The following is a 144,179-nucleotide window of genomic DNA, read 5'->3' on the forward strand; positions in this document are numbered from 1 at the left end:
CTGTTTGTCCTGATTGTGACACATGAGGGTCAGACGGTCACCTATCTGAACGAACAGGACTTACCCGCACTATCTGACTTACTAAATCTATCCTTTCAGCGACCTCACCCTTCAGACATCAGAGTGGTTGGCTCAGAGTCCTCAAAACAACACCAACATGCCAAAAGTTCATTGCAGAATTGGACGAAAGTGTCCCCAAAAAGAAAGAAGCATAAAGAAGCAGCCTCTTGGGAAGTAGGTGGCGAAAAGGGCACTATGTGATCTCCCTTCTCTATTTTACACAGCCTATACATAGGCAGCTTGACAGCAGAGATGATGCTCTCTGGGGCCTGGGATCCAGGTTCCAGACAAAAGAAGCTTCTGATGGACAATGACTTAAATTAGTCCATGGAGATAAGTTTGCTAGGTTATTTTTTATACAATGATGTTTTGATAGGGTGGACTTTTCCCGGGTGGGCCGGGAGGGCGGTGAGGATGGCGGTTATTATGGTTCGCCCATTTTGAGATAAGTGATGGTTAAATTGTTTAGATTGAGATAATAACATTTGTTCATAAATACGTTGAAATTGCTCTTTCTCTTTTTCTCTTAGTTTTGCTAACATTCAGATTTAATTATGGCAAAGGTTTAGGTATCGAGCAAACCCCTCAATATGATGTCTACCTTATTTGGCGGATTCAGCCAAGGGATTTCATGTTATGTATTGTTTTTTTGTTTTTGTTTTCTTGGTGCTCACTGTTTTGTGTCTTGTTTCCTTAACAGTTCTAGGTTAATGTCAGAATATAAATGCATCCAAATTATTTTATGGAACCAGCTGGTGCTTGCTCTCCAAGTTTGTCAATGTAACCCACAGATGACCCCACATCTAGGACAGGACGGTAGGGGACAATGTCAGTACAGACTCACAGGTAATAAGTTTTTTAACATTGGGCCTTCACTATACACCCACAAAGATCATGACGACACATATGTCAGGTAATTTGAACTTCATTACTGCCAATGCGAAGGGTCTCAATAACCAATACAAGCGAAATATAGCGGTGAGGGACTTTAAGCAGAAAAAGGGTGACGTAGTTTTTGTACAAGAAACCTATTATGTCAGGGGCAGGGAACCCAAGACTTTCTCTTGCAAATTTGGCCCTACTTACTATGCCTCCAACATCCCCAAGACCAACGGGGTGGGTATACTTATCAATAAAAGGATACCATTCACCTTAATTAGGAAACATGCAGATAAAAATGGGAGATTCCTGATACTGATAGGAAAATTATACAATACAATAGTCACACTCATAAATGTGTATTCCCCAAACACAAAACAGGATGTCTTCTTCAAACACCTCACTAACCTGGTACTGGAAACTTCAAAGGGAGCAGTGATAATGGGAGGGGATTTTAATTTGACGATGAACCCGGTATTAGATAACTCAAATCAGACCTCTTCCGTACCACACAAAGTAATCAACTCGGTCAAAACACACTTAAAAGACTTAACTTTACATGATTCATGGAGAATACTGTACCCCGATAGCAAGGAATATACATTCTATTCTAACCCTCACAACAGGCACTCCCGCATAGACTATTTTATGGTAGATGTCACTAGCTTAGCTAGAGTCACACGTCTAAGGATTCTTCCTAATTCCTGGTCCGATCACTCCATGGTTCCATGTGAATTTAGTTGGCCCTACATCCCCAGACATCAGCATGTCTGGAGACTAGAAGATAGCATCTTGGATGACCCTGTTAACCTTCAGCGCATAGAAAAAGCCATTACGAAATACTTCACTATCAATGCAGCGACACGTCCAGCAGTGGATAGTAGAACACTATGGGATGCCCATAAGACGGTTATTAGGGGGGAATTAATTAGTATCCATGCACATCAAACCAGACAAGCTAATAGACTATTAAATGATACACTCCATACACTAGCCCACCTTGAGAGCCTCCTAGTTACACACCCTAATCAGGCTGACATCTATTCGAAACTTGCTGAATGTAGAATACAAGTAAACTCTTTGATGGGCAAGGATTGTAAACATCGGGCATTCAAACTCAGTCAAAAATATTACGAAGGGGACAATAAGAGTGGTCCGATCCTAGCTAGAAAACTAAAGAGGAGGATAAATAGAAACTATATCCTATCACTCCACGACCAACAGAATAGGGAGCTAAACACCTCAAAACAGATAGCGGAAACCTTCTGGTCGTATTACGAACAACTTTATAATTTACATAATGCAGAGACCCCATACTTGGGCAGAGATAAAGATATACACGAATATTTGAAAGATATTCCCCTTCCGCAGTTAACACAGGAACAAAATAAATCCCTTACAGCACAGATCACCTATGAGGAGGTCAAAACTGTAATCACACAGCTACCAACACATAAAGCACCAGGCCCTGATGGGTTCACTAGCAAATACTTTAAAACATTTAGGGACACTCTAATACCCCATCTGCTCTCCTTCTTTAATGATACTTCAGAGGAAACACCTTTTGGGATTGGAGGCCCATATTACTGTTCTACCGAAACAGGGCAAAACCCCAGATAGGGCTGAAAATTTTCGACCTATATCTCTGCTTAATGCAGATATCAAAATTTATGCGAAAGTTCTCGCAAACAGACTCAAGTTAATACTCCCACACATAATTTCCAATGATCAGGTAGGCTTTATTCACTCAAGGGAAGCGAAGGATAACACTGTGAGAGCTTTCCACTTAATTGACTTCTTACAATCCCATAAGACATCAGCAGTGGTGGTCTCAACCGACGCGGAAAAAGCTTTTGACTGCGTCGGTTGGACCTTTTTATGCCTCACATTACAAAAATTTGGTATGGATAAATCCTTCATATCCAAGATCTTCACTATTTACACGGCCCCGGTGGCAAAGGTGAGAGTGAACGGAATCCAGTCAGAGCCATTCCACATCTCCAATGGGACCAGGCAGGGGTGTCCATTATCGCCCCTGTTATTCGCCTGTGTGGTGGAGACTTTGGCATCAAAAATACGAAACAACCCAAGCATTTCAGGCATTCAAATAAGAGACACTGAACACAAGACCCTGCTATATGCCGACGATATCCTCTTTTTCATGACTAACCCTCTAGACTCGATCCAACAGTTACTTAGAGAATTAGATCACTTCCATTTAGTTTCCAATTTCGTAGTTAATAAGAATAAATCCGAAATGTTAATCCTACAAAGTACTGACACCCTTAAAACACAAATACAGGAGATCTGCCCCTTCAAATTACAAAAGTCAGGTTTAAAATATCTGGGAGTCATGTTGGCCCCTTCTGTCCCGGAAATGTTCTCTCTCAACTATAAAACATTACAGAGGTCTATTGTTATAGACATGTCCTCGTGGAGGTCCCATAACATCTCATGGCTAGGTAGAATAAACACGTTAAAAATGAACATCCTGCCACGACTACTGTACCTATTTCAAACTCTACCCATCCCACTACCCTCCAGTTACCTGACAAATTTACAAAACACCATATATGACTACATCTGGGACAAACGCAGGGCTAGAATCAACAGAAGACTTATGCATTTACATATTAGAAATGGAGGACTGGGGGTCCCTAATCTCAAAAAATACAGACAGGCAGTATTTATGCAAAGGATTATAGACTGGTTCACGAATTTTGATAACAAAGCCTGGGTTAACTTGACATCTCAGAACAGCAACATCTAGGGACTCTCTGCTGGCAGAGGCGAGTATTGCTCTCGTCCGGTATAGCCCAAAACGCCATTATTTCAGAAACAATTAAGACTTGGGACAGAATCCTCATAGAGTACCCACATGTCTCCTCGAGGTTCTCGCCTCTGACCCCCTTTACTGATAATGTAGATTTTGCGCCAGGAGCTGGAATACTGAGGGAACCCCACCTCACAAATAATAGAAGAGCTGTAATGATGTTCCACCTAGGGTGTGAACAGAATCTGAAGTCCACCAGAGAACTGACTGAAGACGGACTTGTTATTTTCGAAAACTGGTTTTTGTTAAGACAGTGTCATTCATATATCTTCAAACACAAAGACAGAGGGAATCTCCTACATCCCCTAACCCCTTTTGAATCCCTGTGTAAATCACCCACTCCGACTAGGAGGACTCTCTCACTTACATACTCTATCTTACAACGGACCTCGACCACACCGCACTATATAGACAGCTGGGAAAGGGAACTTAATATCGAGTTCTCACACATAGATAGAACACGCATGTTCGCCTCAATAACGAAGACTTCCGCATCTAGCAGATTAGTGGAACTAAATTTGAAAATAATACAGAGGTGGTACCTCACGCCCTCACAAATTCATAACATTTTCCCTTCCAGCAACGAGATATGTTGGAGGTGTGGGGGTACACCAGGTAACATGTCTCACATATGGTGGACATGTCCACCTCTGCAACACATGTGGGAGAAAATAGCAAAAGAAACCTCACTCATGTTAGAAATAGAGATACCAGTAGACCCGATAATCTGGCTATTTAATATTACCCATGGCAAAGTCAGTAGAGATAAACAGAGGCTTCTATATGTAGCAAGCAACAGCTTTAAAATTTTAGTGGCGAGGGGGTGGAAGACTAGGGAAGTTCCTACCTTGGTCCAATGGCAGCATCAATTGAACCTCTTCCTGGATTTGGAAGAGTATGCCTTCCTGAAAAATAATAGATTGGATACCTATATCCAGATGAAAGCTACCTGGGAGACTTACATACTAACACGACCAAACAGCACATCCTAGACCTTGTGACACTTGTGGGTGCCATACCAGCAGTGTTCCCACCTTAAAATATGTGACTTAATCTTCTTTATGGTTCCTCTTGACACAGATGCTTATATATATATACATATATAGTAGAATGCAGTTGAATTATTATAACTGTTTGACCTAGATAGTCTTTCTGTTTCCTTTTTTATTCTTTCTTTTTCATTATTTTTTTTTTTTTTTTTTTCCTTTGTGTCCCCATTTGATGAAAATACAGCAGCATACTACTATAGCGTACATTTGGAATCTGTGATGTAACAGCTCTTGCCCCTTTGTTTTTGTACCATTGACATGTCCAAAATGTAAATGGATGTTCATTTGTTTAATAAAGCTGTTTTTTGAAAATAAAAAAAAGATAACATAACAAACGGTCTATTCCCATTGTAACTAATAAGTAGATACTAATGCACTGACATCAGTTTCATATCTGTTCGGTACAAATTCATCATCTAACCCCACTCCATTATAGTGTTTTATGGTAAGAGAATTCTCTATCTACTTAATTATTTAACATATACGTTTACATTAGTTTTCACTTGTATCCATTTTTTATGAGAATATTTTATTATATATCTATGCACATAGTAGCTTAAAATAGATTTTATTTGTCCTTTATAAACACAATCACAAAGGTTTGTTTTCTCAAATATCACACATATAGGTATCTTCAGCAGATAGCGCCCTTACTACACTTTGCTTTTTTTCTACTACGAAGGTAGTACCACAGTTGGCATAATGATCAATCTTAAACTTATCTTTAGTTGAATGACTAATGAAGTCTATCCCCATAGAAATATGTTGACATGTGAGACAATTCCTTGATAGGCATTTGAAAGTCCCTTTCTTATTAAGCCAATGCATCCCTTTTTCTCCGATGATACTATTGATCATACTAGGGGAAAGTTTCTTAGCAAGTGTTGGTGCCTTTTTCGACACACATTTAATCTTGTCAACAACATTAACTAAGATGTCATCACCCTTAAGTATTGGTAAATTATTTTTAATGATGTTACTTAAGTCATTGAATTGCAAGGAGAATTCTGTAGAAAAAATTACTACATCTTTATCAAAGGCCTCTTTCTTTATGTGATTGTTACCCTCACAACGCAGAGGGTTATAATTCCTCTTGACATCATCCAATGACTGCTGTAATAGATCAGAATTATAATTCCTAGCAGTTAGTTTGTCCATCAGTTTACTGTCTTGATGGTTAAATAGATCATCAGAATTTGCATTCCTGCGAAGCCAAAGAAACTGACTCTTGGGAATTGATCTTATTAAATGCTTAGGGTGACAAGACGTGGCGTGTAAAATCGTATTACCAGATGTCGGCTTCCTATATGTGTCTGTGATGATCTCATTAAGTTCTACTGAGCCATACAAAGTAAGGTCTAAAAAGTGTACTTCCTTGTCTTGAATCTCACCCGTGAATTTCAAATGCAGGTCATTGCTATTCACAAAATCCAGGAAGTCTTCAAAGACAAAGTCACCTTTGACCACAAAAATGAGATCATCAATATATCTCATATATGTACATATGTTTTCCAAAAACGGATTACCACTGCTGTAGAGACTGCCGAGCTCCCACCATACCACAAATAAATTAGCGAATGAGGGCGCAAACTTCGCCCCCATCGCAGTACCACATATTTGTAAAAAATATTCACCATTAAACATGAAATAGTTGTGGGATAGTAGGAACTCGACAGTCTCACAGAAAAACAATTTAAACTCCCTTGAATAGTTAGTATAATTGTCCAAGAAGAAACAGACTGCCTATATGCCCAAAGAATGGGGTATACATGAATATAGTGACACTGCGTCAATCACCACCCACCTATAATCTACATCCCATTTGATTTTATCTATAATTGTAAGAAGATGGGAATAATCCCTTAAATAACTACTCAAACCTTTGACCAAGGGTTGTAGAACCGAGTCAACCCACTCAGATAGAGGCTCAAATAATGAGCCAATCCCAGAAATTATTGGGCGACCTGGTGGGTTGACTGGGTCCTTATGTGGTTTAGGTAGGTGGTGAAAGACCGGCGTCACGGGATGTAATGGTATTAGCGATGCATGATCCTCTTTAGATATAAAACCCAATGCAAGGGCATCATCAAGCAGTCTGTCTAACTGCCTGGAAAATTCTTTCTCAGGATTGGTGGTTAACTTTCTATATGTAATGCCATCATTTAGTTGTCTGTAGGCCTCATTGATATATTGTGTTTTACCCATCACAATCACGTTCCCACCTTTGTCTGATGTACGAATAACCAGATCTTGTTGGCTTTCTAATTGTTTAATGGCTACCTTTTGTCTATTTGTAAGGTTGTCATGGTGGTTAACACGTGTCTTTTGATTACCCAACTCAACAATTTCTTTCTCCACTTGTTTTTGAAATAGGTTAATATGTGTACCTCTTGAATGAGTGGGATAAAAGTTTGATCTTGCCTTTTTTGGCTTTGGTACATGTAGGTCATCAATCTCAGTACCATTGTTTCCCAGAATTTTTAATTGCTCCAAAGTGCATGTGTCTTTGAAATCGAAATTCGAAGTCAAATTCATGTCTGGTACAATGGTATTGGGATCAGATGAGTTAACATGGTCCCCTATAATCTCATTTGATACATCATCATCAACCTCACTAAAATCCACAGAGTTATGGAAGTGCTTATGCAGCGTTAACTTCCTTACAAATTTATTAACATCGAGTAAGGTGTTAAAAACTGAAAAATTATATGTGGGAGCAAAACCCAGACCCTTAGATAGGACACTGATGTGATCATTAGTGAGTTGAAAGTCCGATAAGTTAATCACACTAAGTGCTAATTCTTCTTTGACCCCCTCTTTGAAACTCTTCTTCCTTCTCCTGGATCCAGATCTACGCATCCTTTTTCTTTTCCTAAAGGGATCTCTTGGGTTCTCACTTTGGGGCGGACATCACTTTCTTTTTTCCCACGGTCTTCACGTGAAGAATCCTGCAATGAGAGTAAGGGAGGGGCAGAAAGAGAGGAAGAAGAAGGGGAAGAGGAAGAAGAGGAGGATGAACTCTCATCTGAAGAGACTGAGTCTTCGTCAGAAGTATCCAATTCGGTTGATGAGAACACTACTTTCTTGTTTTTGTTCTTATGTTTTTTCTTTAAGATGGATTTTGGTTCTTCTATGGATATAGATGCGCTTACCGAATGTGCCTTGTTCTTATGCTTATTCTTACTTTTGCTTTTATTTTTATTTTTGTTGAAATTAGGGCTCTCCCCATTGGCATCTGTGTTTGCACTTGAATCATTGTCCCTCTGATGGTTAACAGAAAACCTGCGCGGTCGCCTGATAAATCTAGACCAGTCATACACTTTATTTTATAAGTAATCATCTTGATCCCTATTAAATTTTCTGCCTTTCAGTGAGGCCAATTCACTGTCACATTTTCGTATTCTTTTCTTCATGTTGGATTTTAGATCAGAGTATTCCTCATCTTGTTTGTGATTCTTTAATTCCTGCTTGATGTTGTAAATCTGTCCCTTTAAGGAATCTCTCTTTGAGTTTTTACTCCTTATAAGAATATCAATGATTGTTAGTGAACAGATAGTAAGTGCATCTTTCCACTCAGTTGTAAGATCGTCATCATTTAAATCAAAAGAAGGGAACTTTTTTATCCTTAGTCCCCTGGGGATTCTTTTGGATTGAAAATAGTGCTCAAAAGCTACTACATCACATTAAACGAAGATCCATCATAAGTAATCTTTCAAGCTGATTGAATAAACTCTTTATATCCTTGTCAATTAATTATTTTTCTCCCAATGAGAATATTGACTGAAAGTAGGTTTTTCTACTTTGTACATCAAAAATAGATTTATTGAGGCTAATTGCCTCCCCCTCCATGGTTATGTGAAATGCTGATGTGCTATACTGAAAGTGTGCTGTACTGAAACTGAATTGTGACGCCAAAGTGCATTTAATTATTTATTCATTTGTTTGTTTGAACACTCAAAAACAAATATGTATTTATTTTGAGCAGGGCAATTGGTATATGGACTGTTATGACTTTAATTAGTATTCTTCACTTAGCCACAGTAGATATATTCACAGCCAATAAATTCGGGCAGGATCAGTATGATCAGAAAGTCATGTGCAAAATTACACCTTCAATTCACACAAAAGAAGCGGAATCACCACCAACAACTGATCCTGCATAAAACAAAGCAGCTAAGCCTTTATTACCGCAGTGGCTTTGAGCAGACAGGCTCCGGAATTCAGCATGATACATAGATCAAAGTTATAGTTTTCAACACGTCCCATCAATTCAGTCAAAATTGTGATTGAGTATCAATTGCTGTGACTGTATATAAATCACAATGGCAAAACTCGAAACTTAGAACAAAGACATGTAATCAATCAATGAACAGGTCACAGGATTAACAGAATTGTACTGTCAATTTACACTTAAATGCAGATTCACCGCCGATAACTGATCCTATGTAGGACAAAGAAATTAAGCCTTCCTTGCCGCAAAGGTTTTAAACAGTTACAATGTTAAGCTGTCATTTCACACTGAAGCACGGCTTGCCGGCCAACAGCTGATCCTGTGTAAGATGGAACAGTTAATATATATAATGTAGGTGGAGGTGGGCTCCAGGAGCGGCGGTTCAGGGGTTAATAACTTTATGTAGGTGGCGGTGGGCTCTGGGAGTGGCGGTTTAGGGGTTAATAACTTTATTTAGTTGCGGGGGGCTCCGGGAGCGGCGGTTTAGGGGGTTAAACAGTGTAGTATAGTGTGGGTGCTTAGTGACAGGGTAGCAAGAAAGCTGTAAAAAAGCCGAAGAGCAGCGAGATCGATGACTGTTAGTTATCAACAGTCCGCTGCTCATCGCCCCGTACTTGGTGTGTGGCTTTTTGACAGCTTTCTTGATAATTTGGAGAGTGTATTCAGGTCCGTGGCAGCTATGTTAGGTCGAACTTAGGCGAGCGTATTGGGGCCGTCGAATGCAGGTAAATTGATGGCTTGATAAATAGAGGCCTATATCTGGAATAGAAAAGAATGTTTCCTAAGGATGAAGGAGAACTCTAAAGAGAACTTTAAACCAAATAATTGGAGGTCTAGAGGAAGAGGAAGGCGAAACCACAATGATAATTTGAATGCCCATCCACAGAAGAACAAACAAGTGAACTTTTATGAAAGTGAAGCAGAGTCTATGGATGAAGGCTCAGCCTCAGGTAGAGAGGAATTGGCAACACAGTATGATGGAGCAGGGGCCAATAGAGAGATGGGTCCACAACAAGAAAAATCACAAGTGGTGAGACTGAAGGAAGGCCCCAATAGATTACCACCTCTCTTCAAGAAACAGGGAACAGCTACGTATTCGAAATACAGAGTAGATGACCATACAAGTAATGTAAGAGTAAATGGGTCAAATGGAGAAGAACAAGCACAGTTGGAACAGGTTTTTTCCATCCCCCAGGGCACATCCGAAGGGGGTGGGCAGAGGTGGTTGAGGACGCGGCCACAGACAGCAGTTCCAGAGACAGGACAATCGGTACCCCCTCAGACGGGTGCGAGGGACATCTCGCTACAGAAACAAAATGTGATAATCTCTCAAGTTATTCTCTGAGTGAAGTGGAAATTAAAGTTCTAAGTTTGGGACTCTCATTTGTACCCTCTGCAAATTTTAATCTGTTTAGTACCTTACTTGACTTAAACAAATTGATACGCAGCTTGACATTAAAAAAGTTTTATATAGATCAACCAGAAAGATTGTCTAGTCATAGGTTTACAGAGAGTGAAACAGCTAAATCACAAATGGGGACCTGTATGCTGGATTTTTAGGATACTTGCAGTGTCCTAAACTTGGAGTCTCTCCAGTATGAATCCACCCAGGATGAGGATATTGAGGTAGTTGTATTTGTTGGTGGAGAATCCAATTACTCCAGTCTTTAATCATTTACCCAAGGTTCAAAAATCTTTGGAGGAATTAAAAGGGAGACCGATCGTGAGCGGTATTGGCTCACTTTTAGAACATCTATCTGAATGGCTGGATTATATCTTACAGCCGATCGTGAGTACTCTTAAAAGTCATTTAACTGATACCAAACATGTACTCAATTTACTCTCTATGGTAAGATGGGACAGGAGCTTCACATGGTTAACATTTGACGTAAGGTCCCTGTATTCCAGTATTCCACACACAAAAGGCTTGCAAGCCTTAGAATTTTTTCTAAAGAGACGTTTTGGGAACAATAAGGACTATTTGAAATATCTATTGAGAGTAGAGGAATTTCTTCTGACTCATAATTATTTCAAATTCGGGGGGGTTTACTATCTCCAAAGACATGGAACAGCTATGGGGGCAAAGTTTGCCCCTCCTATGCCAACCTGTTTATGGGTTGGTGGGAGCTGTTCCACGTCTATGGAGATGGGAACTCTCACGAAGGAGAAATTGTGTGGTATAAGTTCTATATTTATGATCTCCTGTTTATCTGGAGAAGTGATGAGAGAAGTCTGTTGGACTTTGCCTGGGGTCTAAACAACAATGATGCTGGAATTAGCTTCACCTGGGAGTCGTATAAACAGGAGGTAAATTTTCTGGACATCTCACTAAAGGGTGTCCATGGAGAACCAATAGAGATAAAGGTTTTTTTATAAAACTATCTCGGGTAACTCCTTACTGCACGCCAGGAGTTACCCTCCAGAAACAGTCTTTAAGGCAGTTGCCAAAGGGCAAATTTTTTTGCCTAAAGCGCAACTGCTCTATGGAAAGTATTTATCAACAGGAAGCAGATAACCTTACAAAGAAGTTAAGGGAGCGAGGCTACACAAAAAGAGTTATAGAGCAGGCGAGACAAAATCCAAAGAGAGGATTTATTGAAAAACAAGACTACTATTCGGAGAGTATTCACACAAAAAAAGAGAAGGAAGAGAGCAAGGTAATGTATATAACAGAATATTTTAATCAATAGCAGGAAGTATGTAAGATAGTGAAATCACATTATAGTATGTTAGCAGCAGATGATGGCTTGAATGATGTAGCAAAAACAGGCTGCAAGTTTGCATACCGAAAGAATAGATCCATAGGCAATATGGTAGCGCCTACAGAGCTGAAGTCCAATATTTCTGAAAGTGGTTCCTCGTGGTTAAGATTGAAGGGCACATACAAGTGTAACTTTGTGACTTGTAAAGCCTGTAAAAATGTGACCACTGGAGACCAGTTCCAGTCTACTGTAAAATGAGTACTACACAGAGTCACTAAAGATGACTATAGATAGGGGGCGCTAAAGATAATAGCAATGCAAATGTAACATTAAACCTATACAAGAATATATTATGATTAATAATAATAAGGTGTGAGTGCTACCTATGGATACATTCAAGTTTCATTCATATTAAAATTGAGCATAAACAAGTGCATTAATAGTAAAAAAATAGTGATGTCGCGAACCTAAAATTTTGCATTCGCGAACTGCGAACGCGAACTTCGGCAACTGTTCGCGAACGGGCGAACCGGGCGAACCGCCATAGACTTCAATAGGCAGGTGAATTTTAAAACCCACAGGGACTCTTTCTGGCCACAATAGTGATGGAAAAGTTGTTTCAAGGGTACTAACACCTGGACTGTGGCATGCCGGAGGGGGATCCATGGCAAAACTCCCATGGAAAATTACATAGTTGATGCAGAGTCTGGTTTTAATCCATAAAGGGCATAAATCATCTAACATTCCTAAATTGTTTGGAATAACGTGCTTTAAAACATCAGGTATGATGTTCTATCGATCAGGTAGTGTAAGGGTTACGCCCGCTTCACAGTGACAGACCAAACTCCCCGTTTAAAGGGACAGTCTACACCAGAATTTTTATTGTTTTAAAAGATAGATAATCCCTTTATTACCCATTTCCCAATTTTGCATAACTAACACATTTATAATAATATAATCTGTGATTATCTTGTATCTAAGCCTCTGCAAACTGCCCCTTTTTTCAGTTCTTTTGACAGACTTGCAGTCTAGCCAATCAGTGCCTTCTCCCAGATAACTTCTTGTGCACGAGCACAGTGTTATCTATATTAAATACGTGAACTAACACCCTCTAGTGGTGAAAAACTGTTAAAATGCAATCTGAAAGAGGTGGGCTTCAAGGTCTAAGAAATTAGCATATGAACCTCCTAGGTTAAGCTTTCAACTAAGAATACCAAGAGAACAAAGCAAAATTGGTGATAAAAGTAAATTGAAAAATTGTTTAAAATTACATGCTCTATCTGAATCATGAAAGTTTATTTTGGCCTAGACTGTCCCTTTAACGCACCGGAAACAACAGCAAACAGTCCATTTGCACAACCGCAAACTCCCCATTTTTTTTAAATCTACACTACTGTTACACCAGATATGAGTTGCACTGGGGTGACACTGTGCCCTGGCAGGCAGGCACTGAAACACACACGTGTGAAGGAAACTGACTGCTATTATTTAACACAGTCAAAAAAGTGTTGTTTTTTTTAAATCTACACTACTGTTACACCATATATGAGTTGCACTGGGGTGACACTGTGCCCTTGCAGGCAGGCACTGAAATGCACACGTGTGAAGGAAACTGACTGCTATTATTTAACACAGTCAAAAAAGTGTTTTTTTTTTTTTTAAATATACACTACTGTTACACCAGATATGAGTTGCACTGGGGTGACACTGTGCCCTGGCAGACAGGCACTGAAACGCACACGTGTGAAGGAAACTGACTGCTATTATTTAACACAGTCAAAAAAGTGTTGTTTTTTTTCAAATCTACACTACTGTTACACCAGATATGAGTTGTACTGGGGTGACACTGTGCCCTGGCAGGCAGGCACTGAAACGCACACGTGTGAAGGAAACTGACTGCTATTATTTAACACAGTCAAAAAAGTGTTGTTTTTTTTAAATATACACTACTGTTACACCAGATATGAGTTGCACTGGGGTGACACTGTGCCCTGGCAGGCAGGCACTGAAACGCACAGGTGTGAAGGAAACTGACTGCTATTATTTAACACGGTCAAAAAAGTGTTGTTTTTTTTTTAAATCTACACTACTGTTACACCAGATATGAGTTGTACTGGGGTGACACTGTGCCCTGGCAGGCAGACACTGAAACGCACACGTGTGAAGGAAACTGACTGCTATTATTTAACACAGTCAAAAAAGTGTTGTTTTTTTTAAATATACACTACTGTTACACCAGATATGAGTTGCACTGGGGTGACACTGTGCCCTGGCAGGCAGGCACTGAAACGCACAGGTGTGAAGGAAACTGACTGCTATTATTTAACACGGTCAAAAAAGTGTTTTTTTTTTTTTTAAATCTACACTACTGTTACACCAGATATGAGTTGTACTGGGGTGACACTGTGCCCTGGCAGGCAGACACTGAAACGCACACGTGTGAAGGAAACTGACTGCTATTATTTAACACAGTCAAAAAAGTGTTGTTTTTTTTAAATATACACTACTGTTACACCAGATATGAGTGGTGGCACTGGGCAAGTGGGCACAGTATACGCTGTGAGCCTGACACACACGCTGGCAGGCAGGCAACTGCAATTAGATTACACATGGAAAAAAAAAAGCAGACTGATGTTCTAGCCCTAAAAAGGGCTTTTTGGGGTGCTGTCCTTACAGCAGAGATCAGATGAGTCCTTCAGGACTGTAGTGGACACTGAGTACACTAGCCTAGCTATCGATTTCCCTATTAAATCAGCAGCAGCTACACTGTCCCTCCTCTCACTAAGAATGCAGCTTCCAAATGAATCTAAAATGGATGCTGTCCAGGAGGTAGGAGGGTCTGGGAGGGAGGGTCTGCTGCTGATTGGCTGTAATGTGTCTGCTGACTGTGAGGTACAGGGTCAAAGTATTACTCAATGATGACGAATAGGGGGCAGATTGAACATTGCATATGTTCGCCCGCCGCAGCGAACGCAAACAAGCTATGTTTGCCGGGAACTATTCGCCAGCGAACAATTCGCGACATCACTAGAAAAGTCTCTTTGTGTAATTTTACACTTGTATTGATAAGTCCACCTTATAGGATTCCTATTAAACAGTGTACAACTCCGGTTTACATAAAAAACAGGTAATCAAATAAAAGCAGCAGAATCAATAACTTCATTTAAACCTGTTGGAAAAAAGGGACTGGAACTTGAGTTGTACACTGTTTACTTCATTGCTTTTAAATTTATTCTAGTTTCCATTATACATTTTTTTCATTATTGGAGTTTATTTAGTATTATATATTATCTGTCTACTTCTGCTCACTTCTTTAGAGCAGCGATTTAGCTTTTATTATTGCTATTTGTATATTGCCATTTCGATCTGAGCTATTTCTTTTGTTACTACTGACATCGCTACACTTACTCACACTATACATATTTATTGCCCTTATGCTCATCACATAGTAGAGCTAATCACATAATAATTTTTCTTTTCTTTAACACTACTCCTATTTATTTATTTATTCTCATATTATTTAGGTTTCACACTCTGTTCATATTATAATCAATCTTTTAATATCCCCATCACCCACACCACTTATATTATAATAAGAATGTTCCTCACATTAGGTGCACTTTTATCCACACCTTTCTCCACCTTACCATTCTTAGTTTACATTTATAGTATCCCTACATATATTTGTGTATTGTGAATAGTGTATAACATTCAGGGCACTAAACACTATTAGATGAATCTAGGCTTTTTTTTCAATACATTTTCAATTACTTTATATGCCCCTTGTTTCATTATTTAAGCATATTTCCCCCTACCATAGAAGTCTTAGGCGCTTCATCACATAGAATCTTTGATCATTGTATGGCTTAGAATTTATATCACTATGTGCTAGGGATGGGCGAATGTGTAAATTTTCGAATTTCGAATGTAGAGCGAATGTTATTACCGAAATTCGAATTCTAAATCCGAATGTCGATAAGAACGAATATTCTTAAAAATTCGAAAATCGAATGTTATTTACAGTTTTCGAATGTCACTTTCGAATTCAAATGTTTATAATTATATCGAATGTCCACATTCGAAATTTCGAATTTAACATTCTATTTAACAAATACTATTCAGAAGTTCAATAGTTCATGTGGTAGGGCGGGAATCTAGTAAATTGATACATAATAGATACAAATATATAATTTCGAATGTTTCCATATAGAATATTGGATAAATCGAATATTACATTTAAAGAAAGCATTAGAAATACTATTACAAACATATAAATTTAAATTTTTCGAATTCGAATATAAATTCGAATTTTTCGAATTCGAATATTGCATAATTCGAATATTACATTGAAAGAAAAAGCATTAGAAATACTATTACAATCTAAATTTGAATTTTTCGAATTCGAATACACGTATTGCATAATTTGAATATTACATTTAAAGAAAAAGCATTAGAAATACTATTACAATCTAAATTCAAATTATTCGAATATTGCATAATTCGAATATTACATTTAAAGAAAAAGCATTAGAAATACTATCATAATCTAAATTCGAATTTTTCGAAAAGAATATTTTCGAATGTAATTGTAAAATTAGAAACCGAACATTCGAAAATCGAATGTTAGAATGTTATGTAAACATTCAAAATTCGATTCGAACGAACGAATGTGTTAAAATTCGTGCCGTTTTTCGAATGTTGTGAAACATTCACCCATCCCTACTATGTGCCCAATACGTATTAACAGTTTTTGTTCACCACTGCACTATCGATGCGCTGTCCAAGTAGCTTTTTTGATCTGTACTTCCGCAATAGGTCATATATCATTCTCAAACAGTCTGATTTGTTCTTCTTTTTATATTTACTAACATATGTCACCTCAAGAAAAGAAAAGGGAATGTTTGAGATTGTTGTACACATCCTGGCACTGTTAGCAGCTGATACTGGATCCATTCCCCTGGTTCTGACAGCGCACTCTGTCTGGCCCTCTCATTGATGTCACGAAGATACACGCTCTAATCAAATACTGTGTTTACCATCTCTTATGGGGCGTACCTTTGTCATACACATGCACCGTGGTTGGCAGTCATATCATCATACCCATTGTGACACGTCATGCATGCTTGAATCCACGGAATATACTACTTTTGATTATGATTGGTTCAATATCGGCAGCCACACAACCATTTCCCTTTGCACTTTTGTGACAAATTACGCTTGTTCGTATTCAGTGAAATCAATATTTTAAAAGGTATTGTTAATTATTTATAACATTTTAATTTATACTATTTTATTTTTGAATTTGAATGGGACTATCTGTCAATTTTTCTATGGTCTTCGCATGATGAACGGATATTAAAGGGACACTGTACCCAAAATTTTTCTTTCGTGATTCACATTGAGCATGAAATTTTAAGCAACTTACTAATTTACTCCTATTATCAAATTTTCTTCATTCTCTTGGTATCTTTATTTGAAATGCAAGAATGTAAGTTTAGATGCCGGCCCATTTTTGGTGAACAACCTGGGTTGTCCTTGCTGATTGGTGGATAAATTCATCCACCAATAAAAAAGTGCTGTCCAGAGTACTGAAACCAAAAAAAAGCTTAGATGCCTTCTTTTTCAAATAATGATAGCAAGAGAATGAAGAAAAATTGATAATAGGAGTAAATTAGAAAGTTGCTTAAAATTGCATGCTCTATCTGAATCACGAAAGAAAAAATTTGGGTACAGTTTCCCTTTAAGTCCATCTATCTAATAGGTCCCAGCTCTGATTAAGTTACTATATCAGTTACAAACATCAAGGTATTGTTATTAAACATTTTTAATTTTATCTACTCCTTGTCGCAATGAAGTTTGCAGTGTCAACAAAGGGTTAACAAAGGGTTAATCCATTGGGAACTCACTCCAGTGGGGGTGATTACCCAGGTGCTTGTGTTTTTTTGATTTTTCTGGTTTCTCATGTGATTGGTAAGGCTTGTATATTTAAAGGCAGTTTACAGCTTGTTTCTTATGCCTGATGAAACAGCGTTTTGACACGCTAAGAAACATGTTGCATAAAGCTAAGGTGGGCAGCTAGCATATCCAACCTTAGGGTTCCATTGTGTATTTGTATTTTTTTATATATTTTATTCACTTTTTTAATAAATTGGTTTTAATTATCAGCAACATCTTTGTAACCTTACTGAATTAGCCTACCACCTACCAATCACTCCCATAGGTTGTCCCATTCTGCAGAGATCGTTATCTTTTCACCATTAGGGTCCATTGTTCCAGGAGCCCCTGGGAGTGCGGAGTAATGGGAAGGGGCCATGACCTTTGGAGGAATAGGCCTGATTCTTTCTGATTGGGTATTATGGTAAAGTGGGTGGTGCTAGCACGCGCCACAGCGTACTTAAGAAAAGAGCGGGAAAGTCAAGTATCAACTTGATAGAAAATTGTTTTTGGAAAGTGCAGGTTCGTTTGTTATCTGCTATTTGTTATGGCGCAGCTGGATGCCCTATTAGGGCAGCTTAAGGAAGCAGCTGAAAAAAGGGGCCCTACCTGGCTCGAAGAAAAGCTTTGTGTATTGTTCTTCCCAGACTCCGGAGAGATGGCGGTTAAGGCTGTGGTATCACCCAGACCGGTAAGGCGTTCCAGGCCTCCGGTTCGTTTGGATCCTGATACGGAAGGAAGTACCGGTGGTTGTCGGAGATCCAGCCCCAGTCCGGGGGTGAAGTTGTAATCAAAGAAGAGAACAGGTGCTGGTTCCGGGAGTCGGCAGGCGGAAGTGGGTACTAGTCGGCCTGGTATAGCAGCTAACATTGACGTTTTCGATCCGGAAGAAGATATTGTTTCGGCTAAAGAGGGTGATTCTTTGCCTCAGGGTAAGACGGCCGTTTTTGGCCATAAATAATCTATTAAGGGGAAGAGACAAGCTAATAATGTAGACGGCCCGTTGAGGCCTAGTTTAGTAAGGGTGGGTAATGAACCAGAGGATAACGCTAGGGTGGTGGGGGTAGTGGAAAGACAGAGAGTTGAGGTTAGAATCGAACTAAGGGAGTCCAGCGCTTCAGTTTTATCTCATGTGGTAGAAGCGCAAATACATAAAGTGCCAAAGATGGCCCAAGTTATTAAGCCTAGTAGTAGTTTTGAGGGTCATACTTTGCAAGTGATTGATGATAGAGCTAAGGGAGATGATTTAATAGGGATGCAGCCTGAAAGGGAAGTTGATGCTGGCGGGGAGGATTTAACTTTATACTTAGATTCCTCTGAAGAGGATTTTATACCTCCTTCCCCTCGTGCGGATGGTCCTCCTTGCCAGTTTAGGTCAGCGATTAGGGCACCGAGTGATTTAATTTTAAGAGGGGAGATTAGGAATTTGAGGGGTGGGAACGTTGATGTGGTAGAAAATTTGCTTGTGTCTAATAATCCTTATCTTTTAGAAGGGAATGAAAATGGGTTACGGCCTGAGAATCCTCTTGGTTTTCTGGTGGTGGGTGATGACGGCCTGAGTGGGGAGGCTTATGGCCTGCAGGATTCTTGGACGGATCATATCAGGCTTGATATAGAGGATGGCGTTTCTATTTCGGGACGTTCTGATTTGAGGGGAGATGAAGCAGGGGTGAGTACGGCCAGTAATCTTAATGTTGGCCAAAAAGGGGATTTGAGAAGGGGTCAGAGTACTGCATTTAATTGTCCGGTTAGTTCTGTCCAACGGCCAAACAGGTCTGGGAATGGTCGACTACAATGTAGAGGTAGACAGCGCAAGAGGTATGGGGATTCAAGGGTAGCAGTGTCTGGGGCTACAGCTCCTAAGAAGGTTAGAAGGGTTTTGGATGACAGTGGTTTGGGTATGTCTACGGCTAGGAGGGGTGTTGGGTTATGGGCGCCATCGGGGGGTTTGTCACATGTTTCTGTTTTACAGGCTGAAAGACATCAACAGGATTTGGCTTGTACGGAATCTAGGGCTTCTGGGTTCCAGATTAAGGAGAAGACCACGGCTGCATCTCAAGTGGATCAGTCCCCGGCGGCTCAGGATGCTAGAACAGGTAATGGGGGAGTTGGTACTGGGGAATTGAATGTTGAAAAAGTTGGGGCGAATGTTGATTCTATATCAGTAACTGTTGTAGCGGGTTTAAGGGAATTGTTAGCTAAGTTAGAAGGTGCTAAGGTAACTGGAGGAGTCGCCAATTCTTGGGTTCCTCCTGGGTCGTCATTGGCAAATATTACAGTTGGGGGTCCTGTTGAGGTCAGTAAAGGTTCAGGGTTGTCAACACAGACACAGGCAGTTGAGTTGCCCCATGCAAAAGCGGTCAACATGGAAAATAAAGGGTCAGGGGTCCCGGAGCTTAAAATTGCTGATACGGCTCTGTCTAGGTCTTGTTTGTGTTCTATTGGGCCTTTAGGCATGCATTTGACGGTTGAGTTAAGGGAAAAGATATGGAAGCGGGATTTTATTGAGCTATTTTCTCTTTTACCGCTTGACCAATCTTTTGAAATACCTGAGGATTCAAAGAAGGATGCGTCTAAAAAGGAGGAAGAGGAGAGGAAAAAACGGTACAGGAAACTACCAAAAACTTTTACTAATTGGTTTCAGGCCTTTGTTATTTATGCCAGCGTGTTCGCTGGTAAGTTTCCAGATCAGGGAGCAGCTCTATTTTGTTACTTAGATGAAGTTGCAGCCGCTCAAAGAACATATGGGGGTATGGCGTGGTGGTTTTATGATGAGCAATTCTGACGTTTGTCGGTCAAGCCTGAGATGAAATGGGACGATCGGGATATGGGGCTTTGGCTCAAGATAATGATTCCGTTAAGGTCTTCGCAGCCTTTTCATGGGGGAGCCGGCGGGTCGCTCCAGAGCGGGTCGTCGGCAGCAGTTAAAAAAGGTTTCTGCTTTGCTTTTAATGAGAAAGGAGGCAAATGGGGATCATCTTGTAAATTTAGGCATGAGTGTTCGGGGTGCGGGGGTGCTCACCCATTTTCCAAGTGTTTCAGAAAGAACAAATTTGGTGGAGCCCAATAGTTGCCTGAAACAGGGAGTAACGCCGGTGAGGTTAAGCTGTATGGAGCTGTGGCTCGTACTTTACGCTAAACAAATGGGTTGTAGGGAAAAAGCTTTGTTATTGATGCACGGCTTTTAATTCGGTTTTAAAATACCATCTTCCGAGGGTGTTGTCTACTATAGAGGCAATCTGAAGTCAGCTAGGGAATGGCCGGATGTTGTAAAGAGTAAACTTGAGAAAGAGGTTTCTTTGGGGAGGATGGCTGGGCCTTTTGAAGTCCCTCCTATTCCTCATTTGCGGATTTCCCCTTTGGGTGTGGTTCCTAAGAAGGATCCTGGAAAATTCCGTCTTATACACCATCTGCCTTTCCCTAAAGGTGGTTGTGTGAATGATGGCATTTCTGATGAATTAGCGTCAGTGTCCTATGCTTCTTTTGACTTGGCGGTGAAGTTGGTGAGGGAAGCGGGCCAGTTTGCTTGGTTAGCTAAAGTTGATATTGAAGCAGCTTTTCGCCTGCTGCCGGTTCATCCTTCTTCTCACTACCTATTGGGTTGTTGTTTTGATGGAGCTTTTTATGTGGACCTTTGTCTCCCGATGGGGTGTTCCATTTCCTGTTCTTTGTTTGAGTCTTTTAGTTCCTTTTTGGAATGGGCTGTGAAGTTCAAGTCGGGATTTTTATCTATTGTACATTATCTTGATGATTTTCTTTTTGTGGGTCCTCCAGAATCGGATATTTGTGTGAAGTTGAGGGATTGTTTTTATTTAATGGCATCTGATTTTAGGGTTCCTATTGCAATGGAAAAATCTGAGGGTCCAGTCACGGCCCTCAATTTTTTGGGGATTACAATCGATTCGGGTAAGATGGAATGTAGATTACCGAGGGAAAAGATTGTGGATTTGTCGGAAATGATTCAACGGTTTCTTGGTGTCAGTAAGGTGACTTTGCGGGAAATGCAGTCACTCTTGGGTAAATTTAATTTTGCTTGCAGAATCATTCCCATTGGTAGAGTATTTTCCAGGAGAATGTCTTTGGCCACATCTGGTGTATTAAAGCCTCATCATTTTGTAAGGTTTAAAAAAGGGCACAAAGATGATTTGAGAGTATGGTTGGAATTCCTTAAAGACTTTAATGGTGCTTCAATCTTCATGGAAGCTCGGGTTTCCAATGTGGATTTAGATTTGGTAACTGATGCAGCTGGTGGTGTCAGTTTCGGGGCTTATTTTCAGGGTCATTGGTGTGCGGCTGTTTGGCCCCAGTCCTGGGTTTAACTCGAAACCTAGTATTTCTTGAACTGTTTCCAATATTGGTAGCTTTATTTGTTTGGGGGGGGATGAATTGGTTAACAAATCTATATTATTCCACACGGATAATATGGGTGTGGTTTCTGCTATCTGCTTCTTCTCCGCCAGTTTTGCGATTACTGAGAGTGCTGGTTTTAAAATGTCTGAGAAAGAATGTTTTGGTTAGAGCTAAACATATTCCTGGGAAGTTTAATATGATAGCAGATGCTTTATCTCGTTCACAGTGGAGTCGTTTTCGAGAACTATCGCCTCAGGCCGACGCAGTTGGAGTGAGTTTCCCGGATCAGTTATGGAGGCTTGGGGAGGAGGATTGGCTGAGTTAGTTAACCCCTTAATGACCACAATGTACCTTGTATGTCACTGGTCGTTAAGGGTTTTTTCAGGACATAATAGCACAAGTCTAGCAAGAACACACTATTAATGCCCTCCCTCCAGCAGGCTTTGTGGAATAGAGCAGTCTCAACGCTGGTGGCAAGACTGCGCTATAAAACAATCAAGTCCCCAAAAAAGGCCAGTGACATACAGGGTACGTCGCTGGTCCTTAAGGGGTTAAAAATTCTTTGGCTCCAGGTACTTGGTCTTCTTATGTATCAGTCTGGAGAGAATGGGAAACGTGGTTGGGTCAGGCTGAACTCAGGGAAGGATTGATGATGTCACGGGTTGTTTACTAGAATGGTTGTGGCATTGGGGGGCTTTGGGTTTGTCAGCATCCAATATGGATAAAAGATTGGCTGCACTAGCCTTCAGATTTCGTTTATTGGGTATGTGTGATGTTACAAAAGTTTTTTGGGTACGTCAGGTTATTAAGGGTTTACAAAAGAAGGCTAAGAATGTAGATAATAGAAGGCCAATTACATTTACATTACTTGAAAAGATTTGGGTAGTGTTGTCTTATATTTGTTCATCATCATTTGAATTATCCCTTTTTCGTACTGCCTTTGTGTTAGCTTTTTTCGGGGCCTTCCGGATATCGGAATTAGTAAGCCCAAGCAGAAGGGTTGCTGGGGGTTTACAGAAAGAGGACGTGATATGGGATGAAAATAGGGTTGAAATTTTATTGAAGGGTAGTAAAACTGACATTTATAAAAAAGGCAAGAATATAGTCCTATTCCCTAGTGGGTCAGTAGTGTGTCCTTGTCAGGTATTGTTGCATTATGGGGCCTTACGGCCTTCGCAAGATGGCCCGTTATTAATTCATTCTGATGGTTCCTTTTTGTCACAGTATCAATTTAGGACTATTTTAAAAGGGGCAATTGGTTTATTAGGCCTTAATCCATTGGATTTTGGGTCTCATTCATTTCGTATAGGGGCCGCTACTGAGGCTTCTATATTAGGTTTGAGGGAAGATATAGTTAAACGGATTGGGAGATGGGGATCAAATCGTTATAAATCTTATGTTAGGCCTGAGTTGAGAATATAAAAAAAAAAAAAAATGTTGGGTGAGTGGTTTTATGAAATGGCATCCTGAATGTTTTTTCTTTATTTTCTTGTATTTTTCAGGTGTGAGGATCGTATGGGTGATGGGGCATTCATTTATTTATTGGGCCAATGCTGAGGCCAGTAAGAAAATTCGCGGCCTGCAGCTCGGTTGTCCAGTTGGACAATGGGAAATCAAATGGTTTGGGATTAGGGGCATGTGTTGGGAGCATTTGTTTCCATTATTTGTTGAATATAGTAAGGTTTTCCATCATCCTGAAGTTTTGGTGTTGCATTTGGGGGGGAATGATCTGGGCCTTATTCCCCAAAAGGAGTTAGTCAGAAGAATTAAAAAGACTTAGGTAATATTAAAGATCTTTATCCTGAGATAAAAATAATTTGGTCACAAATCACTCCGCGCCTGGTTTGGAGGTCTGCCTGGGATTATGAAAAACTGGAGCGGAGTCGCAAAAAAATTAATAAAATAATTAGTTCCTTTGTCAGAAGGCTGGGGGGGGGGGGGTCGTTTTTCACCCTGATTTTGAAGTTGGGGGGGTCTGAGGAGTTTTATTTAAAAGATGGGGTTAATTTCAATCAATTTGGGCTGCAGCTATTTTTGTTTGATATTAAAGAAGCTTTACAGAAAGTTTTAGGTTTGGCGGGACTGGGCTGCTTGGGCAGACCAGTCGTTGGCGAGGGTGCTAGTTCCCAGACAAATATTTGAAGCAAGATGGCCAAGTGATTTGGGGGATTTTAAGAAGTTGCCTCTCCATGGGGTGAGTGGGCTACTGGTTTATTATAGGGACAAGGGGTTCCCTGTTAAAGTTGAGGTGTACTTGGTATGGATTCAACGTGTATATAGTTGAGTCCAGTTTTTGGAATGATGGCCATGTTGTTTTTGTGGGTTTGGGAACTAGCACCGCTGTGGGGAATTGGCAATATTTTTAATGTTATTAAGAACATTAGGTATGTTCTGTTAAATGTTTTATTATATTATTAATATTTAATATTTAAATTATTGTTATTTAATAAAAGGGCTGCGGCCAATTTTATACCAAGTTTATGTGTGTGAGTTTTATTTATATAATTAAGTAGTTATAAAAGGGTTAGTTTATTGGGCCAGGGATTGACGACTTTAAAGGTCAAGGAGCCCCTGGGAGTGTGGAGTAACGGGAAGGGGCCATGACCTTTGGAGGAATAGGCCTGATTCTTTCTGATTGGGTATTATGGTAAAGTGGGTGGTGCTAGCATGCGCCACAGCGTACTTAAGAAAAGAGCGGGAAAGTCAAGTATCAACTTGACAGAAAATTGTTTTTGGAAAGTGCTCCCTCCCTAAATAAATAAATGGTGTTTCTTTCCTTGTTTGTGATTGTCGCAGCAAGGCGGGGGTGCTAGTTCCCAGACAAATATTTGAAGCAAGATGGCCAAGTGATTTGGGGGATTTTAAGAAGTTGCCTCTCCATGGGGTGAGCGGGCTACTGGTTTATTATAGGGACAAGGGGTTCCCTATTAAAGTTGAGGTGTGCTTGGTACGGACTCAACGTGTATATAGTTGAGTCCAGTTTTTGGAATGACGGCCATGTTGTTTTTCTGGGTTTGGGAACTAGCACCGCTGTGGGGAATTGGCAATATGTTTAATGTTATTAAGAAAATTAGGTATGTTCTGGTAAATGTTTTATTATATTATTAATATTTAATATTTAAATTATTGTTATTTAATAAAAGGGCTGCGGCCAATTTTATACAAAGTTTATGTGTGTGAGTTTTATTTATATAATTAAGTAGTTATAAAGGGGTTAGTTTCTGATTTTTGGCCTATCGAGGTGACCAGTAAGCTGGGTTGCTGCTAACCACCCAGCCTGTTCCTAATAGCACTGTCTGAGTGCTCTTCCTAAATGTGAGTACCCTGATTAGGTTTTTCAAAATACCACATTATACTACTGGTACACACAGGTGCCCCTTCTGTTTCCCATTGCATATACAGATATTGGGATCCTGTGTTCCTTTATATCAAGATTGAACAGTGAACAGTGAGCTGGGTTACTGCTAAACATCCAGCCTGCCTCCAATAGCACTGTATGAGTACTCCTCACAAATGTGAGTACCCTGATTAGGCTTATTTCCATTCTATTATTGGTACACAAATGCACCTCTCTTGTTCTCTATATTTCTACTGTAACAGGAGAAAGCTTTTCCAAAAAATGTTGCTTGAACTGCCGTTCAACATACGTGGTATATCTTATCACCTGTGTTGAATACCGGCTACAGTACACAGGTCTAACAATGAGGGAAGCAAGGACGAAGATAAAAGAGCATCTCCTAGATATTAAACACGGAATGCTCACCACCCCATTAATTAATAATTTCACCCAAGTCCACAATAAAAGGTTGGATAGTTTTAGTTGGATGATTATAGAACAGATAAAAAACAAAAGAAGGGGTGGTAATAGAGTTGAAATTTTAGAGAAAAGAGAAATCTATTGGATTTTTTGTTTAAAAACAAAAGTCACTAACGGGCTTAACTCGCAGTTTGATCTGATACATTTCTAGTAATTTAATAATTTAATGACAGGTTTATGTCTAATCAGGAAAGAGAAAATGAGGGAGCATAAGCTGGCTAGAAGTTGCCGGATTAGGTTTGAGACCAACTGAGCTCTCTGAAATAAATTGAAGCACCTACTTTGGGTCTCCAAAAGGGGCCTCTATCCTCACTGAGTAAAGTACAACATTTAGGGTATTTTAAGATATAAAATATTTAAATACTTTCCCTTATTATGATAGTGTGTGTTGTTATCTAGGGTGAAGGGTACTCTATGCAATAAATAATTACATGTATATATACAAGAGTAAACTTTAGAGTATTAAGCGCTGCGGAATCTGTTGGCGCTCTACAAATAACCGATAATAATAATAATAATAATATATTTGTATTTATCTATTTTCTCAGTAAGATGTGATTACGCTATAGTAATTAATCATTCTCTCCTTTAGGGGATTCTAAACCATTTGTAACAGGAGGTAGAATAATATAAGGGAAACAGGGTAATAACAAAATTACTTTATTCAAACATTCATTTATCTAATGAGGTTTATAAAAAGTGATAGGAAATAGTTAAATACCTGTGAGGTCTGTATTGGTGGACTATGGACCAATCACACAGCTAGGGTTGTTTTTTAAGGGAGCACTATGTTAGTGTCTTTTAAGTGGCTTGGAGTACGGCGTTAAGCCGAAACGCGTCAGTCGTTGTTTATGCTAGCTGGGGGAACCCTGCTCGACATCCCCTTGATTTTATGCTGAAGACAGAGATGTTTTAATACCTATTGGAATAAAGTTGTTTTTATCGCAAGATCCGGTGCTCCTTTCTTCATATCTTTTTGATTTTACTTGTCTTTAAGTGCACTTTTTGATACTATGGACACTTTATTATCTAAAGAGCTCAAAACACAATGGGATATTAGGACTATGGATAAATATGTCAAAGCTGGCATGATTCCAAGGAGTCTCAGAATTTTTAAGTTCCCCACTTTTGATGTAAATCCTACTGATATTGAGTTTGATTCATGGAACAATTTATTATCTGAATGTTCTTCTATGGTAATGCTGTTACTGATTCAATATAAAAGTAAATTGTTTGGATAGCATTAGAAATAATATTGATATGTTACAACTAGAAATGAACAAACGTATTACTGATTTAGATTTTGCTAAGTTTGATGCCATTTTGAAGAAATCTGTAGCAGAGGTTAAGGGTTCCATTATGGAAATTAAGCATTCAAAATTTCTGAGAGACAAGTCAGATTATGATTTAAAGTCAGTAAATATCTGGAATAAAACACAACGCACACATTTTAGGAAAAATAACAACAAGTCATCAAGACATAATAGGAATGCACGCAGACGTAGAAGATAGTTCGCTAAATCAGTTAAGCAAGCAAAGAAAGGTTTATTGCGGTTGATAAAGCTCACCGAGTTTTTCACTTCTATTACTATTAAGTTAAAAGTAAACTTGATCTCTTGTGTGCAATTAAAGTTAACACCCATTGGGATTGCGTAACTTCAGAGCTCTAGTCAACTGCTTTGCAAAACAAAAAAGTGTCACAAAACAAATAAAAAATACATTGCAAAGTTCAGATACACTCATAATAATACTATCTAATAAAAATAATAAAAACATTTAAAAACAAATTGCACAAAAAAGTTAGAAGGGCTGAAAGTTATGAGGTCTCCGGTGTTAGAAAAAAAAGGCTGCAAAGGGCTTTAGCATAGATATACATACATATACATGTCTAAATATATTTACAGTGAGTGCAGAATTATTAGGCAAATGAGTATTTTGACCACATCATCCTCTTTATGCATGTTGTCTTACTCCAAGCTGTATAGGCTCGAAAGCCTACTACCAATTAAGCATATTAGGTGATATGCATCTCTGTAATGAGAAGGGGTGTGGTCTAATGACATCAACACCCTATATCAGGTGTGCATAATATATAATATATATATATATATTATTTATTTATAAAGCGCCAACAGATTCCGCAGCGCTGTCCATATGTTCAAAGATAAAAGTACAGTACAATACAATATAAAAGACACCAGACAAAATTTAACAAACAAATACAGGGGGAATTGAGGGCCTTTTTCCTGTGGGAACATATTTATATATATGTGCGTGTGTGTGTGTATATATATGTATTTATATGTTTATATGTGTACATATGTATTTACAGACAAATATACAGAGTTATAAATACATAAATACATATATATATATATATATATATATATATATACACACACATAAGTCAGTGCATTGGAGCCCTTTGCAGTAAAGAGATGAAAACATGTAGAAACATATTTATGCAATATTCATTTTTAATAAAGTGTTATAGTGTATATTTACTGTAAATATTTCACATTCTAATGTTCTGCACATAGCAGAATATGTTCTATTTTCTTTGAATATATATTCCTATATTTATCTGTATTTATCTATACCTCTATATAATTATTATAATTTTATATATATATATATTTGTGCAAAAAAAAAATCATATAAATATTTAGAAATATGTATTTTTGAATAAATAGAAAATATTATTCTATATGAAGAACATTGGACTGTGAAATATTTATATTTTCATGTCTGGTTAGTGCACTTGAGAATATGCGATCAGGTTTGCACGCGATCAGGGTTTTTTTCCACAGTTTTTTGCTCCGTTGGGGGAATAAGTTATCGCATGCACAATATTCTAAGTTCGGGGTTTTACATCCTAGATTCAATGTTTTATGTATTAGGGATATATATACACCAATTTTTTTCTTCAGCTATTACTATTCAAGTAGTGAGAAAAGATATAAAAACAAGATCTTAAATAATGTTAAATCCAAATTTGTATGGGATCTGCATTATGACCATCATTCATATGATAACATTTTGTTACTTGTTCCTTTTCTATATTTGTATTCTAGATTTGCATATCAAATTGTGATTATATATAGAACGTACAGCTGTCATCACTAACTGTTCACTTGTATTACACAGAATCAATATACTGGATTAAGAAACATTATTATTTTGAAAATGAAGATGATATTTTCTTTATTCTGTGTTCAACTTTTAGTTTCATGTATGTAAGAAGCTTAAATATTTGTAAATAATATTCTCAAACCAATATCTCTTGTTTTAACTTATTTTTTTTCTTCTGCTAGATGCAAAATTACAGACTCTGACTTTGACACCTCCTGAAAATTCTGTGAATATTGGTCAGACAGTAACTTTCACCTGTGAGATGGAAACTGCTGATCCCTACCGAGTATATTTACTTAAACAATATCCAGGAGAATCTCCTCATCTTGTTATATCTCATTATCGAACATCTGATTCTCCAAAATACGGACCTGGAATAAATTCATCACATTACAATGCTACTTCAAATGCTGAAGGGAATCAATATCAATTTATTATAAAAGCTGCAGAAATTCAGGATACTGCATATTATTATTGTACAAAGTGGTTTAATGTTTCTAGGATATATCACAGTGATTAAGAGAGTAACAAAAACAATGCTCAGTGAAGTGCTGTGTTCAAAGCATAGCGTTGTTGCATGACTAAACGCTGGAACCTACTGAGTCTATTGTGTTTAAGAGCATGACATATTTCCACAAAGGTAGAAAAAAATTAAAGGTAAATAAATCAGTAATATAAACAAAACATGACTATAATAATAGTGACAATGATAACTATTCCTATGTATTGAAGATGATCATGCTGCATCTTTGAGTAATTTTAGTACTAGATCCAAATCTTGGCCTCCATTCTTATGATAAAAACTCAATGTTGTTGTTTCTTTTCACACAGCATATGTAATCTAGCACCTGCTCCAATATTTAAGATTATTTGACTGCTGAATGAATATACAGTATGTATACCAATAAATGTTTCTGTTCTTACATTCAAATAAAGTTACCAAGAGAACAAAGAAAATTTGATAATAGGAGTAAATTAGAAAGTTGCTTAAAATTGCATGCTCTATCTGTCATGAAAGTTTAATTTTTAAGAAAAATCTTAGTGAATAGCATACAACTAACTGATCTATCCCAGTCCCTGTTGTGAATCACTACTAATAGATCTTTACTACAAATAACAAACTGGCACAGTTTGGATTTGCTTAAATCACACAGTAAAAAGCCTGTAGTGAGCCTATTAATATCTGACCAAGGGACCAGCACTCCTTCATCTCCACTTGCAATTAGTGGCTGGGCACATGACCTGAGATTAAAACTCCTGACATTAAAATATGTGAAGATAAACCAAACATGTATAGGACCCCTTGCATTTAATCTTCTTATTGGAAACACCCTGCATCCAGATAAAAGATCTTTAACTCTCTCTAGATCTTAACCACCCAATTGATAAAACTGTGTTTTAAACAAACTCTTCAGCAATATAATTACATGATAAACGTATGAGGGGGCTAAGGGGTGCCAAGTTTTCAGGTCAGACAGAATAACTCTGCTAGAGATATCAAACTTTGCTTTCCTGTAGTCTGGGATTCACAGTCGAACTTCAAGCAATAACCCTTCTGGTAGAGAGGCCTATTTAACAGCAAACCATCCAGGCAGTTTCTCCCAAAGTCCTCCAGTTAGCACATTAGATAGCATGGCCACACCATGACACAGAAAGATGCTTGGCAACGCAAGTGCTCCAATTTTCTGTGGTCTCTGTAAAGTACTCTAAAGTAAAAAGGATTTTTTTCACTGACAGATTTACCTCCCTTGAAACACTCACAATAACATAAAATAGAATAATTTTCACGACTATATAAACATCTTATATATTTAAGAGTATTTATGCAACCAAGACTATATTTTGGTTTTTACATTGCTTTTTAAATATAGTTATTTCCAATAATATAATAAGATGTTTTTATCAATGGAACATTAAAGCACAAAAAAGTAAATGCTATAATGTTAGAGCATTTTATTATTGCACTATTACATACATATAACTATATGTTTAACCTCCTCCAAATGAGTTAAACACATACCTAAAGTCACATCTGGTCAGCCATTGACAAAAGGCATATGCTCATAGCCACCAATCACGAGAAAAATCCCAGCAGAGCATTATTGCTCTTAAGATTACCTAGGTATTGTTTTCAACAAAGGGTAGCAAGAGATCAAAGTAAATTTGGAAACAGAAATAAAATGAATAGTCTTTTAAAGTAGATTTTTTGTCTAAATTATAAAAGTTTAATTTTGACTTTCATGTACCTTGAAGGCTGTTGTTCTCGCAACAATGTGCCATTGCCAGTGACTGAATACTGGAATCCATGGTTTAAATCAGCCTTGAGAATGGCATACTATACAAGGCCAAGGGTCATCATTCCAAAATCACTTTAACCAGAGATGCTGAAATGCATACATTTAAAGGTACAGGAAACATACAATTTTAAACAACTTTCCAGTTTACTTCTATTATCAAATTTCCTTCATTCTCTTGGTATAATTTGTTAAAGGAGCAACAATGCACTACTGGTTTCTAACTGAACACATGGGTGAGACAATGACAATCGGTATATATATGCAGCCACCAATCAGCAGCTAGAACCTAAGTTCTTTCAAACAAAGGTAACAGTCCAGAGAGTAAAGGTCACCCAATTCTCCTCCAACCGGAGTGCCATAGCAATGGCTGAGTCAATGCTGTAATGATTGACGTGTTTTGCGCCCCCTACAGGCTCTTACTCATAGAACACTATGAGTAAGCACCTGTAGGGGGCATGAAATGCATCAGACGTCTGTGTGTTGTCCACCTGTCTGTGTCTGGGCACTGCCTTTAGTACTACGTGGATGGTTTGTTATATTTTTAATCTTTTTTCAATAAAGCATTTTTTGTTTTATTCGCACCTTTCAGTAGTGCCTGCATCTTTTTTCCCTTATTCAACCTAGGTTCTTTGCAGCTCCTGAGATTTCCTAGACAAACCGTTTAGCAAAGGATAACAAGAGATGGAAGCAAATTAAATAATAGAAGTAAATTGGAAAGTTGTTCATGGATGTCTAATTATTGCCTAGATTTAGAGTTCTGCATTAGCTGTCAAAACCAGCGTTAGGGGGTCCTAACGCTGGTTTTGGCCGCCCGCTGGTATTTAGAGTCAGTCAGGAAAGGGTCTAACGCTCACTTTCCAGCCACGACTTTTCCATACCGCAGATCCCCCTACACCATTTGCGTATCCTATCTTTTCAATGGGATCTTTCTAACGCCGGTATTTAGAGTCTTGGCTGAAGTGAGCGTTAGAAATCTAACGACAAGACTCCAGCCGCAGAGAAAAGCCAGGAGTTAAGAGCTTTCTGGGCTAACGCCGGTTCATAAAGCTCTTAACTACTGTGCTCTAAAGTACACTAACACCCATAAACTACCTATGTACCCCTAAACTGAGGCCCCCCCACATCGCTGCCACTCTATTAAATTTTTTTAACCCCTAATCTGCCGACCGCACACCGCCGCAACCTACATTATCCCTATGTACCCCTAATCTGCTGCGCCTAACATTGCAGACCCCTATATTATATTTATTAACCCCTAATCTGCCTCCCCCAACGTCGCCGCTACCTACCTACAATTATTAACCCCTAATCTGCCGACCGGACCTCACCGCTACTCTAATAAATGTATTAACCCCTAAAGCTAAGTCTAACCCTAACACCCCCCTAAGTTAATTATAATTTAAATCTAACGAAATAAAATAATTCTTATTAAATAAATGATTCCTATTTAAAATAAATCCTAACCTAAGTTACAATTAAACCTAACACTACACTATCAATAAATAAATTAACTAAACTATCTACAATTATCTACAATTAAATACAAATAAATACACTAACTAAAGTACAAAAAATAAAAAAAGAACTAAGTTACAAAAAATAAAAAAATAATTTACAATTGTTATAAAAATATTACAACAATTTTAAGCTAATTACACCTACTCTAAGCCCCCTAATAAAATAACAAAGCCCCCCAAAATAAAAAAATGCCCTACCCTATTCTAAAATAAAAATTGTAAAGCTCTTTTACCTTACCAGCCCTTAAAAGGGCCTTTTGCGGGGCATGCCCCAAAGAATTCTGCTCTTTTGCCTGTAAAAAAACCCATACAATACCCCCCCCAACATTACAATCCACCACCCACATACCCCTAATCTAACCCAAACCCCCCTTAAATAAACCTAACACTAAGCCCCTGAAGATCTCCCTACCTTGTCTTCACCACGCCGGGTATCACCGATCCATCCAGAAGAGGGTCCGAAGTCTTCATCGTATCCGGCAAGAAGAGCTCCTCCAGAGGGTCCAAAGTCTTCCTCCTATCCGGGCAGAAGAGGACATCCGGACCGCCAGACATCTTGATCCAAGCGGCATCTTCTATCTTCTTCCATCCGGCGCGGAGCGGGTCCATCTTCAAGCAGCCGACACGGAGCCATCCTTCCTCACCGATGGACTAACGATGAATGAAGGTTCCTTTAAGGGACGTCATCCAAGATGGCGTCCCTCGAATTCCGATTGGCTGATAGGATTCTATCAGTCAATCGGAATTAAGGTAGGAATAATCTGATTGGCTGATGGAATCAGCCAATCAGATTGAAGTTCAATCGGATTGGCTGATCCAATCAGCCAATCAGATTGAGCTCGCATTCTATTGGCTGTTCCGATCAGGTGCAGGAAGGAAAAGCATATCAGATATAATGGACAGACACCGAACAGGATATTAAATATAAATATTTTTAAAATATTTTTATTTTTGTCAGATACATGCTCCTTTTCAAACATTATTTAATAAGAGGCTTGACAGTACATTAATAGTCCAATCACACTAGACTTCTAGTGTTACGGTAGCAATTGAGACTGAACCCCTTTTAGATCGCATTCCTTTTGAAATCCTAATAAGCATCAATGTCAATATTTCTCATGCATTTCGTTAGTAAGCATCAATGCTCCGTTAACTGTTTTGTCATTTGCTTACAATGACGGCTTACAGCCGCTCCCCCAACATACTGAAACTCCCCTCTGTTCCTGATCATGTGACACAGAACTGACCAATTATGGGAGGATGACTTTGATTGGTTCACACGGAGGTGTGAACGATCTATAAGATTTGATTGGCTATTTGTCATATATAGGCTATGTGGCTACACTCAGTCCAGTTAGCCTTTGAGAAAGCCAAGCCAGGCGAAATGCGCATCAGGCGCCATTACGCTGTACTACCCACCAAGTGTAGTTATGTTGGTCACATTATATTAGCTATTATTTATACTATACCAGGATTGGGTTTATTAATAAGGGTCTACATTTCCCTATAACTTATTTATCTGAGGTTTATCCTTTGCTATCGGTTTATTGGTGAACTTATTGGGTCTGTGTACTGTATAGTATATTTACTTTTTGTGTGGACCCACGCTACCTACACTTCCCCTTATTGTAATTATTACTAATTGTGTTATTAGGGATTATTTTGGACAGATTCACACCGGTCCAGCATTGCACTAGATAGTATAATTTCGTCTGAGGTCAATCCTCTTTTTCAGATAGATAATGTGCAATCCGTGAACCGTGTTTTGGTGTGTCTCTGCTCAAAATCCTTCCTACTCGTTTCTGAGTTCTACCGGTATATTTCTTGGGGCTACTGTAGATAGACAGCCATCCATTATATGTGTGTTTTTAATCTTAGTATTAATTACTACTTATATAGTAGTTTTTATCTCTTTTTTGCACAATAAATGATGTTTTAATGTTATACACCTACACTGAATAGCCACCTATGCCATCATTTTTGTGAGTGCTCTATTCTCTGTTCACTTGTCTCCTATTTTTTCTACATTTATTTGAACAGTGAGCACCCTCCCCAGGTCTTATTAGTCTATACTACATTATATCATATATGAGTATTATTGTCCCCTATTCGGGAGATTACACTTCTATTGTCCAATTGTAGTAACCTAGTATTAGACGGGGAACTATTAATAATAACTTACATTATCATTATCCCTATTTGTATCTTATTAGAATCTTGGAGAGAATCCCTTTGTAAAAGTATAAACAGAATCTATATAACACCAGAACAAATGGGTAAATGGACAGCAAACAACTCTTTAACTTGTTGTAGGTGACAATTTGGGAATAAAATTAACTATTGGTTAAATAAGGCCCTAGATGGAGACCTTTATTTTGACTCTAAACATCTTTTTTCTTATGTACACTAGATAGGCATAAAAGTTATAAGTTGATAAACTCAGTGATACTACTAGGAAGAAATCTTATATTAGCAAACTGGAAAGCTAAACAGGCCCTTTCCCTCCCTACATTTTTAAAAGAAATAAGAGATTTCATTATTATGGAACAGTATTTGATCTTACCTAATATTGACAAAGTCTTAAATATCTACTTTGGAAAATAGTTAGGACAAATGAAAACCTACCCGCTAGAGGAACAACTACAACTAATAAAGCAACTTAAAAAGCTGAATGCATTGTGCTATTTAGTACAATCTGAAATTCTTCCAGAAACCTGGATACATTAATAACGGAGGAGGGGGAGGGTCCTCTTTTGACCCTTTTTTTTCTCCCTTTTTTTTGCTCCCATTTTTCCCTGTTTAACTTTACTTTATTTTATTACATGACAATTCTCTTAGACGTTAGCAAAACATTCATCCAGTTTGAGACAGATATGTTGGGATTGAACATTCTTTAGATTTGTTGTTTCTCTTTCTTGAAAGATACCTTAACCCCTTAAGGACCAACGACGTACAGGGTACGTCCTACTAAAAAATGTAGTTAACGACCAAGGACGTACCCTGTATGTTGTTGGTCTTTGAAAGAGGTGGAAGCGATCTTGATCACTTCCAGCCGCTTTCATGTTATTGCAGTGATGCCTCAATATTGAGGCATCCTGCAATAACATTTTGTAGCCATCCGATGCAGAGAGAGCCACACTGTGGTCCATTCTGCATTGGAAATCGATGGCCATGATCGTTGGTGGGTGGGAGCCGATGTGAGAGGTGGGTGGGCGTCATCGATGTGCGGAGGTCATTGCAGGGGGCAGGATCACATGCAGGGGCATGCACGTGCACGGGGGGACATATGGGCATGCGCGTGCATGGGAGGATGCGCACGTGCACGGAGGCAGGAGCGAATGGGAAGCTACACTATGGGACAACAGGTTTGTAGCTAAGGGTAAGGTGGGATAGAGGAGGGGGGTTATCTAAGTGATCAGATAGATATTTAAAAAACAAAAAAACACATTTTATTTTAGTACTGGCAGACTTTCTGCCAGTACTTAAGATGTCGGGGACACTTGTGGGGTGGGGAATGGAAGAGAGCTGTTTGGGAGGGATCAGGGGGTGGGATGTTTCAGGTGGGAGGCTGATATCTACACTTAAGCTAAAATTAACCCTGCAAGCTCCCTACAAGCTACCTAATTAACCCCTTAACTGCTGGGCATAATACAAGTGTGGTGCGCAGCTGCATTTAGCAGCCTTCTAATTGCCAAAAAGCAATGCCAAAGCCATATATGTCTGGTATTTCTGAACAAAGGGGATCCCAGAGAAGCATTTACAACCATTTGTGCCATAATTGCACAAGCTGTTTGTAAATAATTTCAGTGAGAAACCTAAAGATTGTGAAAAAGTTTGTGAAAAAGTGAACTTTTTTTTTATTTGATGGCATTTGGCGGTGAAATGGTGGCATGAAATATACCAAAATGGCCTAGATCAATATTTTGGGTTGTCTACTACACTACACTAAAGCTAAAATAAAGCTAAAATAAATTAGCCCTACAAGCTCCCTAATTAACCCCTTCACTGCTTGGCATAATACACTTCTGGTGAGCAGCGGCATTTAGCGGCCTTCTAATTATCATAAAGCAACACCAAAGCCATATAATTCTGCTATTTCTGAACAAAGGGGATCCCAAAGAAGCATGTACAACCATGTACAACCATTTGTGCCATAATTGCACAAGCTGTTTGTAAATAATTTCAGTGAGAAACTTAAAATTGTGAAAAACGTAACTTTTTATTTATTTACTTTTTTATTTATTTAATTGTATTTGGTTGTGAAATGGTGGCATGAAATATACCGAAATGGGCCTAGATCAACACTTTGGGTCGTCTACTACACTACACTAAAGCTAAAATTAACCCTACAAGCTCTCTACAAGTTCCATAATTAACCCCTTCACTGCTGGGCATAATACAGGTGTGGTGCGCAGCGGCGTTTAGCTGCCTTTTAATTACCAAAAAGCAACGCCAAAACCATATAAGTCTGCTATTTCTGAACAAAGGGGATCCCAGAAAAGCATTTACAACCATTTGTGCCATAATTGCACATGCTGTTTGTAAATAATTTCAGTGAGAAACCTAAAGTTTGTGAAAAAGTTTGTGAAAAAGTTTGTGATTATTTTTATTTGTTCGCATTTGGCGGTGAAATGGTGGCATGAAATATACCAAAATGGGCCTAGAGCAATACTTTGGGTTGTCTACTAAAAAAAATATATATATATACATGTAAAGGGTTTTTCAGGGATTCCCGACAGCTATAAGTGTTACAATGTAACTATCGCTAAATTTGAAAAAAAGTGGTTTGGAAATAGCAAAGTGCTACTTGTATTTATTGCCCTATAACTTGCAAAAAAAGCAAAGAACATGTAAACATTGAGTATTTCTAAACTCAGGACAAAATTTAGAAACTATTTAGCATGATTGTTTTTTGGTGGTTGTAGATGTGTAACAGAGTTTGGGGGTCAAACTTAGAAAAAGTGTGTTTTTTACATTTTTTCCTCATATTTTATCATTTTTTATAGTAAATTATAAGATATGAGGAAAATAATAGTATCTTTAGAAAGTCCATTTAATGGCAAGAAAAATGGTATATAATATGTGTGGGTACAGAAAATGAGTAAGAGGAAAATTACAGCTAAACACAAACACCGTAAAAATGTAAAAATAGCCTTGGTCCCAAACGGTCAGAAAATGGAAAAGTGCTGTGGTCCTTAAGAAGGTTAATAAAATATTTATCTTAAAACATATGGAAATTAACACTCTAGAAAGGACAATCCACTCTTGACCCAGACAGAATTAATGACTTAATTTTTTTTGTTATTATCTTCCTTCCTTTTTGGGCTGATGGCTTTCGCTTTTCTTTTTTCTTACTGGGTCTACCCAAACACTATAGAAAAGATATCAGGGGCGGTGAGCCTCTATTGTTATCTCCAGAAGTATAAGATCTATAGTGAATTTGTTCTGGATTGTTGTAAGAATTACATAATTCCAAACGTTTCTAAATGTATACATATTATTTTTATTGAAAAAGGAAAAACATATAACAAAGGTAAATAGTTGAAAATATGCTGTGTTTGATCCATGTCATGTTGTATTTTCTAATATAGTCCTGTGTGGCGCAAACCTATGAATTTTGTATAATGTTCACTTTGTTATAGAACAAATAAAGAATGAAAAAAAAAAAATCTAATGTCTAAACTAAATACTACATGTAAAATAATTTTGAACCCCACCCCATTCTTTGTCCATACATTGTGTATACTTACCATCTGATGTTGTCTTTAAAAATCAGGTGGCAAAGTTATCACAGGAGCCAATGCCAGAGTCATATGATGTATAAATTAATTACCTATGAGAATAAAATATAATTTTATTTATATATTAGATTTTGATATAGTCATTTATTGAACAATTCTAACATGTTCACACGATTCTACTTTCATTTCAATAAAAGTTTCACATTTTCGCAATGCTCCTATATAACTTAAAGTATTTACCGTCTGAAGTGGCGGTTGATGATGTTGGCTCTGACATTGACCCCCTCATCCCGGAATGGCCCCTTAAACACGTTATCGTCTTCCTTATCTTGTTGGAGGTCTCGGGGCACCTGGACATCCTGCAGCATCCGAGCCTGCTGAGCTATGTTATAAAAGACGCTGCAGGCTATAATGATCTTCGCCACCTTACTAGGGCTGTATTGGAAGGCTCCTCCAGACCTGTCCAGGCATCTAAAGCGCATTTTGAGGAGCCCAAACATGCGTTCCACTACAGCCCTAGTCCGCTTGTGTGCCAGATTGTAGCGCACCTTTTCCTCGTCAGCCGGATTACGCAATGGCGTAATGAGCCAATACGGCTCATGTAACCTGAATCACCTATAAATAATGAACATTACAAAATGTCAATATTACAAATATCTGATAAATTAAGTACATTTAAAAAAAGAAAATGATACAATGCATTTGTGAATACGAAAAGCAAATAAACTCCTTGGAATTAAAATAAGCGTGGAACGTTTACATAACCTAGGTAAAATGTCTATGTAATAAATTTTAATTGCTCTGCTAGTAAAGAGCTATGACCTGCTACATATCTGTTTCTAAAACTAGACATTTGCTGAAAGAGACAAAAAATGGTTAAAGCGTATCCTATATCTGCACATTTAAACTATGACCTACTACATATCTGTTTGGAGCTAAAACTAGACATTTGCAGAAAGAGACAAATAAATGGTTAAAGCGCATCCTATGAGGCCCATTTATCAAGCTCTGTATGGAGCTTGTGGGCCCGTGTTTCTGGAGAGTCTTCAGACTCGCCAGAAACACAAGTTATGGAGCAGCGGTCTAAAGACTGCTGCTCCATAACCCTGTTCACTTGCTCTGAGCCCACGCCTCTCTTGGAGATGCCGAGCCCACCTGATTCTGTTGTACAAAACTTGTCCAACAGCAGCTACACAATCTAACTGAGGTTATCCATATTTTCAAAGCCAAGCAGCACAAAGCCAAACAGCAGAGCAAACATGCAAGGAGTAACAAGGTATGCAAACACACAAAAGAGATGTGATACAATGTCGATCACAAGGGATGCTTTGGCCATGGTGTTTAGGTGATTTATAGTGCAAAATGTCCAATGGTAGCGTGTTCGTAATGATTGCTGATTGTATACACTTGATTGTATCTAAGCGGTGCTGTAATGGCAGGCTATATATTGAAAACTTGAAGTTTTGTTTCAGCACAATACTTAAGATAGCCCTTTAAATTGGTGGATGTTACATAAGAGAAACGTAATGAATGAGAAGTTAATGTTTCTCTGATGTTTTAATGTTTGCCAAAGTTAGAGGCAGCTCAGGATCTGCTGAAGCTGTATTAGTTTCTTTAGGCAGTTTAAATTATTGAATAAGAATTTTACTTGTAGGTTGTATTGAAAGTCAATAGAATATTGTGTATTGTAGATACAGATCACTTATAGCATAATAAGACAAAATATTTTTAGGCAAATGTAAGTCTGACCTGAATCCAGTGTTTGATAAAGATTCTCCCTGCTTGCTGTGAGTTTCAGCGTGTGAGAGCTGCTTGCAGGCTGTAGCTGATGATGTAGCTGCTGCAGGTGAACACAGCCGTTAATAACTGTAGAGCCTGGATAACTGAAGAAAGCAGCAAGAAATTGTTAATACAGCAGGTTAGTTTGTATCAGGTAGAAATAGAATCTGGCATCCACATGCGGTGAGCAAGTATACTTGAAAGTCCAAAATTGTAACAGAATCTTTTCAGTTGCAAAGGAAAAATCACAGCAGGTATCAATCCTACTGAAATCTGAGCTGTAATTGTAACTCAATAAACCAGCAATGAGAGCTGGAGGAGGTGCTTTCTTATAGGGAAGGTCTTTAAGGGACAGAGACAACAAGAATGTTAACCTTAACCCTTACAGAGCCCCCCCAAAAAAGAACCACTGCGAGGTTCATGGCCTTGGACGATCAGGATTACGTCTGTGGAAGAGAGAGACAAGTCGCGGAGCAGAAATATTCGAAGCAGGCTCCCAGGAATCATCCTCATGTCCGAAACCCTTCCAGTGTACCAGATAAAAAAAGATTCCCATGACGGAGTCTAGAATCTAAGATGCTATGCACCTCATACTCAACTTCAGATGCAAGAGTAGGTATGGAGTCATCTGGAACAGTACTGGATACAGGTACGTTACATGGTTTGATCAGAGATACATGAAAGGTAGGATGTATCTTGAAGGTGGGTGGTAGTTGTAATGTGATGGTATTAATGCCATTGACACGGATGATAGGGTAAGGTCCTAAAAAGAGTTTACCTAATTTTTTGCATGGATATGGTATCCTGAGGTTTCTTGTAGAGAGCCACACAAGTTGTCCTACAGAGTATTTTGGGCTAGGTCGATGGCGGAGGTCATAGTACCTACGTTGTGAAGCTTGTGCCTGTAATATATGGTCACGAATGGAAGAGAAATTAGCAGAGATATCGTTGACAAGATCGTTAACTTGTGGACAAGGAGTTTCAACTTTCGGAAGAAGAGTGAAGTTGGGATGTAGACCGTAATTTACATAGAATGGAGATGTGCCAGTGGAGGAACTTTTGTTGTTATTATATGCAAATTCCGCTAAGGGTAGATAGGTGGCCCAGGAATCCTGTTGATGAGAGCAGAAACAGCGTAGATACTGTTCTAGCCACTGATTCACCCTCTCCGTTTGCCCATTTGTTTGAGGATGGTAGGCAGTGGTGACTTTTTGCTCGATATGCAAGGCTGTACATAAAGACCTCCAAAATTTGGATGTGAATTGGGTACCACGGTCGCTGAGGATGGTTTTGGGTATGCCATGTAACCGTACTACATTTTGAATGAACAACTCACAAGTGGTCTTTGAAGTGGGTAGGGAAGAGATAGGAGTAAAGTGAGCCATTTTTGAAAATAAATCTGTGACAACCATGATGGTAGTGTAATTACTAGAAACTGGCAAATCAACAATAAAATCTATAGAGACTGCCTCCCACGGAATTCGTGGCACCGGTAGAGGTTGTAAGAGCCCCATAGGAAGTTGTCTTGAGGGTTTGGATGTTGCACAAACAATACACTTGGAAAGGTAATCCTTAAGATCATAATTAAGAGATGGCCACCAAAAAGATCGTTTCAACAGATCAGAAGTTTTATCTCTTCCCATGTGTCCAGCAAGAGGAGATTCATGCACTGACTTTAGAATTGAGAGTCTAAGTGTTGGAGGAATATACAGCTTTCCTTCCTTGTATAGTAAGCCATCAGAGTTGCAAATGAGATCTGTATGAGGTACTGATGGGTCGATAGCGATTGCATCTTTGAGTAAAGTTGTTAGATCCGCCATAATTCCAATGATACAATCTCTTGGGACAATAGTGGAAGGTATGTTAGGAGTTGAGGGTTTAGATGCTTGTCTGGAAAGGGCGTCTGCCTTGCCATTCTTCGTCCCTGGCCTGTACGTAATTACATAGTTGAAACTGGAAAAATAAAGACTCCAATGTAATTGTCTGGAGGACAATGTTCGATTGGATTGCAGGTATTGCAGATTTTTGTGGTCAGTATATATGACCGTTGGTTGAGTAGCCCCCTCCAGCAGGTGTCTCCAATGGTCAAAGGAACACTTTATTGCAAGTAATTCCTTCTCGCCTACAGGGTAATTTAATTCTGCAGGTTGCATCATCCTAGAGAAGAAGGCAACTGGATGTAATGGTTCTTTAAAGGATCTTCTTTGCGAAAGGATTGCCCCAATGGCAAATTCGGAAGCGTCAACCTCCAGTGTAAACTGTTTATCCAAATCAGGGTACTGCAGAATGGGAGCGGTGGTGAATTTGTTTTTTAGGAAGTCAAAAACCGATTGAGTTTGACTTGTCCACCTAAAAGGGAGATTCAGTTTAGTCAAGTGTTAGGGGTTTGGTGATGGCTGCGAATCCTGGAATAAATTTTCAATAGTAATTAGAAAAACCCAGGAATCATTGGACATCTTTCTTTGATTGAGGAACTGGCCAATCCTGGATCGCCTGTACCTTTTCGTCTTGCATCTTGATTCCCATTGGGGAGATGTCATAACCCAAAAAGGATATGTTGTTAGACTCAAATATACATTTTTCTAATTTAGCATATAAATTATTCTTACGTAATCTAGAAAGTACCTCCCTGACATGGACTCTGTGTTGATCAATATCTTGTGAATAAATCAAAATGTCGTCTAAATAAACAACAATGTATACATCCAAGATATCTCTAAAAAGATCATTGATTAGTCATTGGAATGTTGCTGGGGCATTGCATAGACCGAATGGCATCACCGTATATTCGAATAGCCCATACCCAATCCGAAAAGCAGTGAGCCATTCGTCGCCAGCTCTCATTCGTATAAGATTATAGGCACCTCGAAGATCCAATTTAGTGAAAATTGAGGCCCCCCTTAATCTTTCAATTAACTCAGGGATCAGTGGTAGGGGGGTACCTGTTTTTTCTGGTATGCCTATTCAACTCCCTGTAATCAATAATGTGTCCTAACGTACCATCTTTATTGGTGACAAAAAATATTCCTGCACCTGCGGGAGAGGTGCTGGGTCTAATGAAACCCTTTCTAAGATTTTCGTCAATATAATTTTTAAGATGTTCTAATTCTGGCTTAGAAAGGGGAAAAATATGTCCATAAGGGATTGACACTCCTGGGAGTAGATCAATGGGACAGTCGTAGTCCCTATGGGGAGGTAAACTCTCAGCTTCTTTTTTATTAAAGACATCCGAAAAGTCAGCATAATGCAAAGGTAACTTATTGTCATCAACCTGCAATAACACTAAATTAGAAGGTGTTAGATTATCTTGAGTGAGATAAGGAAAAGATAGACTAAGATCACTCCAATTGATATTAGGTTTATGGTTGCATAACCAATTAATACCAAGTATTACATCAAACATTGGAGATGATAATGCATCAAAAATGAGTGTTTCTGTGATATGTGTGCAAGATGTTACCTGTAATGGTGTAGTCTGGTGCGTAACTGGACCAGATTTAAGCAATGAGCCATCAATGACCTTCACAGAGACCGGAGTAAGCTTACACACTAAAGGTATTTTATTACGTTTCACAAAAGAAAGATCAACAAAATTTATGCTAGACCCAGTGCCCAAAATTGTATCAGTTGTTATCCGGACTTGATCCCACTGTAAAACAATAGGAATAGTTATATAAGAGGGTTTGACAATCTTCATTACAAGAGATTCTGTTAAACTAGGTAACCCACCCTTCTTATTCTTTACGAGGACAGGGCAGTCCTTTACTTCATGAGCGGGACTAGCACAGTACATGCACAGACTGTGCAACTTCCTCCTAGTTTTCTCTTGAGGGGTGAGTGGTCCCTTGATGAATCCTATATCCATGGGTTGAGGGGTATCCTTATTTTGATAGACAGCTGTAGATGGTAAATTCCTAGAACCAGTAGCCTTTTCAGAGCGACGTTCCCTAAGGCGTCTATGTTAATTGTAAGAGTGAAAAAATCCTCTAAGGATTCTGGAATGCCTGTGCGTGAAAGTTCATCTTTTATTTCCTCATATAACCCCAAGCAAAACTGTGTTTTGAGTGAAACCTCATTCCATTCAGAATCTTTAGCAGAAATCTTGAATTGCGTTATATAAGTTTCCACAGGATTCTTCCTCTGTTTTAGAGCCCTGAGTGTGGTTTCAGCTGTGACCTGTTCAAAAGGGTCATCATATAGTGCTGACATTTGATTGAAGAAGGCATTTAAAGATCCCAGAATTGAATCATCACTTTCATAAAAAGTGTCAGCCCAGGCCCTGGGCTCCCCCCTCAAATAAGAAATTACAGTGAACACTCTTGACCTTTCTGATGGATAAGTGCGAGGTTTCATTTCAAATAGAAGCATGCAAGAGTTCCTAAACTCTCTAAAACGTGACCGGTCTCCAGAAAACTTTTCTGGGGGGGAGACCATGGGTTCTGGCGTGGAATCAACTGTGGAGGGTTTAGGTGCAAGAGTCTCCCTTAAGCAGGCCTTTAAAGCCTGATTCTCCACTTGTAGTTCATGAAAAGAGCCAGATAGGGCTTCCAATCTATCTGAGAGGATTTGCACCCTATCACTTAAAGGGTCAGATTCCATGTTTAGTATTTTGTAAAGCTGATTAAATTCTAAAGGTTAGGATATGTTAGTGTACACAAACACAAAATCCTAATACTTGTTATGGCTGGTTTATTCTGTAATGGCAGGCTATATATTGAAAACTTGAAGTTTTGTTTCAGCACAATACTTAAGATAGCCCTTTAAATTGGTGGATGTTACATAAGAGAAACGTAATGAATGAGAAGTTAATGTTTCTCTGATGTTTTAATGTTTGCCAAAGTTAGAGGCAGCTCAGGATCTGCTGAAGCTGTATTCGTTTCTTTAGGCAGTTTAAATTATTGAATAAGAATTTTACTTGTAGGTTGTATTGAAAGTCAATAGAATATTGTGTATTGTAGATACAGATCACGTATAGCATAATAAGACAAAATATTTTTAGGCAAATGTAAGTCTGACCTGAATCCAGTGTTTGATAAAGATTCTCCCTGCTTGCTGTGAGTTTCAGCGTGTCTCTGTGTGAGAGTTGCTTGCAGGCTGTAGCTGATGACGTAGCTGCTGCAGGTGAACACAGCCGTTTGTAACTGTAGAGCCTGGATAACTGAAGAAAGCAGCAAGAAATTGTTAATACAGCAGGTTAGTTTGTATCAGGTAGAAATAGAATCTGGCATCCACGTGCGGTGAGCAAGTATACTTGAAAGTCCAAAATTGTAACAGAATCTTTTCAGTTTCAAAGGAAAAATCACAGCAGGTATCAATCCTACTGAAATCTGAGCTGTAATTGTAACTCAATAAAGCAGCAATGAGAGCTGGAGGAGGTGCTTTCTTATAGGGAAGGTCTTAAAGGGACAGAGTTGGAAAAAAGATTAAACTTCTTGCGCTATAAATCCAACAGCAAGGACCAGCAACACAGATGGATACTAGTTCCCTACAAACTAGCAAAAGGAATATTGAAGTGAAAAAACAAGTACTGTGGGCGCCTTAAAGGGCAGGTCAAAAAAATATATTAGTTGATTATGTCCTAATACATATGAAAAAATCTTTTAACAAATGATAGGTAAATGATCAAGAAAAAAAAAGAAAAAAAAAATCTTTTAACAAATGATAGGTAAATGATCAAGAGAAAAAAACAACAGCCAATTGAAATGAATGTTAAAATATAATTTAATTAGACTTTGCTAAATGTATTAAAAGAGTTGTAAGCGAGATAATTCATACAATGAGATAAATATAAAAAGGCAATACTAAATGCATAAAAACTTGTTTATATAAAATAAGTGATTCTCTGTAAGTGACCTATCTATGTAGAGAGAAGACCTCTAAAGACACTTCAAAATACTTAGCCTCTGCTGCAGACAGGGTTAAGGAAGCAAAAAAGCAGTACTAATGAGAGAAAATGAATCCTGGTGATTTAAGCAAAATAACAATGAGCTGCAACAATGATGCTCAATTCAATTTCAAAGTTTTTAGGATTGGTGTAAAACGGCAATCCTGCGCAGGTTATAGCCGTGAAGAAATAGTACCTTAATTTGTTCAGGAGCTCCAAGTGTTTTTGTAATCCAGTGTAGCAGTTATACCGCCAGCATGAAACAGCTCTGGGAACCCTCTGTGTGTGATGGGAAGAAAGCCGCCAAGCTCCTCTTCCCTGCAAACTCTGGAATTCCACCCTCAGCTGTGTGATGTCCGTTTGTTGCTTCAGTGTTTCCTGGAGTACGGTGTCCTTAGTGAGCCACAATAGTGTGAAGAAAGTAGTTCCGGCAACTACTTTCTTACATAGATAGGTCACTTACAGAGAATCACTTATTTTATATAAACAAGTTTTTATGCATTTAGTATTGCCTTTTTATATTTATCTCATTGTATGAATTATCTCGCTTACAACTCTTTTAATACATTTAGCAAAGTCTAATTAAATTATATTTTAACATTCATTTCAATTGGCTGTTGTTTTTTTCTCTTGATCATTTACCTATCATTTGTTAAAAGATTTTATTTTTTTTTCTTGATCATTTACCTATCATTTGTTAAAAGATTTTTTTCATATGTATTAGGACATAATCAACTAATATATTTTTTTGACCTGCCCTTTAAGGCGCCCACAGTACTTGTTTTTTCACTTAAAGGGACAGAGACAACAAGAATGTTAACCTTAACCCTTACAGGCGCAAATGCTTTCAAAGTGGGCTTTTTTTGTGTTTGTTGAAATTTAGTTTTTCCCCAATAAATCGTAATGTGAAAGTGTAAAATCTAACATATACAGTGCATCTTTGTAATGTTTGTTCATATGCATAACAAATACTTAGTAAACGTGATGTTATATTATAAAATACACGTCCACGCTAACATTATTGAAAGTGCATACTTGTCTATAATGTGTGCATAGACATGGCATATAATCTGATTGATCAATGTTGCTGCAATATTGTTGCAAAACAATAAAGTAACGGCTGGCATCTATAATATTATATATATACAGTGAGTGATTGGCGAGATCTCAATATTTTACGTGTCCCATTGAAATTGCAATAATAATGAAGATCTTCCAAACCTCTAGTCTACGTATATGTAATATTGAATGAGAAACTGATGTATGGGGCGGTAAAGTCCTAATGCTGGAATCTGTATGGTTGAAGCTTAGAATGATGTCATCATATTAGCTAGATGCCTGTCTAGTTTCCAAATCTTCGTTCTCTTGTTCTAGTTTGCAACATTCTTATTGCGTGATGATTAAAAAGATAAATGTGTGCTTTGTTGTTGTGTGATGTGTGTTATGTACATGATTGTATGTATTGTGATTCTATCCCACATATGTTCATTTATAGAAAGCAGTATAGCATTGTTGTTCCTTCCAAAAAAGCGACAACTATAATATTTACTATTGATATCTTATTATTATACGGAATTCCGAATGGTATATTATGTTTAAATCCTGATGTTAAAGGGACACTAAATCCATAATTTATATTTCATTATTCAGAGAGAGAATCCAATGTTAAACAACCTTCCAATGTACTTGTATGATGTAAATGTGTTCATTGTTTATATATGGTTTGTTGAATAAATAGCAATGCACATGTGTGAGGCAATCACAGAAGGCATCTATGTGCAGCCAGCAATCATCATCTGCTGAGCCTATCTAGATATGCTGTCCATCAAATGATATGAAGAGAATAAATCAAATTATATAATAGACGTAAATGAGAAAACTGTTTAAAATTGTATACTGTTTCTGAATAATGAAATCTAAAAAAGTTTTTTTTTTATGTCTGTTTAAATATGCATTAATTCTTGAAACTGATTTCATATTGTTGATGATATAATTGATCGTGATTTATAGTTGCTGTAATGTAATTTCATAAAAGATTTTGATGTTGTAGTTATGTTCACACATGTAAAACACATAACTCCAGTGCAAAATAGTATATTTCGAGATCTTTTTGTCATTGCGGGACCTACGCAAGAATGAATGAATTAGCGCAACAACTATAACGCTGCCATTACGAGTTTAATATAGAAGTCAATGGAGGTTAGAAATTGAAAGAAAAAAACTTCCAACACTCCTGTTGAGCGTAAAGTGAGTGAGGTCATGTAATTCTGTGAAAAAGTACCTGAAATCGTGATAATTTCATTTTTAAAATATGTTTTGTGTACGTAATGTGCTGTATATGTGTATATAATGTGCTTGTATGTATTGAATTCTGTATGTATGTGATGACAGTTGTACGTAGATGTAGCTAAATGAGAGTATGTTCATGTATGTCTATGTTTGTGTACATTTTTTTTCTAACACCCGAGATCGTGTATCTTTGATCCGTTATATTATTGTGTTAAAATATATATATATGGGGGCGGAGCCAGCACTGAAACTGAACGGTTGCATGCTTACATAGCTCTGGCTATCTATTACTTCTAAATATATTATTGACCGCTCAGATCAGCCTAGCTTACTGAAAACAGTGTGGCCAAAGATTCAAGGAACTTAAAGGGACATGAAATCCAATTTTTTTCTTTCGTGATTTAGAAAGAGCATATCATTTTAAACAACTTTCTAATTTACTTCTATTATCTCATTGGTTTCATTCTCTTGATATCATTTGCTGAAAAGCATATCTAGATATGCTCAGTAGCTGCTGATTGGTTGCTGCACATAGAGGCCTTGTGTGATTGGCTCACACATGTGCATTGCTATTTCTTCAACAAAGGATATCTAAAGAATTGAGCAAATTAGATAATAGAAGTAAATTGGAAAGTTGTTTAAAATTACATGCCCTATCTGAATCATGAAAATTTAATTTTGACTAGACTGCCCCTTTAAATAAGAAGCCTAGAGTCTAGGAGGCACTTGCAGGTAGCGAGATTCCGCATATTAAGTAATGCCCTATACCGGGCCTTCCAAGGATCAGCTATCTTCAGGATGCTGTAGAGGCCTATTAATAGATGAACCTACTGCCACGAACACCCTTTTTTATTCAAGTAGATGGCAGGCTTGTAAGGAGTATAAACAAGATAAATCCACAATGGAACTTTTTAACCCTGCCTTTGGGAGGATGATGGCAGCGTGGGAAGGAACTAGGAGTGTTGACGCTCAACGCAATCTACGGTGCATTATACCGATAGTTCCAGAGACTGCTCCAGCTCTGAAGCCTGAGGATAGACCGATTGAAGGGGAGATGGTTGAAATAACTCAACCTGAACCTGGGCAGGATGTAGCTGCATCTCGCGAAACTGCTTATAATTTGGAACAGCAGCAAAAAGTGATTACTGCTGACAAGACTGCATCTGATAGGCAACAGAGGCATAGTGAGGACAATGTGGAGACCAAAATGATTGTTCCTATTGTTCCTGTGCACATAAAAGCTACAAGTCCCAGCATACAGACCGTCCATGACCTGAAAACCCTACATCTGGAAGGTGGAGCACGATTTTGTGAGTTATTGTGTGGAGAGATGCTTTAGCTCATACACTCGTTTATGAGTGGTGTAGTGGGCCACAAGTAAAGCTGCGCTCTTCCACTTTTGGAATACTTCCTTTCCTGTTTGCATTAATGTGCTGCAGATTAACAGACTGATAGCTCTCAGGCGACCCAACAGAATTCAGATGATACATATATTTGACACACAGGCATGGAAGACAGAAGTAAGTTAGGATTTTGGGCTCACTAAAGGGACACTGGACACAGCATAGCAGTTGTTCCTGCAATTACACATCACTGATTATTCCTATACAATTTTCATACTAAAAGGCATGAACGACTGTAATACAGATTCTCTATGAGCTTATTTTACTATTATGTCAGCAGTTCTGTTATTCCCTGTTTTACTCATTTGTGTTTTGGGATGTCTATTGTATTTGTTATTAATAGTTTATGCTATTGAGGTGTGTCAACTATGGTGTTAGACTGTAACTTAACAAAATCCATGAGCTTACCCTACTACTACACTATCAGTTAGATTTTTCCTGCCTTTGCTGCCTCACTCATTTGTGACGAGATTACTGTAAATGCTAACAATAAAATGTCCTGCTAGAAGCTGTAATTACCATTTACCACCACTAGAGAGGAGTCAGAGTTTAGTTACAGCTTGATCTACATGGCAAACTTATGCGGTCTTGCAGCCGAAGTCACTGTATTATTACTCTTATCTCCCTCTGTACTCCCTGTTCTGGGAATCTAGATTTGCTACCCATAAACACATGTTATAAGTATAGAGTTAGGTCATTATTGGGACTCTCAGAAATACTCCTCAGGCACCTTAAACCAGTTCCTGGTATATATTATAGTATGTATTATGCCCAGAGTCTGTATTTTTCTTTTTTTCTGCTAGGCGGTTAATCCCACTATTGCTGTGCTATTTCTACTATTCCATTTATATATTAGCCCGGGTAAATGTATTGCATACGTATAAGATTGATTGTGCACTTGTGTATAAATAGTGTGCTTCTGATCTTGTCTAACTTCAGACAGTTATTCTGCATATTATATTGTTGTTAAATGGGCTCATTTGAAGCAATATTGGCTATACTAATCTGCATTAACATAGTTTAAAAGAGTTAATACATTAGCTAAATACTTGCTCATTTTGTTTCTCATAGGTTTCAACAAGTGTGGTGATATTTTTGTAACTATGGGGCCTATTTATCAAGCCGTCAACCGCAAATACGCTGGAATTCCGCAGCGTAATTGTGGAGAGCTTGATTCACCTTATTTATGAAAGGCTACAGACCGGCAAAAATAGAATTTTGTGATGTAACATACAATCTGCCGGTCTCAGTCTGACACAGATCGATGCTTACGTCACTACAGATGTTCCGAATGCAAATTCGGCACTATCTACCTACTTTTACTAGTTAACAAATAGCTACCAGGTACACTCGCCCCTATTCCGGCCCAGCGTACATGGTTTTCAATCAGTAGGAGCCTAAAAGCAGCAAAAGCTTATGTTCGCTGCTGCCCGATAACCCATTGATTCCTATGGGAGAATAAAAGTTATGTTTACACCTAACACCCTAACATAAGCCCCGAGTCTAAACACCCTTAATCTGCCGCCCCGCCACTGCTGCCACCTACATTATACTTATTAACCCCTAATCTGCCGCCCCCTACACCGCCGCCACCTACATTATACTTATTAACCCCTAATCTGCCACCCCCTACACCACCGCCACCTACATTATACTTATTAACCCCTAATCTGCTGCCCCGACACCGCCGCCACCCAAATAAAAGTTATTAAACCCTATCCCGCCGCTCCTGGAGCCCACCGCAGCTAAATAAAGTTATTAACCCCTAAACCCCTGGCCTCTCATATCAATAGCACTTACTAAACCTATTAACCCCTAAACCTAACAACCCGCTAACTTTATATTAAATATTAACTCATCCCTATCTTATAATAGATTTAATCTTACCTTTAGATTTAAATTAAACTATATTAAACTATTAATTAATCTACCCTAACTATTATACTAAAATTACATGAAACTATATTACATTAGCAATTAACCTAACTTTTAAACTAAAATTACAATAAACTACAAATTAAAATAACTATATTATATATTTAAACACCTAACCCTACTCAAATAATTAAAATCTACACTAAAAAATTACAAAGCTACAAAAAACTAACTAAATTACACAAAATAACAAACACTAAGTTACACAAAAAAATAAACACTAAGTTACAAAAAATAAAAAGAATAGAATTCTATCAGCCAATCGGAATTAAGGTTGAAAAAATCCTATTGGCTGTTGAAATCAGCCAATAGGATTGAGCTTTCATCCTATTTGCTGATCCAATCAGCCAATAGAATGCAAGCTCAATCCTATTGGCTGATTGGAACAGCCAATAGGATGAAAGCTCAATTCTATCAGCCAATCGGAATCTAAGGGACGCCATCTTGGACATCATTTAAAGGAACCTTCATTTGTCGGTAGTCGTCGTCAGAAGAGGATGCTCCGCTTCGGATGTAAAAGAGATGATTACTTTGGGGCAATGCCCCAAAAAAGGCCCTTTTAAGGGCTATTTGTAGTTTATTGTAGGCTAGGGGAGGTTTTATTTGGTGGGGTGGGGGCTTTTTTATTTTCATAGGGCCCTTAGATTAGGTGTAATTAGTTTAAAGCTTTGATAATTTCTTTTTTATTTTTTGTAACTTAGTGTTTATTTTTTTTGTGTAACTTAGTGTTTGTTAATTTTTGTAACTTATTTTTTTGTAACTTTGTAATTTTTTAGTGTAGATTTTAATTATTTGATTAGGGTTAGGTGTTTAAATATATAATATAGTTATTTTAATTTGAAGTTTTATGTAATTTTAGTATAAAAGTTAGGTTAGATTAATTTTTATTTTAATATAGTTTAATGTAATTTTAGTATAAAAGTTAGGTTAGATTAATTATTAATTTAATATAGTTTAATGTAATTTTAGTATAAAAGTTAGGGTAGGGTAGGTTAATTATTAATTTAATATAGTTTAATGTAATTTTATTATAATAGTTAGAATAGGTTAATTATTAGTTTAATATAGTTTAATTTAATTCTAAAGGTAAATTTAAATTTATTATAAGATAGGGATGAGTTAATATTTAATATAAAGTTAGCGGGTTGTTAGGTTTAGGGGTTAATAGTTTAATTTAGTTTATGGCGATGTGGGGGGCTGGCAGTTTAGGGGTTAATACATTTATTTAGTTGTGGTGGGCTCTGGGAGCGGCAGATTAGGGGTTAATAAGTATAAAGTAGGTGGCGGTGGGCTCCAGGAGCGGAAGAATAGGGGTTAATAACTTTATTTAGTTGCGGCGGGGTCCAGCAGCAGTGTGATAGGGGTTAAACATTTTAGTATAGTGGCAGTGTTTAGTGACAGGGTACAAATAAAACTGGGAAAAAGCCGAAGAGCAGCGAGATCGATGACTGTTAGTTAACAACAGTCCGCTGCTCATCGCCCCGTACTTGGTGCCCGGCTTGTTGACAACTTTTTTGTTAAATAAGGAGAATATATTCAGGTCTGCTGCAGCAATGTTAGGCGATGTTAGGCGAGCGTATTGGTGCCAGCGAATGCAGCACAGTTGACGGCTTAATAAATAGGCCCCATAGAAAGAACAATGGGAAATTATCATTTTATTACTTAAAGGGACACTGAACCCAAATGTTTTCTTTCGTGATTCAGATAGAGCATGCAATTTTAAGCAACTTTCTAATTTACTCCTATTATCAATTTTTCTTTGTTCTCTTGCTAGCTTTATTTGAAAAAGAAGGCATCTAAGCATTGTTTTTGTTCAGAACTGTGGACAGCATTTTTTTATTGGTGGATGAATTTATCCACCAATCAGCAAGAACAACCCAAGTTGTTCACCAAAAATGGGCCGGCATCTAAACTTAAATTCTTGCATTTTAAATAAAGATACCAAGAGAATGAAGTAAATTTGATAATAGGAGTAAATTAGAAAGTTGCTTAAAATTGCATGCTCTGTCTGAATCATGAATGAACATTTTTGGGTTCAGTGTCCCTTGAACTATCCCGCACCCCACTGAGTTTAATTTCTTCTGCTGGCTGTGTTTACTTAGGTTATTCAATAGCTGAGACTCCAGTATCAAAACTTTTAGTATAGGTTGGTATACCACAGGCTAAATCAGCTATTTGAAAGGCTAAAATAGGGGTAAAGGAGTTAATTGTAAACAATGTAATACACTCCAGCAGGTAAAATGGATCATTGGGAACAATTTAAATGGGAGAATTTTTTTGGGTGAGCTGTCCCTTTAAGCACAGGTAAGCCAATTCACATGAAGCTTTTTCCTGGGAATAGGACCAGTTGGAAGCTAAGCAACCTGTGTACAGAAGGTTGAACCTTGAACATTGCTTCAGTCACATACACACACCAAGAACAACCACCTACATTTCAACAAAGCATATATCAAGAGAGCAAAGTCAATTTTATTATAGAAGTAATCTGAAAGTTTTGTTTTTAATTGTTTACTCTATCTAAATCAAGAAATATAAAAAAAAATGTTTTTTTTATTTCTTGAGGGTATAACCCTACTCTCATTTTTATTTCACATCCAGTAACTATGTAAATATTAGAAAAAACTATCGTCTCACACTAAGTTGTTTAAAAACTATAACTGGATGATACAAAAGACACAAATATATATTACAAAAGAGTTAATATTAATAAACTATTAACATTTATATCAGGCTCTTAAGTTAATATTTTTTTTTATATAAACAAAATCTTATTTTTAAATTATAAATTCAATATCACTTTAAAAAAAGAAATATATACAGTATATATATACAGGGAGTGCAGAATTATTAGGCAAATGAGTATTTTGACCACATCATCCTCTTTATGCATGTTGTCTTACTCCAAGCTGTATAGGCTCGAAAGCCTACTACCAATTAAGCATATTAGGTGATGTGCATCTCTATAATGAGAAGGGGTGTGGTCTAATGACATCAACACCCTATATCAGGTGTGCATAATTATTAGGCAACTTCCTTTCCTTTGGCAAAATGGGTCAAAAGAAGGACTTGACAGGCTCAGAAAAGTCAAAAATAGTGAGATATCTTGCAGAGGGATGCAGCACTCTTAAAATTGCAAAGCTTCTGAAGCGTGATCATCGAACAATCAAGCGTTTCATTCAAAATAGTCAACAGGGTCGCAAGAAGCGTGTGGAAAAACCAAGGCGCAAAATAACTGCCCATGAACTGAGAAAAGTCAAGCGTGCAGCTGCCAAGATGCCACTTGCCACCAGTTTGGCCATATTTCAGAGCTGCAACATCACTGGAGTGCCCAAAAGCACAAGGTGTGCAATACTCAGAGACATGGCCAAGGTAAGAAAGGCTGAAAGACGACCACCACTGAACAAGACACACAAGCTGAAACGTCAAGACTGGGCCAAGAAATATCTCAAGACTGATTTTTCTAAGGTTTTATGGACTGATGAAATGAGAGTGAGTCTTGATGGGCCAGATGGATGGGCCCGTGGCTGGATTGGTAAAGGGCAGAGAGCTCCAGTCCGACTCAGACGCCAGCAAGGTGGAGGTGGAGTACTGGTTTGGGCTGGTATCATCAAAGATGAGCTTGTGGGGCCTTTTCGGGTTGAGGATGGAGTCAAGCTCAACTCCCAGTCCTACTGCCAGTTTCTGGAAGACACCTTCTTCAAGCAGTGGTACAGGAAGAAGTCTGCATCCTTCAAGAAAAACATGATTTTCATGCAGGAAAATGCTCCATCACACGCGTCCAAGTACTCCACAGCGTGGCTGGCAAGAAATGGTATAAAACAAGAAAATCTAATGACATGGCCTCCTTGTTCACCTGATCTGAACCCCATTGAGAACCTGTGGTCCATCATCAAATGTGAGATTTACAAGGAGGGAAAACAGTACACCTCTCTGAACAGTGTCTGGGAGGCTGTGGTTGCTGCTGCACGCAATGTTGATGGTGAACAGATCAAAACACTGACAGAATCCATGGATGGCAGGCTTTTGAGTGTCCTTGCAAAGAAAGGTGGCTATATTGGTCACTGATTTGTTTTTGTTTTGTTTTTGAATGTCAGAAATGTATATTTGTGAATGTTGAGATGTTATATTGGTTTCACTGGTAAAAATAAATAATTGAAATGGGTATATATTTGTTTTTTGTTAAGTTGCCTAATAATTATGCACAGTAATAGTCACCTGCACACACAGATATCCCCCTAAAATGGCTATAACTAAAAACAAACTAAAAACTACTTCCAAAACTATTCAGCTTTGATATTAATGAGTTTTTTGGGTTAATTGAGAACATGGTTGTTGTTCAATAATAAAATTAATCCTCAAAAATATAACTTGCCTAATAATTCTGCACTCCCTGTATATATAAGTAGATCTTTCAGCCAGCACTCTTGGTTATCTAAACCAACTAAAAACCAAAGGTGAGACACTCTCTCGGTCTTATTTCTTTTATGTCGTCCGTGTGAACATTTTTTGTGTTTTACCGCCTTCATCAGACACATAAAGATATCACAATGGGGCATATGTATCATGGTCTGGCGGACCTGATCCGACACTGCGGATCAGGTCCGCCAGACCTCGCTGAATACGGTGAGCAATACGCTCGCCATATTCAGCATTGCACCAGCAGCTCACAAGAGCTGCTGGTGCAACGCCGCCCCCTGCAGACTTGCGGCCAATCAGCCGCCAGCAGGGGGTGTCAATCAACCCGATCGTACTCGATCGGGTTGTATTGTGGCAATGTCTGTCCGTCTGCTCAGAGCAGGCAGACAGGTTATGGAGCAGCGGTCTTTGTGACCGCTGCTTCATAACTGCTGTTTCTGGCGAGCCTGCAGGCTCGCCAGAAACACGGGGCATCAAGCTCCATTCGGAGCTTGATACATATGCCCCAATGTCTTTATGTGTCTGATGCAGGAGGTAAAACGCTGAAAACGTTCACACGGACAACATTACAAAAATAAGACCTGGAGAGTGCCTTACCTTTGAGATATATATATATATAAAGAAAAAAAGAAAGAAAAGCTGAACCGTTATCCAGCACATGGAAAAAAAAACATGAAAAACCCTCTAGAATGGATTTGAAAGGAACCACAGTTATGTTATGCAATATAGTGATGGGGGCATATTTATCAAGCCGTCAACTGTGCTGCATTCGCCGGCACCAATACAATCGCCTAACATCGCTGCCACGGACCTGAATATGCTCTCCATATTTAACAAAAAAGCTGTCAAAAAGCTGTGCACCAAGTACGGGGCTATGAGCAGCGGACTGTTTTTAACTAACAGTCATTGATCTCGCTGCTCTTCGGCTTTTTCACAGCTTTATTTGTATACTGTCACTAAGCACCGCCACTATACTAAACTGTTTAACCCCTATACTGCCGCTCCCGGACCCCGCCGTAACTAAATAAAGTTATAAACCCCTATCCCGCTGCTCCCGGAGCCCATCGCCATCTACATTATACTAATTAACCCCTAATCTGCCGCCCCCTACACCGCCGCCACCTACATAAAGTTATTAACCCCTATCCCGCTGCTCCCAGATCCCACCGCCACCTACATTATACTTATTAACCTCTAATCTGGCGCCACCTACTCCGCCGCCGCCTACATAAAGTTATTAACCCCTATCCTGCCGCTCCCGGAGCCCACTGCAACTAAATAAATGTATTAACCCCTAAACCGCCAGCCCCCCACATCGATATAAACTAAATTAAACTATTAGCCCCTAAACCTAACAACCCGCTAACTTTGTATTAAATATTAACTCATCCCTATCTTATAATAAATTTAAACTTACCTTTAGAATTAAATTAAACTATTTTAAACTAATAATTAACCTACCCTAACTATTATAATAAAATTACATTAAACTATATTAAATTAATAATTAATCTAACCTATTATACTAAAATTACAATAAACTACAAATTAAAATAACTATATTATATATTTAAACACCTAACCCTACTCAAATAATTAAAATCTACACTAAAAAATTACAAAGTTGCCAAAAACTAACTAAGTTACAAAAAATAACAAACACTTAGTTACAAAAAAAATAAACACTAAATTACAAAAAATAAAAAAGAAATTATCAAAGCTTTAAACTAATTACACGTAATCTAAGGGCCCTATGAAAATAAAAAAGCCCCCCCAAAATAAGCCCCCCTAACCTACAATAAACTACAAATAGCCCTTAAAAGGGCCTTTTGCGGGGCATTGCCCCAAAGTAATCATCAACCAATAGGATTTTTTCAACCTTAATTCCGATTGGCTGATAGAATTCTATCAGCCAATCGGAATATAAAGGACGCCATCTTGGATGACGTCATTTAAAGGAACCTTCATTCGTCGGTAGTCGTTGTCAGGATGCTCCGTGTCGGATTTCTTGAAGATGGAGCCGCTCCGCACCAGATGGATGAAGATAGAAGATGCCGTCTTGATGAAGACTTCTGCGGGCTTGGTTGAAGACTTCGGCCGCTTCGTTGAGGACTTCTCCCGGCTTCTTGGAGGATGGATGTCAGATCTTCAAAACTGTAAGTTAATCGTCTGGGGTTAGTGTTAGGATTTTTTAAGGGTTTATTGGGTGGGTTTTAGTTTTAGATTAGGGACTTGGGCTGCAATAGAGCTAAATGCCCTTTTAAGGGCAATGCCCATCCAAATTCACTTTTCAGGGCAATGGGGAGCTTAGGTTTTTTTAGTTAGCTTTTTATTTGGGGGGTTGGTTGTGTGGGTGGTGGGTTTAACTGTTGGGGGTTTCTTTGTATTTTTTTACAGGTAAAAGAGCTGATTACTTTGGGGCAATGCCCCGCAAAAGGCCATTTTAAGGGCTATTTGTAGTTTATTGTAGGTTAGGGGGGGGTTATTTTGGGGGGGCTTTTTTATTTTCATAGGGCCCTTAGATTAGGTATAATTAGTTTAAAGCTTTGATAATTTCTTTTTTATTTTTTGTAACTTAGTGTTTATTTTTTGTGTGTAACTTAGTGTTTGTTATTTTTTGTAACTTTGTAATTTTTTAGTGTAGATTTTAATTATTTGAGTAGGGTTAGGTGTTTAAATATATAATATACGCCTAGATTACGAGTCTTGCGTTGAGGGTTCAAAATGCTGCTTTTTAACGCCCGCTGGTATTACGAGTCTGACAGGTACAGGTGTACCGCTCACTTTTTTCCCGCAATTTTAGCATACCGCAAATCCCCTTACGTCAATTGCGTATCCTATCTTTTTAATGGGATTTTCCTAACGCCGGTATTACAATCGCTGGAAAAAGTGAGTGGTACACCCTCTCCTGTCAAGACTCCTACCGCATTTAAAAGTCAGTAGTTAAGAGTTTTATGGGCTAATGCCGTAACATAAAACTCTTAACTAAAGTGCTCAAAAGTACACTAACACCCATAAACTACCTATTAACCCCTAAACCGAGCCCCCCCCCCCACATTGCAAACACTAAAATAAAATTTTTAACCCCTAATCTGCCGACCGGACATCGCCGCCACTTTAATAAATGTATTAACCCCTAAACTGCCGCAATCCCATCTCGCAAACACTAGTTACATTTTATTAACCCCTAATCTGCCATCCCTAACATCACAGACAGCTACCTAAATTTATTAACCCCTAATCTGCTGCCCTCAATGTCTCCGCTACTATATTAAATGTATAAACCCCTAAATCTAAATCTAACCCTAACCCTAACACCCCCTAACTTAAATATAATTTTAAAAAAATCTAAATAAAATTACTACAATTAATTAAATTATTCCTATTTAAAACTAAATACTTACCTATAAAATAAACCCTTACACCTAGATTTTGAGATTTGCGGCCAAAGGGGTGCGTTAGCTATGCATGCTTTTTTTTGTTCACAGAAGGGCTGCGTTAGGCTCCAAAAAAGGAGCGTATAGCATATTTACCGCCACTGCAACTCTCAATACCAGCGGTGCTTACGGACGCGGCCAGCTTCAAAAACGTGCTCGTGCACGATTCCCCCATAGGAAACAATGGGACAGTTTGAGCTTAAAAAAAACCTAACACCTGCAAAAAAGCAGCGTTCAGCTCCTAACGCGGCCCCATTGTTTCCTATGGGGAAACTCTTCCTATGTCTGCACCTAACACCCTAACATGTACCCCGAGTCTAAACACCCCTAACCTTACACTTATTAACCCCTAATCTGCCGACCCCGCTATCGCTGACACCTGCATATTTTTTTAACCCCTAATCTGCCGCTCCGTACACCGGCGCAACCTACGTTATAGCTATGTACCCCTAATCTGCTGCCCCTAACACCGCCGACCCCTATATTATATTTATTAACCCCTAATCTGCCCCCCACAATGTCGCCGCCAGCTACCTACAATAATTAACCCCTAATCTGCCGACCGGACCTCACCGCTACTCTAATAAATGTATTAACCCCTAAAGCTAAGTCTAACCCTAACACTAACACCCCCCTAAGTTAAATATAATTTAAATCTAACTAAATAAATTAACTCTTATTAAATAAATTAATCCTATTTAAATCTAAATACTTACCTGCAAAATAAACCCTAATATAGCTACAATATAACAAATAATTATATTGTAGCTATTTTAGGATTAATATTTATTTTACAGGCAACTTTGTATTTATTTTAACTAGGTACAATAGCTATTAAATAGTTAATAACTATTTAATAGCTACCTAGTTAAAATAATTACAAAATTACCTGTAAAATAAATCCTAACCTAAGTTACAATTAAACCTAACACTACACTATCAATAAATTAATTAAATAAAATACCTACAATTATCTACAATTAAACCTAACACTACACTATCAATAAATTAATTAAATACAATACCTACAAATAAATACAATTAAATAAACTAACTAAAGTACAAAAAATAAAAAAGAACTAAGTTACAAAAAATAAAAAACATATTTACAGACATTAGAAAAATGTTATAACAATTTTAAGCTAATTACACCTACTCTAAGCCCCCTAATAAAATAACAAAGACCCCCAAAATAAAAAAATGCCCTACCCTATTCTAAAATAAAAAAGTTCAAAGCTCTTTTACCTTATAGAAGTATTTTCTATAAGAAAAAACTATAAGAAAACACTAAGGGGACGCGCTGTAGTGTTGATAGAAATTGTGTTGATGTGAATGAAATTCCTCTGGTATCGTGTGAGTTGAACCGTGACAGATAAGTATGTGAAAGTAGAGGTGTATATGTGTGTATGATTGAGTGAAATCTTGTTAATCAAAGGAGAATGTGTGACTTGTTACAAACCGTAAGACTTGAAACAATTGTGATACATAAGCAAAAAAATCATGAAACAATTGTGATACCTAAACAAAAAATCAGTTGGAATATTGCAAAGAACTAAAGACTTGCAACAAAATATGTGAACAGTTGAATTTGATTAAACTCAAAAAACTGAAAAGTCCAATATGTGATAAGTGTTCAGAGATAAAAAGTCCAAATTCAATGTAAAGGATATATAAAGAACAAAAGTTCAAAGGATCAAAACAAATGGCTTGCTCCGCTTGAATCCAAGGTGTGATGAATCAGGAAATCTAGGAGGATAGAAAAACAAGGGGCGCCAACATAGTGTGAATCAGTTTGGAAAACTGGAAAACAGTAGTTATAATAAAATCTACTCACAAGTGGAGTGGCACCTAGAACCAACTGGGTGCATACAGGCAGGCTGACATTCAGGACCAGCAGTCAGTACGCTGGGGGTCTCACCCGGGAGACCTGTGGGTAGGTCAGATGAGGTAGATGAAGTCGGCTGTGTATCGTCTAGTGAGCCGGATCGCCACTGTGGAAGTCCAAAGGGCTGTGTTGTTTATCCCAAAAGGGTAGCTGCTCACACGATCAGCCTTGTTTCCAAACGAGTTTCCAATGTCAGTGTATGGAACAAAGGGATAAAAACCAAACTGGGTATAACCACTGCAAACTGTGGTAATATTAAAAAGGCACAGAAAACCGGGTCTGTCTAAAATCAAGTATTTAATTGCTATGCGTTTCTCAGTCCGTAAAGGACCGTTTCCTCAGGCATATGCCTGAGGAAACGGTCCTTTACGGACTGGGAAACGCATAGCAATTAAATACTTGTTTTTAGACAGACCCGGTTTTCTGTGCCTTTTTAATATTACCACAGTTTGCAGTGGTTATACCCAGTTTGGTTTTTATCCCTTTGTTCCATACACTGACATTGGAAACTCGTTTGGAAACAAGGCTGATCGTGTGAGCAGCTACCCTTTTGGGATAAACAACACAGCCCTTTGGACTTCCACAGTGGCGATCCGGCTCACTAGACGATACACAGCCGACTTCATCTACCTCATCTGACCTACCCACAGGTCTCCCGGGTGAGACCCCCAGCGTACTGACTGCTGGTCCTGAATGTCAGCCTGCCTGTATGCACCCAGTTGGTTCTAGGTGCCACTCCACTTGTGAGTAGATTTTATTATAACTACTGTTTTCCAGTTTTCCAAACTGATTCACACTATGTTGGCGCCCCTTGTTTTTCTATCCTCTTTTACCTTACCAGCCCTTAAAATGGCTTTTTGCGGGGCATGCTCCAAAGAATTCAGCTCTTTTGCCTGTAAAAAGAAAACATACAATACCCCCCCCAACATTACAACCCACCACCCACATACCCCTAATCTAACCCAAACCCCCCTTAAATAAACCTAACACTAGGCCCCTGAAGATCTCCCTACCTTGTATTCACCACACCGGGTTTACCGATCCGTCCTTGCTCCGACGTCTTCATCCAAGCCCAAGCGGGGGCTGAAGATGTCCATGATTCGGCTAAAGTCTTCATCCAAGTGGGAGCTGAAGAGGTCCATGATCCGGCTGAAGTCTTCATCCAAGCGGGAGCTGAAGAGGTCCATGATCCGGCTGAAGTCTTCATCCAAGCGGGAGCTGAAGAGGTCCATGATCCGGCTGAAGTCTTCTATCAAGCAGCATCTTCAATCTTCTTTCTTCCGGGTTCCATGTTCATCCCGCCGACGCAGAACATGCATCTTCACAGATGACTTCCCGACGAATGACAGTTCCTTTAAGGCAGTTTTTCAACCAGTGTGCTGTGGCACACTAGTGTGCCGTGAGAGATCCTCAGGTGTGCCACGGCAGACTGACAACAGTGTGACATATTTTTTAAACTTTGCTTGTTTTTTACTCCCAGTGCAGGGGTAGTTTGTAGGAGGCATGCCATAACAGCACAATACATACAGTATATGTGTGTTTGTGTGTATATATATATGCTGTATTAGGCTACAATGTGTGATTTTTTTAAAATTTTGGGATGGTGGTGTGCCACGGGATTTTTTTATGTAAAAAAGTGTGCCACAGCAAAAAAAAGGTTAAAAATCACTGCTTTAAGGGATGTCATCCAAGATGGCGTCCCTCGAATTCCGATTGGCTGATAGGATTCTATCAGCCAATCGGAATTAAGGTAGGAAAATTCTGATCGGCTGATGGAATCAGCCAATCAGATTCAAGTTCAATCCGATTGGCTGATCCAATCAGCCAATCAGATTGAGCTCGCATTCTATTGGCTGACCGGAACAGCCAATAGAATGCGAGCTCAATCTGATTGTCTGATTCCATCAGCCAATCATAATTTTCCTACCTTAATTCCGATTGGCTGATAGAATCCTATCAACCAATCGGAATTCGAGGGACACCATCTTGGATGACGTCCCTTAAAGGAACCGTCATTCGTCGGGAAGTCGTCGGTGAAGATGGATGTTCCGCGTCGGCGGGATGAACATGGATCCGGAAGAAAGAAGATTGAAGATGCCGCTTGATAGAAGACTTCAGCCGGATCATGGACCTCTTCAGCTCCCGCTTGGATGAAGACTTCAGCCGGATCATGGACCTCTTCAGCTCCCGCTTGGATGAAGATTTCAGCCAGATCATGGACATCTTCAGCCCCCGCTTGGGCTTGAATGAAGACGTCGGAGCAAGGACGGATCAGTGAACCCGATGTGGTGAATACAAGGTAGGGAGATCTTCAGGGGCTTAGTGTTAGGTTTATTTAAGGGGGGTTTGGTTTAGATTAGGGGTATGTGGGCGGTGGGTTTTAATGTTGGGGGGGGTTGTATTTTTTTTTTACAGGCAAAAGAGCAGTTTTCTTTGGGGCATGCCCCGCTAAAGGCCCTTTTAAGGGCTGGTAATGTAAAAGAGCTTTGAACTTTTTAAATTTAGAATAGGGTAGGGCATTTTTTTATTTTGGGGGTCTTTGTTATTTTATTAGGGGGCTTAGAGTAGGTGTAATTAGCTTAAAATTGTTATAATATTTTTCTAATGTCTGTAAATATTTTTTAGTTCTTTTTTATTTTTTGTACTTTAGTTAGTTTATTTAATTGTATTTATTTGTAGGTATTGTATTGAATTTATTTATTGATAGTGTAGTGTTAGGTTTAATTGTAACTTAGGTTAGGATTTATTTTACAGGTAATTTTGTAATTATTTTAACTAGGTAGCTATTAAATAGTTAATAACTATTTAATAGCTATTGTACCTGGTTAAAATAATTACAAAGTTGCCTGTAAAATAAATATTAATCCTAAAATAGCTACAATATAATTATTCGTTATATTGTAGCTATATTAGGATTTATTTTACAGGTAAGTATTTAGCTTTAAATAGGAATAATTTATTTAATAAGAGTTAATTTATTTCGTTAGATTTAAATTATATTTAACTTAGGGGGGTGTTAGGGTTAAGGTTAGACTTAGCTTTAGGGGTTAATAAATTTATTAGAGTAGCGGTGAGGTCCGGTCGGCAGATTAGGGGTTAATACTTGAAGTTAGGTTTGGCGATGTTAGGGAGGGCAGATTAGGGGTTAATACTATTTATTATAGGGTTATTGAGGCGGGAGTGAGGCGGATTAGGGGTTAATACATTTATTATAGTAGCGGTGAGGTCCGGTTGGCAGATTAGGGGTTAATAATTGTAGGTAGGTGGAGGCGACGTTGGGGGCGGCAGATTAGGGGTTAATAAATATAATATAGGGGTCGGCGGTGTTAGGGGCAGCAGATTAGGGGTTCATAGGGATAACGTAGGTTGAGGCGGTGTGTGGTCGGCAGATTAGGGGTTAAAAAATTTTAATAGAGGGGCGGAGATGTGGGGGGGCCTCGGTTTAGGGTTACATAGGTAGTTTATGGGTGTTAGTGTACTTTTGAGCACAGGAGTTAAGAGCTTTATGAACCGGCGTTAGCCCAAAAAGCTCTTAACTCTTGGCTTTTTTCTGCGGCTTCAGTTTTGTCGTTAGATTTCTAACGCTCACTTCAGCCAAGACTCTAAATACCGGCGTTAGAAAGATCCCATTGAGAAGATAGGATATGCAAATGGCGTAGGGGGATCTGCGGTATGGAAAAGTCGCGGCTGGAAAGTGAGCGTTAGACCCTTTCCTGACTGACTCCAAATACCAGCGGTAGCCCAAAACCAGTGTTAGGAGCCTCTAACGCTGGTTTTGACGGCTAACACAAAACTCCAAATATAGGCGTAAGATAGCGACAATATAACTAATAGTTACATTGTAGCCATCTTAGGGTTTATTTTTATTTTACAGGCAAGTTTGTATTTATTTTAACTAGGTTCAATAGTTATTAAATAGTTATTAACTATTTAATAACTACCTAGCTAAAATAAATACAAAAGTACCTGTAAAATAAAACCTAACCTAAGTTACAATTACACCTAACACTACACTATCATTCAATTAATTACCTAAACTAAATACAATTAAATTCAATTAAATTAAATAAACTAAATTACAAAAAAAAACCCCACTAAATTACAGAAAACAAAAAAGAAATGTCAAATTTTTAAACTAATTACACCTACTCTAATCCCCCTAAGAAAATAAAAAAAAAAAACAAAATAAAAAAATTTCCTACCCTATACTAAATTACAAATAGCCCTTAAAAGGGCCTTTTGTGGGGCATTGCCCCGAAGTAATCAGCTCTTTCACCTGTAAAAAAAATACAATACCCCCCAACATTTAAACCCACCGCCCACACACCCAACCCTACTCTAAAACCCACCCAATCCCCCTAACACTACCCCCTTGAAGATCACCCTACCTTGAGACGTCTTCACCCAGCCGGGCACAAGTGGTCCTCCAGAGGGGCAGAAGTCTTCATCCGATCCGGCCAGAAGAGAACATCCAGACCGGCAGAAGTCTTCATCCAGGCGGCATCTTCTATCTTCTTCCATCCGGAGCAGAGCGGGTCCATCTTGAAGACATCCGATGCGGAGCATCCTCTTCCATCTGACGGCGACTAAAGAATGAAGGTTTCTTTAAGTAACGTCATCTAAGATGGCGTCCCCTCAATTCCGATTGGCTGATAGAATCCTATCAGCCAATTGGAATTAAGGTAGGAAAAATCCTATTGGCTGATGCAATCAGCCAATAGAATTGAGCTTGCATTCTTTTGGCTGATTGGAACAGCCAATAGAATGCAAGCTCAATCCTATTGGCTGATTGGATCAGCCAATAGGATTGAACTTCAATTCTATTGGCTGATTGCATCAGCCAATAGGATTTTTCCTACCTTAATAGGGTTGGATGTGTGGGTGGTGGGTTTTAATGTTGGGGGAGGTATTGTATTTTTTTCTACAGGTGAAAGAGCTGATTACTTTTGGGCAATGCCCCACAAAAGGCCCTTTTAAGGGCTATTTGTAATTTAGTATAGGGTAGGGATTTTTTTTTATTTTTTTATTTTATTAGGGGGATTAGATTAGGTGTAATTAGTTTAAAAATTATTTATTTAATAATAGCAATTTTATTTAGATGTATTTAAATTATATTTAAGTTAGGGGGGTGTTAGGGTTATGGTTAGACTTAGGTTTAGGGGTTAATAAATTTATTATAGTGGCGGTGACGATGGCGGCGGTGGCAGATTAGGGGTTAATAAATAAAATGTAGGGTTTGGCGACATTGGGGATGGCAGATTAGGGGTTAATAAGTGAAGTTAGGTGGCGGCGACAATGGGGGCGGAAGATTAGGGGTTAATAACTATAATGTAGGTGGTGGCGGTGTCCGGAGCAGCAAATTAGGGGTTAATAATATAATGCAGGTGTCGGCGATGTCGGGGACATCAGATTAGGGGTTAATAAGTGTAAGATTAGGGGTGTTTAGACTCAGGGTTCATGTTAGGGTGTTAGGTGTAGACATAACTTTTATTTCCCCATAGGAAACAATGGGGCTGCGTTAGGAGCTGAACGCTGCTTTTTTGCAGGTGTTAAGTTTTTTTTCAGCCGTCTCAGCCCCATTGTTTCCTATGGGGAAATCGTGCATGAGCACGTTAAACCAGCTTACCGCTGACTTAAGCAACGCTGGTATTGAGGTGAGATGTGGAGCTAAATTTTTCTCAACACTCACTGGCTTGCAGAAAACTCATAATACCTGCGTTGTCTTAAGTGAGCGGTGAGAAAAAAAGGCTCGTTAGCACCGCACACCATTACCGTCAAAAACTCGTAATCTATTATTATTATTATTATTATCGGGATCAATTGGGTAGAGGGCCCTGCCAAGAGTTACACTGTTGTAGTCAGCTCTTAAGAAGGTGATCTACAAACAGCTGGACTTTTAGGCTTACATGCTAAGGGGGTTCAGGGGATAGCAATGGAGGAGAGGAACTGGTCTAAAGTAAGGTTAGGGGGGGCGGAGTTTGCCAGCAGCCAAGATGGACGTGCTTCCCTAGAGCTCGACACTTCAGTCCGGGGAGTATCGCCATCACCCTCTGAATTTACTCCAAAGAGGACAACAAAAGTGATAGCCGTCACCATGAAGATACGGTGCACCGAACGATACCACCCTTACGCCCCATACTCCTAAACTTCGCTCCTGACGCGGAGCGCAAAAGTCCGGTAGCAGCCGCCATCTTTTTTCAACGACGGAGCTATGTAACTGCACCAGCGTAACTACACTCTAGCCCAGTCAAGCCAACACAGTGCAGCATCGGATCAAGTATTACAGCTCTCTTACCTCCGGAGCGTGAGTATGTGTCAGGTGGCGGCTTCTCTCACAGTCTAAACAGATTGCCCTAACAAACATCAGGGGGTATAACCGCATGTCACACAGCAGACCGCAAAGTTTATAAAAACGGCCCTCATACCCCTGGCCTTGACTCGGCCCTTAAGCACTTGGATAAAACCACTAAGCCACAAATAGTCATATAAGGAAAATAGCTAAGATGTAATCCCTTTATTAAGCCTACATAACAAAGCTGTAAATCCGCTACAGAGGGGTTTAGTGGCCTGAAAAACAGAAACTCTCCACATGGCAACTACAACTTATGCTCATATTATTGGGATATAGCCCAGCTCACTAACTCCTCCAACAACTGGACATTCTTTATTTTTCATTATCCCAGAACGGTCACAATCACTTTATTAGATCCTGAATTGGCTCCAGAACAGAGTAAACTTTGAGGAAATCTTTCTGTTTTTTTTCAACATGGTGGTTTACATTTAGCTCTAACCCGCCATCTAGCGGTCATAAGTGAGACAACATTCAGAAAATTCACCCATATCAGCACCTCTTCAAATCTCATACAAGCCTACCATTTAGGGGTCTACAGGTGCTTATTCACATAAAGGAAATCAGATTTCTCAGCAACTTCTCATTTCTGATACAAGACTGACACCTAGTGGATATGGCTATTATCACACTGATCTGATTTTAATACACCATTTAAACCCAAGTAAATTAAGTAATTAGAAGTAATCTGCAATATAACACTTCTACATCTTCCAAAATTTTGACCTCATACAGGATAATCCATTCAAGATTTTCAAAATGACGTCCAAAAGATTGAACAAGTCAGAGAAAATGGGAGGAGGAAAAAACACTCCAGTGACCTCTTACTTCAAACAAACACAGAATGATAATACGGCTGAACTATCTTCTGAGTCTAAGGCATCAGAGGAAGGGGCTACATCTGAGCCTAACACTATAGAGGACCACACACCATTAACAAGAGCTGACCTTCATCTATTAGTCTCTAAACAAGATATCACGAACAGCTTCGACAAATTGTGGGCCAAGATGGATGCCATGCACACTTCTATGAATGAGAGCCTTAATGATATCAAGAAAGATATGTCAGACCTGGGTGGAAGGGTTGACTCTTTAGAGGAAAACAACGACAACATTATAGAAGATGTTGAGATGGTAGTCCAGCAGACATCCCAACAACAACAGATCGTTACTGAACTATTGGATAAGTTGGAAGATATGGAGAATCGGAGCAGGCGATGCAACATCCGTCTTAAGGGCATTCCAGAGTCTGTAACACCCACAGACCTTCCTGCATACCTACACCAACTGTTCTGTGCGATCACAAGAATGGACACTTCTACAGAAATTGAAATTGAAAGAGCCCACAGAGCACTCAAGCCCAAGCCCAAAGCTGACCTCCCACCCAGAGATGTCATTGTGGCCTTTTTAAGATTCCCAGAAAAAGACAAGATCCTTAGAGAAGCAGCAAAACAACCTACCTTTAAATTCAGAGGTAATGTGGTACACTTTTTCCAGGATCTTAGCAACAGAACATTACAAAGAAGAGGAGCCCTGAGACCCCTAACTACCCTGTTACGGAAAAACCAGATCCAATACAGATGGGGTTATGCCTTCGCACTCCACATTTCAAAAGACAATAAACTACTGACAGTCAAAGATGCAGAGGGGATTCCAGATATCTGTGAAGCCTTGGACCTAGAACCACCCCCTAACCAAGGTTCAACTTCATCCACGGACATACCAAAGCCACAGAGGATACCCATGAGGTCACAGAGATCTCAGTGGGCAAGAATTCCTACAAAGAAACCAAAAACCACATGATGACCTTATCAAAATCTACTTGCACTAATGAACTGGCAGTCTTACCAGAGACTCTCATATTAGACAGCCATATTAGTTTACTTTCCTGGCTTCTTATTTATAATTAGCAGCTGTTCCACAGAAGTTAGATCATGATACCAGAAACCAGTTATGTTTGTTGTTCAGATGTTGTCTAGTATAGCTGACAGAGTCTAACCCTAGTTTAGGCTTCTCAGGGTTAAAGGAAAAGTTACAGGGAGGCTAGTACTCATGTTTACACTGTTAGTACTATGTTTTTTAGTTGACCTCTCTTAACAAGCTTACTTTAGATAACCAGAGGGCAGATAGGTGACGCTCCCTCGGACTCTAGGTCCCCCTAGTAATAGTTTATTTCTCTTAATGTTTCGTTTAGATTCAATTTTTTTGTTATTTATTCCAGGTTTTAATTCATGGGTCAAGAATGTAATGTTGAATATGACTAACCTGTTGTATTTTTTCTTTTTCTTTTTCTTTTTCTTTTTCCTCTTTCTCTCTCAGTACCTTTCCCTCTTCTTCTTTCCTCTCCACCCCTCTCCCCCACTCCCAAAAAGGCCACAGATACTCCGCAAACGCAGAAACAGGGCTGTTGCTCATCTAGGAATCCCGGATTCTTCAACTCCAGATAAGTCTCACACATGGGGTCAGGTAATCAAAAATGCACTATACAAACTGATTCTAAGATATCACCCAGATATATAGATGGCTAGTACTAACATTACGCTAATCTCACATAATGTGAGAGGCCTCAACTCAGATACCAAAAGAAGGAAGGCTATGTCCCAATATAAACTTCTAGGGGCTAATGTCATTTTCTTACAAGAAACCCACTTCATGACTTCCCAAATACCGAAATACTGGGAGAGACAATTCCCCTTACACTATCACTCGACGGTTAACCAGAAAAAAAGAGGGGTGTCTATACTACTCCACTCTTCCCTAAACTTCTAATACACTGACTCCATCATAGACAAAGAGGGTAGATTCCTTATCATTAAGGGCACCATTAATGAAACAGAAATAATCTTTTGCAATGTATATGCCCCTAACGAACACCAAGAGCAGTTCTTCACTAATTTGTCTTATCTTCTGACGAGCTGGAACGCTACCAGAATTCTGTTGGCGGGTGACTTTAACGTGTCCTTATACACACAATCCCAAGCCTCAAACACCTCCCTCACGACTACCCAACATAGACTGAATAAAAAGGTGCTATCAATCCTCAATACGATGGCAGGACATAACTTACTAGACACATGGAAGGCAATGTATGGCATCACAACTGATCACACATTTTACTCCACAGCCCATCACAAATATTTCCGCTTAGACTATATATTCTCCAGCCAGATCCTGACAGCAAACATTATATCTTCCTCCATTCAGCCATGTGTATGGTCCGACCATTCAATAGTCTCACTAAGACTCTCAGGGATTCTCCCACAAAACACTACCAAAAGCTGGTCTCTTGACCTATTATCTTTAAAATACCCGAATCACAAAGAAACGGTCCTCAGGCACATGGAGGAATACTGGAACCTAAACATAAATACAGTAGATAACCCTTTACAGGTGTGGGCAGCCCATAAAGCAGTTATGAGGGGACTATTGATCCAAATGAAGTCACTTGCTAGACGTAAAACGAAAACTCTCTTTGACTCACTTCAGCGTGACATAGCCAACCTTGAAAAAAGTCATAAAATCTCTGGCTCACCCACCCTCTATAAAACATTATCCGACAAACGACAAGCAATTGACAAGATACTGTCTGACCAATCATCCAGGGCGGGGTTGAGGCTCCAATCTAAATATTTTCTATACGCAAATAAGCCCGACAAATTCATGGCTTACAAGCTCAGAAATAGAACTAGAGACATGTCAATCCCATCCCTATACAGCACTCAGGGGGTCCTAACGTCAAACCCCAAAGATATAGTGGCCTCTTTTGCAGCCTACTATAGCTCCCTGTATGATGGTAGGAAGGTAACCAAGTCAGAACTCACACAGAACTCTCTAGACACATTCTTAGAGGAGGCATCCCTACCCAAAATGAGCAAGCAAGACTTAGACTCCTTGAATGCTACCATAACAGAAAGAGAGGTGTTAGGGGTACTCAGAGATTTAAAACCAGGCAAGGCGGCAGGCCCTGACGGGTTCCCAGGGGAATATTATAAACAGTTCAAACCTACCCTCACCAAACATATTGTACAATTTTGTAACTCTATCTTAAAAGGCCAAAAGATCCCAACTGATACGTTAAATGCTAAAATTATTGTACTCCCGAAGCCAGGCAAAGATAAGACGGTGTGTCAAAATTACAGGCTAATTTCCCTCATAAATCAAGACCTTAAAATTTTCACCAAAATCCTAGCCAATAGACTCAAACCTCTACTCCCCAGGACTGATCCCACCCAGATCAGGTGGGCTTTATCCAAAAAAGGGAGGCGCCAGACAATGTCAGGAGAATGATTTCCCTGATTGACTATATACAAGAAACAAAAACGCCTTCTCTGCTCCTATCCTTAGACGCAGAGAAGGCGTTTGACAGGGTCGATTGGACATACATGCAGGCAGTGCTAACCAAAGTGGGCATTTCGGGAGAATTTATGAGTGCTATACAAAATATCTATTCCACCCCCTCAGCAAGTGTAAGAGCCATGGGCCACCAATCCGACAGCTTTCCTGTCCTCAATGGGACCCGTCAGGGATGTCCTCTGTCTCCATTGCTATTTGCTATATGCATAGAACCTCTGGCCCAACAGATTAGACGCTCCCCTGACATCACTGGGATTAAAATAAAGCAGAAGGAGTACAAGCTTACATTGTTTGCGGATGATATCCTGCTCTCCCTATCGAGACCAATGATAACTTTACCGAACCTCTACCAAACCCTTAACATCTTTTCCTCCATATCGGGCTATAAAATCAACCTAGAAAAGTGTGTGGCATTACCTATTCATCTCCCGGATCACACCAAAAAGCTCATAGAGGCTAATTTTGAATTCAAATGGGCCACACATCTTCTCAGATATTTGGGGATCAATTTGACTACAAGCTCAAAAACACTGTATAAGGCTAATTACCCCCCTATATATAAATCTATCAAACAAGATTTACACAAATGGAGTAAATTACGATTTTCTTGGTTTGGTAGACTGTCGGCAGTCAAAATGATGGTATTGCCAATAATCCTATACCTATTTCGCACCCTACCAATTAAAGTTCCGACACCGGACTTAGAGGATCTCCAGAGGCAAATCATTGGCTTCATTAGGGGAAACAAAAAAGCTAGGATCCCCTCGACAGTCCTATCTAGAAATAGACATATAGGGGGGGTGGGAGCACCAAATTTCAAACACTACTACCAAGCAGCTAGACTCGCCCAAACAGCTCTCCTTAACGATCCAGAAAAAGATATTGTCTGGACACAATTAGAAACAGACATTGCAGGACTTTTCCCACGCGACAGGATTCTCTGGGACCCCAAACAATGCCTCCAAAAGAAACAACACGAACACCCAATAATAGATTTCATGACCAGGCAATGGTCTAGGCTGACCACTTCCCTGAATCTACTCCCCACACACTCCGTTAAAGCCACACTTACAAGCCTAGTCAGACAAGAACTGGTCCCCGCCATCAAAAAATGGGAAAACAGGGGCCTCTACAGAATAGCTGATATTATAGAGGGAGGCAAATTGTTGAGTTACACCCAATTGCAAGAAAAACTACAACCACTCAAATTAGAATGGTTTTTATATCTACAACTAAGCTCCACAGTTCACCCTCTATTACCCCTTATTACCAAGAACCTGCCTTCCACACTAGAAAACATCTGCAGTGCCCCATCTAGACCCAAGAGCACTATCTCCAAACTCTACCAAGCGATACAGTTAGCATCAGATAACTCCAAAAACCGCTATACAAAATTAAATGGGAAAAAGATACTAACATAGAATTTGAGTTGCAGGAATGGTATATAACTCTTTCGAGTGCAGGAAGAGGTTTATTGAGTGCAGACATGTGGGAAAATTGTATCAAAACCAACTTCCGATGGTATCTCACACCGCTGATAACCTCACACTCTAACAAAGACAAATCTAGACTCTGTTACAGAGGCTGCGGGGAGGTGGGAGACTATAAACATATGTGGTGGGACTGCACTTACTCACATAGGATATGGAGCCGTTTATCTAGGTTCTTAAGCTCACTTCTAGACAGCCCCATCAGATTAACCATGGAGCAAGCCTTGCTTCATGTCAGACTTAAAGAATTTAACAAATATATTAATCTGTTTATCAGAATCACTTGTACAGCCGCAAGGATCTGTATAGCCCGACATTGGAGGGAATGTGCTCCTTCCTGGGAAGAAATCCAACTCAAAATTAAATTCTATTACAACATGTCTGAGCAGGCAGCTTTTCTCCTAAACACCCAAGACACTTTCCAGAAAGTATGGTACTACTGGTTATTACACAATGTGTCCTAATGCACTAACCCAATATGATTAGCCTCTCCGCGCAGATGGAAATACTCTCTAGGTAAAGGAGGACTCCACATAAGATAGACACTATAAGGTCCACCGGGAGACAAAATAACCCCACTAAATATTAAGGTTCTTTTATCTTTCTCTGCACACAGCAGAGCGGAATGGTCAAGAGATGTCCCCATACCCTCACCCTACCTCTTTCTCTCCCCCTACTTCACCCTACTTTTTCCCCACTTTCTAATTCTTACTTCAGTAAATTTGGTAACTGGTAATAGATATGGGCCTGTAGGTTCCAAAGTACTCAATATAAGTATTTTTCCAGCTCAAGCTGGAGACTCTCTGTTATAGGAATATTGGTTCCATATTGGATGCCACTATACAAATATCTCATGTAGGGGCGACCCTATTTGCTTATTTTCTATATTATGTTTTTCCTTTTTCTTTCTACTCTAATTATTTTACTTGTAATTGTGCCTTTTATTACAAAATTAATAAAGAATACTTTATCATAAAGTAAGGTTAGCGTAGGTTGCATGCATCCCTGAACAGTAGAGTCTTTAGGGAGCACTTGAAGCTTTTAAAACTAGAAGAGAGTCTTGTGGAGCGAGGCAGAGAGTTCCACAAGATGGGAGCCAGTCTGGAGAAGTCCTGTAAACGGGAGTGTGGATGAGGTGACAAGAGAGGAGGAGAGTAGGAGGTCATGAGCAGAGCGAAGGGGGACGGCGAGGGAGAGTATCTGGAGACAAGGTCAGAGATGTAGGGGGGAGCAGTGCAGTTGAGGGCTTTGTATGTCAGAAGTGAGAATTTTGTGTTTAATCCTGGAGGCAAGAGGAAAGCAAGTGAAGGGATTGGCAGAGAGGTGCAGCAGATGAAGAGCGACGTGTAAGGAAGATGAGTCTGGCAGAGGCATTCATTATGGATTGTAAAGGAGCTAGGCGGCAGGTGGGGGAGACCAGAGAGGACAGGGTTGCAGTAATCAAGGCGGGAAAGAATGAGAGAGGTGAATTAAAATCTTAGTTGTGTCTTGTGTAAGGAAGTGTCTAATTTTAGAGATGTTTTTAAGGTGGAAGCGGCAGGCTTTAGCCAAGGAACTGAATGTGAGGAGTGAAGGAAAGATCTGAGTCAAATGTGACCCCGAGACATCGGGCATGTGGGGTAGGGGTAATGATGGAGTTGTCAACAGTTATAGAGATATTGGGGGTGGAGATTTTGGAAGAAGGGGGGAAAATGAGGAGCTCAGTTTTGGAGAGATTTAGCTTGAGGTAGTGGGAGGACATCCAGGAAGAGATGTGAGAAAGACAGTTAGTGACACGGGTTAGCAAGGAAGGAGATAGGTCTGGTGCAGATAAGTAGATTTGGGTGTCATCGGCATACAAATGATACTGGAAACCGTGGGACTTGATTATGGAAACTAGTGATGATGTATAGATTGAGAAGAGAAGGGGACCAAGGACAGAGCCTTGCGGTACTCCGACAGTAAAGTGGTGACGGGGCAGAGGAGGCCCCAGAGAAGGCTACAGTGAAGGTATGGTTTGATAGGTAGGAAGAGAGCCACGAAAGGGCTGTGTCACAGATGCCGAAGGATTGGAGGGTTTGGAGCAAAAGAGGGTGGTCGACAGTGTCAAAGGCTGCGGACAGATCAAGGAGGATAAGCAGAGAGAAGTGACCTTTTGATTTAGCTGTAAGTAGGTCGTTGGTGACCTTAACAATAGCTGTCTCTGTGGAGTGATAGGGACGAAATCCAGATTGCAGTGGGTCAAGAAGGGAGTTTAACATAAGGAAATGGGATAGGCGTGCATATACTAGTTTTTCGAGAAGCTTTGAAGCAAGAGGGAGGAGGGAAATAGGGCGGTAGTTGGATGGGGAGGTAGGATCAAGGAAGGTTTTTGAGGATAGGTGTGACCAGCGCATGTTTCATCGATGAGGGAAATGTACCATTGCTGAGGGAGAGGTTGAAAATGTGTGTTAGTATAGGGGTAAGGGTAGCAGAGAGGGAGGGGAGTAGCTGTGAGGGGATAGGATCAAGGGGACAGGTAGTGAGGTGAGAGCGCAGTATAAGTGCCGAAACTTCTTCCTCAGTAACAGGGGAGAATGTACTAAGTTTCAGGTTATGAGGGTTGTGGTTGAGTGAGAGCATTTGAGGGGGGGAGAGAATGGAATTATGTTGAGAGCTGATTTCATGTCTGATGGAGTCAATTTTGTTAATGAAGTGACTGGCAAAGTCTTGAGCTGACAGAGAAGTTGTATTAGGAAGTGGGGGAGGGCGGAGGAGAGTATTGAAAGTGGAGAACAGGACGTTTTGAGTTTGAAGAAAGATTAAAAGATAAGAGTAGAGAAGTAGTGTTGCTTGTGGAGATTAAGGGCAGAGTAGTAGGAGTTCAAGATGAATTTGTAATGAAGAAAATCAGCTGAACTCCGTGATTTTCTCCAATGCCGTTCAGCAGTACGGGAACATCTGCGTAGGTACCGTGTCAGAGGAGTATGCCAGGGCTGGGGATGAGTGTGTGATTTCCGAGCAGTGGTAAGAGGGGCGAGATTGTCAAGGACGGATATAAGGGTGGAATTATAGTGGCAGATAGATTGTTCAGGGCAGGAAAGGAGGAGAAGGATGAGAGGAGCGGTTTAAGGGAATTAGCAAATTGTTGCTGATCTAAAGACATAATGTTTCTGTGAAGTTTGGTGTGAGGAGTAGAAGGTGGGAGAGTTGTAGGAAGGGATGATATGTTGCAAGTAAGGAGATGGTGGTCAGAAAGAGGAAAAGGGGAGTTTGAGAAGTTTGAGAGAGTGCATCGATAGCTAAAGATCAGGTCAAGAGAGTGACCGTCTTTGTGAGTGGGAGAATCAGTTCAATGTGACAGACCGAAAGAGGAAGTGAGTTGCAGAAGTTGTTTAGCAGATGAGGCAGTGGGATTGTTAAGGGGGATGTTGAAGTCACCAAGAATGAGGGCAGGGGTGTCTGAGGAAAGGAAATAGGGTAGCCAGGCAGCCAAGTGATCTAGAAATTGAGTTGAGGAGCCAGGGGGTCGGTATATGACTGCAACACGTACAGAGAGAAGGGAGAATACGCGAATCATGTGGGTTTCGAATGAGGGAAAAGTGAGGGAAGAGATAGGATGTATTTGTTGAAAGGTGCAACGAGAGGAAAGTAAAATACCTACACCACCTCCTTGTCTGTTACCAGACCTAGGAGTGTGACTGAAGTGGAGACCCCCATATGACATCTAGCCATATGTTATTTTAATTTGTAGTTTATTGTAATTTTAGTATAAAAGGTTAGATTAATTATTAATTTAATATAGTTTAATGTAATTTTAGTATAATAGTTAGTGTAGATTAAATTAATTAGTTTAATATAGTTTAATATAATTTTAGTATAATAGTAGATTAATAGGTAGATTAATTAATAATTTAATATAGTTTAATTTAAATCTAAAGCTAAGTTTAAATTTATTATAAGATAGGGATGAGTTAATATTTAATGTAAGGTTAGCGGGTTGTTAGGTTTAGGGGTTAATAGGTTTAGTAAGTGCTAGTGATGTGGGAGGCCAGGGGTTTAGGGGTTAATAACTTTATTTAGTTGCGGTGTGCTCCAGGAGCGGCTGGATAGGGGTTAATAACTTTTATTTAGGTGGCGGCGGTGTTGGGCGGCAGATTAGGGGTTAATAAGTATAATGTAGGTGGCGGCGGGTGTAGGGGGGCGGCAGATTAGGGGTGTTTTAGACTCGGGGTACATGTTAGGGTGTTAGGTGTAAACATAACTTTTATTCTCCCATAGGAATCAATGGGATATCGGGCAGCAGCGAACATGAGCTTTCGGTGCTTTCAGACTCCCATTGATTCCTATGGCATCCGCCGCCTCCAGGGCGGCGGATTGAAAAGCAGGTACACTGGGCCAGAATAGTGGCAAGCGTACCTGTTAGCAGTTTGATAACTTGCAAAAGTAGTCAGATAGTGCCCGAATTTGCATTCGGAACATCTGTAGTGATGTAAGCATTGATCTGTGTTGGACTGAGGCCCGGCGGATCGTATTGTTACGTCACAAAATTCTACTTTTGCCGGTTCTGTAGCCTTTGATATCAAGCTCTCCACAATTACTCTGCGGAATTCCAGCGTATTTGTGGTTGACGGCTTGATAAATAGGCCCCATGGAATGTAGTTACTTTATTGCTCTTCGCATAGGTTGTAAATTATTGACCTACTGTATATGCAAACCTCATGCAGGATATCTATCTGTAATTCTGCAATATATATATATATATATATATATATTTATATATATATATATATATATATATAAAAATAACTTTTGTCTTGCTAGTTTAGACTAGTTTAAATTGTTCCTCAGTTTCTATATCGGGGTGACACATTTGGTGTTACTCTCAATGAAAGTTTGATGTAACTAACCTAATGTTTTAACAACTATTCTCTTGGTTTCTGTTTTGTTTTCCTTAATACAATTAAAAAATATTCGCCTTTCGGAGGCCAGCCATCGCATTCTTTATGTATATATACATGATATTTTAGTATGTTCAGAATTTGTAAACAGTATCTTGACACCAAACAGTTAATATTTCACCTTGCATGACATAAAAAGATGTATGACTACACAGAAGAATCACATGCCTGACGAAGCCCAATAGCAGGACTGAATGGGGGAAACACATGTAGCAAGTCAACCACGTGCAACACGTAACCAATTAACAACTAGTTAGTATCTGAATATAGTTTTATGTGGAATTAATTATAAAGAAAACAATAGGATATAATATATGTAGCTATTTATTGTGACAACGTATGATCTTTACATAAGTTGTGCATAAATAACTTAATAGCAATTAGAATAGCTAAACATTATTAGACACAATGGGAATGTTTGCCTAACAGGAAATAAGCAGAAATAAATGAGAATGTATATACAAACTTAGCAGATAAGAGGTTAACCAAAAATATAATATATATGGGAAAATCAGTGTGAAAGCACAAGCAAGGTTAGTTGATCTGTATCCTTAGGCTTACAGGTGTTATTAAGTAATTGCAAACACAGAAACCTCAGCAGTTGGAAAATAATCTGAGCCAGTTGTAGACTGAAATACAGTCACTGAATAGATTTGAGAAAGAACAATACCTTAGGAGAATTGATTCAAAATGTTCCACTGGATTTGGAAGGGAGACACAGAAGGTGATGCCTGAGAGTGTTGACCTGAACCAGCAAAACGGCAGTTTTCAATGTAAAATGTGTGGGTTAGCTTTAACTGAAAGTTACAGGCACAACATAAAAGAATCTGGAGAGAAAACAAAACAAAGTAGATGAGCCTGCTGATAAGCAACCAAATGATGACAGGAAACAAAGATCCCTTTAATTGAAATTCCCTGAGGATATAAAGGAAGTTTAGACACACTGCTGCTATATTACAGAAGCAATGAAACTGACTTACATTAATCAAGCAAAGTTTGCTTGTCTGAACACAGCTGATAAAGGCAGTGTTCAGAGGAGGAGGAGGTACTTCCTTAAAGAGACAGGAATAGTCGTGACACCAAGTCAACAGGAGCTCCATGAGCGTGGACTCTGTCTGTTTGGTCCGTAATGGTTTCCCTGTATGCCGTACTTTGCTGTAGTACTTGGTCCAGTGAATGGAACAGACCCAGAAGCTGAGGAAGTGCCGCTAGTTAATCCGGATAAGCAGAGAAGTTCACCTTTGTTACTCCTGCAACAGATGAAGCGGCATATTATTAACTCAGGAAGTATACAGCCCGTATGAGGTCTGGTGAGCTGGGTACATGATTTCCACTCTAGGAGGACATTCTATTTGTACTGGCATTTAGGTGGAATTAACCTGAAACCGCTACCTTATAACTCTCTGACTGCATTATTGCTTTGCTAATGGAATGACCTAACAGTGCTTACTAACTCTCAAGCATCACACTTACCAGTTTGCCTTGCTTGGCTCTTCTTTTGCTTGACAGCACATTATTTTCAATCTTTGCAATAGACTGTGTAATGATGTCTCTCAAATGTGAGTTTTTCATTTCAATTTGCATTCGAAGAATGATTGCAGCAATATGAACTTGTGAATTGAATCACTTTGGAGTTTTGTAGGGTGTTATACTGTGTTATCAGAATTTGTTTCTTGATGGTGTCATATTTTGAATTCTAACCATTTATCCACAGGTATATTTTTGTGGTTAATTAAATAATTCTGTTGATTTGCAACTGTTTATTGGTGAGTTGTGCTTTATTGATCCACTACCCCTATGCAGGGATCGGCAAGGTGTCCGTACACGGACACTGGGTGTCGTGGACTAGCACTTGCAGTGTCCGCCACAACCTTAGTATAATCTTTTCTTTCTGATTAAATAACAGGAATAAAAAAAAAAAAATATGTAGTGTGAATAAAGTTAGTGGCTTGTCAAGAGACTGCTAGCGATATTGGGTGATAAGTTATGGAATAAATAAAGCCTGAGTGCAATACCAGAAATAGCCAGACAAGGGCTGGTTATAGGATCAGCGGTATCTGCATCAGTATAACACCCAGCACTATATAATGGCACAGTAGTGACACTGGCTCATGGGTATAGCCAGAGGAGGGCTGGTTATAAGATCAGTGGTATCTGCATCCGTATAATAACACCCAGCACTATATAATGACACAGTAGTGACACGGGCACATGGATATAGCCAGATAAGGGCTGGTTATAGGGTCAGTGGTATCTGCATCAGTATAATAACACCCAGCACTATATAATGACACAGTAGTGACACTGGCTCATGGGTATAGCCAGAGGATCGCTGGTTATAGGATCAGTGGTATCTGCATCAGTATAATAACACCCAGCACAATATAATGACACAGTAGTGGAACTGGCACATGGGTATAGCCAGAGGAGGGCTGGCTATGGGGTCAGTGGTATCTGCATCAGTATAATAACACCCAGCACTATATAATGACACAGTAGTGACACTGGCTCATGGTTATAGCCAGACAAGGGCTGGTTATAGGATCAGTGGTATCTTCATCAGTATAATAACACCAAGCACTATGCAAAGACACAGTAGTGACACTGGCTCATGGGTATAGCCAGACAAGGGCTGGTTTTAGGATCAGTGGTATCTGCATCAGTATAATAACACCCAGCACTATATAATGACACAGTAGTGACACTGGCTCATTTGTATGTCCAGAGGAGGGCTGGTTATAGGATCAGTGGTATCTGCATCAGTATAATAACAACCAGCACTATATAATGACACAGTAGTGACACTGGCTCATGGGTATAGCCAGAGGAGGGCTGGTTATAGGGTCAGTGGTATCTGCATCAGTATAATAACACCCAGCACTATATAATGACACAATAGTGACACTGGCTCATGGGTATAGCCAGAGGAGGGCTGGTTTTAGGATCAGTGGTATCTGCATCAGTATAATAACACCCAGCACTATATAATGACACAGTATTGACACTAGCTCATGGGTATAGCCAGAGAAGGGCTGGTTATAGGATCAGTGGTATCTGCATCAGTATAATAACACCCAGCACTATATAATGACACAGTAGTGACACTGGCACATGGGTATAGCCAGAGGAGGGCTGGTTATAGGATTAGTGGTATTTGCATCAGTATAATAACACCAAGCACTATAAAATAATGTTTTTAATTTCAAATGTACCTTAGTTTCCTTCTCTAAGGTCTGTACTTTGGAAAATGTCCGCCACAGCCTTTGTCTGTGCCTATCCCTGACCCTATGGTTACTTTTTATTTGGATTATGGGTTTGTGCTGGATAAGGGTTCAGCTTTTTATCTTTCTTTTTTTCTTTATTTAATTATTAATGAACCCTCGTGCACTAGAGGAATCATAGTACTTTTGGAGCCCTCTGATACCCATCCTAATACTATTTCCCTTGCAACAGCTGATATATTTTCTTTATATATATATACACACCGTTTTGCTTTTAATCTTAGATGAGAGCTTGTAAGTGAGTGCTGAACTAATTTTCTATGGCCTAGATTTAGAGTTCGGCGGTAAAAGGGCTGTTAACGCTCCGCGGGTTTTTTTCTGGCCGCACCATAAATTTAACTCTGGTATCGAGAGTTCAAACAAATGCTGCGTTAGGCTCCAAAAAAGGAGCGTAGAGCATATTTACCGCAAATGCAACTCTCGATACCAGATTAGGGGTATGTGGGTGGTGGGTTGTAATGTTGGGGGGGGGTATTGTATGTTTTTTTTTACAGGCAAAAGAGCTGCAATTCTTGGGGCATGCCCCGCAAAGGGCCCTGTTCAGGGCTGGTAAGGTAAAAGAGCTTGTAATTTTTGTATTTTAGAATAGGGTAGGGAATTTTTTATTTTGGGGGTCTTTGTTATTTTATTAGGGGGGCTTAGAGTAGGTGTAATTAGTTTAAAATTGTTGTAATATTTTTCTTATGTTTGTAAATATTTTTTTATTTTCTGTAACTTAGTTCTTTTTTATTTTTTGTACTTTAGATAGTTTATTTAATTGTATTTATTTGTGTAGCAATTGTGTTTAATTAATTTATTGATAGTGTAGTGTTAGGTTAATTGTAGGTAATTGTAGGTAGTTTATTTAATTATTTTATTGATAGGGTAGTGTTAGGTTTAATTATATCTTAGGTTAGGATTTATTTTACAGGTAAATTTGTAATTATTTTAACTAGGTAACTATTAAATAGTTCTTAACTATTTAATAGCTATTGTACCTGGTTAAAATAATTACAAAGTTGCCTGTAAAATAAATATAATCCTAAAATAGCTATAATATAAATGTAATTTATATTGTAGCTATATTAGGATTTATTTTACAGGTAAGTATTTAGCTTTAAATAGGAATCATTTATTTAATAAGAGTTAATTTATTTCGTTAGATAAAAATTATATTTAACTTAGGGGGGGTGTTAGTGTTAGGGTTAGACTTAGCTTTAGGGGTTAATACATTTATTAGAATAGCGGTGAGCTCCGGTCGGCAGATTAGGGGTTAATAATTGAAGGTAGGTGTCGGCGATGTTAGGGAGGGCAGATTAGGGGTTAATACTATTATGATAGGGTTAGTGAGGCGGATTAGGGGTTAATAACTTTATTATAGTAGCGCTCAGGTCCGCTCGGCAGATTAGGGGTTAATAAGTGTAGGTAGGTGTCGGCGACGTTGTGGGGGGCAGATTAGGGGTTAATAAATATAACATAGGGGTCGGCGATGTTAGAGGCAAGAAGAGGACATCCGGACCGGCAAACATCTTCTCCAAGCGGCATCTTCTATGTTCTTCCATCCGATGACGACCGGCTCCATCTTGAAGACCTCCAGCGCGGATCCATCCTCTTCTTCCGACGACTAGACGACGAATGACGGTTCCTTTAAGGGACGTCATCCAAGATGGCGTCCCTTGAATTCCGATTGGCTGATAGGATTCTATCAGCCAATCGGAATTAAGGTAGGAATTTTCTGATTGGCTGATGGAATCAGCCAATCAGAATCAAGTTCAATCCGATTGGCTGATCCAATCAGCCAATCAGATTGAGCTCGCATTCTATTGGCTGTTCCGATCAGCCAATAGAATGCGAGCTCAATCTGATTGGCTGATTGGATCGGCCAATCGGATTGAACTATATTCTGATTGGCTGATGGAATCAGCCAATCAGAAAATTCCTACCTTAATTCCGATAGGCTGATAGAATCCTATCAGCCAATCGGAATTCGAGGGACGCCATCTTGGATGACGTCCCTTAAAGGAACCGTCATTCGTCGTCTAGTCGTCGGAAGAAGAGGATGGATCCGCGCTGGAGGTCTTCAAGATGGAGCCGGTCGTCATCGGATGGAAGAACATAGAAGATGCCGCTTGGAGAAGATGTTTGCCGGTCCGGATGTCCTCTTCTTGCCGGATAGGAGGAAGACTTTGGAGCACCGGATTATGGATCGCCAACCCCCGCTTGGGTTGGATGAAGATCTTGGAGCCAGGACGGATCGGTGATACCTGGATGGTGAAGACAAGGTAGGAAGATCTTCAGGGGATTAGTGTTAGGTTTATTTAAGGGGGTTTGGGTTAGATTAGGGGTATGTGGGTGGTGGGTTGTAATGTTGGGGGGGGGGGTATTGTATGTTTTTTTTTTACAGGCAAAAGAGCTGCAATTCTTGGGGCATGCCCCGCAAAGGGCCCTGTTCAGGGCTGGTAAGGTAAAAGAGCTTGTAATTTTTGTATTTTTGAATAGGGTAGGGAATTTTTTATTTTGGGGGTCTTTGTTATTTTATTAGGGGGCTTAGAGTAGGTGTAATTAGTTTAAAATTGTTGTAATATTTTTCTTATGTTTGTAAATATTTTTTTATTTTCTGTAACTTAGTTCTTTTTTATTTTTTGTACTTTAGATAGTTTATTTAATTGTATTTATTTGTAGCAATTGTGTTTAATTAATTTATTGATAGTGTAGTGTTAGGTTAATTGTAGGTAATTGTAGGTAGTTTATTTAATTATTTTATTGATAGGGTAGTGTTAGGTTTAATTATATCTTAGGTTAGGATTTATTTTACAGGTAAATTTGTAATTATTTTAACTAGGTAACTATTAAAATAGTTCTTAACTATTTAATAGCTATTGTACCTGGTTAAAATAATTACAAAGTTGCCTGTAAAATAAATATTAATCCTAAAATAGCTATAATATAATTATAATTTATATTGTAGCTATATTAGGATTTATTTTACAGGTAAGTATTTAGCTTTAAATAGGAATAAGTTATTTAATAAGAGTTAATTTATTTCGTTAGATAAAAATTATATTTAACTTAGGGGGGTGTTAGTGTTAGGGTTAGATTTAGCTTTAGGGGTTAATACATTTATTAGAATAGCGGTGAGCTCCGGTCGGCAGAATTAGGGGTTAATAATTGAAGGTAGGTGTCGGCGATGTTAGGGAGGGCAGATTAGGGGTTAATACTATTTATGATAGGGTTAGTGAGGCGGATTAGGGGTTAATAACTTTATTATAGTAGCGCTCAGGTCCGCTCGGCAGATTAGGGGTTAATAAGTGTAGGTAGGTGTCGGCGACGTTGTGGGGGGCAGATTAGGGGTTAATAAATATAACATAGGGGTCGGCGATGTTAGGGGCAGCAGATTAGGGGTACATAGGGATAACGTAGGTGGCGGCGATTTGCGGTCGGAAGATTAGGGGTTAATTATTTTAAGTAGCTTGCGGCGACGTTGTGGGGGGCAAGTTAGGGGTTAATAAATATAATATAGGGGTCGGCGGGGTTAGGGGCAGCAGATTAGGGGTACATAAGTATAACGTAGGTGGCGGTCGGCAGATTAGGGGTTAAAAATTTTAATCGAGTGGCGGCGATGTGGGGGGACCTCGGTTTAGGGGTACATAGGTAGTTTATGGGTGTTAGTGTACTTTAGGGTACAGTAGTTAAGAGCTTTATAAACCGGCGTTAGCCAGAAAGCTCTTAACTCCTGCTATTTTCAGGCGGCTGGAATCTTGTCGTTAGAGCTCTAACGCTCACTGCAGAAACGACTCTAAATACCGGCGTTAGAAAGATCCCATTGAAAAGATAGGCTACGCAAATGGCGTAGGGGGATCTGCGGTATGGAAAAGTCGCGGCTGAAAAGTGAGCGTTAGACCCTTTAATCAATGACTCCAAATACCAGCGGGCGCCCAAAACCAGCGTTAGGAGCCTCTAACGCTGGTTTTGACGGCTACCGCCGAACTCTAAATCTAGGCCTGTGTGTTGTTTTAATTTGTTTTGTAATTTTCCCTATGGGCCTTGCACCCAGACCTGTCTGGGGTTAACTGCCTGTGACTCTGGGGACAGCACAGCTTCCTGTGAGTGCCATTGAGCACCCAGGGCTGAGCATGTTGCAGGGTCATGGGATGTGTACCCAGCCAGTCTGAGGGGCCGAATTATCAAGCTACGAATGGACTTGATGCCCCTTGTTTCAGCTCGTGGGAAACAGAAGTTATGAAGCAGCGGTCTTAAGACCGCTGCTCCATAACTTGTCTGCCTGCTCTGAGGCGGCGAACAGAAATCAACTCGATCTAACATGATCGGGTTGATTAACACCCCCTGCTAGCGGCCGATTAGCAGCGAATCTGCAGGGGGCGGCATTGCACAAACAGTTCTAGTGAACTGCTTGTGCAATGATAAATGCCGACAGTGTATGCTGTCAACATTTATCAATGTGCAGCGGTCATGATACGCTACATTGTATCATGTCTGCTCGCACTTTGATAAATATTCCCCTGAGAGTGCAGTCCCCTTCCGTGTTTTGTATATGTCTAGGGTGATTACATAAGCCTGTGCACCCTTCACTTGTTCCCAGTTTGGTTGGTTGAATGAGAGTATGCATTGTTTGGCTGGTTTAGGGACCCAGGTTTTGGAAGGGACCTTGATGTGGTACCTGGGCTTGTCAAATTTGGCCAGATGCGGTAACTAACCCTTTCATTTTTGCTTTTAATCTTAACTGAGAGCTTGTAAGCGAGTGATTGACATTTTTCTGTATGTTGTATTAATTTGTTTTGTCATTTTCCCTATGGGCCTTGCACCCAGACTTGTCTGGGGTTAACTGCCTGTAACTCTGGGGACAGCACAGCTTCCTGTGAGTGCCATTGAGCACCCAGGGCTGAGCATATTGCAGGGTCATGGAATGTGTACCCAGTCCAGTCTGAGAGTGCAGATTCTTCCGTGTTTTGTGTGTATATATATATATATATATATATATATATATATATATATATATATATATATATATATATATATATATATTATATATATATATATAATCCTGGACAAATGGATGCACTCTCAGGTCTTTTGGTGAAAAAGTAAATACTCTTTAATGGAACGTTTTCGGGGACTTCCTCCCCATCATCAGCTGATCAGGCTGATGATGGGGAGGAAGTCCCTGAAAACATTCCATTAAAGAGTATTTACTTTTTCACCAAAAGACCTGAGAGTGCATCCATTTGTCCAGGATTATTCATTGCATGCTTGCACCCAGGCAGATATCCTACAGGAGGGTAACACAGTACATTGGATGGTATTATATATATATATATATATATATATATATATATATATATATATATATATATATATATATATATTATATATATATATATATATATATATATATATATATATATATATATATATATATAATGAAGATACAGCACTCTCACTATCCAATTATTAGCACCATAAACTAGGGTGCAAAGACATATGCATACAAATCCTTTGAATAAATGCACTCTCTAACGGCTAGATTTAGAGTTTTGTTGGTAACGACCCGCGTAGCTAACGCTGGCTTTTTTCTGGCTGCACCTCTAAAATAACTCTGGTATTGAGAGTCCACAGAATGGCTGCGTTAGGCTCCAAAAAGGGAGCGTACAGGCATATTTAATGCTACTGCAACTCTCGATACCAGAATTGCTTACGGACGCGGCCAGCCTCAAAAACGTGCTCGTGCACGATTCCCCCATAGAAAACAATGGGGCTGTTTCAGCTGAAAAAAAACCTAACACCTGCAAAAAAGCAGCGTTCAGCTCCTAACGCGGCCCCATTGTTTCCTATGGGGAAACACTTCCTATGTCTGCACCTAACACCCTAACATGAACCCCGAGTCTAAACACCCCTAACCTTACACTTATTAACCCCTAATCTGCCGCCCCCGCTATCTCTGACCCCTGCATATTATTATTAACCCCTAATCTGCCGCTCCGTAAACCGCCGCTACTTACATTATCCCTATATACCCCTAATCTGCTGTCCCTAACACCGCCGACCCCTATATTATATTTATTAACCCCTAATCTGCCACCCACAATGTCGCCCCCACCTGCCTACACTTATTAACCCCTAATCTGCCGAGCGGAGCTCACCGCTATTCTAATAAATGTATTAACCCCTAAAGCTAATTCTAACCCTAACCCTAACACGCCCCTAAGTTAAATATAATTTTATTCTAACGAAATAATTTAACTCTTATTAAATAACTTATTCCTATTTAAAGCTAAATACTTACCTGTAAAATAAACCCTAATATAGCTACAATATAAATTATAATTATGGTTCTATTTTTCTTTTGATCCTCATATGAAAGAAAAGAAATGCTACATAGCGTAACTCTGTAACCTTTTTTCAGTGCAGAATGTGTATATGCAAATGATTACTCACATGGGATGGAGCTATAGCCAAGCTCAGGTTAATGCGCACACCCACTTTTATACTGTTGAGTAAACAGTTACTTGAACAGGATATTTGAATAAAAAGATTTATTAAAATACAAATATAAAAAGCGTCACAAGAGCTGCTAGAAACACCAAATACAACAGGATTGGCAATACAATACAGTAATTGCTCGAGTTGAGCTTAAACACAATACCAGAGACTGTGGTAAGGAGTGCAGAGATTTAACCACACAACCTCCCCCTTAAGAGTCCAGTATATGTTGCTCTCCTTATTGGTGTGCAGATTCTTGGAAGGACGCCAAAGGACAAAGTATCCGACGTACGTTTCGCTAATGAGCTTTATCAAGGAATGGTGTGCGCATGTCCAAAAACCTTATTTGAATACTTCGAGTTTGTTAAACCGGATATCCGGTATCAAGTCCTCCATTTTAGAAGTGGGCATAGAGTGTTATTTAGGGTCAAAAATTGAACTTCCTTAAAATGAAAGTGTTTCAAGAGAAAACTCTAGACGATATATATGTATCTGTTAAGGACAATCTTCGTTTACAAACAATACTCACTTATAAGCTTCTTACACATAATTTAATAAGATAGTATTTTCTAACGGGTCTAATATATACCATATTAGTAAATAACATTTACACCTTAATATATACCAAATTAGTAAAGAACATTCATATCCCTTACTAATATTCTAATATTTCTTATCTACATCAGGTTTATCTATATTCGTATTAATTAAAATACGGTCCTGTTTTCTTAATGATAGTATCAGAAACTTAGATTCACAATGTATATGTAAATGATCTTCTACACATAAATAATGCTATTTGATGTCATTATTAAGCATAGATAAAGATTATAATTTCAGACACAAATATTCATCTTGATGTTACTAATTCTTTATAGTTTAATATTATTACGTGTATGTCCTAAGATGAATAAGGGTATTTTTGGTTCGTAAGATGATTCTTCCTAGAAGAAAAAATAGAGGAAGTTGCGAAACTAGACAGGAAGAATTTATTGCAGTATAAACATAAAAGTAAGAGTATACCGATAATGGATAATGACAAAACAGTAAGTAGACTTATTTTACAACACAGCACTCAAAGTAACGAAGTTAGAGAGATTATACAAAAGCACTGGGGTATTCTATTTAGAGACCCAAGTTTAACAGAGATTATAGGAGATAGACCCAACATAATTTTTAGAAAGGTACCTAATTTAAAACTACAACTCTCACACAAGATAAAAAAGGTAGAGGATATAAGTTTAAACAAAAACTGGTTACCCTCTCCCCAAGCGGGATTTAGAAGGTGCCAGTTCTGCAATGCATGCAAGAGAATGAGAAAGGGACCTAGAGTATGTAATAAATTCTATTCTGCTGATGGTAGTAAAACCTATGATATTAATCAGTTAATCACATGTAACAGCAAGAACGTAATATACTTATTACGTTGTACGTGCAATTTAATTTATATAGGTCGCACTTCTAGGCTTCTCAAAACCAGATTAAATGAGCATATCTATAATATAGAAAAGGGTTTTCAAAAACATTAATTATCGGCACACTTTGATAAAAAACATAATAGGAGAATAGAAGATCTTGAATTTTTTGGTATTAGGAAGGTAGAATATGGCTGGAGAGGAGGAGATATACAGAACCAGCTAGGTCGCCTAGAGATGAAATGGATCCATATTATGGACAGTTTCATACCGAATGGCCTTAACAAGGATTTTGAGTTACATAATTTCTTATAAATTTATTAACAACTCACCCTCCTAAAAATCATCTTACGAACCAAAAATACCCTTATTCATCTTAGGACATACACGTAATAATTTTAAACTATAAAGAATTAGTAACATCAAGATGAATATTTGTGTCTGAAATTATAATCTTTATCTATGCTTAATAATGACATCAAATAGCATTATTTATGTGTAGAAAATCATTTACATATACATTGTGAATCTAAGTTTCTGATACTATCATTAAGAAAACAGGACCGTATTTTAATTAATACGAATATAGATAAACCTGATGTAGATAAGAAATATTAGAATATTAGTAAGGGATATGAATGTTCTTTACTAATTTGGTATATATTAAGGTGAAAATGTTATTTACTAATATGGTATATATTAGGACCCGTTAGAAAAATACTATCTTATTAAATTATGTGTAAGAAGCTTATAAGTGAGTATTGTTTTGTAAACGAAGATTGTCCTTAACAGATACATATATATATCTATGCCCACTTCTAAAATGGAGGACTTGATACCGGATATCCGGTTTAACGAACTCGAAGTATTCAAATAAGGTTTTTGGACATGCGCACACCATTCGTTGATAAAGCTCATTAGCGAAACGTACGTCGGATACTTTGTCCTTTGGCGTCCTTCCAAGAATCTGCACACCAATAAGGAGAGCAACATATACTGGACTCTTAAGGGGGAGGTTGTGTGGTTAAATCTCTGCACTCCTTACCACAGTCTCTGGTATTGTGTTTAAGCTCAACTCGAGCAATTACTGTATTGTATTGCCAATCCTGTTGTATTTGGTGTTTCTAGCAGCTCTTGTGACGCTTTTTATATTTGTATTTTAATAAATCTTTTTATTCAAATATCCTGTTCAAGTAACTGTTTACCCAACAGTATAAAAGTGGGTGTGCGCATTAACCTGAGCTTGGCTATAGCTCCATCCCATGTGAGTAATCATTTGCATATACACATTCTGCACTGAAAAAGGTTACAGAGTTACGCTATGTAGCATTTCTTTTCTTTCATATGAGGATCAAAAGAAAAATAGAAGCGTGAAGAATTTTAAGAATCCATATATCCTTATATGAACTTTACACAATTATCTAAGTTTTAACACATATTGTGTCACTTTTTGATACTTTTTCTTTGTATTTTTATCACATTTATTTCACATTTTTTGCGTTTTTGTGATACTATGGTATTTGTTATCAAATTATAATTATATTGTAGCTATTTTAGGATTAATATTTATTTTACAGGCAACTTTGTAATTATTTTAACCAGGTACAATAGCTATTAAATAGTTAAGAACTATTTAATAGTTACCTAGTTAAAATAATAACAAAAATACCTGTAAAATAAATCCTAACCTAAGTTACAATTAAACCTAACACTACACTATCATTAAATTAATTAAATAAAATATCTACAATTACCTACAATTAAACCTAACACTACACTATCAATACATTAATTAAATACAATATCTACAAATAACTACAATGAAATAAACTAACTAAAGTACAAAAAATAAAAAAGAACTAAGTTACAAAAAATAAAAAAATATTTACAAACATAAGAAAAATCTTACAACAATTTTAAACTAATTACACCTACTCTAAGCCCCCTAATAAAATAACAAAGCCCCCCAAAATAAAAAAAATGCCTACCCTATTCTAAATTACTAAAGTTCAAAGCTCTTTTACCTTACCAGCCCTGAACAGGGCCCTTTGCGGGGCATGCCCCAAGAAGTTCAGCTCTTTTGCCTGTAAAAAAAACCATACAATACCCCCCCCCAACATTACAACCCACCACCCACATACCCCTAATCTAACCCAAACCCCCCTAAATAAACCTAACACTAAGCCCCTGAAGATCTTCCTACCTTATCTTCACCATACCAGGTTCACCGATCGGTCCAGAAGAGCTCCTCCGATGTCCTGATCCAAGCCCAAGCGGGGGGCTGAAGATGTCCATGATCCGGTAGAAGTCTTCATCCAAGCGGGGCAGAAGAGGTCTTCCATCCGATTGAAGTCTTCATCCAAGCGGCATCTTCTATCGTAATCCATTCAGAGCGGAGTGGCAGCATCCTGAAGACCTCCGACGCGGAACATCCATCCTGGCCGACGACTTAACGACGAATGACGGTTCCTTTAAATTACGTCATCCAAGATGGCGTCCCTCGAATTCCGATTGGCTGATAGGATTCTATCAGCCAATCGGAATTAAGGTAGGAATATTCTGATTGGCTGATGGAATCAGCCAATCAGAATCAAGTTCAATCCGATTGGCTGATCCAATCAGCCAATCAGATTGAGCTCGCATTCTATTGGCTGTTCCGATCAGATACGCAATTTACGTAAGGGGATCTGTGGTATGGAAAAGTCGTGGCTGAAAAGTGAGCGTTAGACCCTTTTTTGACTGACTCCAAATACCGGCGGTAGCCTAAAACCAGCGTTAGGAGCCTCTAACGCTAGTTTTCACGGCTACCGCCAAACTCTAAATCTAGGCCTAAATTTGGAAAAAAAAAACCCACTTTTTACTGAGTGACGTTTAAATTCTCCATAAGAGTTTCTTTTTTTTTTTTAAATTCCTTCCTTTTACTATGTATTCACCCCTTCCTCAGATAAAAATACAGTGAATTGTGAACAAACTCATACAAAACCCAAAAGTGGGAGGGGTTTGTGTTTTGTATAAGTTTGTTCACAATTCACTGTATTTTTGTCTGAGAAAGGGGTGAATACATAGTAAAAGGAAGGAATTTAAAAAAAAAAAAGAAACTCTTATGGAGAATTTAATTTTTTTACATTAGGATGTTCCATTATAGTCTTTGAAAGATTTCTAAACATGCATGTGTCACATACAGTGTACCCTTTCCCCACCTGCTCAGTAGTTTTGAAAATAGCAACAGTCTTATTTGTGAGTGTGTGTATGTAGTGATGTCACGAACCGCGCAAACCGCTATTGAATTCAATAGGCAGGCGAACTTTAAAACCTACAAGGACTCTTTCTGGCCACAATAGTGATGGAAAAGTTGTTTCAAGGGTACTAACACCTGGACTGTTGCATGTTGGAGGGGGATCCCTGGCAAAACTCCCATGGAAAATTACATAGTTGATGCAGAGTCTGCTTTTAAGCCATAATGGGTCTAAATCAACTAACATTCCCAAAGTTGAAGGCTGCCTCAAAACATCCTTGACAGAAGATAGATTGATAGTGATAGATAGGATAGATAGATATACATAGATTGATAGTTAGATCGAATCGATAGAAGAGAAATAGATAGATTTGTTAGATATATAATTACCCTAATAAATTCTAATAATCAAACATGCGTTCTTGGACCCAACTAGCTTGTGTCAATTAGAACTTTTCTTAGCACTTTAATCCCTGTCCCCCCCCCCCCTATCGGGGGAGTTCTATATGGCCTGCCAGATTACCCTGAAAAATTATAATAATAAGACATGTGGTCTGCTACCTATTTTAACGAGGTTGTGTTTTAAGTACTACCATTCTTAGCACTTTAATCTCTGTAATTCACCCTATTTGGTGAGGTCTATACGGCCTGGATGATTACCCATACAAAATATAATAATAAGACATCTGATCTTGGTCTGCGACCCATGGTAACTATGTTGTGTTAATTAGTAATGTCCTTCACATTTTAATAGCTGTTACTCATACTCACCCTATCGGTGGAGGTCTATATGGCCTGCATGATTACCCTTACAAAATATAACAACCAAACATATGCTCTGGGACCCATGGTAAGTAGGTTGTGTTAAGTAGTACTGTTCTTTGCATTTTCATACCTGTTACAACACCAAATGGTGGCAGGTCTATCTGGCCTTCATGATTAGCTGCACCCAAACCCAAAAAAAAGCTGAGTGGTCTTAGACTAACACCCATGGCTAACTCGGTTGTTTCAATTAGTACTATTCTTACCACTTTCATCCCTGTTACGGGCGGTCTACATGTCCATCATGATTAGCCGAACAAAATACTACAATCCAACCTTTGCTCAGTCTTCATAGGCCCTTCATTGTCTGTATTTTGATAGTACAGTTCTTATTATTTTTATAGCTGATACAACACCGAATGGTGGCAGCTCTATATGGCCTGCAAGATTAGCCGCACCCAATACAAAAATAAATCCAAGCGGTCTTGGATTAACACCCATGGCTAACTCTGTTGTTTCAAGTAGTACTATTCTTAGCACTTTCATCTCATCATCCCTGTTACTTCCAGGACTCTCGGTGGTGGTGGTCTACATGGCCATCATGATTAGCCTAACCAAAAACTACAATCCAACCTTGGCTCAGTCTTCCTAAGGCCCTTCATTGGCTGTATTTTGGTAGTACTGTTCTTATTAGTTTAATAGCTGATACAACACCGAATGGTGGCAGCTCTATATGGCCTGCATGAATAGCCGCACCCAAAGCCAAAAAAAAGCCAAGCGGTTTTGCACTAACACCCATGGCTAACTCTGTTGTTTCAAGTTCTACTATTCTTAGCTCTTTCATCTCATCATCCCTGTTACTTCCAGGACTCTCGGTGGTGGTGGTCTACATGGCCATCATGATTAGCCTAACCAAATGCTACAATCCAAATTTGGCTCAGTCTTCCTAAGGACCTTCATTGGCTGTATTTTGGTAGTACTGTCATCCTTTTGAATAATAGATTACAGGAAAGGCATTGATTTTAGAATCCCAGAGATCATTTATATGACCCGTGAAATTAGAAGAAAACATTGATTACACACCCGTGACACTTATTTATGCTCAGGCCTTTTTAATACGAGGGTCCCGGAGCCTCAACCGACATTTTATGCACGCTGTGGCAATTGCAATTTGCAATAAAAATAATCTGCTAACAACAACCACTACCTACGACCACACCTGACTCCTGAAGTCATGCTTCAGTTATTAAGTCAAGTTAAATTATTTTTTTTTTCTTTATTATGCGCAGCAGAGGCTCCAGGACCCTCGACAAAACCAGCAGCAGGAAAGAGGACATATGGCATCCTTTTGAAAAAATGATTATAGGAAAGGCATTGATTTCAGAAACACAGAGATCATTAGTTGCAAACAGTAAATCGAAAAAAACATTGATTAGACACCCAGTACACTTATTTTTCATTAGGCCTTTTTAATAATAGGCTCCCGGAGCCTCAACCGAAACAACAGCATCAAAAAGTACATATGGCATCCTTGTGAATAATAGATTACTGGAAAGGCATTGATTTTAGAAACCCATGGATAATTTTTTGCAAACGTGAAATCTAAAAAAACATAGATTATACACCCAGTACACTTCTTTATCCTTAGGCCTTTTTAGCAGAGGCTCCAGGACCCTCCACAAAACCAGCAGCTTGAAAGAGGACATATGGCATCCTTTAGAAAATTAGATTACAAGAAAGGCATTGATTTTAGAAACACAGAGATCATTAGTTGCAACCGTGAAATCACAAAAAACTTTGATTATACACCAAGTACACTTATTTATCCTTAGGCCTTTTTAGCAGAGGCTCCAGGACCCTCCACAAAACCAGCAGCATGAAAGAGGACATATGGCATCCTTTAGAAAATTAGATTACAGGAAAGGCATTGATTTTAGAAACAGAGATCATTAGTTGCAACCGTGAAATCTAAAAAAACATAGATTATACACCCAGTACACTTCTTTATCCTTAGGCCTTTTTAGAAGAGTGTCCCGGAGCCTCAACAGAAAGAACAGCATGAAAGAGGACATATGGCATCCTTTTGAAAAATAGATTACAGGAAAGGCATTGATTTTAGAAACACAGAGATCATTAGTTGCAACCGTGAAATCTAAAAAAACATAGATTATACACCCAGTACACTTATTTATCCTTAGGCCTTTTTAGCAGAGGCTCCAGGACCCTCCACAAAACCAGCAGCATGAAAGAGGACATATGGCATCCTTTAGAAAATTAGATTACAGGAAAGGCATTGATTTTAGAAACACAGAGATCATTAGTTGCAACCGTGAAATCTAAAAAAACATAGATTATACACCCAGTACACTACTTTATCCTTAGGCCTTTTTAGAAGAGTGTCCCGGAGCCTCAACAGAAAGAACAGCATGAAAGAGGACATATGGCATCCTTTTGAAAAATAGATTACAGGAAAGGCATTGATTTTAGAAAGACAGAAAAAATTTGTTACAACCGGGAAATCTAAAAAAACATTGAATAGACACCCATTACACTTCTTTATCCTTAGGCCTTTTTAGAAGAGGCTCCAGGACACTCAACAAAACCAGCAGTAGGAAAGAGGACATATGGCATCCTTTGTGAAAAAAAGATTATAGGAAAGGCATTGATTTTAGAAACCCGGGGATAATTTTTTGCAACCGTGAATTTGAATAAAAAAAATGATTGGATGGACACCCAGTACAATTCTTTCTCCCTAGGCCTTTTTATAAGAGGGTCCAGGACCCTCAAACAAAACACCAGCAGGAAAGGGGACATATGGCATACTTTTGAACAATAGAGTAATGAGTACAGGAAAGGCATTGATTTTAGAAACCCATAGATAATTTTTGACAAATGTAAATTTGAATAAAAAAAATGATTCGATGGACACCCAGTACACCTCTTTCTCCTTAGGCCTTTTTATAAGAGGGTCCTGGACCCTCAAAAAAAACACCAGCAGGAAAGAGGACATATGGCATACTTTTGAAAATTAGATTGCAGGAAAGGCATTGATTTTAGAAACACAGAGATCAGTTATATGACCCGGGAAATAGAAAAAAAACATTGATTGGACACCCAGTACACTTCTTTATCCTTAGTCCTTTTTAAGAGTGTCCTGGAGCCTCAACAGAAAGAACAGCATGAAATAGGAAATATGGCATCCTTTTGAAAAATAGATTACAGGAAAGGCATTGATTTTTGAAAGACAGAAAAAAATTGTTACAACCGGGAAATCTAAAAAAACATTGAATAGACACCCATTACACTTCTTTATCCTTAGGCCTTTTTAGAAGAGGCTCCAGGACACTCAACAAAACCAGCAGTAGGAAAGAGGACATATGGCATCCTTTGTGAAAAAAAAGATTATAGGAAAGGCATTGATTTTAGAAACCAGGGGATAATTTGTTGCAACCATGAATTTTAATTAAAAAAAATGATTGGATGGATACCCAGTACAATTATTTATCCATAAGGCCTTTTTATAAGAGGGTCCAGGACCCTCAAACAAAAAACCAGCAGGAAAGAGGACATATGGCATACTTTTGAACAATAGAGTACAGGAAAGGCATAGATTTTAGAAACCCATAGAAATTTTTTTTAAAATGGAAATTTGAATTAAAAAAAATGATTTGATGGACAGCCAGTACACCTCTTTCTCCTTAGCCCTTTTTATAAGAGGGTCCTGGACCCTCAAAAAAAAAACACCAGCAGGAAAGAGGACGTATGGCATCCTTTTGAACAATAGAGTACAGGTACAGCATTGATTTTACAAACCCAGAGATCATTTTGGTCAATTGTTAAATAGAAAAATAAAAATGAGTGGCCAACCAGTACACCTCTTTCTCCTTAGGCCTTTTTATAAGAGGGTCCTGGACACTCCAAAAAAAAAACACCAGCAGGAAAGAGGACGTATGGCATCCTTTTGAACAATAGAGTACAGGTACGGCATTGATTTTACAAAACCAGAGATAATTTTGGTCAAATGAGAAATAGAAAATAAAAATGAGTGGACACCCAGTACACCTCTTTCACCTTAGGCCTTTTTATAAGAGTGTCCAGGACCCTCAAACAAAATACCAGCAGGAAAGAGAACATATGGCATACTTTGGAACAATAGAGTACTGGTACGGCATTGATTTGTGAAAGCCACAGATAATTGTTTGTAAAAGTGAAATAGCCCCAAAAACCATGCTTGGACTCCCACTCCAGGTCGTTCTCCTTCAGCTTTTTTATAAGAGGGTCCAGCACCCTCAACAGAAACAACTGCAGGAAACACCATCACATATGCCATCCTTTTGCACAAGCGAGTACAGGTATGGCATCCATTTTAGAAACCCAAAGATAATTGAGAGGAATCAGGAACATTTTTCTAAAAACTGGATGGGGCACCCATTACTACAGGTCGTTCTCCTTCAGCCTTTTTATATCATGGGCCATGACCCGCAACAGGCACAACAGCATGAAACACAACATATGCCACCCTTTTGCACAATAGAGTACAGGTATGGCATAGATGGAACACGGAGATAATTTAGAGCAACCAAGAGACGGATAAAGATGCTTGGTTGGTCCTACTCTTTCAAATTTGTTGCATTTTGCGTTCAATTGAATGGTCCACCGGATATGAGTAGTGTGTAAAGTTGTACAATTCGTAACAGTTTAATCACTAGTGTTATGTGCCTTATTTTTTTTATTTGAGTTTTGTACCCACAGAGATGCAGCAGAGGCCAGAAAAATTAGGAATGTACAAATGACTGAAAAATTGGGGTATTGTTGTAGCAACTGCTGTAGCAGCGGCCAGAAAAATCGATGTTTGTAAAACATTTATAAAGTGCCCTAAAAGCTTGTGGCTTGAACACTAGTTGTTGGCGGATAAGTCAAGCAAGTCCTCCGTCTTTATAACCAAAAAAAAAATGCCAGCCTGTGTACCAGTTGTAGCCCAAGGCAGCTCATATCATCATCAGTAGTTTTTTATTCAAATGTATCGCCCAATGTCAGTCCCTTCGGGATCCAGCCCTCATTCATTTTTATAAAAGTGAGATAGTCAAGGCTTTTTTGACCTAGGCAACTTCTCTTCTCAGTGACAAAACCTCCTGCTGCACTAAAAGTCCTTTCGGACAGGACACTTGAAGCGGGGCAGGCCAGAAGTTCCATTGCAAATTGGGATAGCTCAGGCCACAAGTCCAGCCTGCACACCCAGTAGTCAAGGGGTCCATCGCTCCTGAGAGTGTCGAGATCCGCAGTTAAAGCTAGGTAGTCTGCTACCTGTCGGTTGAGTCTTTCTCTAAGGCTGGATCCCGAAAGGCTCTGATGGTGCATGGGAGTTAAAAAGGTACGCATGTCCTCCATCAACAAGACGTCAGGAAAGCGCCCGGTCCTTGCCGCCGTGGTCGTGGGAGGAGGAGGATTAATTTCATCTCTTCCCCTGTTACATTCCCATGGTGCTGTGAAATCACCCTTATATGCTGTGTAAAGCATAGTTTTTAATTTAGTATGAAAATGCTCCATCCTTTCTGACTTGCGGGAATTTGGTAACATTTCAGGCACTTTATGCTTATACCGGGGGTCGAGGAGCGTGGACACCCAGTACAGGTCGTTCTCCTTCAGCTTTTTTATACGAGGGTCCCTCAACAGGCACGACAGCATGAAAGAACCCATTTGAACAAGGTTGGATGCTGAGCTAATCATGTCGCGTTCCTCCTCCTCACTGATCTCACTGATGGTATCTTCTTCCCCCCAGCCACGTACAACACCACGGGTACCAGAGAGGTGACAACAACGAGCACCCTGGGATGACTGTTATGCTCGGTCTTCCTCCTCCTCATCCTCCCCAAAGCCACATTTCTCCTCTGACTCCTCTTCCTCACAATCCTCTTCCTGCGTTGCCGCAGGTCCAGCAATCAATGCTGATTCGGCTGTTTGCAGGGGTGATGGACACCACAACTCTCCCACTTCCTCTTCACGCTCATCTACTGCCTGATCCAGCACTCTTCGCAGGGCACGCTCCAGGAAGAAAACAAATGGTATGATGTCGCTGATGGTGCCTTCGGTGCGACTGACAAGGTTTGTCACCTCCTCAAAAGGACGCATGAGCCTACAGGCATTGCGCATGAGCGTCCAGTAATTTGGCAAAAATATCCCCAGCTCCCCAGAGGCTGTCCTAGCACCCCGGTCATACAAATACTCATTAACAGCTTTTTCTTGTTGGAGCAGGCGGTCAAACATTAGGAGTGTTGAATTCCACCGTGTCGGGCTGTCGCAAATCAAGCGCCTAACTGGCTGGTTGTTTCGACGCTGGATATCAGACAAGTGCGCCATGGCCGTGTAGGAACACCTGAAATGGCCACACACCTTCCTGGCCTGCTACAGGACGTCCTGTAAGCCTGGGTACTTATGGACAAATCGTTGTACAATTAGATTACACACATGTGCCATGCACGGCACATGTGTCAACTTGCCCAATTTCAATGCCGCCACCAAATTACTTCCATTGTCAGAAACAACCTTGCCAATCTCCAGTTGGTGCGGAGTCAGCCACTGATCCACCTGTGCGTTCAGTGCGGTCAGGAGTGCTGGTGCGGTGTGACTCTCCGCTTTCAGGCAAGTCAACCCCAAGACGGCGTGACACTGCCGTACCCGGGATGTAGCATAGTACCTGGGGAGCTGGGGGGGTGCCATAGATGTGGAGCAAGACGCAGAAGTTGAAGAGGACTCAGCCGAGGAAGAGGTTATGGAAGAGGATGGAGTAGGAGGAGTAGAGGAGGTAGCAGCAGGCCTGCCTGCAAGTCGTGGCGGTGTCACCAACTCTTCTGCAGAGCCACGCATTCAATGCTTGTCAGAAGTCAGCAGGTTTACCCAATGCGCAGTGTAGGTGATATACCTGCCCTGACCATGCTTTGCAGACCAGCTATCCGTGGTCATATGGACCCTTGCCCCAATGCTGTGTGCCAGACATGCCATAACTTCCTTTCTCACAACAGAGTACAGGTTTGGGATTGCCTTTTGTGAAAAGAAATTTCTGCCAGGTACCTTCCACTGCGGTGTCCCAATAGATACAAATTTTTTGAAAGCATCATACTCCACCAGCTTGTATGGTAAAAGCTGGCGGGCTAAGAGTTCAGACAAGCCAGCTGTCAGACGCCGGGCAAGGGGGTGACTTTGAGAAATTGGCTTCTTACGCTCAAACATGTCCTTGACAGACACCTGACTGTGAGCAGATGACCAGGAACTGCTACGTAAGAGAGACTGAGTGGAGGATGGTTGAGAGGGGGCAAGGAGGACAGCACTGGTTGACGTGGCTGAAGATGCTGGAGCAGGAGGAGGAGGGCGGCTTTCACTTTGTGTGCTGCTTCTACTCATGTGTTCTTCCCATCGGCCTTTGTGATGGGAGACCATGTGTCTTCGCAAAGCAGTTGTACCTAGGTGGCTGTTGGACTTCCCACGACTCAGTTTCTTTTGGCACAGGTTGCAAATGGCATCGCTGTTGTCAGAGGCAGACACGCACAAAAAATGCCACACTGCTGAGCTCTGCGATGACGGCATTCTGGTGGTGGCAACAGCATGCGTTGATGGGCGTCGACGGGCTGACCCCTGGTGATGATGCATGCTGTCTGACTGTGCCACTAGCTCCTTGAGACGACCTCCCAGTGCTTCCAAATCGTCTCCTCCTCCTCCTCCTCTCTGTCTCCCCATCTGAACTTTCCCCCTCTTCTTCTTCTCTTCTAGCAGGCACCCACGTGACATCCACTGACACATCATCATCAACCGCTTCACTTGTATCTGAAACATCAAGAAAGGAAGCAGCAGCGGGTACAACATCATCATCATCATCACACCGTACCTCCATGTCGGTAATGCTGCCTGACTGAGACTGATCACTATTATCTACATCCTCTGTCAATGATGGTTGCGCATCACTCATTTCTTCAAAATGATGTGTCAATAACTCCTGTGACAGATCAAGTGAAGCGGCTGTGGTGCTAATGTTGGTGGTGGCGACAGGCGACGGAGTGGCACTGGTCACTTGAGACCTGCCCAAAGCACAGCTGGATGTAGATGGTGCGTCAAGGTTAGGAGGACTAGCAGCGGAAGCTGAAGAAGATTGGGTTTCCTGTGTTAGCCATTCAACTAGGTCCTCCTCAGAAGTTTTTGCATCCCCCCTGGCACCCGGCGTCTGAACAATGTGCATATTTGTAGGGTCTAAAGGAATCACAGCACCACAACCACGACCACGGAACCTGCGGGGTGGCTTGCCTCTGCCTGTCATTTTTTTTTAAATGGACACTAACAATACTATTACACCAATTGAGTGGTGGTACTGTGAAAGTGGGCACAGTATACGCTGTGAGACTGACAACAACAAAAAAGACAGATGTTTTAAAAATCACAAATTGTTAATTTTTTGAAATATTACTAGTACTGTGGCAACAAATATGATTGTTTGGCACTATTTGGCAAATGGGCCTGTCTGGCACACATGCTGGGAGAAAGGAAACTGCAATTCAATGGCACTAGGAGACTGAAGAATCACAGTCAAAACAGTTATGATTAACAAAAATTCCAATCCTGTTACAATAAATATGAGTGGTGGCACTAATTGGCTAGTTGGGACTGGCACACAGGCAGGCAGGCAGGAGGAAAATGCAATTCAAGGGCACTAGTAGACTGCAGATTGACAGTCTAAACAGTGTTGATTGACAAATTTTGCAATACTGTTAAAAGAAATATGATTGCTAGCACTAATTGGATAGTTGGGCCTGGCACACAGGCTGACAGGCAGTAGAAAAGTGCAATTCAATGGCACAAGCAAAAAGAGGATTAAGGTTTTTTTAATTTTAATTAGTAACTATACTGTGACAACAATTAGGATTGGTGTAAATAGTTGGCAAGACGGCCTGGCACAAAAGGATGGCAGGCAGGAGGTAGATGCAATTCAAGGACACTAGGAGACTGATTAATGACAGTCAAAACAGTGATGATTGACAATTTTTGAAATACTGTTAAAAGAAATATGATTGCTGACAACAATTGGCTAGGTGGGGGCCTGGCTCACAGCAGACTGAAAGACAGGAGGAAATTGCTATTCAATGGCACCAGCAAACTGAGGATTCAAATCACAGCAACTATTACCAAAAAATTTAATTTTTAATAATTAGAATACTGTCACAACAAATATGATTGGTGTAAATATTTTTTTAAGTAGGCCTGGCACACAGGCTTGGAAGGCTGTAGAAAAGTGCTATTTTAGGGCACGAGCAAACTGAGGATTAAGATCATCAACAATAAAGATTTTTTTAATTGTAATTAGTAACTATACTGTGACAAAAAAATTAGGATTGGTGTAAATAGTTGGCAAGACGGCCTGGCACAAAAGGATGGCAGGCAGGAGGGAGATGCAATTCAAGGACACTAGGAGACTGATTACTGACAGTCTAAACAGTGATGATTGACAATTTTTGAAATACTGTTAACAGAAATATGATTGCTGACAACAATTGGCTAGGTGGGGGCCTGGCTCACAGCAGGCTGCAAGGCAGGAGGAAAGTGCTATTCAATGGCACCAGCAAACTGATGATTCATATCACAGCAACTATTACCAAAAATTTTAATTTTTAATTATTAGAATACTGTCACAACAAATATGATTGGTGTAAATATTTTTTAAGTAGGCCTGGCACACAGGCTTGGAAGGCTGTAGAAAAGTGCAATTCAAAGGCACGAGCAAACTGAGGGTTAAGATCATCAACAATAAAGATTTTTTTAATTTTAATTAGTAACTATACTGTGACAAAAAATTAGGATTGGTGTAAATAGTTGGCAAGACGGCCTGGCACAAAAGGATGGCAGGCAGGAGGGAGATGCAATTCAAGGACACTAGGAGACTGATTACTGACAGTCTAAACAGTGATGATTGACAATTTTTGCAATACTGTTAACAGAAATATGATTGCTGACAACAATTGGCTAGGTGGGGGCCTGGCTCACAGCAGGCTGCAAGGCAGGAGGAAAGTGCTATTCAATGGCACCAGCAAACTGAGGATTCAAATCACAGCAACTATTACCAAAAATTTTAATTTTTAATTATTAGAATACTGTTACAACAAATATGATTGGTGTAAATATTTTTTTAAGTAGGCCTGGCACACAGGCTTGGAAGGCTGTAGAAAAGTGCAATTCAAAGGCACGAGCAAACTGAGGGTTAAGATCATCAACAATAAAGATTTTTTTAATTTTAATTAGTAACTATACTGTGACAAAAAATTTGGATTGGTGTAAATAGTTGGCAAGACGGCCTGGCACAAAAGGATGGCAGGCAGGAGGGAGATGCAATTCAAGGAAACTAGGAGACTGATTACTGACAGTCTAAACAGTGATGATTGACAATTTTTGAAATACTGTTAACAGAAATATGAGTGCTGACAACAATTGGCTAGGTGGGGTCCTGGCTCACAGCAGGCTGCAAGGCAGGAGGAAAGTGCTATTCAATGGCACCAGCAAACTGAGGATTCAAATCACAGCAACTATTACCAAAAATTTTAATTTTTAATTATTAGAATACTGTCACAACAAATATGATTGGTGTAAATATTTTTTAAGTAGGCCTGGCACACAGGCTTGGAAGGCTGTAGAAAAGTGCAATTCAAAGGCACGAGCAAACTGAGGGTTAAGATCATCAACAATAAAGATTTTTTTAATTGTAATTAGTAACTATACTGTGACAAAATATTTGGATTGGTGTAAATAGTTGGCAAGACGGCCTGGCACAAAAGGATGGCAGGCAGGAGGGAGATGCAATTCAAGGAAACTAGGAGACTGATTACTGAAAGTCTAAACAGTGATGATTGACAATTTTTGCAATACTGTTAACAGAAATATGATTGCTGACAACAATTGGCTAGGTGGGGGCCTGGCTCACAGCAGGCTGCAAGGCAGGAGGAAAGTGCTATTCAATGGCACCAGCAAACTGAGGATTCAAATCACAGCAACTATTACCAAAAATTTTAATTTTTAATTATTAGAATACTGTCACAACAAATATGATTGCTGTAAATATTTTTTAAATAGGCCTGGCACACTGGCTTGGAAGGCTGTAGAAAAGTGCAATTCAAAGGCACGAGCAAACTGAGGCTTAAGATCAACAATAAAGATTTTTTTAATTTTAATTAGTAACTATACTGTGACAAAAAATTAGGATTGGTGTAAATAGTTGGCAAGACGGCCTGGCACAAAAGGATGGCAGGCAGGAGGGAGATGCAATTCAAGGACACTGGGAGACTGATTACTGAAAGTCTAAACAGTGATGATTGACAATTTTTGCAATACTGTTAACAGAAATATGATTGCTGACAACAATTGGCTAGGTGGGGGCCTGGCTCACAGCAGGCTGCAAGGCAGGAGGAAAGTGCTATTCAATGGCACCAGCAAACTGAGGATTCAAATCACAGCAACTATTACCAAAAATTTTAATTTTTAATTATTAGAATACTGTCACAACAAATATGATTGCTGTAAATATTTTTAAAGTAGGCCTGGCACACAGGCTTGGAAGGCTGTAGAAAAGTGCAATTCAAAGGCACGAGCAAACTGAGGATTAAGATCAACACTTAAATTTTTTTTATGTAAATTAATAACTATACTGTCTGACTGTGACAACAATTATGATTGGTGTAAATAGTTGGCTAGACAGCCTGGCACAAAAGGCTGGCATTGGCAGGCAGGAGGTAAATGAAATTCAATGGCACTTGGAGACTGAATATTTGCAGTCCAAAAAATTATGATTTTTTTTATTTTTTATTACTGTTACAAGAATTGTGATTGGTGCCACTAATTGGCTACTTGGGCCTGGCAGACAGGCTGGCAGATATGAGTCGTGGATGGTAGGTAGGGCAGCAATTTAACAGAGTATGCTGTGTAAGTGACAAAAACACAGGACTGATAGAAAATTAAGTTACATTACACTAGCAAAATATTTTAAAATTTTAGATTTTAATATTAAAATTATGTTAAGAAGTGCAATGCACATATGACTCTATGAGTGGTCGCACTGGCTAGCTGCTACGTAGGGCAGCAATTATAACAACAGTATGCTGTGTAAGTCAGATAGACAGTTAGACACAGGCCTGATAGAAAATACAATTAGATTACACTAGCATAATGATTTAAAGACTTTTTTTTGGAAATTTTAAGAAAAAGGTTAAGCACATACATCGTTGTGGCTGATAGCCTTGGAAGGGCAGCTATTAAAAACAGTAGGCTCTGTATGTCGGATACACACACGCCTGATAGAAAATACTATTAGATTACACTAGAAAAATGATTGAAATTATTTTTTTGGGGGGGGAATTAAAAAAAGGTTAAACACATATGAGTCGTGGCTCATAGACTAGGGAGGGCAGCAAGTAAACACAGTAGGCTCTCTATGTCAGCAAAACACACAGGCCGGATAGAAAATTATATTAGATTACACTAGCAAACAAATTTAACCTTTTTTTTTTTATATATTAAAATTAAGGTGAAAGAAAAATAGATATGAGTGCTGGGTGGGTGGCTGCCTGGCACAGACCAATTAACCAAAAGACTGAAAAAAAAAGAGGTATATTAATGCTGAGTGAGCCTGACAGACACAGGCATGATAGTAAATGTAATTAGATTACACTAGAAAAAAATTTTTTTGTGTTTTTTTTTTTTAAATTAAAAATAATGTTTTAAACGGATATTAACACTGGTGGCTGCTGGCTGGCACAGAGCAATGAACCAGAGTATATGCTGTGTGACACTGGCCTGATAGAAAATGAAAAAAAATTACACTAGAAAAATAATTATATTTTTGGGTTAGTTAAATTTAAACTAATGTTGTTAGGGAGATATCAGTGGTGGCAGTAGTCACAGCATATGCTGTGAGCCTTAAACACACAGCTGAAAGCCAGGCAAATGCTAATAAAAAAGAAAAAAAAAAAAAAAAACGGCACGAAATATAGCCCTAAAAAGGGCTTTTTGGGGTGCTGTGCTTGCAGCAGAGATGAGTGGAGTCCTTCTGGACTGTAAATACACTAGCCTAGCTATGTTTTTCCTATTAATGTCAGGAGCAAAAACACAACACGTCCTCTCATTAAAAAAGCAAGGTCGTTATGAGTCTAAAATGGCGGATTCCGAGTAGCTGGGAGTGTCTGTGAGGGAGTGTTTGATGTTGATTGGCTCTAATGTGTCAGGCGGCTGTGACATAAAGGGTCAAAGTTTCCACAATGATGACACATAGGGGCGGATCGAACATCGCCATGTGTTCGCCCACAAACGCAAACGCGAACAACCTATGTTCGATGTGAACCGTTCGCGGGCGAACAGTTCGGGACATCACTATGGCCTAGATTTGGAGTTCGGCGGTAGCCGTCAAAACCAGCGTTAGAGGCTCCTAACGCTGGTTTTGGCCGCCCGCTGGTATTTGGAGTCAGTGATTAAAGGGTCTAACGCTCACTTTACAGCCGCGACTTTTCCATACCGCAGATCCCCCTACGCCATTTGCGTAGCCTATCTTTTCAATGGGATCTTTCTAACGCCGGTATTTAGAGTCGTTTCTGAAGTGAGCGTTAGAGCTCTAACGACAAAATTCCAGCCGCCTGAAAATAGCAGGAGTTAAGAGCTTTCTGGCTAACGCCGGTTTATAAAGCTCTTAACTACTGTACCCTAAAGTACACTAACACCCATAAACTACCTATGTACCCCTAAACCGAGCTCCCCCCACATCGCCGCCACTCGATTAAAATTTTTAACCCCTAATCTGCCGACCGCCACCTACGTTATACTTATGTACCCCTAATCTGCTGCCCCTATATTATATTTATTAACCCCTAATCTGCCCCCCACAACATCGCCGCCAGCTACTTAAAATAATTAACCCCTAATCTGCCGACCGCAAAGCGCCGCCACCTACGTTATCCCTATGTACCCCTAATCTGCTGCCCCTAACACCGCCGACCCCTATATTATATTTATTAACCCCTAATCTGCCCCCCTCAACGTCGCCGACACCTACCTACACTTATTAACTCCTAATCTGCCGAGCGGACCTGAGCGCTACTATAATAAAGTTATTAGCCCCTAATCCGCCTCACTAACCCTATAATAAATAGTATTAACCCCTAATCTGCCCTCCCTAACATCGCCGACACCTAACTTCAATTATTAACCCCTAATCTGCCGACCGGAGCTCACCGCTATTCTAATAAATGGATTAACCCCTAAAGCTAAGTCTAACCCTAACACTAACACCCCCCTAACTTAAATATAATTTACATCTAACGAAATAAATTAACTCTTATTAAATAAATTATTCCTATTTAAAGCTAAATACTTACCTGTAAAATAAATCCTATTATAGCTACAATATAAATTATAATTATATTATAGCTATTTTAGGATTAATATTTATTTTACAGGTAACTTTGTATTTATTTTAACCAGGTACAATAGCTATTAAATAGTTAAGAACTATTTAATAGTTACCTAGTTAAAATAATAACAAATTTACCTGTAAAATAAATCCTAACCTAAGTTACAAATAAACCTAACACTACCCTATCAATAAAATAATTAAATAAACTACCTACAATTACCTACAATTAACCTAACACTACACTATCAATAAATTAATTAAACACAATTGCTACAAATAAATACAATTAAATAAACTATCTAAAGTACAAAAAATAAAAAAGAACTAAGTTACAAAAAAATAAAAAAATATTTACAAACATAAGAAAAATATTACAACAATTTTAAACTAATTACACCTACTCTAAGCCCCCTAATAAAATAACAAAGCCCCCCAAAATAAAAACAGCCAATAGAATGCGAGCTCAATCTGATTGGCTGATTGGATCAGCCAATCGGAATGAACTTGATTCTGATTGGCTGATTCCATCAGCCAATCAGAAAATTCCTACCTTAATTCCGATTGGCTGATAGAATCCTATCAGCCAATCGGAATTTGAGGGACGCCATCTTGGATGACGTCCCTTAAAGGAACAGTCATTCGTCGTTCAGTCGTCGGGCCGGATGGATGTTCCGCGCTGGAGGTCTTCAGGATCCTGCCGCTTCGCTCCGGATGGAAGAAGATCGAAGATGCCGCTTGGAGAAGATGTTTGCCGGTCCGGATGTCCTCTTCTTGCCGGATAGGAGGAAGACTTTGGAGCCTCTTCTGGACCTCTTCAGCACCGGATTATGGATCGCCAACCCCCTCTTGGGTTGGATGAAGATCTTGGAGCCAGGACGGATCGGTGATACCTGGATGGTGAAGACAAGGTAGGAAGATCTTCAGGGGCTTAGTGTTAGGTTTATTTAAGGGGGGTTTGGGTTAGATTAGGGGTATGTGGGTGGTGGGTTGTAATGTTGGGGGGGGGTATTGTATGTTTTTTTTTACAGGCAAAAGAGCTGAACTTCTTGGGGCATGCCCCGCAAAGGGCCCTGTTCAGGGCTGGTAAGGTAAAAGAGCTTGTAACTTTTTTAATTTAGAATAGGGTAGGGAATTTTTTATTTTGGGGGGCTTTGTTATTTTATTAGGGGGCTTAGAGTAGGTGTAATTAGTTTAAAATTGTTGTAATATTTTTCTTATGTTTGTAAATATTTTTTTATTTTTTGTAACTTAGTTCTTTTTTATTTTTTGTACTTTAGATAGTTTATTTAATTGTATTTATTTGTAGCAATTGTGTTTAATTTATTGATAGTGTAGTGTTAGGTTAATTGTAGGTAATTGTAGGTAGTTTATTTAATTATTTTATTGATAGGGTAGTGTTAGGTTTATTTGTAACTTAGGTTAGGATTTATTTTACAGGTAAATTTGTTATTATTTTAACTAGGTAGCTATTAAATAGTTCTTAACTATTTAATAGCTATTGTACCTGGTTAAAATAAATACAAAGTTGCCTGTAAAATAAATATAAATCCTAAAATAGCTATAATATAATTATAATTTATATTGTAGCTATATTAGGGTTTATTTTACAGGTAAGTATTTAGCTTTAAATAGGAATAATTTATTTAATAAGAGTTAATTTATTTCGTTAGATGTAAATTATATTTAACTTAGGGGGGTGATAGTGTTAGGGTTAGACTTAGCTTTAGGGGTTAATACATTTATTAGAATAGCGGTGAGGTCCGCTCGGAAGATTAGGGGTTAATAATTGAAGGTAGGTGTCGGCGATGTTAGGGAGGGCAGATTAGGGGTTAATACTATTTATGATAGGGTTAGTGAGGCGGATTAGGGGTTAATAAATTTATTATAGTAGCGCTCAGGTCCGCTCGGCAGATTAGGGGTTAATAAGTGTAGGTAGGTGTCGGCGATGTTGTGGGGGGCAGATTAGGGGTTAATAAATATAACATAGGGGTCGGCGATGTTAGGGCAGCAGATTAGGGGTACATAGGGATAACGTAGGTTGCGGCGGTTTACGGAGCGGCAGATTAGGGGTTAAAAGTGTAATGCAGGGGTCAGCGATAGCGGGGGCAGCAGATTAGGGGTTAATACGTGTAAGGTTAGGGGTGTTTAGACTCGGGGTACATGTTAGGGTGTTAGGTGCAGACGTAGGAAGTGTTTTCCCATAGGAAACAATGGGGCTGCGTTAGGAGCTGAACGCTGCTTTTTTGCAGGTGTTAGGGTTTTTTTCAGCTCAAACAGCCCCATTGTTTCCTATGGGAGAATCGTGCACGAGCACGTTTTTGAGGCCGGCCGCGTCCGTAAGCAACTCTGGTATCGAGAGTTGCATTTGCGGTAAAAATGCTCTACGCTCCTTTTTTGGAGCCTAACGCAGCATTTGTTTTAACTCTCGATACCAGAGTTAAATTTATGGTGCGGCCAGAAAAAAGCCCGCGGAGCGTTAACAGCCCTTTTACCGCCGAACTCCAAATCTAGGCCCAAGTGTATGTATATAAGTCTAAGGGCCAATTCATCAAACTCTGTATGCTCCTTAACTCATACGCTACCTCTGAGGCGGCGAACAGCAATTCGCCCGGTGATATACGATTGGGTTGATTGACACCCCCTGCTAGCAGCTGCGATTCTGCAGGGGGCAGCATTACACAAGCATTTCTAGTGAAATATGCTGTCAGCATTTATTGATGTGTGGCAGACATTACCGTCCATACAATGGTGTCGGCCCATATGAGTGACAAACGTTTTTCAGCATGCCCCAATTGAAATCTATTGTGTGAAGGATTTAAGACACCCGCACTATCTACCTTTGAGATGTTAGCCCTTATTAGACTACTGCTCAAGTACTACAATATTATTTTGTCTAGTAATATGAGCACAAAAATAAAAGTGCTATTGATTGAACTCTAGCTGTGTTAATACACAATAGCAATTTCATATGTGCAATAAAGGGAACATTTTTTAATAGGCTAAAATTAAGCAAGTAATTTGCATGCATATCCTGTGTGATCAGGGTGCAGGTAATAAAGCCTAACAGACATTATCTGTTTTATTGTAGACCAGAACCAATTTCATTCAGACATGACTCCTATTGTTAGATTCCTGTATAGTTCTATGTTACTAACTGCAGGTATATTTATATCCATATATAACATATATCTTAATATAATAAGAATAACAACAAGTGTTTAATGGGCTGTTTTGTATTTCAGATGTCTTTTGCCAAACTCCTGTGCTGTCGCCCTCTACTCATTCTGCTGGTGTTGGTCAAAGTGTAACATTTAATTGTGCTACTGGTGTAAAAGATTCAGATGCTACAGCTTTTTTTTAGAAAATATCCAGGAGAAGCTCCAAAGAAGATTTTACATAATTATCACTCATACTCAGCTCCTGTTTATGGACCAGGATTTTCTTCAGATAAATTTTCTTCGACCGTAAACAGTGCTGGGACAGAATATCAGTTGACTGTGAAAAATCTAGAAGTCAAAGATACAGCTGTTTATTACTGTGCTAAATATTACACAGCAAGAGCTGTACACCACTGTGAAATATAGTGTGACAAAAACATAAACTTAGTCAGATGATAGAACTACTGAAATGTAACATTCAATTTAAACATTGTTACCAATATTTGCTATGTGAGCAGCAGCAGCTTTGAGCAACCTTTGTAGTAAACAGATGTAAATTATGGTAGATAAAACTATGGTGAAAAATTATTTGCCTATATTCCCCCAATATTAGATCACATATTGGTTTCTCATAATAACCGTACATTTATTATCAGATCTTGAGGGGCTGAAGTTTGGATGAAAATGAATAACGTTTGCCACAAATGACTACTGTAAAACTTAAGGGTAAATAAAAAAAATAAAGGGCACTTGCTGTGGCTTAAAATAGACAAAGAAAATATTTTGAATATTGTTTACAGATACAAAACATTAAATTTGTCATTTTATATTTATTAAATACTTTTGTATTTTAAAACCATAATGAAGAGACAATCTTTTATCCATTTAAATGCATTTTGAAGATTAGAAGCAGATATCCTTTCTCTAATGTGTTTTCTATTTATTTGTGTACATATTTTGGGATTTATTCATTAGAAATAACTGGTTCTGCCTATAAAATTATATTGATAAACTGATCCTATAACACTACTTGCTGTATGTAACCCAGAGGAACAGCCTATTATATTTCAACAAAATAAACATGTAAATTTTACCTGCTGGAGTGTATTAAATTGTTTACATATAGCTCCATCACCCCTATTTTGGCCGTTGAAATAGCTGATTTAAGTTTTGGTTTCCCAACCTATACTGAAAGTTTTAATACTTGAGTCTCAGCTATTGAATAGCCTAAGTAAACACAGTCAGCAGAAGAAATGAAACTCACAGTGGGGTGCAGGATATTTAAGTAATGATAATTTTCCATTGTTCTTTCTATGTATTGAGCTTTAGTTTTCCAGACAAATATAAGATAAGGAAGCAAGTGTGTGTACACAAAGTGATAACATAACAGGATATGATATTACCTGAATCTCATCCCATTGTAATAGGCTGTGGTTTAAAAGCAAAAAAAACAGCTACTCCATATTCACAAATAAACCTGAAAATGCAATTTCTCATACATTTTATACTCTGCTGCTGGTAAAACAAGTCATTGAAAATACGTTAAGGAAAAAACAATTTAAGCCCTAGACAAGAAAGGTGGATCAGAACCTGAGGTACACTTCAGCCCCTCAGCATGAGATTTATTTTACATAGGAAAGGCTGAAAATGTTATTGTAAGATTTTAAATTTGTTTTCCTAGCTATAGTGTTTGCAATTACATTATAAATCCACATTCTAAAGTAAATTCTATTCCCATAGCATTAAATGCCGTAAAGTTTTTAATTATACCAGAATAGTATTTACTATAGAATCATAATACTATTATACTCTTAGACCTTTGAAAATAAATGCAAAATACAAAACGCTAGATTACGAGTAGGGATCTAACTGTTACACACAAGAGATAATAGGTTTTGATAGTTTTTTTGTGCATTATGGAAATAGCGTGTATATTACGAGATAAAGGTAAACACATTCGATCCAGCGCAATCAAATTTAACGTGCATCAGGGTTAGCATGACTTCAGAGCTCGTCTAAAAGGCTAGAGGAAGAAAAAAGTTGCATTAAACACAACATAAATAAACATAAAAACATAATTTATGTAAGAACTTACCTGATAAATTAATTTCTTTCATATTAGCAAGAGTCCATGAGCTAGTGACGTATGGGATATACATTCCTACCAGGAGGGGCAAAGTTTCCCAAACCTTAAAATGCCTATAAATACACCCCTCACCACACCCACAATTCAGTTTAACGAATAGCCAAGAAGTGGGGTGATAAGAAAGCAGCGAAAGCATCAAAAATAAGGAATTGGAATAATTGTGCTTTATACAAAAAAATCATAACCACCACAAAAAGGGTGGGCCTCATGGACTCTTGCTAATATGAAAGAAATGAATTTATCAGGTAAGTTCTTACATAAATTATGTTTTCTTTCATGTAATTAGCAAGAGTCCATGAGCTAGTGACGTATGGGATAGCAGATACCCAAGATGTGGAACTTCCACGCAAGAGTCACTAGAGAGGGAGGGATAAAATAAAGACAGCCAATTCCGCTGAAAAATTAATCCACTACCCAAATCAAAAGTTTCAATTTTTATAATGAAAAAAACTGAAATTATAGGCAGAAGAATCAAACTGAAACAGCTGCCCGAAGTACTATTCTACCAAAAACTGCTTCTGAGGAAGAGAAAACATCAAAATGGTAGAATTTAGTAAAAGTATGCAAAGACCACCAAGTCATTGCTTTGCAAATCTGATCGACAGAAGCTTCATTCTTAAAAGTCCAGGAAGTAGAAACTGACCTAGTAGAATGAGCCGTAATCCTCTGAGGCGGGGATTAACCCGACTCCAAATAAGCATGATGAATCAAAAGCTTTAACCAAGATGCCAAAGAAATGACAGAAGCCTTCTGACCTTTCGTAAAACCAGAAAAGATAACAAATAGACTAGAAGTCTGTCTGAAATCTGAGTAGCTGCAACATAATATTTCAAAACTCTAACTACATCCAAAGAATGTAAGGATCTTACCAAAAGGGACAATAATTCCCCTACTAATGTTGTTAGAATTGACAACTTTAGGTAAAAATTGAAATGAGGACAGCAAAAACCACCTTATCCTGATGAAAAATCAGAAAAAGGAGATTCACAAGAAAGAACAGATAATTCAAAAACTGTTCTAGCTGAAGAGAAGTCTAAAAAAGAACAATACTTTCCATGAAAGTAATTAATGTCCAAAGAAAGCATATGCTCAAACAAAAAAGCCTGTAAAGCCTTCAGAACCAAATTAAGACTCCAAGGAGGAGAAATTGGCTTAATGACAGGCTTGATACGAACCAAAGCCTGAACAAAACAATGAATATCAGAAAGATTTAGAAATTCTTACTGTGAAACAGCACAGGAAAAGCAGAGATTTGTCCTTTCAAGGAACATGCAGACAAAACCTTATGAAGAAACTATAAAAACCTAGGAATTCTAAAATAATGCCAAGAGAATTCATAAGAACAGCATCATGAGATGTAAATCTTCCAAACTCGATAATAAATCCTACTAGACACGGATTTACGAGCCTGCAACATAGTATTAATCACTGAGTCAGAGATACTTCTATGACTAAGTACTAAGCGTTACATTTTCATACCATCAAATTAATAATTTGAATTCCTGATGAAAAATACGAATGTTAAGATATAAGGTCTGGCCTTAATGGAAGCAGTCAAGATCGGCAACTGGACATCCGAACAAGAACCATATACCAAAAACCTGTGTGGTCATGCTGGAGCCACCAGCCACACCAAAGACTGCTCTCTGATAATTTTGAAAATCACTCTAAAAAGAAGAACCAGAGATGAAAAAATATAGGCAGATTGATAATTCCAAGGAAGTGTCAATACATACACTACTTCCGCCTGAGGATCCCCGGACCTGAATAGGCCCCTGGGAAATTCCTTGTTTAGATGAGATGCCATCAGATCTATTTCTGGAAGCCCTCACATCTGAAAAATTGAAAAACATATCTGGGTAAAGAGACCATTCTCCTGGATGTAAAGCTTGATTAACAGAGATAATCCGCTTCCCAATTGTCTATACCTGGGAAAAAGACCACAGAAATTATATAGAAGCTGGATTTAGCCAAAGCAAATATCCGAGATACTTCTGTCACAGCCTAAGGACTGATAGTCCCACCCTGATGATTGACATACGACACAGTTGTGACATTGTCTGCCTGAAAAAACAATAAATGTCTCTTCTTCAAAAAGAAACCAACTGAAGAACTCTGAGAATGCACGGAGTTCCAAAATATCAAATGGTAATCTCGCCTCCAAACCCCTTGTGCTGACAGAGATCCTCAGACAGCCTCCCAACCTAAAAGACTCGTATCTGTAGAGATCATGGTCCAGGTTGAAAGAACCGAAGAGACCTGTAGAACTAAATGATGGTGATCTTAACCACCGAATCAAAGATAGTTAAACATTAGGATTCAAAGATATAAAAAGTGATATCCTAGAATCCCTGCACCATTATTCAGCATAAAAAATCTGGAAAGGTTTCCTATGAAATGAGCAAAGGGAATCGAATCCAATGCTGCAGCCATGGAACCTAAAACTTCCATGCATATATAGCAACTTGAAGGAAATAATAGAGACTGAAGGTTCCGACAAACGGAACCCAATAAACTTGTCACTTGTCTGTTAGAGACAAAAACATTGACACAATCTATCTGGAAACCTAAAAAATGTGACCCTTGTGAGAGGAATCAAGGAGCTTTTGATAAAAAGATCCTCTAACCATGCCTTGAAGAAACAACAAAGTTGAATCGTATGAGATTCCGCAGAACGAAAAGACTGAGCCAGTACCACGATACCGTCCAAATAAGGAACACTGAGAACCTTGAAAAGATTCTTAGAGCTGTCGCTAGACCAGAAGGAAAAGCAACAAATTGGTAATGCTTTGTCAAAAAAAGAGAATCTCAGAAAATAAAAATAATCTGAATGAAAACAGAAAATGAAGATATGCATCTATTGTATCTATTGTAAACAAATAATGCCATCACTGACCAAAAAGGCAGAATAGACCATATAAACACCATTCTAAAAGATGGTACACTTATATGACAATTCAAAAAGATTTTCTATCTTTGGAACAATGAATAGTCTCGAATAAAACCCCAAAACCCAGTTCCTAAAATGAAACTGGAATAAATACCCAAGAAAAATCCAGGTCTGAGCAGGGCTTGAGCCCCAACGGGTGACCAGCCGCACTTCACCAGTACCCAAAACATATAGGTCTGAAACAAACTTCAGGAAAGTGTTAGTCTTACTGGAATAGCTGGAATATGATAGAGAAAAAAGACTTCTCACAGACAGTTTTACTCTGAATCCTATTCTGTACCCAAAGTCTAAGAAATTTGGACCGAATAGAACCAAACAAATGTCAAAAAAGTTTTAACCTGCCCCTTACCAGCCAAGCTGGAATAAGAACCGCACCTACAAGCAAATTTGGGGAGCTGACTTTGAACTTTTAAAAGGCTTAATTGAATGAAGAAAAAAACTTCCAATTATAAACATGTTACTTGGGGAAGAATTCAGGATTCCATTCCTTAGTAAGAACAGAAAACTAATATAAGCTTAAAGTTTTAGTCTTAGAACTCAATCTTGAAGCCCAGAGTAACAGTTAAAGAATTGAATCCAATTATGAACCAAATAATTGATTATCTTGGAAAAAAAGAAATATGGATTTTAGAAATCAAATTTGCATTCCAAGATTGAAATCACAAAGCTCTTCTAGCTAAAATAGCTAGACATAGATTAAACCTCATTTGCGAAAATATTTAATAAAATGACAACACAAATGAAATTATTAGCATGTTAATCAAGTTAAAGGACCAGTCAACACACTGGACTTGCACAATCAACAAATGCAAGATAACAAGACAATGCAATAGCACTCAGTCCGAACTTCAAATGAGTAGTAGATTTTGTCCTTTTAACAATGCTAAACAGATCATAATCCGATACTTGATCTTAAAGTATCCAACCAGAAAGATGAAGCAATTGCAACATCAGCCAAATAAAATACAGGTCTAAGAAAAGTACCTGAAAATAATTTTCCTAAAATAAGATACAACCATCTGAAGGAAAAAAATAAATACTATTTGCTATAAGAATAATAGTATATTTAGCAGGAGTAGAGATAGCCCCATTAACTTGGGGAATCTTTCCTCAAAACTGAAAACTAACTGCCGGCAAAGAATACAATTTAAAAACCTTAAAGAAGGACTAAAAGAAAATTATCAGCCAATTACATTCCCTAGTATCAGGAACTGGAAAAAAAACCTCTGAAGAAACCACAGAAGATAAATAAGCAGAATTTAAATGTTATCTAGTCTTTAAAATCAAAAGAACTAGTTACTTCAATATCCAAAATAATCAACACCTTTTGAACAAAGAACAAATGTACTCTATTAAAAAATAAAAAAGTAGATTTGTTAGTGTCAATATCTGATGAAGAAAAATTCTGAATGAGAAAAAACACCATCAGAGAAGGATAATTCATTATGTTGTTGGTCATTTGAAACTTCATCAACTAAAAAAGAAGTTTGAAAAAGACCTAAAAATTTTATTAGAAGGCGGGATGTCAGTGTCATGTCTCAGTATGAAAGACTACCCCTTTAAGGATTGCTCTCCTCCCTTTTCCTTCCCAATAAAAGGAACAACAATCCCATCATTCCTTGCTTGATTATGGATGTATACTGAGTCCAATTTGAAGCTAACATTACAGACTGATGCAAACTTAAACTTAGTTAATTCTAATATCAATGATTAATTATTTATGACTTAACTTCCTTTATTTGAAACTTACTAAACACAACGCTGTCTAAGGTTTATTGAAGGTAATCTTACATCTCATCTGTATCACTGGAACTGCGATCAAACATTTATTCATTAAGGCTGCAGCCGTTAATTGTATGTGTGCACATGAAGCCGGTGACGTCACCAGAAGCCGACAAGAGCCGGACACAGACTACACGGTACAGATAACGCTCAAACCTTAAATGTTAGACACGCTGCTACAGTACAGTAAAAGGATTACTATATCACCGGACAGGTATGTGAAGATATAAAAAGACTTTTGAAACTAAAGAAACCCTAACCTCTATCGTAATGCTTAAAGATATAAACGGACATAGTTAAATATAAATCTTTACACTCTAAACACCTCTTTAGTTGGTTTTCCTGGATATTTCAAACCGGATACCTCTGGCACTAAAGCATTTAAGTTTCTCACAAAATAAAGTTTCACCAACTCCTGAGGCATTATCATTTTAAAACATTTTGTTTTTTGGAATACTCTGTTCAAAGAAAATAATTTCATCTGAACTATTCCATTCCATTTTTTCAATTAAAGATTAAAGTATATTTTTTCTTTAACATATTGCAGCATGTGAAAAGTTTCCTTGTTATGCAAACTTTATTTTGTTAATTATGAATGTCTAATTCTAGTTTAGAAATTCTATTGTATACTAACTTATTATTATTTAGTTTATTCTGTTCCCTTTTTTACTAAGAACTGTATTAAGGGTTGCATTGCGAGCAGACATTCATATTAAAGTAATTGATCTCTATTAATATTATGTATACTCAGTTGAAACATAGTGTTTATAATTTATTAAATGACAAATTATATCACAGTCAGACAAAGCCTTTAAAATAGAATCAGAAAAAAACATTCTTATAAATTTCTAAGTATATCTTGTACATAAGATGTAAAAAGAATAGTAATATATAAAGCATAAATACTAATGGATCTGCATGTAAAAGTTTATCATGATAACTTATTACAAACCATAGCTAAAGATAAATATTCATATCATTAAAATAAATGAACTTAGCTTTGGTAGGACTGATATCAGTCAACAGGAATCCCTCAGCATTTCTTGATACAGGAACAGTGTTTGAAATATCTTGCAATCTGTAATAGAAAAAAACAACATATAAAGCAAAATTATCAAATTCCTTAAATGACAGTTTCAGGAATGGGAAAAAAATGCAAAACAAACAAGCCTCTAGTAACCAGAGGCAACAAAAAAATGAGACTTAAATAATGTGAAAAAAAGTGGCGCTAAGTATAACGCCCACATTTTTTAGCGCCAAGTATGACGCCCACAATTTTTGGCGCCAAGAATGACGCCCACAATTTTTGCAGCAAAAAAACGTCTGTAACACACATGCGTCAAAAAATGACGCAACCATGAACAAAATCCCGGCGTCAACTATGGCGCCGGAAATGACAAAAATTTGCGCCAAAAATGTTTGTGCCAAAAATGATGCAATAAATTAAAGCATTTTCTGCCCTTGCGAGCCTAACAGCCCGCAAGGAAAAAAGTAAATTTGAATATTTTTAAGGTAAGAAAAAATATTAATTCATAAGCATTTTCTCAAAAAAATGAAACTGACAGCCTGAAAGAAGGAATACTGAATATCCTGAATCATGGCAAATATAAGTTTAAAACATATATTTATAACTTTACATATAAAGTGCCCAACCATAGCTTAGAGTGTCATAAATAAAATAAGACTTACTTACCCTAAGACACACATCTACATATAGTAGATAGCTAAACCAGTACTGAAACGAGAATCAGTAGAGGTAATGGTATATAAGAGTATATCGTCGATCTGAAAAGGGAGGTAGGAGAAGAAATCTCTACGACCAATAATAGAGAACCTATGAAATAGATCCCCTAGAGGAAGACCATTGTATTCAAATAGGCAATACTCTCTTCACATCCCTCTGACATTCACTGCACTCTGAGAGGAAAACCGGGCTTCAGCCTGCTGCGAAGCGCATATCAACGTAGAATCTAGCACAAACTTACTTCACCACCTCCATGGGAGGCAAAGTTTGTAAAACTGAATTGTGGGTGTGGTGAGGGGTGTATTTATAGGCATTTTAAGGTTTGGGAAACTTTGCCCCTCCTGGTAGGAATATATATCCCATTCGTCACTAGCTCATGGACTCTTGCTAATTACATGAAAGAAAGTACGGTTACACTCACATAAACAGTCTGATAAACATTTGTTAAAAAAAAAATATTTAAAAAGTTAGAGGCTCAAAGAGAGATGGTATAATGTGTTTACAAAAAAAGCAGCTGCAAAGGGTTTTAAGATATATATATGCATCCATAGACTTGTAAATATGTGTATGTATATATATATATATATATATATATATATATATATATATATATATATATATATATATATATATATATATATGAATATGTACACACTCACATATATACAGTACAGGGAGTGCAGAATTATTAGGCAAGTTGTATTTTTGAGGATTAATTTTATTATTGAACAACAACCATGTTCTCAATGAACCCAAAAAACTCATTAATATCAAAGCTGAATATTTTTGGAAGTAGTTTTTAGTTTGTTTTTAGTTTTAGCTATTTTAGGGGGATATCTGTGTGTGCAGGTGACTATTACTGTGCATAATTATTAGGCAACTTAACAAAAAACAAATATATACCTATTTCAATTATTTATTTTTACCAGTGAAACCAATATAACATCTCAACATTCACAAATATACATTTCTGACATTCAAAAACAAAACAAAAACAAATCAGTGACCAATATAGCCACCTTTCTTTGCAAGGACACTCAAAAGCCTGCCATCCATGGATTCTGTCAGTGTTTTGATCTGTTCACCATCAACATTGCGTGCAGCAGCAACCACAGCCTCCCAGACACTGTTCAGAGAGGTGTACTGTTTTCCCTCCTTGTAAATCTCACATTTGATGATGGACCACCGGTTCTCAATGGGGTTCCGATCAGGTGAACAAGGAGGCCATGTCATTAGATTTTCTTCTTTTATACCCTTTCTTGCCAGCCACGCTGTGGAGTACTTGGACGCGTGTGATGGAGCATTGTCCTGCATGAAAATCATGTTTTTCTTGAAGGATGCAGACTTTAGGGTGTTGATGTCATTAGATCACACCCCTTCTCATTACAGAGATGCACATCACCTAATATGCTTAATTGGTAGTAGGCTTTCGAGCCTATACAGCTTGGAGTAAGACAACATGCATAAAGAGGATGATGTGGTCAAAATACTCATTTGCCTAATAATTCTGGCACTCCCTGTATATATATGTGTATTTATGTTTTTCTGCATATGTTCTGTGCATATTTTTTACATTTCAATCTTCTTCATTTACAGAGCAATGTACTTTTTATTGTGAATACATATATATCTACACTCACCGGCTACTTTATTAGGTAAACCTGTTCAATTGCTTGGTAACACAAATTGCTAATCAACCAACCACATGGCAGCAACTCAATGCATTTAGGCATCTAGACCTGTTGAAGATGATTTGCTGAAATTCAAACTGAGCATCAGAATGGGGAAGAAAGAGGATTTAAGTGACTTTGAAAGTGGCATAGTTGTTGGTGCCAGACAGGCTGGTCTGAGTATTTAAAAAACTGCTGATCTACTAGGATTTTCACTCACAGCCATCTCTAGGGTTTACAGAGAATGGCCAGAAAAAGGAAAAAATATTGAGTGAGGGGCAGTTGTGTGGATGAAAATGCCTTGTTAAAGTCAGAGGAGAATTGGCAGACTGGTTCAAAAAGATAGAAAGGCAACAGTAACTCAAATAACCATTCGTTACAACCAAGGTATACAGAATACCATCTCTGAATGCAAACACGTCGAACCTTGAGACAGATGGGCTATAGCAGCAGAAGACCACACCGGGTGCCACTTCTGTCAGCTAAGAACAGGAAACTGAGGCTACAATTTGCACAGGCTCACCAAAATTACACAATAGAATATTGGAAAAATGTTGCCTGGTCTGATAAGTCTCAATTTCAGCTGCGATAATCAGGTGGTAGGGTCAGAATTTGGAGTAAACAACATGAAAGCATGGATCCATCCTGCCTTGTATCAACAGTTCAGGCTGCTGGTGGTGGTGCAATGGTGTGGGGGATATTGTTTTGGCACACTTTGTTCCCCTTAGTACCAACTGAGCATTATTTAAATGCCGCAGCCTACCTGAGTATTGTTGCTGACCATGTCCATCCCTTTATGACTACAGGGTACCCATCTTCTGATGGCTACTTCCAGCAGGATAATGCACCATGTCACAAAGCTCAAATCATCTCAAACTGGTTTCTTGAACATGACAATGAGTTCACTGTACTCCAATGGCCTCAACAGTCACCAGATCTCAATCCAATAGATGTGGTGGAACAGGAGATTTGCATCATGGATGTGCAGTGGACAAATCTGCAGCAACTGTGTGATGCTATCATGTCAATATGGATCAAAATCTCTGAGGAATGTATTTAACACCTTGTTGAGTCTATGCCATGAAAAATTAAGGCAGTTTTGAAGGCAAAACTACCAAGGTGTACCTAATAAAGTGTCCGGTGATATATATATATATTTAGACCTATACCTGTATATCTATTCCTATAGGTAAAGATATGTATATTACACAAAGTTTATCAGATATAAATTTAAATATTTATTTCATAATAAAAATTACATTATTTTTCAATGTGAAGAACATAGGACTGTAAAATATGCACAATGCGCATTGGGTTTACAATTTAGGACTAACACAGTTAGGTTAGCGCTCAGTGAGATTTGCTAACTTCAATGCACGTATTGAAATATAACAAATGAAATATTTTAAAATATTAATAAAAATTATAAAGAATCATTAAACATACTGTAAAATATTGAAAATAATCCAAAGAATAGATCTATATATAAGTATTATTTAAATTATGAGCATTGGAGTTAGCAATTCTTCATGTGCGCTAACCCGACCGTATTAGTCCTAAATTGCGAACCCTAAGTGCTTTAAGCATATTTTCTATTTCTAAAAGATTTGCAAAGCACAGATAAAAAAATAAATCTATATTTTATTAATGCAAATGAGCTAAAAACAATGAAAGCATACAAAAGTAAAACAAAAATGGTCTGATGTATTTCACCAACTTCCTTACCCTAGACCTTAAATCATCCAACAAAGTACGGTCTTTTTTTATTATTTTTATTTAAGCTTTTTAACAAATACATACAAGGAGAAATAAACCCCAGAAATTAACAACCTAAGGAACACCATGGTATCAAATATACATGTTAATCTTGTAAACAGTTATATAAACTGGCAATATAAATAGGTCTAAATAATAAACCTTCTAATAACAAATGTTAAGATTCACTACCATTCCCAAATGGTTTAGATAAACATATCTAATATTTAAGATAAGTATTCTAGTCAGACCCACTGGATATCAATCTATTGTTATGTTGAGGACAGATTTTCTTCCCAAGTAAACCGCATTGAATGAAAAAAGGATACACGCTTGCTTTGCTAGAAATATTTTTTTTACCTGAGTCCTCCAGTTCAACACACTAGGTACAGAAGTTTTCTTCCATAATCTTGAGATGAATTGTTTAGCTCCACTAAGCATGACATATAACAGTGTGAGCCTCAATTTACATTTTAATTTAGGGAGTTTATTAAAGGGACATTCTAGTCAAAATTAAACTTTCATGATTCAGATAGGGCATGCAATTTAAACAACTTTCCAATTTACTTTTATCATCAAATTTGCTTTGTTCCCTGGGTGGTATTTTTGAAAAGTTAAACCTAGGTAGGCTCAAACTGATTTGTAAACCTTTGAAAAACGCCTCTTAGCTCAGAGCATTTTGAAAGTGTTCACAGTTAGACAGTACTAGTTCATGTGTGTCATATAGATAGCATTGTGCTTACTCCTGTGGAGTTATTTAGGAGTCTGCACTAATTGACCAAACTGCATCTCTGTCAAAAGCACTGAGGTAAAGGGCTGTCAGAAGATTCTTAGATACAAGGTAATTACAGAGGTAAAAAGTATATTAATATAACTGTGTTGGTTATGCAAAACTGGGGAATGGGTAATAAAGGGATTATCTATCTTTTTAAACAATAAAAATCCTGGTATAGACTGTCCCTTTAAGTAAAAGTAATAAAGGATCAAATTGGAACTTGCACTATATGACCAGTTCCAATACCTTATGTATACCCTGCCAATATATTTCTATCTCCGGGCAAGACCACCAAACGCAGAATAAAATGCCAACCCCCCACAACCTCTACAGCAGTTTCTATGCTTATGGGGATATATTTTAGTTAATCTATGTGGGGATAGATACCATCTTCTTAATATCATATTTGTTTCAGTGACTCTAATAGAGAATGGAGATTTACCCATTAGTGTAAAAATGACTTGCCATTCATTGTCCCATGCCTTGGTGTAAGCCGTAATTTATAAGAACAATGGCCTATCAGTAGTTTAAAGGCCAATGATATTCCTCCCCGTGTCTGTGTGTAGCACACTTGTTAAAACACTGTCAGTGATCTGTTAAGTTTCCTTTTATCGGTGGCTCCTATGACAAATATTCTGCTTCAATCTTGATATATTTAGAAATTGAAATCACTATATAGTAATATATTTAACTAATAACAAAAAGTCTGCCAAGCTAAACAACCAGTTGATACAATGTAACATTTTTACTAATAACAAGCTGTTTTACTGATTCAATACTGTAAGTTTTTTTTAACGTATAGAACAGCTAATTTCATTTAGGTCACTGTGTGGTATTCTCATTACATGACTCATCCAGTACTTGTGTGTATGATATAGATTCTTTTATGCATATGTGCATTGTGAGGGATTATGCTTAATTGACAATTTCATAACATTTACATACTGTATACACAATTACTGAGTAAATAAATTACTACACAGTAGACTCTACATCATAACAACAATCACTATTTATTAACATAGCTCCTTTGTTTGATAAACATGAGAATTAGGATAACATATTTTGAAGTGAATGGGTCTGCAAATAATTAATGATACATATGCCACAATGACAGTGTACATGTACAGCTAATCAACAAAAGTACACAAATACATCATGCAAACAACTCTCCTAATCTATTTTATGTTTTTTAATTTTTATTTGAAAAAATATGTTATATTTTGCCTTTATTCCTCCAAAATGAGGATTATGTAAACACATCTAGGTGTGCTAGCTGGAGGCGCTGGTTCAGCTTGTATCAGTCGTTGGTATCTTCCTTTCCTTCCTCAGTTGTATAAGTCTAGGTGCAAAATAGTGGTGCTGAAATATCAGACAATACACCATACAAAGGTGAATATCTACTCACAGTGTATATTGCAGGTTACCGGCTCCTTCCCAATATGAAAAGACAATATCCCAGATTCAGTAAAAAAGTTTGTCTTTATTTGACTCAACGCAAAAGCGTTTCAACGGTCCCAGCCGTCTTTCTCAAGAGCAATAAAAGTGCTTTACAAACCAAAGCATACCTTTCCGCTGCACAGGCGGCCTTTAAATACATGTCAGTTACGCTACCTGCTTCCCCATTGGAGGAGAGCAGGTTTACACCCGATTCAAAATTTCAATTGTAAATTTAAAATAAACATCTAAAAAAACATAAAAAACAATATTAATTATATTAGAAACTATAAGTTTGTTTTAAAATATAAAATTTCTGTAGATATCATCATTTTTGCCGGTTTTGTAGTTCCCTTTCAGGTAGTTTTCTGTTTCAAGTTCTCTTTCAGGTCCGGTATGTCAGTGAAGATCACATGTTATAGGTTGTCCAATGAAATTCAGTTTCTGGTATAGTGATGTTTTGTAGTTCCCTTTCAGGTAGTTCTCTATTTTAGGTTCCCATTCAGGTCTGATATGTCAGTGGGTATCACATGTTATCGAATGTCCAATGAAAAACAGTTTCTGATTTTCTCAAAATAAAAAGACATAAGTGTTATTCACAGATACAAAGTTTCTTACATGAATTTTGCTTATCCAAATATTTAGAGGAGGTAGAATAAATTGCCACTTAGAAGTATGTTACAAGTTGGAATAGATACTTTTCATAATTAAACATTCATATTATAAATAGACTTCTATATTTATTGACTCAGCGACTTGTGTGTTGCATATAATTTCTTGAAATTAAGTGTGAGAATTATATTCTTTTGTACAATATGTGTATATATAAACATTAAGTGTGATGATATGACATGAACTGTCTGTATAAATACATATTTATTTTGCCCGCCTTTTTTTTTTTTTTTTCTGTGTGTGTCCTTATAATCGTATTCACCTCAACAAGAACAAAAAATGTTACTGATTTATTTAGGCCCCATATTTTCATCTTTTGAATTTATCATTTATTTTGTCCCCCCTTTCCTATGTTAAGAGTTTTTTAGACAAAGGCAGCAATTTTTGTGTCCTTATTTAGACCCCATTGGGCATATGTTCTAAGTGTATGTATCCATTTTAATTCTCTTTGGTCTAGTTGTTTTGCCAGATTACCACCCCTCCAATGAAGTTCAACCTTCTCAATTCCTATCCATAGAAAGGATTCTTTTGTGAAATGTTCACAATTGTTGCAGTGTAGCGGCACTCCGTGGTCATCATGATTCTTTTCTATTTTATTTTGATGTTCCATGATTCTTGTTTTTAAAAATCTGGACGTTTGTCCTAAATACTGGATTTTGCAGCCACATTGCAACAAATATATCACATTTTTACTTTTGCAAGTAATGAATTCTTTTATTTCAAATTTTTTTCCCGTAACTGTGGAGTCAAATGTTTTGTGTGTTCTTCTGGTGTAGTTACAACCTTTGCATTTGCCGCAAGTGAAGAAGCCTGTCATGTTACTTATTTGTAAAGGTTTTTTGGGGGCTATGCCTTTTATGAGTGAGGGAGCTAATTTTTGTTTCAAATTTTGTCCTTTTCTGAAGATAACTGTGGGCTTATCTGGAATTATAGGTCCTAGATATTCATCCTCTTTTATAATGTGCCAGTGCTTTTGTATAATTTTTTTGATTGTATGATGTTCTACATTAAATGTGGTCACAAATTTAGGGAAATTATTGTTAAATGAGGTCTCATTTTTGTGTTTGTTTTCTAACAGGGTTGATCTTATTTTATTTCCAACTTCATTTCTTTCTTTTTCTAAAGCTCTATGGTCATATCCCTTTTGTATGAATCTTTCTTTGAGTATTCTTGATTGTTGTTCGTAATCATCTATATTGCTGCAGTTCCTGCGTATTCGTAGGAATTGGCTTTTTGGTACTGACTTTAGCCAGTTAGGATGGTGGCAGCTATCATGTCTAATGTAGGTATTAGTGTCACACTTCTTAAAGTATGTTTTGCTGTGGATTTTTTCATCTATAGTGTAAAGAGTTAAATCTAAAAAATGTATTTCTTTTTTGTCATATTCTACTGATAATGTGACTTGCTGATTATTGTTATTAAGTATTTGTACACATTCTATGAGTTTGGACTCACCCCCCTTCCATATGCACAGAATGTCATCTATATATCAAGTTATGCCAATATTTACATGGACTATTTTGAGACGACTCATATATGGCACAATCAAGAATTTGGTGCAGACCTGGTGTCCTGGCATAGATATATAGATGACATTCTGTGCATATGGAAGGGGGGTGAGTCCAAACTCATAGAATTTGTACAAATACTTAATAACAATAATCAGCAAGTCACATTATCAGTAGAATATGACAAAAAAGAAATACATTTTTTAGATTTAACTCTTTACACTATAGATGAAAAAATCCACAGCAAAACATACTTTAAGAAGTGTGACACTAATACCTACATTAGACATGATAGCTGCCACCATCCTAACTGGCTAAAGTCAGTACCAAAAAGCCAATTCCTACGAATACGCAGGAACTGCAGCAATATAGATGATTACGAACAACAATCAAGAATACTCAAAGAAAGATTCATACAAAAGGGATATGACCATAGAGCTTTAGAAAAAGAAAGAAATGAAGTTGGAAATAAAATAAGATCAACCCTGTTAGAAAACAAACACAAAAATGAGACCTCATTTAACAATAATTTCCCTAAATTTGTGACCACATTTAATGTAGAACATCATACAATCAAAAAAATTATACAAAAGCACTGGCACATTATAAAAGAGGATGAATATCTAGGACCTATAATTCCAGATAAGCCCACAGTTATCTTCAGAAAAGGACAAAATTTGAAACAAAAATTAGCTCCCTCACTCATAAAAGGCATAGCCCCCAAAAAACCTTTACAAATAAGTAACATGACAGGTTTCTTCACTTGCGGCAAATGCAAAGGTTGTAACTACACCAGAAGAACACACAAAACATTTGACTCCACAGTTACGGGAAAAAAATTTGAAATAAAAGAATTCATTACTTGCAAAAGTAAAAATGTGATATATTTGTTGCAATGTGGCTGCAAAATCCAGTATTTAGGACAAACGTCCAGATTTTTAAAAACAAGAATCATGGAACATCAAAATAAAATAGAAAAGAATCATGATGACCACGGAGTGCCGCTACACTGCAACAATTGTGAACATTTCACAAAAGAATCCTTTCTATGGATAGGAATTGAGAAGGTTGAACTTCATTGGAGGGGTGGTAATCTGGCAAAACAACTAGACCAAAGAGAATTAAAATGGATACATACACTTAGAACATATGCCCAATGGGGTCTAAATAAGGACACAAAAATTGCTGCCTTTGTCTAAAAAACTCTTAACATAGGAAAGGGGGGACAAAATAAATGATAAATTCAAAAGATGAAAATATGGGGCCTAAATAAATCAGTAACATTTTTTGTTCTTGTTGAGGTGAATACGATTATAAGGACACACACAGAAAAAAAAAAAAAAAAAAAAAAGGGGGGCAAAATAAATATGTATTTATACAGACAGTTCATGTCATATCATCACACTTAATGTTTATATATACACATATTGTACAAAAGAATATAATTCTCACACTTAATTTCAAGAAATTATATGCAACACACAAGTCGCTGAGTCAATAAATATAGAAGTCTATTTATAATATGAATGTTTAATTATGAAAAGTATCTATTCCAACTTGTAACATACTTCTAAGTGGCAATTTATTCTACCTCCTCTAAATATTTGGATAAGCAGAATTCATGTAAGAAACTTTGTATCTGTGAATAACACTTATGTCTTTTTATTTTGAGAAAATCAGAAACTATTTTTCATTGGACATTCGATAACATGTGATACCCACTGACATATCAGACCTGAATGGGAACCTAAAATAGAGAACTACCTGAAAGGGAACTACAAAACATCACTATACCAGAAACTGAATTTCATTGGACAACCTATAACATGTGATCTTCACTGACATACCGGACCTGAAAGAGAACTTGAAACAGAAAACTACCTGAAAGGGAACTACAAAACCGGCAAAAATGATGATATCTACAGAAATTTTATATTTTAAAACAAACTTATAGTTTCTAATATAATTAATATTGATTTTTTTTTTTTTTTTAGATGTTTATTTTAAATTTACAATTGAAATTTTGAATCGGGTGTAAACCTGCTCTCCTCCAATGGGGAAGCAGGTAGCGTAACTGACATGTATTTAAAGGCCGCCTGTGCAGCGGAAAGGTATGCTTTGGTTTGTAAAGCACTTTTATTGCTCTTGAGAAAGACGGCTGGGACCGTTGAAACGCTTTTGCGTTGAGCCAAATAAAGACAAACTTTTTTACTGAATCTGGGATATTGTCTTTTCATATTGGGAAGGAGCCGGTAACCTGCAATATACACTGTGAGTAGATATTCACCTTTGTATGGTGTATTGTCTGATATTTCAGCACCACTATTTTGCACCTAGACTTATACAACTGAGGAAGGAAAGGAAGATACCAACGACTGATACAAGCTGAACCAGCGCCTCCAGCTAGCACACCTGATATATTAACACAGACCTTGGGAGAGACTGTGGGACGGCTGCGGTTCACCAGAAGGGGAAAGTATTAATACATATTATACACCTGTTTGCATGTATATCTGTAAACACATCTAAAAGTTATAAAATTAGTGTGGAGTGCTAATAAGTATACTCCTTCATCTCCATTAAGATTTTCAACGCTCTTTAGAACTTTACCACCTAAGTGATATAGCTGCTTATTAAACACACTTCCCAGCAATCCAACTAAATGATAAATAGGTGAGGTGACAGGTTTAGTTGCATGCTTAAAGGGACAGTATACACCAACTGTCATATAACTGCATGTAAGACACTTCTATAAAGAAAAATATGCACAGATACTGAAATAAAAATCCAGTATAAAACCGTTTAAAAACTTACTCTGTTTAAAAGGTTACTGGAACACTCACTGCAAGTGGGAAATGTCAGACAGTCCACCCTCCCCCTTCCTTTGCTTATGAAAAGACCCTTTACACAAACAGAAGCAAGCTGGAGTAAGTATACGTCAGTATTCTCCTAAAACTTTGAGGCTTGGTTAGGAGTCTGAAAATCAGAGCAATCTTATTTAAAAATAAGCAAAACTATCCATTAAAAAAAAGGCTATAGGCTATATAAATGGATCATCTACATAACATTTATGCAAATAAAAATCTAGTGTATAATGTCCCTTTAAGGGGTTTAATGTTTTCATCCCAACCAGAATAAATCTGCTAGAGATATCCAGCTTTGATTTCCTGTAGTCTGATTTACAGTAGATCCTCAAGCATTAACACTTCTGGTAGAGAAGCCTGTTAAACAGCAAACCATCCAGGCAGTTTCTCCTAAAGTTCTCAAGGTAGAACACGAGATAGCCTAAACACACCATGACACAGAAAGGTGTTTGGCGCAGTACAAAACACATCAAAAATACTTCACAACGTACAGTTACACTCATAATAACACTATCTAATAAAAATTATTAAAATAAATTTGCACAAAAAGTTATAAGGGCTCAGGTGTTGAAGAAAAAAAAAGGCATGCAAAGGGCTTTAACATAGAGATACATACATACACATATGAAAAGGGGCAACCAGATGTGGACTTCTTGCTTAGAGGCATATGGCTACACCTCACTGACAAGGCCCAATGAAGGCCGAAATGATCATATGGGGTTGCCGTGTTCCTTGTTCAGAGAGGAATTGCTTGGCATTTTGGTGCTGGTCTGACCATAATAGATGGGATCAGACTGTTATACTACAGAAACGTTATTCTCTGTAAAAAGCATTACTGGGCTAAAAAGAAGCTGCACCCAGGTGGTAAGTTGCCATAGAACAAGCTAAAACGTTATTGAGCCAGTTGTTCATTCCTGTGAGTGCGCTTCTTTCTGTATGTATTTAGTCTCCCTAAGGGAAAAAGGGGCAACCAGACGTGGACTCCTTGCTCAGTGTGCTTAGAGGAATATGGCTACACCTCACTGAAAAGGTCCAATAAAGGCCAAAATGATCATCTGGTGTTGCAGTGTTCCTTGTTCAGAGAGGAATTACCTGGTATTTCAGCAGTCGACTGACTGAAAAAGGCAGGATCAGACGAATATACTACAGGATAAGCATTACTGGACTAAAAAGAAGCTGCACCCAGGTGGTAAGTTGCCATAGAACAAGCTAACAAGTTATTGAGCTAGTTGCTTGTTCCTGTGAGTGCACTTCTCTCTGTGTGTATTTAGTCTCCCTAAGGGTAAAAGGGGCAACCAGACGTGGACTTCTTGCTCAGTGTGCTTAGAGGAATATGTCTACACCTCACTGACGAGGCCCAATGAAGGCTGAAACAATCATCTGGGGTTGCCGTGTTCCTTGTTCAGAGAGGAATTGCCTAGTATTTCGGTGCTGGACTGACTGTAATAGGCGGGATCAGACTGATATACTACAGGAAAAGCATCACTGGGCTAAAAAGAAATTGTATCCAGGTGGTAAATCGCCATAGAACAGGCTAACAATGGTATTGAGCTAGTTGTTCATTCCTGAGAGTGCGCTTCTCTCTATGTGTAATTAGTCTCCCTAAGGGAAAAAGGGGCAACCAGACGTGGACTCCTTGCTCAGTGTGCTTAGAGGAATATGGCTACACCTCACTGACGAGGCCCAATGAATGTGTAGTAATGGGATTGTGTGGACACAGTAAAATGGTTGATACAATAACATGGTGTTACTGATACTGGATAAGTAACACCACATTGCATTAATTCAAATGACAAGTATGTGTAGTATGGAAAATGAGTGTGTATATTTATGTATGTGACTGTGTACTGTGTTGTATTTGTTCTTTGTTTTAATAATTTGTAACCCAAATAGAAAGTACAACAGCAACAACTAGAGTTCCCGGGTTGAACTTGCTAATCCTTCAGCAAAGAATATCAAGAGAATGAAGCAAATGTATTAATAGAAGGATTGATTATAGCTAAGATTGGGGAGAATAGGAGACCCTCCACGACAAGTATACACAAATAGCACTCCTGAGTCCTAAAGGGTGGATAAATCCCAATATATATTAGAAATCACAGAGAACATATGTCAATTAATTAAATGACACAGAAGTGGGTCAGATAGTAGTGAAAAAATAAGTTAAAATATAATTTATTTGTTAAACTAATTAAAATTATCACACACACTCAACACACAATTAAAACTACGGATAGGTGGGATTTTTCAGCGTGTCATCCAAGTAAAGATGCTAACAGTATAGCATATTAAATATCAAAAGTCACTTACAATAGAAGAATAATATAAGGAAAATCTAGTTTTTCAACTTGTTATACCAGCAGAACCAGAAAAGTGCGAAAAGCTTAACACTAGTGATGTTTTTGCTAAAGCAAAAAAAGATTTACCGCGGCACTTGAAATCAAGCTCTTTCAGTGTTGTATACTAGTTAGCAGGGGTGTATTATGGCCTAGGCCGACAAGGCCCGTGCCTAGGAAGGACGGCAGATTGGAGGGGGCGGCACTTTCTGTAGACTCTGTGGGTAGCAGCAGAGTAGAAGGCTTGAATTTTTCAACCATACTTAGAAACCATGGGCCGGGGTTGCTGGGAGGAACGGCGGTACTCAAATCAACTGTGTGACTCTGTCCCTTTAACCTTTATTAGTGCCCTGGTCCTCCTGAGCCCTACATGTTATAAGTCGATCTACTTTTGCACCCTTCCTCAAGGTAGGACCTGTTGCTGCAGTTCCTACCCGGGAAGGCAACAGCGGAGCACAGTAGCACTTGTTTGGAGTTTGCAGTGGACCATATACTGTAACTCAGCAAACAGTGCTATATGCAAATGCCACCGGTGTTTGTAATATAAGGCCGGATAGGGAGGGAAATCAGGATGTGGATGTCTGCCGCCATGTGACTGCGCAAAAAAATGCGCACAGTGTTAAGATGCAGCCTGCAAGCTATGAGAGTGGCGGGGCTTGATATCACTCTGTGCTATGTGACTCCCGGGGCCGGTACTTCTGATGAGGTAGGAGAGCTGGGATCTGACGGCGGGCAAAGCAGGGGCCAAGAGTGCAGTATGGCTATATTAGTTTTGGGTTCATTTGGAACTTGTCTGCAGACAGTTTTAAGGCAGCTGTTATAAATATATTTAATGACAAGCATATTGTGGACTGTGGAAAGCACTAGAGGTATTTTTTTTTTTTTAACTTAATTTTGATTGAGGTTTAATAAAATGTACAACATTGCGTATTAACACATGAAGATTTAAGTTCAGAATACAGATTAAGTTCCAACTGACATTTTCAAGATATGCAGGGTAGAAAACATTTGAGTATCATATTACATGTCAGGTATATATGTGGCATGCAACCAAAAAAAGAGAAAAAAAAAAAAAACTGCCAATACAATAGAAAACTGCTCAAGGCGACAATAAAGATGGAATGAGCTATGTTGCGGTGACCCTTGCAGATGAGTATCAAGGACAAAGAGCTAGACAAAAGTCACCTATGAGCCTGAGTTCTTTATCAGAATCAATGGATATGTATGAATTTGATAGATGAGGAGTTACGGTGGTCTGCTATTGAAATATAGGATAAGGAAGAACGTAACGTGCCATACCTTGTTAATGAGTCAGTGGTGATGAGTGTTAGTTGGTTCAGGAACCTCATTTTTCAGTATATTGAGGCACTAGAGGGATTTTAACATACTGAGAATCAGAGAATGTGATATTTTGACAAGTGCTTTTGTTTTGTAGTATGTCCCTTTAAGTGTGCTGAAATAAAATTGCAGAAACTTCCCCACTGCCCAGGCCTTTCAGGCGTTTCACCTCTTACATGCTTAAACAAGTAAAAGTAGAGGCTTTTTTTTTAACATTAATTTTTACTTGCTGTTGTATGTTTAAAAATAACAAACATGACTACACCAGTAAAAACTTCCCTTGTTTTTTTTTTGTTTTTTTTAGTGGAGCAGAAGCTTATGTCACTCTAATGTTTTACTGCCCCCCTATGCTTTCATGTCATGAAATATTTATTTTTCCCTGTTACTAATCTCTCCAAATAAAGGAACACTTCAACAGGCCCATTTAACAAGCTCCGTATGGAGCTTGAAGGGCCGTGTTTCTGGCGAGTCTTCAGACTCGCCAGAAACACAACTTATGAAGCAGCGGTCTAAAGACCGCTGCTCCATAACCCTGTCCGCCTGCTCTGAACAGGCGGACAGGAATCGCCGGACATCAACCCGATCGAACACGATCGGGTTGATTGACAGCTCCCTGCTGGCGGCCGATTGGCTGCGAGTCAGCAGGGGGCGGCGTTGCACCAGCAGCTCTTGTGAGCTGCTGGTGCAATGTTAAATGCGGAGAGCGTATTGCTCTCCGCATTTAGCGAGGTCTTGCGGACCTGATCCGCAGTGTCGGATCAGGTCCGCAAGCCCTTTGATAAATGGGCCTGAAAGTGTCAGTAAACTTTAAAAATAATGTTATATAATTCTGCACATAGTGCAGAATTATATAACATTATATTAGCCAAACATTATTAAAACATAATTTCCCCAATTAATTTTTTTAAAAAAGCGCTGTTTCACAGACCCGCTCTCTGCTCTCTGCTGTGACAGGAGCGAGCTGCACTTAGTCTTATGGCGCGGTCGGGCCAGGCTGTGACTATACAGCTGGCCCGATGCGCTGAGTAAATATAACAGACCCGCTCAGCAGAGAGCAGAGAGCGAGTCTGTGAAACAGCGCTTTTTTAAAAAAATTAATAGGGGAAATTATGTTTTCATAATGTTTGGCTAATATAATGTTATATAATTCTGCACTATGTGCAGAATTATATAACATTATTTTTAAGGTTTACTGTCTCTTTAACTCCAAAATATTCTGTTGTTCATGTAAAAGAGTAATAGCTTAAAATGTTGATTTCCCCCCAAACATTTACTTTAGAAAGTCATGTTGTACCCTGACAAAAAATATAGGCCTAGATTTGGAGTTCGGCGGTAAAAGGGCTGTTAACGCTCCGCGGGTTTTTTTCTGGCCGCACCATAAATTTAACTCTGGTATCGAGAGTTCAAACAAATGCTGCGTTAGGCTCCAAAAAAGGAGCGTAGAGCATATTTACCGCAAATGCAACTCTCGATACCAGAGTTGCTTACGGACGCGGCCGGCATCAAAAACGTGCTCGTGCACGATTCTCCCATAGGAAACAATGGGGCAGTTTGAGCTGAAAAAAAACCTAACACCTGCAAAAAAGCAGCGTTCAGCTCCTAACGCAGCCCCATTGTTTCCTATGGGGAAACACTTCCTACGTCTGCACCTAACACTCTAACATGTACCCCGAGTCTAAACACCCCTAACCTTACACTTATTAACCCCTAATCTGCCGCCCCCACTATCGCTGACCCCTGCATTACACTTTTAACCCCTAATCTGCCGCTCCGTAAACCGCCGCCACCTACGTTATCCCTATGTACCCCTAATCTGCTGCCCTAACATCGCCGACCCCTATGTTATATTTATTAACCCCTAATCTGCCCCCCTCAACGTCGCCGACACCTACCTACACTTATTAACCCCTAATCTGCCGAGCGGACCTGAGCGCTACTATAATAAAGTTATTAACCCCTAATCCGCCTCACTAACCCTATCATAAATAGTATTAACCCCTAATCTGCCCTCCCTAACATCGCCGACACCTACCTTCAATTATTAACCCCTAATCTGCCGACCGGAGCTCACCGCTATTCTAATAAATGTATTAACCCCTAAAGCTAAGTCTAACCCTAACACTAACACCCCCCTAAGTTAAATATAATTTTTATCTAACGAAATAAATTAACTCTTATTAAATAAATGATTCCTATTTAAAGCTAAATACTTACCTGTAAAATAAATCCTAATATAGCTACAATATAAATTATAATTATATTATAGCTATTTTAGAATTAATATTTATTTTACAGGCAACTTTGTAATTATTTTAACCAGGTACAATAGCTATTAAATAGTTAAGAACTATTTAATAGTTACCTAGTTAAAATAATAACAAATTTACCTGTAAAATAAATCCTAACCTAAGATATAATTAAACCTAACACTACCCTATCAATAAAATAATTAAATAAACTACCTACAATTACCTACAATTAACCTAACACTACACTATCAATAAATTAATTAAACACAATTGCTACAAATAAATACAATTAAATAAACTATCTAAAGTACAAAAAATAAAAAAGAACTAAGTTACAGAAAATAATAAAATATTTACAAACATAAGAAAAATATTACAACAATTTTAAACTAATTACACCTACTCTAAGCCCCCTAATAAAATAACAAAGCCCCCCAAAATAAAAAATTCCCTACCCTATTCTAAAATACAAATATTACAAGCTCTTTTACCTTACCAGCCCTGAACAGGGCCCTTTGCGGGGCATGCCCCAAGAATTTCAGCTCTTTTGCCTGTAAAAAAAAACATACAATACCCCCCCCCCAACATTACAACCCACCACCCACATACCCCTAATCTAACCCAAACCCCCCTTAAATAAACCTAACACTACCCCCCTGATGATCTTCCTACCTTGTCTTCACCATGCCAGGTTCACCGATCCGTCCTGGCTCCAAGATCTTCATCCAACCCAAGCGGGGGCTAGACATCCACTGAAGAAGTCCAGAAGAGGGTCCAAAGTCTTCCTCCTATCCGGCAAGAAGAGGACATCCGGACCGGCAAACATCTTCTCCAAGCGGCATCTTCTATCTTCTTCCATCCGATGACGACCGGCTCCATCTTGAAGACCTCCAGCGCGGATCCATCCTCTTCTTCCGACGACTAGACGACGAATGACGGTTCCTTTAAGGGACGTCATCCAAGATGGCGTCCCTCGAATTCCGATTGGCTGATAGGATTCTATCAGCCAATCGGAATTAAGGTAGGAATTTTCTGATTGGCTGATGGAATCAGCCAATCAGAATATAGTTCAATCCGATTGGCTGATCCAATCAGCCAATCAGATTGAGCTCGCATTCTATTGGCTGTTCCGATCAGCCAATAGAATGCGAGCTCAATCTGATTGGCTGATTGGATCAGCCAATCGGATTGAACTATATTCTGATTGGCTGATTCCATCAGCCAATCAGAAAATTCCTACCTTAATTCCGATTGGCTGATAGAATCCTATCAGCCAATCGGAATTCGAGGGACGCCATCTTGGATGACGTCCCTTAAAGGAACCGTCATTCGTCGTCTAGTCGTCGGAAGAAGAGGATGGATCCGCGCTGGAGGTCTTCAAGATGGAGCCGGTCGTCATCGGATGGAAGAAGATAGAAGATGCCGCTTGGAGAAGATGTTTGCCGGTCCGGATGTCCTCTTCTTGCCGGATAGGAGGAAGACTTTGGACCCTCTTCTGGACTTCTTCAGTGGATGTCTATCCCCCGCTTGGGTTGGATGAAGATCTTGGAGCCAGGACGGATCGGTGAACCTGGCATGGTGAAGACAAGGTAGGAAGATCATCAGGGGGGTAGTGTTAGGTTTATTTAAGGGGGGTTTGGGTTAGATTAGGGGTATGTGGGTGGTGGGTTGTAATGTTGGGGGGGGGGTATTGTATGTTTTTTTTTACAGGCAAAAGAGCTGAAATTCTTGGGGCATGCCCCGCAAAGGGCCCTGTTCAGGGCTGGTAAGGTAAAAGAGCTTGTAATATTTGTATTTTAGAATAGGGTAGGGAATTTTTTATTTTGGGGGGCTTTGTTATTTTATTAGGGGGCTTAGAGTAGGTGTAATTAGTTTAAAATTGTTGTAATATTTTTCTTATGTTTGTAAATTTTTTATTATTTTCTGTAACTTAGTTCTTTTTTATTTTTTGTACTTTAGATAGTTTATTTAATTGTATTTATTTGTAGCAATTGTGTTTAATTAATTTATTGATAGTGTAGTGTTAGGTTAATTGTAGGTAATTGTAGGTAGTTTATTTAATTATTTTATTGATAGGGTAGTGTTAGGTTTAATTATATCTTAGGTTAGGATTTATTTTACAGGTAAATTTGTTATTATTTTAACTAGGTAACTATTAAATAGTTCTTAACTATTTAATAGCTATTGTACCTGGTTAAAATAATTACAAAGTTGCCTGTAAAATAAATATTAATCCTAAAATAGCTATAATATAATTATAATTTATATTGTAGCTATATTAGGATTTATTTTACAGGTAAGTATTTAGCTTTAAATAGGAATCATTTATTTAATAAGAGTTAATTTATTTCGTTAGATAAAAATTATATTTAACTTAGGGGGGTGTTAGTGTTAGGGTTAGACTTAGCTTTAGGGGTTAATACATTTATTAGAATAGCGGTGAGCTCCGGTCGGCAGATTAGGGGTTAATAATTGAAGGTAGGTGTCGGCGATGTTAGGGAGGGCAGATTAGGGGTTAATACTATTTATGATAGGGTTAGTGAGGCGGATTAGGGGTTAATAACTTTATTATAGTAGCGCTCAGGTCCGCTCGGCAGATTAGGGGTTAATAAGTGTAGGTAGGTGTCGGCGACGTTGAGGGGGGCAGATTAGGGGTTAATAAATATAACATAGGGGTCGGCGATGTTAGGGGTAGCAGATTAGGGGTACATAGGGATAACGTAGGTGGCGGCGATTTGCGGTCGGAAGATTAGGGGTTAATTATTTTAAGTAGCTGGCGGCGACGTTGTGGGGGGCAAGTTAGGGGTTAATAGATATAATACAGGGGTCGGCGGTGTTAGGGGCAGCAGATTAGGGGTACATAAGTATAACGTAGGTGGCGGTCGGCAGATTAGGGGTTAAAAATTTTAATCGAGTGGCGGCGATGTGGGGGGACCTCGGTTTAGGGGTACATAGGTAGTTTATGGGTGTTAGTGTACTTTAGGGTACAGTAGTTAAGAGCTTTATAAACCGGCGTTAGCCAGAAAGCTCTTAACTCCTGCTATTTTCAGGCGGCTGGAATCTTGTCGTTAGAGCTCTAACGCTCACTGCAGAAACGACTCTAAATACCGGCGTTAGGAAGATCCCATTGAAAAGATAGGCTACGCAAATGGCGTAGGGGGATCTGCGGTATGGAAAAGTCGCGGCTGTAAAGTGAGCGTTAGACCCTTTAATCACTGACTCCAAATACCAGCGGGCGGCCAAAACCAGCGTTAGGAGCCTCTAACGCTGGTTTTGACGGCTACCGCCGAACTCTAAATCTAGGCCATAGTAAAAAAAAGCCTAAAGCCTGGGGGGTGGGAGGGGTGGAGGGGGCAGCAGAATTTTGAGTGCCTAGGGCAGCACAAAACCTAAATACGCTACTGCTAGTTAGTGTTACTGTACTTTTAAATAAACTTTTTAGTTTCACCAAAAAAGTAGTGCACAAAAATTAGATGTATAAATAAAAAAATAAGTTTAAAGGGATAGGAAAGTCAAACTTAAAGTTACATCCAAGTTAAATGCAATTTTAAGACTTTTAAAACACTTCTATTTTCAAATGTGCTTTGTTCTCTTGGTATTCATTGTTGAAAATAAATACATACATATCCTACACTAGTGGGAGCTAGATGGTGATTGGTGCCTGCATACATTTATTGTGATTGACTTTAGATGTGTTCAGCTAGCTACCAGTAGTGCAATGTTGTTCCTTCAGCAAAGGATAACAAGAGAATGAAGCTTATGAGATAAAAAAGTAAATTTGAAAGTGGTTATGTATGTGTGTATAGTATACATATGTGTTTATGTCTGAAGTGTTTTAAACATAAATACACCATAGTATATATCTAAGTGAAGAACTTTGTTACTTGAGCAGAGGTTTAGGGTTTGAGTGCCCCCATAGAAATCTATGATGTGAAGGATTTAGGGCACCCACACTTTCTAACATCCAGATGTTAGCACTTATTAGACTACAGTGCTAAAATATTACTTTTGTCTACTTATATGAGCACAAACATAAAGGTGCTATTGATTGAACTCTAGCTGTGTTAATAGACAATAGCAACTTTATACTCTAATATGTAATAAAGGGAACATTTGAGATGGGCTAAGCTCACGCATGTAATTTGCATGCATATCCTGTGTGATCAGGGTGCAGGTAATAAAGCCTAACAAACATTATCTGTTTTATTGTAGACCAGAAGCAATTTCATTCAGATATGACTCCTATTGTTAGATTGCTGTGTTGTTCTCTGTTACTAATTGCAGGTATGTTTCTGTCCATATATAAAATATATCTTAATATAATAAGAATAACAACACGTGTTTAATGGGCTGTTTTATATTTCAGATGTCTTTTGCCAAACCCCTGTGCTGTCACCCTCTACTCATTCTGCTGGTGTTGGTCAAAGTGTAACATTTAATTGTGTTACTGGTGTAAAAGATTCAGATGCTACAGCTTTTATTAGACAATATCCAGGAGAAGCTCCAAAGAAGATTTTCCATAATTTTCACTCATACTCAGCTCCGACTTATGGACCAGAATTTTCGTCAGATAAATTTTCTTCGACCATAAACAGTGCTGGGACAGAATATCAGTTGACTGTGAAAAATCTAGAAGTCACAGATACAGCAGTTTATTACTGTGTTAAATGGTACACAGCAAGAGCTGCATACCACTGTGATATATAGTGTGACAAAATCATAAACTAAGTCAGATGATAGAACTACTGAAATGTAACATTCAAATTAAACCTCGTTACCAATATTTGCTATATGAGCAGCAGCTTTGAGCAACCGTTGCAAATTATAGTAGACAAAAACTCTGGTGCAAAATGATTTGCCTATATTTCCCCAATATTACATTATAGCATGTACAGTATATATTTGTATATTTTATTGGTTTCTCATAATAACCATACATTTATTATCAGATCTTGAGGGGCTGAAGTTTGGATGAAAATGAATAACGTTTGCCACAAATGACTACTGTAAAATTTGAGGGCAAATTAAAAAAAATAAAGGGCATTTGTTATGGCTTATTATAGATGTAAATAAAATATATTGAATATTGTTTACAGATACATAACATATAATGTGAGACCTAATTTCTATTTTATTTTAATCTTTTCTTTATTCAGATATATCAAGGGTGTACATAATATCAAAGAAACAGATACAAATACAAAAACAAAAATTAAAACAATTACAAAAATTACCACAGAAAAAAGAGATAATGCTCTGCCATAATTGCATTCCTGTTCAAGTCTATTAGTATTACATCTTCGGATTTCAGTCTTTCTCATGATACCCTATAGCACTAAATAACAGTGTCAGAGAGAACCATGTTGAAAAGTAGTTAGGGGGTGTTAAGCCCAAAAATAATTTTCCTATGACAGCGTGCCGTTTACAAAGCTAATCATCTATAAATTTAACAATTTAACAGTCAAATAATTAGTCCCATAATGCTGGTTTTGGACTGTGTAGATAAAAGGTTGTGTTTCACTAACTCTGTTAAATAAATAAAATAACAATAGAGTAAGATAAAAGCTCTGCCTATGTGGGTTACTATTTTATGCAAGGATCTCTCCGCTGTGCTCCAGAATGGTAATAAGATTCCCAGAGGAACATCATTTCTGCAAAACAATCCAGTCTTTCTACTGTATAATAATAAAACCTCTCTAATGATAGATTAGTTTTCATCTGTGCTAGCCACATCGATAACACTGGTTCGGACTCTGATTTCCACAGCCTAGGGATAACTTGTTTTGCACTGCATATGGCTAATTGGAAAAGTGACGTGTGTTGTTTGAAGGGAAATTTGGGGACAGTATGAAATAAGTACACCAATGGGATGTCAAAATTTAATAACTTACTCATCTCGTCATTGATACTCCTCCAAAAGCTTTCTATTTTAGGGCATTCCCACCATATTCCCACCATACATACATTTTCTCCAGCATCTGTCAGATGCCTCAGGAAACATACATTGTAACCTATGAGGAGTAAGATACCAGCGGAGTAAAAATTTATAGTTTGTCTCCAATAAAGCTGCCAAGTGTGCAGATTTTGCTGTGTTCTGGAAAATCAATAGCCATTCATGTTCCGTAAGAGTGTATGGGAGTTCTTTGTGCCAAGAGCTAATTGTTGGTGTATGTAAAGTCTCTGAAGGTGCAAGTAAAAGTTGGTATAAGGAGGAGATCAAGTGTGACTGTGGAAAGTCTTGAGTGCAAAATTTCTCCAATGTGGTATGGTCTGTTATAATCAGATGCTTGAGCTTGTGAGAGTCAATGAAGTGCAAATATCCAAACCAGTGTGTAAAATGTGTGGTAGTCAGTTCTTCTAGTTGTCATCTTGAGACCATTGTTCCCTCTTCAATTAAAGTGTATAATGGAAGTAGACAGCCCAGACCACTCGGCAACTTAGGTCTTAAGGACATCCCTATTGGAAAGTCAGCATTGGATAGTGCAGTTGTCAAGGGGGAGGGGATCGTAGATATGTGCTTATACCTGTGGAGCACATTTAACCATACATCGAATGTATATCTGGATAAGTCTGGTACCCCAAAATTCCAAACTTTTTTGGTAAATAAAGGGTAGATCTAGTGACTCTGGGTGGGCGCTTTCTCCAGATATAAGAGTTCAGCACTTTCTGTAACCTAGAAATATATGCTTCTGGGAGCGGTATAGGGAGGGTCTGGAACAGATAAAGTATTTTAGGGAGAATGGTCATTTTAGTTACAACAATTCTACCCAACCAGGACACCTGTCTGTGCAGCCAAAGAGAGGTTTCTTTGCTGATATTGGCCATTATGGCTTCATACATTAGATCGATTAATTTCTGTTTGTCATCGGTAAGGTAAATGCCTAAATATTTTAATGCGGAATGTTGTATCTGATAGGGTACCTTTGATCTAAGTTTTTGGATATCTGAACTATTTAGGTTAATGGGGAGAATTTCTGACTTATTTTGATTGACCGAATAATTGGAGCAGGTGCCAAACTCCTCTATGGAGCTCTGTACCGCGGATAGAGATGTAAACGGGTGTGTTAGAGTTAGCAGCAAATCGCCTGCGTAGAGTGCAAGCTTATGGTGGGTAGAATTTATGGTAAGTCCATGAATGTTAGGGTTATTTCATAGTTGTGTGGCTAAAGTTTCCATTGAAAGGACAAATAGCAGGGGGGATAATGGGCAACCTTGTCTGGTGCCGTTTGAAATTAAAAATGTAGTAGACAAGATCCCGTTCACTTTAATTTTGGTTGTCGGATTTGAATAGAGGGCAAATATTCTTGAAATGAAACCGTCAGGGAAACCACATTTTTTTAAAGTCAAAGTCAGAAAAGTCCAGTCCAGTCTGTCAAAAAGCTTTTTCAGGGTCAGTTGAGAGTAATATGGAGGGTATGTCATGATTTGTCGCGTATTGCATCAATTGGAGTACCTTCACGGTATTATCCTTTGCCTCTCTCCGTGGCACAAAGCCCACCTGGTCTGGATGAATAAG

The sequence above is a fragment of the Bombina bombina genome, chromosome 2, assembly GCF_027579735.1.
Source record: "Bombina bombina isolate aBomBom1 chromosome 2, aBomBom1.pri, whole genome shotgun sequence".
Classification (NCBI taxonomy): Eukaryota; Metazoa; Chordata; class Amphibia; order Anura; family Bombinatoridae; genus Bombina; species Bombina bombina.